This window comes from Thermobia domestica, chromosome 8 (genome assembly GCF_964235325.1).
Source record: "Thermobia domestica chromosome 8, izTheDome1.hap1.1, whole genome shotgun sequence".
In the NCBI taxonomy this organism is placed as follows: domain Eukaryota; kingdom Metazoa; phylum Arthropoda; class Insecta; order Zygentoma; family Lepismatidae; genus Thermobia; species Thermobia domestica.
The window spans coordinates 208,428,102-208,572,280 of NC_137461.1; the positions used below are offsets into that span (position 1 = coordinate 208,428,102).

Consider the following 144,179-nt stretch of genomic DNA (forward strand, 5'->3'; position numbering starts at 1 on the left):
TTAATTATTTGTAAAAATGCACTGATTTTCTGGCGTATCGTACAATTAAATTTTAATATAAAATTATTGAAGTCTCTTGAATAACGAAGAAAACACTTTACTGCTAAATTCTAAGAGCAGTAATAGTATAAATAATTTGCTCCCAATGCCGTATGCATCTGCTTATCACACTAGATCACCTGCCGCCCACCTCTCCCCGAATGCCTCTTCTCTTGTACTTGCCCAGCTGAAAGGATCTGTCTTATCAGTCGCCAGTAGTCAACCAGCTGTGTCGAACGTGGTTGTCGCTGCTTGAGTTATTTATTAGTGCTATAGGAAATTTGAACTAAATAATTTGTTTTCGTGTGAAGTGCAGTATGTAGAAGTGAGAACAGTGTTTCAGTTGTGTTAAGTACTTTTTATTAGGAAGAGAGTGACAGATACGCTGACGTTATGGCATCGACAAGTTTGTTACGGTCTGACGTTAGGAATAGCATTATTGGGACACCCAAGGAATTGGGTAGAACACAGCTACCAACCGTTGAAAAGTATTGAGACAATACCTATGGGAGCGAGAAGAAAACATGAGAATTTCGGGATCCCGGAAAGAGCCTTCAACAAAGGATTTATATTCTATCGTCGCCAGGAAGATTGTAGAAAATTGAGATTACGCCTCAATCTTGTGGTTCTTTGATCTAGAAGAAAAGGCGCCTCTAGCACTGGCACTTTTCTTCCTTTTTCGCGGTTGCATGCAAGAGGATCGGAACACTTACAAAAGGCTATATCAAATGAAATATTTTTGGCAGACTGTTGAAAATCAGCAATTCGTTTCGCAGAAGTTTGAAAATCGGACTTTGCTGAGTTTTGCAAGTCACGGACAATATATGGTTCTTCAATATCATTGCAACAATCCTTCTGACACTGAAAATTGCTTCGCCGCTGATTGAGGCGTAATCTCAATTTTCTACAATCTTCCTGGCGACGATAGAAGATAAATCCTTTGTTGAAGGCTCTTTTCGGGATCCCGAAATTCTCATTTTTTCTTCTCGCTCCCATAGGTATTGTCTCAATACTTTTCAACGGTTGGTAGCTGTGTTCTACCCAATTCCTTTGGTGTCCCAATAATGCTATTCCTAACGTCAGACCGTAACAAACTTGTCGATGCCATAACGTCAGCGTATCTGTCACTCTCTTCCTAATAAAAAGTACTTAACACAACTGAAACACTGTTCTCACTTCTTCATACTGCACTTCACACGAAAACAAATTATTTAGTTAAAATTTCCTATAGCACTAATAAATAACTCAAGCAGCGACAATCACGCTCGACACAGCTGGTTGACTACTGGCGACTGATAAGACAGATCATTTCAGCTGGGCAAGTACAAGAGAAGAGGCGTTCGGAGAGAGGTGGGCGGCAGGTGATCTAGTGTGATAAGCAGATGCATACGGCATTGGGAGCAAATTATTTATACTATTACTGCTCTTAGAATTTAGCAGTAAAGTGTTTTCTTCGTTATTCAAGAGACTTCAATAATTTTATATTAAAATTTAATTGTACGATACGCCAGAAAATCAGTGCATTTTTACAAATAATTAACTAGGTTTTTATTCTTGTGGTGTACAGAAATAACCGTAATAAATTTGTTTTAAGTATTTATTTCTCCTTTCCAATGCTATTTCAATAATTTAAAAGACCGAAAAATATAGGAAATATTTAAAAAGTATTTTTTGGAAAATCAGTTGAAAAGTGAATCTTTTGTTGATTTTTCTAATATTTGGGTTCTAGTCGGCAGCAGAAGGAGTTGTCTGATCGAGTTGAGATTTTTTATACGTTTTATTGATGCCGTTTGGCCAAAGATCCACACTAGCCGTAACCGGATTTCGAAAAAAAGTTTTTTTCGATACACCCTACTGTGTAGTATACTATTCAGCATCACATACATTTAACATACATCATATACAAGAAACTTCCAGGTGGGGAACTCGGTCGAAAAAGTGTAAAAGCGTTTTCAGGCCAGCCGCCCTGAATGAGGTTTTCCTGGGTTTTTCTCATTATTACCAGGCAAATGCCGAGGTGGTACCTAACTATAGGTCGCAGGCCGCTTCCTTTCTTCCCCAAATCCTTTCTTCCATCCCTTTCCCCGGATTGTGTGCTCGCCGAGGAATGAAATGTGAAGGGCTAAATGACCTTAGATGCTGAAAGCCCAGAAATCTAAATCCTAAATCCTAAGAAACTTACAAAAAATCATATACATCATACAAATGTATTATATTACTTGTTCAAAATTTATATGAATATTCTTTATACGTATATACATTTTGTCAAGAATATATTACACTACTTTATTCTATTTTGCTATAAAACTTGTAGTCCGTATCTACAGTTTTCGTACGCCATCCAGGAGGCGATCGTGAACCTACAACTCTCCCCACCAATCGAACTACTAGAATTATGTGTGTAGTTGGATCACATTTTATGTTATTAGAGCACTAAAACCATATATGTAGAACGTAAATCTGTGTGAATTACATAATACGTGTTCCTTCGTATGTTAGTATGCTGACTTCATTTGAAGTATGAATTAATTACACTGATATATTTCTTTAAGGGAAGCATATTTTACTTTTTATTTTATATATTTTACTTTTGTTACACATTTGTCCCCTATTAAAATGTAAAATTACACCCGTTGAAACAACGAGAGTGAATGAAATTTTTAGTTAGCAGCAGGCGTCGTTGAGCACAGGTTCCATTTTATCTGTATAGATTGTGCTCTGTATACCTTGTGTGAAGATAATAGGCTTCCATACAGATGAAGTGCAAAGAGGACGGTTCAGAATAATTGCAAGGCAAAACGTGATATTTGCATAATCTAGGCATTAGTATGTGAAATGTCTGCTGGCAAAGTAGTATTGAGCGATGTTTAGTGACGCCATAAGTGAATCGATTCTGAAAAGGCTGATTATAACACTTTCCGATGCACACATTTCAGTTGCTCCAGCATTGTTAAATAGCCGCGAACATGGATTGTAAATGTTATAACGTGACAACATGCAACGTGACAAGGTCCGAATTGTATATCGTTGACTAAGACATATAAAACGGACCCAGTGCACTGTTGTTGCGATGACTTAACGCATTAATTGCTTCGGAGAATCCACAGACAGAGTAGATATACTATGGCAGTCTAATTTTATGTAATCTCAATTAAACACTAGCCAATCATACATATAAAATTGCTTTTCAAGCTGTTCCTTAGGGCGAAATTTCATGTATCGAAACTTTGTAATGTCATCCAATGGAATACCACCTACAAATAGCTTTACGAGCGCCTTCTAGCGCGATATTGGTGGAGGTTTGTAATCATTCTACAAACGTTGATGTATCTGACCGAATGTTTAAATATGTCAACAATTACGAACAGAAATGTCAATGCAAAGGAAGAAAACTATTTTGTTTGTCAGTGCATCAAAAGTTTTCCATGTGTTTCCATAGTTGTCTGAATCCCGTTACAGGAGAAATTTCAAGCTACGTTCCGTTTTCAAAAATTGAAAATCAATGCTGCCTATGACCAAAAATGTACTTTGATAGATCTTTATTTTTAACAACAAAATCCCCACACTGTATGCAACAGACTCCAACTTTGTGAAACTGCATCAGGCAAATCAAATTGATACTGGCGTTCTTCAAACGGAAGCTAGGATTGTTGTTCGTGTTATTTCCTTTGCCGAAATCCCAGTGAAAAATCTCGATACTAGCTCAATATTCTACTATGTTTTGGACTCTGAAATTTGTTCTTACAAGGTGCGAACAGTATCTGGACTCTGGAAATACTAGTCGAAAAAAGAAACTCTCTGTCACACGCGAAAAATATTTGATTCTAATATAACTTTTCACATAACATTCAAATATGTAATCAGTTTTTCATCACCCATCGTTTTCTCGTGACACCCACGTGACCTTGAAAAATAAGTTATTTTCAGAAATTTGTTATTTATGTGCAGATATCACATGTAACTTCCACAGTAATTACGACATAAGCACAATTTACACCTCATTGGATTCGCAATGAAACACTTTACAATGATGTATACACCGTGCCGCCACTGTTTATATGAGGGAAATTCCAGAGGATTTTGTGGGAAATTCCCTCAAAAAATTAGTTTATAAGAAATTTTGTCTCATTCACCATTTATACAGTAGTACAGAAACGAGAATTGCACCAAAAGACAGAGTTAGATTTATGTCTACTCAAGAAATCATGTTCGTTTCATGAGAATCGCGTTATTCTGTCTAGAGACATAAATAGTTGTTCCTATTGCTAAACTAAACTAAACTAAACTTGCCACATATGCACTTTACCAAAAAACTGTTAAGTGTTAACAAATTAATACTTGCCTTAACTAAAATCTTGTAGTTGTAGACTTTCATCTGTGTTTGACTTCTGAATCATCTCTCTTGAGCATCCAATAGTAATTTGCTAGCATTTGTGAACTCTGTTCTTGTTACCTTTTCTCTATTGTGGAAATGTTCTGATGAAAACGTTACCCACTTTCAACACTAATGAGATCGAGATTTTCAGGAAAGAAATCTAATTGAGAGTCTAGGAAATTAAATTTAAGTGACATATTGCAACTCATTTCTTTGAATGATTACAGGAAGTCACTCACAATTTCACGGTAGTTTGGGGCTTTATGATTTTCTAAAAAGGTCTCTGTTAAACTTTTGAAAATGAACACCAAGCTGATTTTTCTATCAGAGTTAAGAGAACCTCAATATTTGTTGTCACGAATGAAACATCTTATTTGGGGGCCTGCAAAAATGTCTTCCTTGATTTTAGCATCACTAACCTGAGTAAAGTTTACCTTTAGATAACAAAATCCTGCATTACTTTTGTCCATTGCCTGAACAAAATTTTTGTAAAGCTCCAACTTTATATGAATAGGAGATAGAATTATCTTACCAGGGCTCACCAGTGAGGGACAACATTCATCTGTCCAAGAGTTATTACACGTTTTAGCCATTCCTTCTTGATGTAGTGTTCCGGTTTGTTCCTGCTGTCCCATTCGCACAGGAAACAATATTTAGTGTTTCGTCATTAAAAAGAAATGACTTTTAATCACAGCAAACGATCCACTTACATTTACTTCTCATTGTCGCGCCCACGAAGGGTCTCAAGGGGAAATAGATCTTCGTAGCCGACTGGTAGGATTTTCAGTGTTTCGAGGTTGTGAGAACACTACTTCTATCATTTGCATTTAGAAAAATAATGAATAGTTTGCTCATACTCCCAAGTAAGCTTTTGTAGTATCAATAGTTACTAATTCAAGCAGACACGAGCGCTTACCTAATTTATGGGCGTACTATTGCGTACTTTAAGACACCGACAGAGGACGATAGCAAAACAACAAGGAAGCATTTATATATCGCCAAAAACAAATATCACATAATAAGAACAATTTGTAACAATCTACCACATTTGAATGTCATAAATCACATCAGGGCCCATCGGGCACAATAGCACGAGAATAGGCAGTCTTGGAGACACTGTCAACCACCAGTACTTTTGATAAGTCTACACACAACAAAACGACAATATCACAGAATAGGTAGTAGTCTTGAAAAAGACTGTTTATATAGGACTTTAAATTAGTTCGTATCAAAGGCGAGCTACGTGACTCGGGTGGTAGATGATTTATTATCACAGTTACAATATCAAATAATTCAAGGCGCAGATGTCTATCTCAAGTAATAAGGCTATCGAGTAACTACTTATCAAAGGGGACAGAGTTCGGGTCCCAAAGCAATACAAATAACTAGGATGTGGCGGTCTCGTTAGAGATCGGACAAGTGGTGTTAGTACGCAAAATAATGAGAGATTAACATTAATCAACGTTTAAAGAATATACCAAAAATAGATCTCACAGCACTGTTAACCTATAAACTACGGATATTTCGATTTCGAAATAGTACTACAATAACTTTTGTAACACTGGGAATCTTGTTTTAGCCCTGCGTCAGAGATCTTTGAATGCTGCTTAGACGACGTAGGAGGACTGAAGAAACAAATCAGCCAGAAATACTTCACCATTGTTAGCCCAAACAAGCTTCCCCCTATTTTTTGCTTTCTTTGCCATCCGTCTGAAGTTTTGTTTGGCAGAAGTCATAAATTTTGTCACATGGGAAATGCCTGTGTTAGACTTGTTAACTGCCGTTTACATTACGGAAAGGCCTTTCTCATGTTACTAGTGGGACAAAGGACCATGTGTGTGTGTGAAAATTTTTACCTGAGATCAGGGTCTTTTGCGGTAATCTGTGGCATTGTGGGAATTCTTGATAAAATTTCTCCCGCCTTTACTGCTCAAGATAGAACCTTGAAATCTAGCACACATATTTAGTCTACCGAGTAGTATTTATCAGATTTTTTGAGATATCTAAGTTCACACAGGGCCGCTCCAGAAGGGCCCAAAGTATGAAAAAATGTTTTTCCCCGACCTTTTCCCTTTGACCTCACTTTTCCCTCTTTTGGTATATGGTATGGGCATGTAAGTGGTACCATTTGAAAGCTTAGACATTTTTGAACACAAAACGTTTTTGTTTCATTTGTCTTCAAACAACAGTAGTGAGGAAATGGTCGTCTTTGTAAACCCTTACGAAAACGCTTTAAATGACGCCGTAAAAGAGGGGCTGCGACATTTAAATCCCTCAGTAGTTTAAAGGTTAATATTCATGTAGAGGCTTCAGTGAGTTGGAATACCACTGCTATCAGCCGGTTTAGATTACTGAACGATTATCGTATTAAAAATGCATCATGCCGCTATCATTAAGCGAAATATATTACCGTTCGTTAATAAATGAGATCATTCGAAATCAAACAGAAATAACAATTGACCAATAGAGAGAAGCGCTTGGAATTTGCTCTATCAACATTCATGTAAGCTATACCTAAAAATTAAAAAGATTTCAAAGTAATTTTTAAACTACATGTGAGTTGATCCCCTTTACAGTTAAGCGACTTGATGGAAAAGGAAATGTAAGCGATAGGTACATTGAAATACTAAAGAAACGGTTGTAACCCACCTGAGGTCCTTGGTCTACCACCAGGCATTCTAACGTCGAGATGGTGAAAACTTCTGGGATACTACCGGCGTCACTGTAGCCATCCCGTACACACCAGATCGCGGATGTTACAATTACTCCCTTGTATTTCGAACACAAAAGTAGGGAAGAAGGACGACTTCAAGGACTACATACAAGATGATGTCGTCACTGGACTTCGTACAGGATTAGAATTCTTCTGAGTATTGTAACTTCGCACAGGCTAGTCTTCTCCTGGTCCAAACGTCTTGGAATAGAGGTGAGACGAATGGTAGAATACAGCACCCAATAGAATAGCATCCGACGGGACTTCACTCCACAGGTTTCTGCTTCCCCAGTAGACTATAGCGCTCGCACGCCGATGAATGAGGCGTTAATAGATGTCTCGAGGAAACGAGGAGAGATTCGGATAAGTAAATATTGTGAGAACTTGACGTAAGCGACACAAGTAGTTCGAGGTGGAAAGAGTTTTATTGTCTGGCTCGAGTAACTCCGTAGAATTTATACAACAGGATACGTCCTACATGAGGTCTCGAAAAAAAATATGTAAATCAGTATTAGCACAAGAAAACTGGAAATGCTGATTAGGAAGTGTTTAGGAGCCACAACGGTTTAGAGTTAGTGACGGATCCTACTGGATCCGCGAATATCAGAGTTCTTGGAGATTGATAGGAAAAATCCTAATAGCAGCGAATAAGTTCAAGGTAGGGCTGCATACTCACAAATAGTACTGCACAGCTGAAGTTAACACTGATGAATGAAACAACGATAACACACGCACTGTTCGTAATAAAGCTAAGAGATGGAATTCTTAACTTAGGCGACCGTGGTACTAAAGTATTCGTCAATCAGTTCATACGCCGTAAGATGTTAATTAATAGTCAGTACCGACACAACAGAGTCGGTAATAAGGCGTGACGGGAGATGAACTGTCTCTTTTGGAGATGGAGTTCGAAGAACTCTCCGATAGCAGTTCGGTGCCGTGACGGACAATAAATCCTCGACGACAACTTGGTAGTTTTTCCCCGAACGGGAGAGCAACGAGCACATGGCTCGGGCCTCGGCGACAACACAGTAATTCCTGCCCGCGTCGTAAAGGTTCGACACAGTACCCCCTAAATGGGAGAGCAACGAGCACAGTGCCCGCACCTTGGCGAAAAGGCAATGATTGCCTCTCAAGAGCGAGGGTGCAATAGCTTTTTGTTAAAACCTTATTAATTGCACCAGGCACTACGGCAGTGTCGGGTGTGTAAAGGGGTAAGCTCTAGTCTTACCTGATTGGAGCTTGATTATCTGTAAAACGAAATTTGGATTCTGCGTTTGCGCAGAAGAACGAATAGGTGATTCGTAAGTGCTTCCTGTACATTAGATAATGTTCTTATACAGGGTTCTGATAATTTTAAGAGGTTAGCTATTTGACCTCATGTGTGCAAAGAATTACATCTGGTTACAGAAAGTGAATATTTAGGATGTCAATTTTAATTACTTCACTGATAACTAAGCATATTATGTACCAACTAAAACTTGAAAAGTTTAAAAGATCAAACTTCAAACATGCACTGTGGAAGTAGTAACTTATAGTCTATGACAAATTGTATGACGAAAACTGTCACAAACAGAGTGAGCAATAAAATTTATAATCGAATACTCGTGAGCATGATGCAAGGAAATTAGACTTTGTCATACAGTATATATTAATGACAAGTAAAAATAACCTTTTCACTTCTGGACAAAATTTAATTCCGAATGTACTTGTCTTTTCTCTTTATTTAAAACTACGATAATCAAAATGAGTATCTGTTACTTTTCTTAAAAAAGAAAATGTTATCTTCTCCAGACGGAAGGGATGATAGGTTAACTATTATCGTCAAACGAAGTCAACTTTCGAAGGGAGAATGGAAACAGACACAATAAAACAAATCTTTCAACTGAGAAGAAAATAAATGTCCTATATCGTAATTAGCAAAGCTAATTCTTGTTAATTAATTAATTTTCGTGGAGCACGTTAAAAATTTTGTGCAATTTTGGACCATGGATTTTCCCGACGCTACATCATACTAAATTTTTCTAACAATATTTTGATGTTTTCACAGGTTTCCTTCATGTTAGTTACTTAAGCCAAAAGTAACGAAGGAAATTTGTTGCCATTGCGCATAAGGACTGACTTCAAACTAGTTTTTGAAGAGTCAATAAACTATCTATTCTGTACTTACATGTTCATGTCCGAGTGTATCAATGACAGCACAAACATTGTTACAGTAAACTTACTTTTCATTAGAATAGTAGTTCTAAAACTCTGCATGACGATTTTGAAAGACACACTCTTTAGTGTCACGATGGAGCAGGCCTTTAAATCTAGAAGCAAAAAGTTTTGCCTGCATTTTGGAAAGTTTTAAATACCGAACGAGGTCATTTAGTTCATCCTGAATTATCAGATAGGGCTCGAATACAAATGTGGTTCATACATATGTAGGATCATCTTTCTCTTCTTTCTGTACTTCAGTAGTTGACCCAAGTACGTAATTTTCATCTACAGAAGATGAGTTGGATTTTGTGATATTGGTAATTGTGCATTGTGTGGAACTGGCCTAATTGCTGGTGGCAAACTAGAGTACTGCACTGTGTGCTTAGATTTACGGATTATTCGTTTTATCTGTGTCATACAAAAATACATGTTTTAGAATCTTAAGATACTTACGCAACAATTTTTATAGAGGTAGTTAGGCTACGGGTATTTAATTTGAAGTACTCACCACCTATCTCTATAAAAAATGTTGCGTAAGTACCGCAGGGTTATGAAACATGTATTTTTGAATAGTGCACATATTAGTTCTTAAGTGAGTTCTTGACCCGACTAGGGTAAATCCCATAGTTTTGGAGCTATGGGCCTTTAAAATTCAGTTATTCATGTTTTCGGTAGCGTATAACTCCGAAACGAATCATTTGTGCACGTACGTTGTTCTATACTTTTTGTCTGATCATGTCTTCAGTAATCACCTCCAAACGTTGTCGGTGTTGTTTTGAAACACCCTGTATATTTTAAGATTATATATTTGTGTTACAGATTCCGCTAGCTTTGGTCAATTTGTTTTATTAGCAATCTCGAATTCGATATATTTTGAATTGGCAGTTCTCCTACATTTGGTCAGGTAGACTGAGTTCTATCGATCAACATGATCCAGTGTGATCAACAGATATTGGACTTTTAAGCTTTAGCTTTAACGATATTCGAAATTTCTCATGGGCAGGTGAATATCTAGCTAAAGGAAACATTTTAAGGAAATTTTTCGGGGAATATAGTCAATCATAATCCATCCTTTCTGTGACCTATCGATCAGTAGAATAGTTTAGTAGCATCGAAGAAAATAGTAACCACACTGCCCCAAAATCAAATATTTTAATGAAAGATACCAAGCAAAGTTATTTTTTTATATGTTGTCTTTGAAGAATTTTCTTCATTAAGGGTAAATTTACTTCCATAATTTCCGTTATCTTTGATTGATTTCAATCTCAACAGTGGAGATAATTATGGAGGTTTAAAGATAATATGGACCATATTTATGAAAACTGAATACTTTTATGGAAATGATGTTGGGAAATTATTTTATTACCTCATTACGTATTGTAATGTTCAAACTTACATGTTGAATTTCATACTCAATTCTTTTTAGATTTCAATTAGAAACAATAAGAATTTCCTATTGTTTCCGCAAGAAGCAAGAATTTCCTAAGATTAAACTAACTACCTGCCAATTTTTATTGAGACCGGATGAACATCAGAAATGATGTCGTAGAACTGATAGGTAGATGGACAGACACGCAAATGCTGCGTTTGTCGAAGAGTAGGAGCTCAGTTTCAATTACTCTAATTCAGTCGATTCAGTTATTCCAAAAGTAGGATTTTGTGTGCATATACCAGGTACATGATTTATGTGTACCTAAATAAATGTGTTCTGTCGATCTTACATAATAGTCTGCGGTATAACTGTCTGTTTAATAAATTCCCGATGTGTCCCCTCAGAATTTGTGTAAAATTGACTCAAATGCAAAGTTCTCCGCGGCTCAATGTGTATTGTACTAATTTTAGCAGCCTATATCAGTAATTTTCATATATTTATGGGCCTTCATATATCTGGAATTTAATTATACACTACTATAACGCAGACACAAAACTGCTTTTAGTTTCTTTAGATGTAATTGGACATGAATGTGGGCATATGCAAAACAAATTGGATCAAGTACTGTATCTTCGTCTATTCGCGAAGTAGCTGGAGGGATTTAACTTGCAATACCTTCCCAACGGTACAAACTACGTAAAATGCACCACACCAGTGAATTTCAGAAAAAAGTGCACATTAATTTGATATATTGCTTGCACCCATCTGAAAAACTGAAAGTTGAATCCAATATGGCGGATCCAAGATTGTGGTCAGGGTGGATAACGTGTCAGAGAAGCAGTACTTGATTCAATTTGTTTTCCATATGCCTACATTCATGTCCAGTTACATCTAAAGAAACCAAAATCAACTTTGTGTCCGAGTGTTATTGTAGTGTATGGCTGAATATTGGATATACTGTATGAAGACCCATAAATGTACTAATTACTGTTATGGGAAATTAAAATTAGTACAATACACATTGGGCCGCGGGGAACTTTGCATGTGAGTCAATTTTATACGAATCCAGAGGGGACACTTCGCGAATGTACCGTGTTAGGCCAATATCATCGCTATTATGCAATGCCTTGGAATGTTTTGTATGGTCAGTGCGTAAAATCCAACTGTTCAAGTTGTTATATTGGATGAAGCAGTGATAATTTGTGGTTTTCCATCAGGGACAATGGGACAGCATACCACAGGCTCTCTTGAATGCTGTCATCGACATCATCTCAAAGGAATAATGAATGATTATGGATGTGCAAGATTCTCTGCTGTCCGTCTGACCGCATGTCTTACGTATCTGACCAGAACTCTCTGCAATAATAGCAATTTTCATTTTTCACCTCTCTCTATATAGCTTTGATTCTTTCAATTTGGTTTATCATATCTTGTTCTTAAACGTGGCGAGTAATCCCAGCATCTTTCGACAATAAAAAAGGAATAAATGATACTGTACGCATATATTGCCCCATGTGCAAGACGTAGTCGGATCGACCAATAACCGGGACGGTCTGTCACCAAACATTTGGCGGGCCAACGATGCTAGATGCGGCGCTACCGTTACGAAATTACACGAATGCTGTAATTTTACCGCCACGGCGGTAATAAGGCAGCGTCCGCCGTTTCTTCTCCTTTGAACCGCTAGTGCCACCATTAATCCGCCATATAGCCGCTTTGAATCCTTCAGTAACGTCACACGGGTTCTTCACTGCCGCCTTTAATCCTCTACTCCCAATTTTGGCAACAACTTATTGGTACTTAAGCGCTGAAACCTCTACATTAATAAAGGGTCAAAATATAAAATAACTACCACCTCGGTGTGGTACTTGTATGTTTAATATCAAAGGCATCGCCTTAAAACCATGTCAGAAGTAACTCGTACTTGTCAGTAAGAATTTTATTTTGGAGTTTATTGTTTGCAAAGCGCAAAGCTTTAGGCAGTATATTCGACATTTTTACAGTAACAAATAACGTAACTTGTTCTGCTGTAATAGGTCACAAAAATAATTTTGTAAGCCTACGAACTATCTGACAATAGTTATGCTTCCACCTGTTGGTCTTATATTCTTAGCTCAGAAAACGTTACCGAGTTCTCGCGATCAGTTAGTGGTCATTCGTCGAAAAGTTTGTATAACACCGCCTGTCGGAAAAACAACAACTACCATTTAACTTTACGACCACGGCAGCCGTTTCGCTTCCGCTTCGGTGGATTTCAGCTTCGAACCGTCATTTTTCCTTCACTTCGGCGGTAGTGAATTGATGATAGTTGGCGGCACTTTGCACATGGGGTGGTCACTTGACGTACTCGGAGCATATTCCTAAAAGGTATGGGTACATATTTGTTTGTTTCTTAGCAATTGCGAAGCAGTGTAAAACTGTGCTACAGTATAGTATAGTACTATAGCTGTGCTGTACTGTAGTAAAACGTTAAACAAAGGGACTTGATATTTCACATTTAGAAAAAAAAAATTGATCGGTGTTAAACAAGAGTTCCAGCTTGAACAGGTCTTCTCGTGCAAACAGCCAGGTAGATACTGTTATATCTTGCGACATTTCGAGGGCTGACATCGTCCTCATCTTCAGGCGAATATGATGGGGCAACAGAGTGTATGGAATATATACTTCATGGAATATATGTGTGATTGGATGCTTCTGATTAGTGATTAAAATGGCGGGAGATATGATTGCTATCCATGTTTGACTCAGTTGGAATCCTGTATCTCTGTTAAGGTTTGTTTTTTCTTGTGTGATTGCAACAGCTTCTTTTACCCTTCTTTCCCAAACTCTTGAGCATTTTACTATTATTTCGGTACCTGTGAATAAAATCTTGTGTTTCTGTTTGATGCTATGTTCAGTCAGCCCGGACTTTTCTGATTGGTTTAGTCTGATGTAGCAGTTGTGTTCTTTGCATCTAGCTTCAATTGTTCGTCCTATTTGTTTAATGCATGATTTACCACATTCACATGAAATGCAGTAAACTACAGAAGTTTGGAAGCCCAGATCGTCTCTGGTTGGCCACAGGAAGTTTTTTTTAAATTTTTGCTGGAGGTTTGTATATTGTTCTATTGTTCCTGGCGAATAGTCTGCTGAGCTTTCCAGAAGAATTGCCGTGTATGGGAGGCAGCTTGTGTTCTTCCGTTCTTCATTCATAGTTTCTTCTTTATTTTTGTCCTTGTTGTCATTTTCCTTTGTTCTGATCCTTTTCAGGGCCATATTTATTTCTCTCATTGACTATCCATTTTGGAGCATGGAGGTGAAAAGGTGAATAAATTACTCTGTTAAACAATCCTTGTCGGAGATGGATAATGCTCTATGTGCTAAGGTGTTGAGAACTCCAAATCGTTGAGATTTGTGATAGAAACTGTTTGTATTCAGATACAAATCTGTATGTGTTGGTTTCCTGTATACTCTATGGCCTAGACTGCCATCCGATCTTCTGTACACCATGATGCCAAGAAGTGGTAGACGGCCTTCTTGTTAACTTCCATCGTGATTTTAATATTTGAATGCTGGTTGTTGAGATGTTGCAGGAATTCCTGTGAGCAGTTGCCTCCATGTGGCCAGATAGTAAAGGTGTTATCAACATATCTATAGAAATATGTGGGTACAAGTGGTGCTTTCTTCAATGTTTGATGTTCAAAGTGCTCCTTATAAAAATTGGCTACTACGAGTGATAGTGGAGAACCCATGGCGGCGCCGTCTATTTGTTCATTGTACTGACCACGGTATAGGAAGAAGGTTGAAGTGAGAACATGTTGAAAGAGATCCAATCAAAAGAGTCCAATTACACATACACGAAGTATATATTCCATACACTCTATTGTCCCATCATATTCGCCTGTAGATGAGGACGATGTCAGCCCTCGAAACATCGCAAGATATAACAGTATTTACCTGGCTGTTAGCCCGAGAAGACCTGTTCTCAATACGTCACCAGAGAAGCTTCAATAGATACTTAAGAGTTCCAGCGTTTTGAACACCTTAAATATTTGAACAATATACCATAACATATGATTTAGTATTGAGCAAAACGCAATTGCCTCAGTACTATAACATTTAAGATGACTTTACATTGTAATTGACTGAATTGACGATATACTTTGATAAGTATATCTAATTAGTTGAAACGTGGGACGTAAAACTCAAAGATTTCATTTAATTTCTAATTAGTTGAAAAATTATATAACTTTCTCAACGGAAGATACTCCTCTGATCACAATTAATACAAGTATATAAATTTCCTGTATTTCACTGTTACGAAAATATGTTCTGCTTCGTGTGTTCGGAGATTATCGTCTCTTTTCCACATAAGAACAACATGAGGCGTGCTACTACAGTTTAACGGGAGATCTAAATAACATATCCCTCAAAATTGAAAGACGTTTCTCACACAAAAGGCAAGAGATTTAACCATCATACCACAAGAGAGATCAACGTCTAAATATTGTCCAAGATTTGTTTCTTCGATTTCATGTTTGATGTGTTATCACATAAGTAAACAATCGACTTATGTTTATTTACTGGCTAATTACTGGGGTTCTCTCAGAATTCTAGACTTGACTAGACTACACTAGAATATTTGAATCGATTTAAAGTGAGCAGTGTACACAATTGGATTTAATAAAATGGACAGTGAAATAAGTAAACATCGTCAATAATTAATTTATTTGAGTCGTTTCGTTGTAAACATTACTTAAATATTTTGGTTGTGAATCACGGTTAAAATATTGCTTTCGAGCTGAATTCTGTTCGTGTTCGCAAATGAAATACTCTCTCTCAGAGCACTCGGCAGCTTTATAATTATAGGTTCTTTTGGACGTTTCGTAAGCAAGTTTTAAACACCTTCCACTCCCTTTGATATCAGGGTCGTTTTTGTCTGTGTGGTTGGGAGACACAGGACGAGCACTATTAGACCACATCCACAACAAACCAGGATTTAGGCCTCCAGTCCAGTAATCTTGACCTGAAATGAAATGACATGACAAAATTGAAGAAAAAAGTCAACCGGTACATTCCTTACAAAGTAAATAATGTTAAATCGAAAGTTGAAAGATCCATTATTAAGTCTATTAGGCTAAAGGAGATGAATGATTAACGGAAAAGTTTAACCATTGGAGCGAGGAAACGGGAGCACCTTTCAATGATTTGCAGAAGGATGTTTGGACAGAAGTCAACTATCTTACTGAAGTTTGCTTATAAATATTGAGTGTACATTCACTGAGACACACTTATATTTTTCTCAAATTTTAGCTAAACTGAAATGAAATCGTTGCTTTTGCGTTCCATGACTACGCGTTGTGTGAAAAAGGAATAAATGAACAATTGGATATGGAAAAAATGTAGAACTAAAATATATATATAGACGGGATTATATCTACAAATACACTGACGTATACCGTTGCATAAGCAACCACACCACAGCAACATTTAATCATTTAGTGTCGCTTACCAAACTTCCAAACCTTCCTTCAATTTGAACATACCAAGTACACAATACAATTTCATCATAGGCATAAACATATGCATTAATACTTTTCTGTGCAGATTTCTTCATAATACATTTATAATTATTAATAGACTTCGAAATTCATGTTATTTTATAAACTTGATAAAACAATACTGACAATTTATAAAATTAACATATCGAAATCATATTTTTAAAGTTTAACGTCCCACAATTATGCTCTTTATGCTAAAGGAGACGATTCATTAATGAGAATAAATGATTACCAAATAATTATGGAACGATGATGTGGGAGGATATGAAAGAACCTAGAGAGAGAAAAAACACGGACAGGATGTTTTCGAACTCGAAATTATTTTTAAGTGGCAAAAGTAAAAAAAATCAGTTTAATTTCACGAATGTCTGCATTAGTTAGTTTAATTTCTTACTTTGGTAAAATAAACCTCTTCACAAGCGTGCGAACCAGTAGAGGAGTAGAGACAAGGGAGGGAAATGTCCTGCCTAATGTACTGTGATACTACTAAAACTGCTCTCGAACAATACACATTTATAGACAAATTCAGTATTTAAAAAAGGCTAGAAAGGCTCGGTTTTTATCTCCTTGTAAAATCTAGAGATTTGCTCACGTTTATTAATCTCCTTGAAGTACACGTATTTTCTTTCTACTTATAATATGTTTTTTTGATTTTGGCTACATTAAATTGATGTGTACTTTAAATGACTTTTAAGTAGAAACGAAGTGCTTTTAAAACAATACAACTGGGTGAAGCTTTAAAAAGAAATCATAAATATTTCATGTGGCAAAATACGAAATTCAATATTTGAAAGTGAAAAAAGTACTCTCATATAAGTATTCTACTAAGTATTTTCGAAAAACAGTAACTAAATTCAAACACGAACTAAAGAAAGTAAAAAACAAAACTCTAAGTGAAGTGAAACAAACAGAACTTACTCTTAATTATATGTTCGGTGACCAGAACTATTGTAACTTTCAGCGGTATATCATTTCCTGAATTCACCGTTATTTCAATATTTTTTGCAACAAATATTTCTGTCTAGACATTGTTATCGACAACTATTTGTCTGCGTTCTTCCATTGGGACAAATAATGTATATTAATTATAGAATGTCTCGCTTAATCCACATCTTTTATTAAGAAAAAGAGAAACAATATTAAACCACTTCAAGAAAGTGCTTGAAAACAAAATAATAATAATAATAATAATAATAATAATAATAATAATAATAATAATAATAATAATAATAATAATAATAATAATAATAATAATAATAATGCGGTTAGAAACAAAATAATTCGTTTTGTTATCCATAAAAAATTGAAGTATGTGCCAAGTAGAGATGCAAGGAAGCTAGATTTTCAGCCCCATAAAAGCCTGCTTTTTGAAAAAAGAAAAAAAACGGAACTTTTTACCATTTTCGTCTCATGATTTTCTTATTCAAGTACCACCATTGTTTACTGGAATGAATTATACAATTAAAGACGTGCATTTTCAACACTCACTACTTATGGGTCCTATACTTAGTCCGAGTCTATTTTTAATTTATTGATGTTTGAACTGACAATTCATTGCAGTTCAATGTATGTAAGCTCTGCGACCTAACATATCACAATTGTATTAATGGTTGTCTAATACTTTATGAAGTTTGGGTTATACAACTTCATAGTGTTTTACTGTTTGCCTAAACTAAAACTAGCAAACAAGAAATAATCATCGTAAGCCAAGAATCAGATTTAAACCCTTTTTTGTTCTGGTTTATTATTTTATATTAAACCTCTTTCTCCGTCTGAGAAACACTTTATTGTAAACTTCAGATGGTCTATTAAAATTAATACAAGGTAGTTTAAAAATATTGTTATAAAAAGCAACTTTAGGTATGGATGCTACTTAAATAGTAGTCAAATAGTAGCCTATATCATTTACAAAGGTTATTCTTTCTTTAGTGTTATATTGTGCCCATATATCTGAAACGAGAAACTTAGGTATAACATCTTAAAAATATCTCGTTCGACTTTTAACGGTCTCAATAAATGGTATGTATATTGATACATAAAAATGTTGTGTGTAACCTCCGATATAAAATGTATATTGGTCCAAAAGCGTTACTATCTGAAATTTAATTCCTGCATAAATTGCAAGTGACAATTTTATGTTACTGAGTCTAACTATTGCATTTTCAGAACAGTTGTTGCTAACATTATTAAATTTTCTCTAACGTAAGACATGTTATTGTGGAACAATACCGCAATTGCTTTACAAATAATTTATTCGAATAGAAAACCCATTTTGTCCACCGATTGGTTTTTCCTTTCCCATCAAGTGGCTGAATACATTTGATTATTGAGCATCTCATATTTTTTTCTTCCTTCAGAATACATTTATCAAATGCTTTTTCGTGTTATAATGCCAAAAGAAAGGTGAAAGTATTGTTATTTCTTAAGTAAAGTTGAAATACTTTTAAAAACCGTAAATTTTCTAGGAAAAAAAACGAGAAAATCTTCGCTTTTTTTCAAAAGCCATTTTTTCTGAGCCCTTGTATTTCTAGTGCCAAACAAAACAAATAAATGTTTCCTAAAATTGCCATTCAAACTAATTTTATATTAGGCATTAATTTGTTTGACTTGACACAGACTTCAATTTTTCGTATTGATAATAGTAATGAATTATTTTCTGCTTTTAAGCGTATTATTATTATTATTATTATTATTATTATTATTATTATTATTATTATTATTATTATTATTATTTGCTGCCTTTTAACGCTTTTGTTGAAGCTGGTTAATGTATTTTTAAACGTTCTTATTTTCTGGTTTTGATGCGCTTTTGAATTCGGCATTTAGTCTTCTGCTTATTTCACTTTTTCCTTACCTCAGTTGAACTTATGCATAAACATGCACGCGATAAAGTCAGTTAATTACAATATTAACATTGTTAGCCGTTGGGAAGTTTCATGGACTAGCTCTGAAGACCTATCATTAGATCCTGATGAAATTTTTTTCAAACCAATGAAAACGGAAGTAAGTCAACGAAACAAGAAGTAAGTTAATGAAATTGGTGAACCCATGTTGAACTTGTGGGCAAGGGCATAATTGACTACTGTGGTTCCAAATACCAGTTTTCCAACATCATCAGAACAAATAGTTTTAATGTAAATCAATATTCTCTTGGTTTTCAAATACTAAATACGATTACAAACATGTATAGGGACTATTGAAGAACATAGTTTCAGTTGAAATGAGGGGTATAGCCCTCTCTGGTTACAATGCCTACACATTAAAATATGAAAAAAATGTATTTGTTAACTTTGTATATTTCTCTCAAACAGTATAATTTAAAGTTAACCAAATTTAATATTACCGTTTTGAACTATTCTTTATTGTAATTGGGGGAATGAGTGGCATATTTCCTTCCTAAGAAAATATTTTACATAGACCTATAGTAAAGCAATATATATGGGTATGCTACGTATGCAGCCTTCTGTAGGTAAAGCACTGCCATGTCTTGACAAACTGTCATATTAAGATGTTCAGCGGTACTAAATGTTAAGAGATACTCACCTTGCAATATTATTCAAGAACAAAAGTGGATTTTTGGAGGAAGTTATGACGTCACTGGTAACAGCTGGTGCAAGCATCATGACATGCACATACTGTATATGTGACTGGTACGAAAGGCGTTAATGCTGTAAATCGTTGAAGGATTTCATGGTCAAGCTCAGCAAGCTCTTGTTAAATCCTCATGAAATTTATATGGGACTGCCGGGAAGGTATATTCCTTCAAACAACATGAGAATAATGGAAATCGATGTGCTTATGTCGAAGTTATGCATAAACATATACACATATTGTAGCCAGTTAACCACGGTTGTCACACTTATTCGTTGAGGTCTAGCTCAGAAGATTCTCATAAAATCCTGCTGATATTCATATACGACTATTGGTAAAATATAATCATTCAAATGAAAGAAAGTGTGATCAAATTAGGTGCATTTATTGAAGTAATGCAAGAACATACTCACAGCACACCCACCCACCAAATATATATAAATGGGCTGAATTAACAACTTTCTCCTTTTCTTGAAATCGATTAAAATCTTATGAATATTTAATGTATTTTTTAAGAAAGTATTTATATACATACACTTTAACAAAAAGAAAGAAAATTATGGAAGTTTTGACGCTCAGATTAGAAAATCAGTTTGACTTCGCTGAACCAAGAGTACAGGATGGATTTAGAAGTGTTTAAAGAATAGTAGATCATATTCAAGTAGTGAGAGAACTGATAGAAAGGTCAAACGAATTTCATTTATTCTTATGTACTGAGCTCACTGACTATGGGATAGCTTTCGATTCATTGGAAGACATCGACGTTTATAATACATTAAATCAAGTAATGTCGGAGACGTTGGTACAACAGGGTGAAGTTATTTCTCCTAAGATTTCTGCAATGTTCTTGAGTATGTGTTCGATTTCTCATATGGAAGACTGAGGGAATAAATGAGAATAGAAAACACATCGGACTCATCTCGGTTTCGCTGATTATATCATTCTCTTCCTAAACAGCAATACATATCTGCAATATATAATAGAATAACTAAATTTGAAAAACAAGGAATTCGAGTTGAAAATGAATACAGAGAAATTAAGGTGATGCTGAACAACCTCGCAATGAATTCAAAGATTGAAGTTGAAAATAAGTCTACAGGATTAGAAGAAGTGACTACCTACGTCTGTCTGGAACAGAGGATATTCATGAATTCACAGACGTATTAATTTAGACTAGAGTCTATTCAGAGGCAACACCTTCATATTGAAAATCCAGATTTCAAAATGTTAGAAACGTAAAATTTTCAATGAATATATTCCGCCTGTTGTGACATATGGAATGGAGATGTTGACACTAACAAAATTAGAGAGTCTGCTGCTTACACAATGAAACATGATGATATGTACAGTATGTTAGGAATCATCTACAAAGATACGAAAAATAACCCTACGAATCAGAAGCATGACAAAACTGACGAATACTATAATAAAAATCAAGGCTCATTTGGGCTGAACATATTGTAAAAAGAAATATTGAATGATGTGCAAAAGGAATTCTTGATTGGACACCAATATATTAATACAGGAAACGATTCAAGAAATTTCTTTATATGTGGTGATGTAATGGAAACAGCAAGCACTGCACAGTAACATGGAAAATAACAGACAAAGAAATATGGTTGTGGAGAGGAATTGAAGAGACCTTTATCTACCAATTGATGGGCAACATCTGACTAAGATGATATAAAACAAATGAGCGCAAGGTTTATGAAAATAATCCAAAATAAATTACAAATGTGATACATTAACAAAACATTATGTCAATGTGAAAATATATTGGAAAATTAAAGGAAATATACATTGAAGTGTTTCTAAAGAACATATAAAAACTAACGTGTACACAATCAACAAGTTGACCACAACGTATAATCAACAAAAAAACTGCCCCAAGATACAATTTTGTTACAAAAGCATCATCATAATCATAGATATTCTGCCATTATTGGCAGGTCATTTGCCGCAGCTAAAAAGTTTCCATGCTCCACGGTCTTCCGCTAACCTCTTCGTCTTCAGGTATGATATTTCTGTTTTTATATCGTCCATTAATCGTAGCCTCCTTCGCCCTCTCCCATTCTTTCTTCCCACCATACCCTCTAGCACGTCCCTCATGATACAAGTTCTTCTCATACAATGTCCTAACCAGTTTCTCTTCCTCTTCTCAATAATACCTAAAAGTGTTCTTTTCTCCCCCACGATATCTAATACCATTTCGTTCGTCTTCCTCTCGACCCAACTAATTCTTTCCATTCTTCTCCACACCCACCTTCTACTCGTTTTTCATCATTTTTACGTAATGTCCATGTTTTCGCCCTATACAATAAAACACTCCACACGAAGCATTTTATAAATCTTTTTCTCAACTCTTTATTCAAAGTCCCACAAAATAAATTTTTCTTCCTCTTAAAGGCTTTTTTCGCCACTCCTATTCTTGCTTTTATTTCACGTTCACACTTCATGTCATTACTAAGAATACTACCCAGATATCGAAAACTATTCACTTGTTCTATTTTCTCCCCTCCCACTTTTATATTTGACACAACTGCTTCGTTCCAATCACCATAGCATTTGTCTTTCTAACATTTATGTTTATCCCATATTGTTCAAAGCTCTTCCTCAAGTTTTCTAACATCCTATTGATTTTCTTTTCAAATTCTGCAACAAGCACTATATCGTCTGCAAATCTTATGCATCTAATCATTCTAAACCAAATTGCCGTCTTCATCATGCAGAATCTTCTTTCACTATCTCTTCTAAATGGATATTAAATAATGTTGGCGAGAGACAGCATTCTTGTCTAACTCCTAACACTTACTCCTTATCCTAACATTTACTTGTTGGTTCATATATAAGTTTCTTATGAGTCTTCACATCTCTTTGGGTTCGATTTCTTAGCCATCGGTATCATGATTGTTTTCAGGAAGTCTTTCGGCTAATCTCCTGTTTCATATATTTCATTGCAGAGTCGAAACAATCCTTTCTTGCCCTTGTCTCCCATATTTTTATTGAATTCAATTGATATATTATCTATACCGGTTGCATTTCCATTCCTAATCCTTTTCAAACTCATCCTGAAGAGCCCTGAACCCTTTATCATCCTCACCTACTTCATTTTCTACTTCAACATTTAAGCTACACGGTTTATTCCTACTCTCATGTAAGTCTTCAACATACTCTTTCTCCTTTCCTATGACCTCACTTCTCTCGCTGACAACCTTCTCATTCTTATTTTCTACTGTCATCATAATAGCCCCTTGTTTCATCTTAGATTACATTGATTTCATCTCCCTCTACATTTCCTCATATATCCCAACTCTTTCTAATTCTTCTATATTCTCACATTTTCTTTTGTAAAACCCTTCCCTTGCTCTGTCTGTTTTCCTTCGTAACTCAATGTTTAAATTTCTGTACATAGTTCTGCCCTCTTCTGTAACAACCTGTTTCCATATAGGGGGGCGCAGTGGCTCAGTGGTACAGCGTTCACCTCCGATGCTTGGGGTCCCTGGTTCGATCCCAGCTCGTGCCGTGTGGACTTTGTGGTGGACAAACCCCGTGATCGTGGGTTTTCTCGGGGTTCTCCCGTTTCCTCCCACTTTCTTCATTCCACCATTTCACTCATCTCTCATCATCACTGTCTCCTTTAGCCTAACCGGCATAAGCGTGGGACGTAAAACTTAAAGATTTATTTCCTGTTTCCACGTCTTCCTTTCCCTCATTTCCTGCAACAACTGTTCCGTAACCCATGGTTTCTTAGCCGTTTTGTTTTTAACGGTAACCGACTACTTCTTCTGCAGACTAACGACTACTTCTTGTATGCAAAGTTTTAATATGTTCCCACGTCGTTACTACCTGCACTTATTCTTTTCTCGTTTGAATACAAAAAAAGCAAATTATATAATAATTAATATATTTGAATATTACAAGCAATCTTTTTTTCACTAGAATCTAATGATTTGTTAGCAAAAGGATCGCTGAATATGATATAATAAAATACTTTTTGAACTGAGAACAGACACTACAAAGTGTCAATTATTAATCCATTGTCCTTATTTTCCATAATACATGTTGGGATGAAAATCAGATGACAGTCCTGACACAGGAAAGGCTGTTGTGTTGGGATCACCATTGTCCGCGCCCAACATGACTGTTGGCAACTAGAACTGGGAATTGTCAATGGGAATTGAAAATAACATTGGGTTGGAATAAAGAGATCAAACTTATATATGAAAGAAGTAAATGTTAGAATAGGGGAAGAAATTACCAAAGAGAGTGAAATTGAAAGGGGAGATCGAAAGAGATGTCTCTCGCCGACGTTGTTTAATATTATATCTATCTGCAGAGATACTGAAGAAGAGCTGCGTAATAAAGGCTGTACTTCGGCAAAAAGTAGATTAGTTAGGTGTATACGTTTAACAGGTGATATGGTGCTTATTGTGGAATCTGAAAAGAAAATCAATAAGATCAGTACCGTGCCGTGTGTAGGGGGATAAGGGGGCGAGCAGGGCGACGGACCCGGGCGCCGAAGTAAGGGAGCGCAAAATTCGAGAGGATAAAAGAAAAGATATACATAAAATGGAAGGAAAAGTAATAAAAAGTGCTTAAGATCAAGGAAAAGCAGGGTTTATCTTTGAAAATTTTCTTACGCTTATCGTCAACCATGGTGGAGCTTCGGGGCTTGTCTGTCGACCTCACTCATATATGCAGCGGGAGCTGTCGTATACTCTTGCCCCAGGCGCTGATTTTCTACGGCAAAACACTAAATACTATGTCAACAAACTTAAGGAAGGACTGTGAAGAATATAAAATGAAAGAAAATATGTTACAAAGACAAAAACAACGATGTTTGGAACGAAGTTTTCGTTGTGAAATATACAAGTAGGAAGGTAGAAAATAAGACAGGTTGACCAGCTTCGATGCCTGTGTAATATTCATAGTACTGACAAGAAAAGCGAACGTGATATACAAGGAAGAATAGGAATGGTGAGAGAAGCATTTAGGAGGAATGGAAATCTAGGAGGATTACAGAGTGGAGAAAGACTCACAGAGTGCTTCGTGTAGATTATATGGAGAAGAAACATGGACATTACGCAAAAGTAATGAAAACAGACTGGAAAATTTACAAGTGTGGGTGTGGGCAAAAATATAGAGAATTAGATGGGTGGAGTGAAAAATTATTAAGAGTGTGTGAGAAAAGGTGGGGAGAAAAAAAACATTTTTCAATGTAATTGAAAAAAAGAAATAGAACCTGATTGGATTTTGAGTGAGAAGGAACTATATCGTGAGGGACGTGTTAGGGATATGGTGGCAGGGAAGATAGGAAGGGGGCGAAGGAGGCTACAGTTAATGGATAATATCAAAACAGAAAAAGCGTACTTGAAGATAAACAGATTAGCTAAAGACTGTGGTGCATGGAACTTCTCAGTTTGCGCCAAGTGGTCTGTCAATAATGGCACAATACCTATGATGATGAAGTCCAATGTTTTCTACAAAGATGCATCTTCTCTCACATATTGATGATTAACAAAGTTCACTTTTAAGCGTTTCCAATTTTTATTGCATTTAACGAATGATCTTCCAAAACAAATATTTTAACTAAGATCTGATTTTTGGTTAAGAAAATACTTCAAATAAGTCATTAAATGATTTGTACAGTTGCGAAAGTTATCTAAGGATGAACTGATTATTATAAGTTAACGAAGTAGTAATAAATGTTTTATCTCCACTAATAAAGCTTTAAAAATATTTGGAAAAGTCATTATAATGAATAAATTGCATGAATTAGAATATTAATAATTTCTGTTTGGTTTCGATCCTGGAAATACTTATCTATTATATAAAAGAGAACGCACAAATCCTTTGTTAGCTCATCACGCTAATACGGCTGAACCAATTTCTTTCATTTTTGGGGGGTTATTAGGATTTGGACCCTAGATGGTTTTTATCATATCACTTTAATTTTTAATTACCAGTGTCTTGAGATAATTGACCAATAAAAATAAACGTATTTATATGCAACCCGCATGACCGTGTCACTCGGCGGGTTAACATAAATGACAGGCGATATAATGTTAACATTTACTTGAAAGCGAAAAAGTAAAAATTATCTAATTAACAAGGTTTATTGCGTTCCGGGGTGACCCCAGCGAAGCGGGGTGAACGCTGCTAGTTATTTATATAACTTAAAGTCAAGCTAGATACATTACCTACGAGACTACCACTACTTTTTAGATAGGAAACTACATCTTGATTTTCTTCAATTGTCTCCAGCTCAGCTAATTTGGCATTCATACCACTACAAACAGCGTTTGCCGCTTTCCAATTGTATCGCCGATTGTGAACTGAGCTAAAGTAATAACAACCATTTCCGGCAGCAGTAAAATTAACAGGACACGCAGGTGCGCCTAAGAAAGAAGTGAAATGACTAATTAGAAATCATTTACAAAATTCAAAAATTGATAGCAGACAGCAACTTTTTAATGTAAATATGTTTTTCAACAATCTTCAAAGTGATCCCAACACTTTTCTTATTGTTTGTATCTGTATTACTGTATTACAAACAATAGAATAATTTTGATATATCTATATATATCTATATCTATCTATCTATCTATCTATCTATCTATCTATATATATATATATATATATATATATATATATATATATATATATATATATATATATACATATATAATTTACTGCAAAATGCTTACTAATAAAACTCCAATTGATCAAAGCAGTATATATATTGTAAGATTACACATTTGTGTAACAGTTTCGGCTATGTAACATAACCTTCCTGAGACACATTATGAGAGAAATATTCAATTTTGACAACTAATATACAATGAGAATGCAAGACACGCCCACTTTCTCTTTACAAAACTTAAACTTTTAATTGGCTCTTAAAATATTTTTTTAATTACTGTAGACACTTTCTTTTTTTGCCTACCTGTTGTGAAACTCTTAATTAGGTGTTTGTCACTTACACTATCAATTCCCTATGCCCATATGCTGTTTTCCATAATAAAATGGAAAAAGGAGGTGTTGAAGGCCCTAAAACTGATATGGGAGAATAGTGTATGCATGATTGGTAAGAATAAAAGAGGAGCTAAGCATAGGTTCGAGACTGAGTCCGGTACTAGCAGAGAGTGTAATGAACAGGTGGGAACAGAAAGTAAAAGAAGGAGGACAAAATATTATAATGTTCTGTAGATATGTAGATGATTAGCTTGGAATATGGAAACTAACTAAGATACAGTTGGAGAAATTTGTTAAAATAATTGAGGACGAAGAGAAAGGGATTAGGCTAGAAATGGAGATAGAAGAAGAGAGGAAAATCAACTTCATGGACATGACTATAGAAAAAATAGGAGGAAAATTTGAAACGAGATGGTACAGTAAAGAATGCGATGCCGGGATATACTGGCACAAGAGAAGTGAAGAGAAGTGACAGACAGACGAACTAAGAAGAATGTTATACAGAACATTAAAATGAGAATAGAAATTATAGATAGCAACGAAGAAAGAAGGAAAGAAGACATAGAAATACTGTGCCAGTTATTAAAGGGAAACGGATACAGAAGAGAAGATTTAGAAGAAAGAAAAGAGGAAGAAGCAGAGAAAGGAGGAAAAGTATGGATTGGTATTGAAAGTTTAGGAGAGAAAACAGAGATCCTGAAGAACCTGTAGAGGAAGAAAGGGATTAAAACATACAGGAAAGGAGGCAAGAGGATAATAGAGGAAAGAAAGAAAAAGAGTTGAGTTGATTTTAGTTTAGCGTCCCTTTCAGCAGCGAGGCTATATGAGACGTGGACCTACTGATTAACGTGGAATCCGAACCACATGAGCTCCCGCCGGGAATCGAACCCGGGTCTTCCACGCCAAAGGCGCGTACGCTAACCGCTTAGCCACGGAGGAGCTAAGAAAGAAAAAGAATAGGAGATAAGATCAGAAGAGGAAGTAGTAGGGTAGCAGGTTAATTGTAAAGAGTGCGGTATGAAGTACATATGGGAAAAAGGAAAGAGATTAGAACAAGAGATAAAACAACATAGGGGTGATGCTAGACTAAATAGAGAGAACAACGCAATATATAAACATATTAAAGAAACGGGACATGAGATAGATTGGGAAAGAATAAAAGGATTAGAAAGGGAGAAAAGGAGTGTAATAAGAAAGTGGAAAGAAACCCAGTGGATTAAGAAATATGGGAAAGAAAAGTTGATGAATGTCTAGTGGACTTGTAATAAATGAATTATGGGAAAAGATGATAGACAAAAAAGAAAGAAAGAATTAAAAGGATCAACACGAGCTGTTGGAGTAGGCGTACTGTGGAGAACAGCAGATAGACAACAGCGAATAGAAAGTGTAAGTGACAGACACCTAAATAAGAGTTTCATAACAGGTGAGCATAAAGAGAAAGTGAATACAATAATTAAAAAATTACTTTTTAGAGCCAATTAAAAGTTTATGTTTACAGTAATTTTAAAAAAATACTTTTTAGAGCCAATCAAAAGTTTACGTTTTGTAAGGAGAAAGTGAGCGTGCCTTGCGTTCACATTGTATATAAGCTGTCAAAATTAGATATTTCTCTCATAATGTATCTGAAGAAGGTTATGTTACATAGCCGAAACTGTAACACAAATATATGATCTTAAAAAATATATATACTGCTTTGGTCAGTTGGAGTTTTATTAGTAATCTTGATTTTTTTTCCAAAGTTACAATGAATAATTTACATGCAAAATGCTATTGAATGAACTAGTAGTTGTTTTAAAGGCCTTTACATAGTGCGGAAATGTGAGTGCTTCACAATTATGACGATATAACCTGCGCTCTTAGTTTTGTGGCCTAACTAAAGAAACTGGAAATTTTTAAGAGTGCTTAATAACATTACGTAAAAGTCATATTATACCCTACTAAGTTTGTACCTTTCGTTTATCATATTCATAGCTTTTCAGTTAATCACTAAAATTAAAAACCAAAAAGTGCTTGCAAGTGTAATGAAGTTGTTTTCAAATTCCATAAAATCAAGTGCTTGTGCTAAATGCTAATGTAATTTGTAAAGTGTTTCATTTTCCTTGTTCGAAAACATATTTACAATTACAACGATACTTGTCTATGTTAGCCAACATAGAGAAGTGGTGAAGTTACAGAAACTAACTGATTGAATTGAGGCTTAGCGTCTCTTTCAGCAGCGAGGCTATATAAGATGTTGGATCTATAATTTAACATGGGATCTGAACTACATGAGATGAGTTCTCGTCGGAAATCGAACCCGGGTCTCCCGCACTGATCGCAGGAAGTAAGTGTAAGAGCAAGATTATTACAGATCTCAGTAGTTTTAGGCTGTAACCACACATTTTTGTCATCTCTCACCCAATGAAAAATTTCATGACGAAATAAATCTAAATTCTGCAATGTAATGAACTCTTCAACTGCACGTTGCAGCTCCCAGTGATCAGTTTTTTTTTTCTGACAAGAAGTGATCGAGATACGCAGAGAGATTGAAACAAAAGAATAGGGTGGTTGAAGAAGGGTTTCATTCATAATGTAACGCATTGCGAGTTTGCACTGTCCTTTGAGCGGCATTTGGATGTACATTATCAAACAATGTGAGAATAGTATGTTTCTTGACGGGCGCTGGATAATTGCCGATAATTTTTTTGTGTATTTCATGGAATTCAGCACTGCAACAATCGAGATGCCTAAAGCTAGGGTGAACTAGCCTCATTTTTACCTATTTCTGGGTTTAGGCATGAAATAATTTGAGTTGCACATATAAATCTTATGCCACACGACTTAATTGTAGAAATGGATGTATCGGTCGCGAGAAGTCCATGCTACCTACCGTATCCCTTGGGTACTGGGTTCCAGAGTAGTCCCTAAAGAAACAGTTGAATAAAATCTGTCAAAGCTCGTGTCTTGTCCAAGAGCAAATTGACAGTAAGCGATTTGATATAAATAGCCTCAGTGGTTTGGAAACTCAAGTTTAATCCTACTTTTGTACACACACTTGCATATATACGACTGGGAAGATGACGATCCATAAGCATTCGCGCACACACAAATAAAAAAGGGAATATTACCTTCGGCGAATCCTATTTATTCAAAAGACGTGTATATATATATAGTAAAGGAAAGGATATAATTACACACAAAATTTTCACTTAATATAACATGAATGCTTGAGCGAATGACACTGCGTACACACTTGAGAAATATAAAACACTTAATATCATGTATATATATATAGTAGATGAAAACAGAGAATATAGTCCTTTGGTTATTTTTGTTATCACATTCACTAAATCACTATTCACGTTGAAGTTGGGCTTTCACTGCGAAATAGGGCAATGACTGTGGGAATTGAAGGGAACACTAACTTCCGACAAGGCTCTGCAACTCCAAAAACGATGCTTTTTATAAAGTAATTATTTGAACAACACTTCGTTCACTTTTCCAGTTGATGCTGTAATTATGATTTCACAAAAAAACTTAATACTTCTTCATAGCCATCACATACTAGCGCATAAGGAAGTTTGTCTGCCGGAGACTTTTCGTTCCTCCTTTACTCAATACCAAGTGCCAACTCCTCGCTTCTTCCAACACTTAGGAAAATCCTGGTTGTCATGTCTCTGGTTGGCAGTGTATTTTAAAATTTAATAAGAGAAATACAAAAGTTTGTATATCCCTACAGGATACAAATATAGTTGTAGTATATTTAATAGCTCTGGCAACACGTCTTTTAGGTTCGTGGGAGCGAAAAATTGGAGATTGCAATTAAATAAGTGTTGCAGACCAACTTTAAGGATAAAGTCCGTAACGGATGGATTTTTCACCTCATAGTTCGATACACAACAGTTTAGTAAAAAAGAATGCACAATGGCAATTGTGGAGGTTAACTATTCTGTCTGCAATTCATACAGACTGTGAGCGCACGATAATTGAGATAACAAAACGTTAGTGCGTGGGAATGCAACGTTCAACGTGCACCTGCGTGCAATGTAACAATTTCGTATCTAAAAATATTACCAAACGTTAATAATTATAGATATGAAGAATAGGCTCAGTAACGAAAATCATGAGTTGGTAACTTCACTCAAGGAAAGAAATAAGTTTGCTGTTCCGAAGCACTCTACTAATGAGATAACCGTTTGCTTCAGAAAGAGTGATTTCTTTGTATTATCGACGGCGACAGTGAGTCTGAGGAACACCTGCAGGCAAAGAAAGAACAGAGTTTCTCACCAGCTCGGAAGCATTCAGAGCGAAACAAGAAAAATTTCTCCTTTTCCATGAATAAAATAATTTTGCATGAAGTTGAGAAAATACACAGTCTGTCCCAAAAGTGCAACGTTGTGACCATGCTGACGGTCATATCCATTTCTCGAATGGCAGCAGTTCGTTTCAAGTTGCTCTTTTCAGTTATAGTGAACAACGTAGCAAATCAATATAGCATCTTTTAACAAGCATTTGGACTGTATAATCCAGTTGGGAGGAGTAAGTGCGTTAAATGTATCGTCAGAATCAGTAACTATATTAAGCGATGAGGAATATCACGGAAGTAGTGAATCTGAAGATAGTAAACTTTTAACATTTTTCTAACGTTTATGGAATTATATTTGTATTAATTCGGAAAAAGTAATCTCGGGGGAAAATGATTGGTTGTCTTTAACCACAGTGATTAACTCAACGATGACATAAAACAAAAAGATAGTGCATGCGGTTAGTGAGTTATATCGTTTATGAAGACTGTCATATCATTCCGTCCGCAATGAAATGTAAATCAAGAGTACTTATCTCTAAAAAATAAAAACAAAATCATTTTCCATAATATTATCACTTATTTCACTTTGGCTGAGTATGGTTTTAATAATGCTGTCGTTTAGTTTATTGTTGAGACGTGTGTTTATCAGCAATAACATTCTTAACACCAACGGTTTTTATGAAAAAAGTAGATTGCTAAACTGTCTGTAAGAATATGTTGCAATTCTTGGTGACTCGTACAAACCGAAAATAAGGATTAGATGATTCCGAGAAAAATAAAAGCAAAAAACGGGTAACGGTTATTGTTCGTGTAAAACATTGCAATATTTCTTCCATTTCCAAGACAAAAGAAGAATGTATACCGGTATAGGGCGTTCGGTGCACTAGGAAATAAAATTCACTTTCTCTAAGAGATTTTATACTTTATAATATTTAAGATTTTTATCAGAATCTGAAAGATACATGTTTAGAAATTGTAAATAACATTGATAAGATTAAAAGTAGTGTAAATGTTTCCACGCAATTAAGCGGAAAGCCTGTAGCCAGAAACTTCATTTCGGGTAGGTTCCGACTGTAGCAATTTTTAAAAGTTAATGTAAGAATTAGTGTTTAATCTTTAATAGCTAGTATTTCCCCCTTTTATCTTAAATTTCGGGACGAATCTGATTAACATGAACTTCAACCTTGGCTTCATCTCTCAGAGTATAGTACATATTTTTGTTTATTTTTCTCACAACTTCGGTAATGCGACTTGTTTATCTTGTGCTCTGAATGAACCAATATTAAATTTGAAATTAAAATGAAATGAAATTTTTCAGTTGTACGTCCCATAATTATGCCGGATAGGCCAACGAAGATGATGGTGATAAAAATTGAATGGTAGAATGAAGAAAGTGGGAGGAAACGGGAGAACCTTGAGAAAATCCTCTCATACGATGTTTGTCCAACACAAACCCCACTTAGCGCGAGCTGTGATTGAATCAAGGACCCACACACTTCGAAGTTGGGAGTTATCGTGTTACTATTTCCAGATTTATATTTTGACATACTTATCATATTGCTAATACAGAACTACTATGGTAATGAATATGCGTTTTCTTCAGATGGTGTCACGTCAGAAGGGCCCGGACAAAAGAGCGAGAACAGAAAGGCCCGAATCAAAACGGTCCCGCGTCAAAGCCCCAGTCATAAGGCCCGGAGTCAAAAGGGCCCTGGGTCTAAAGGGCCTCGTGACAAAACGGTCCCGCATCAAAGGGCCCGACGTCAAAAAGGACCCGCGACAAAAGGGTCCCACGTTAAAAAAGCTGAGATAACCTGAAAAGCCTCAAAAGTATAAAAACGATTATTAGATGAAAAATATTCTGTGGACTGTACCTTATTTATTTATGTTGAAAGAACATTCATGTGAAAAATATAGGATTAGTAAAAAGTATTGCGACAGACCAGCAATGACGATCCGCTTGTACGGAGGAAAAGTGAATGTTGCAGGTGGGTATTGATGCGAAAACTGCATTGAACGGGTTATGGACCTCAAGGCAGATACTTTGGATTCTTCGATATTTGATATTACACAATATTTTTTGAATGGAAAAGGCTGGAATCTTCCCACAAATGAGAATGAGAACTCATTTTTTTTTTTACAAATCTATCTATATTCGTTTGCGAGATAGGGTGCTACGTTTGACATTTTTTATCCAGTAGATCAAAGTATCAGGACAGGCAGTGAGACACGTAGACGGAGGAAAGTAAAAGGTTGCAGGGGTGTGTTGATGCAAAAATTGCATTGAGTGACGTTGTGGACATAATGGCAGCCATGTTGGATATCACACAATATTTTTAAATGGCCAAGAGTATGTTTGGCACATCAATTTAGGCTTGAATCTTCCCACAAACGAGAATCGGATTTCTTTTTTTTTTACTTATCCCCATTCTTTTACGAGGTAGGTGTGCTGTCTTTAACATTTGTATGTAGTAAACAAAAATATCAGAACAATCCAGTAATAATGTGGTGAAGGAACAGCAAACATTACAAGTGTGTGTTGTTGCAAAAACTGAATTGAATGGAGGTGCGGACAGTGTTCATCACATAGATATTCAGATATCATGAACCAAACTACCATAAACTGTCCTCAAAAGTTATATTATCCCTTCAAGTTAATACAGGTAGTATTTAACAGCAAACATACAACGATTTATAACTTCCTTTGAGCATTTCGGGATGGCTGCTACAATTTTCCTGATATAGTATGGGGAAATATTGTTCCACGCTGTTACGTAATGCTTTTCTTAAACATTCTTTCACCGTATAGTTTTGGTCAACCGCAGAATCACCGTGGACGAGATCAATCGTTTACTGGGTATTAGCGTGGGCACCGCCCACACCATAATGCATCAACACTTAAACTTTCGAAAAAATTGTGCGCAGAGGGTTCCCAACCAACTGACCGCCGAACAGCGCAATACTCGAACGGCGCTGTCTTTGAGTCATCTGCAACGTTATCATGAGGAGGAATACGGCTTTCTGTCGCGTATTGTCACAGGGGACGAAACATGGTGTCACCATTTTGAACCGGAAAGCAAGCGTCAGAGGAAGCAGTGGAAACATGCGACTTACGACCTCCAAAGGAATCAAAGGCCGTGAACACCAGTTCTGGTAAGGTCATGATGTTCTTCTCTTTTGACCACAAGGGCGCACTGCTTGTCGAGCTCCTGGAACGGGGTACCACCATCAATGCCCAGCGTTATCAATCCACTTTACAGAATCTTAGACGAGACATCAACTCGAAACGCCCAGGCATGTTGTCTAATGGCGTTATCCTCCTGCATGATAACGCCCGCCCACACACTGCCAATGCGGTGAAGACGACATTGCAGCAGTTTCGGAAAGTTCTGAACTTTCACCTTGTGATTTTCATATGTTTGGATCTCTAAAACAAGTTATTCGCGGACATCGATTCGCAACGAACGATGAAGTGTGTGACTGGATCCAGGCCTGGATCCAACAGCAGCCTACTTTCTTCTTCAAGGATGGAATCGACCGGCTGGTGTCGCAATGGGATAAATGTGCCAACAGTTTTGGCGACTATTTTTGAGTATGTGTACTGTGTATCACTACATGTGTGAGTATGTGTACTGTGTATAACTACATTTTTGAGTTAATACAATCGTTACCGTTACTTTACACTAGTGAACGGGTTTCATTTGAATATCCCTTATATCTACTGTATATTCTCAATAGAAAAAACATTATCACCATCACTCTTCTGTATCTCTTTAATAATATTTAACTACTTTTGTAACATTTTGCTTCTAATTTGTTTCGTATTTTATTTTGTATTTGTTTGTGTTGTATTCCGTTATTTGTAATTTCTTAATACATTTGGATAAGGTTCAGGCGTTAGAGCAGGAGGGATAACTTTGACTCTTCAATAAAGGAATTTTCAATTTCAAGAATGACCTTAAATTTTAGGATGTCCGAATTCCACACAGATATCGGATTTCATCCATCCTTTTTTTCTTTTTAGAAAAAAAAAACTTATTTGACAATATTTGAATTCTGTACAAAAGAATTCTCTTGTGACTCTAAATTAGGGCATCAATGTGTTAAGAGCTTACTCACCATTGTCTGATCCGGACATTACGTAATACAGCATATCTTCCGTTCGCTGGAGTCTCTTTTCCAGAAAGTTCATTCGATGAACTAGTTTCTCAATGGCACTAAGAAGATAGATATCGGTTTCGGATACATCTTGAGATAAGCTAACACCCCCTCCTCCTCCCCCTCCTCCAGGTCGAGGATTTGTCATTACTTTCTGCACACGGGACTGGATACCAGACAGCAGATCCGTCAAAGAGAAATTAGCATTGTCCGTGCCAATTCCATCTTTTATTTCAGGATAATCCGAATTCGGAAATTCTGAAATTATAAATCAAAATATATTTATTAATAAAATATATTTATTCATATTTTGGATTTGAATAAAATATACATTAAACCCATTCTTAATTCTACATGCTATTGAAATAAGCCACATCAGTAAAAATTAAAAATATTATCACATATTATCACTATAAAGTAAGGAAAGAACAAGAATTAGTACATTTTGAAATTCAGTTCTCTTAGTACCTAATTAAATTAAAATTTTAATATTTATCGATGCTTATTTCGCTAATAGCTGCCACAGTTTTAAACAGAACTTATGCATTATACTACATTTCTGACTTAACTGTTTTTTTTAATGGAAACTATACAAAAATTCATACATTTATTAAGCACATACATATGATTCATATAATGGCTATGTTCCGTAAACGGCCATAATGTTATCCTAGTAAACTCTTACAAAGCACCTTAGAGTGGTCAAATAGTGTATAAAGTATGAAACTTTCTTGCTTTTCATTACTTTTAAAGCCCCAATTTTTATTAAGTCTGTGAATAATTTAGTTCATAGGCGTGACTAAATCCCTAAAGATCTATCTTGAATCCATATTTTAGAACTAAGAAATGATATTCTAATATTTAATTATACGAGGTTGATCAGAAAGTAAGGTTACAAAGCCTGCAGTAAAACGCGTATAATTATTAAAACGTGCATTAAAACGTATACATATATATATTATATTATATATATATATATATATATATATATATATATATATATATATATATATATATATATATATATATATATATATATAATTTCATACAACCAATACAGCCAACAGACAGCACAAACAGGTTATTATTCGAATTAGTCTCCATGTCTGTTGAAACACTTGTCGCATCGTGGGATGAGATTGAAGATTCCCCCCTGGTAAAAATCTTGTCCTTTCATGTTCAACCTCATTGGCACGAAATATTTCACCTCCTCGTCTGAAGTAAAGCGATGGCGTCCTAGGTGCTCCTCGTAGGAGGCGGGTGGCTGAACCTCTGGACAGTTGCCAACTCCATATATTACAATTATCGCACATACTTCTTTCCTCTACAACATACGAAACTCCAGAAATATCGGCTTTGTAACCTTAGTTTCTGGTTCTCCCTTGTATATAGGTACAGTAGAGCGTCGATTATCCGAACGTCGGTCAACCGAACGACCGCTTAACCGAACTGTGTACTCGCTCGCACCTGTTACTCTCCCACCCTACCGTCCATCATCCCCCTCACTCCCAAACCAAGTTTCCCACAGTAGTCGCCGCACTGAGCCACCGCTGGCGGAACATTGCTTCTAATGGGGCCTTCATAAGGCGTTGCCTTTGTACGTTATTTTGTAACACTTAAAGAGATCCCTGTTTTTATGAATAAATTTACTGTACAGTACTTCTTTTTGGCAAATAAACATTTACAGTTCGATTATCCGAACAAACCAGTTTTCCGAACACCCATGTCCCCCAATTACTTCGGATAATCGACGCTCTATTGTAATATGAAATAGATGGGATAGATAAGATTATGTAGAATATCTACGTTTTGGCTCACGTACGTAATATTGTTTAGTGAGAACTCGATAAACTGTTATCGACATTCAAGGAGTATCACGGGGAAAAGGAATGACGCAGTTGTCGAAGCACTTAACCGAAAAAACTTGTGCTCGTAGAATCTTCTGTTTTAAAAATTTTCGAATACTTAATTGATTGTTACTCACACTTATTAGTTTATGAACTATTGACATTGCACTAATCTTAAACTTTATATATTATTCTAAATCACTTATAAAAATCAGTCAAGATGATATTTGATATATTAGAACCGAAATAAAAAGGAAGTGAATTGAAGTATGAAAAGTGGTAGTTACCGTTACATTGCACCAAAATGCATTCCACTTACCTATTAGCTTTCGTTTGAAAATCATTTGAAAAATCGCGAATTTTCTAATAGATGCAAAATGTGTGTGTAAAAGTCACGCGAGTGATATATGATGCAAAATAACAGTGCCTACATTTCTCTGTAACTTTCGGTTAATGTGACTGGTATGTGCAATATCTACGAGAAGTTCCAAAATAAGCAGTGGGAAAGGTTCCTAATGCCCACTAAATTCTACTCTAGAAGGAAAGAAACATCTGTTCAACTTAACATCATACTAAATGAGTCGAACTCCTCTTCAACCTTTAGGTCCATCCCTTCTCTCAATAAGAATTTTTGAAATAGAAATAAACTTCAATGCTTCGTTTGAGTTTTGTTCAATACAAAGTTTAGGGAATATTGGTATTTAAAAAACGAGAAGAAAAAACACATTTGCAGTTTAATTATTGTTGTCAGTTTTACTTTAAGTCAACAATAGCTTGTGCTCAGTCATTGGTCTTCCAAGCCTCTCAGGGGAAGCCCCGCTGTTTGGGAACCATTGGCCTATTAGATGTGTTACAAAAATCGGAATATGGGACGTTGTAATTTATCAACCACAAAAGAATAAGCATCCACTGAAGCTAAAAGTTGGCGACGATATTATCGACCACCACAGCTACGTATGACCTGGGATCGATCTTTTACACCTAAAGTAAGCTAGTAAGCTCCCTGTAAAAGAGGATAATTTAAACACAAACTAACAAAGTTCAGTTTGTCTCCTGTGTGAGAAATATGAAGTGTATACAGGAAATAGAATTTTCAAAATACACTATAGGCATGTATGTATTATTACGAGTATTACATACTAGAACAAAACTTGGATTAAATATACGTACCCAGTGGTGTTGATGATGTGAAGACACATACAAATAAAATGAATACTTCGTAAAGGATGAACATTATTACGTTGGTTTGCCAGGTTACCTAGGACACGAAATTCAGTTCTTTTCTTAAATACCCTGTAACAATAAGAATTTCATTTTAGACTCTGATACCATTGTTAGGATATATTTCAATCAAATTCATTTGAAAACACGACAATAATTCTAAAAAGTAATTTGGAAAATTTCAGAATGCAGGCTATTTCCATACTTTTTAAATACTCAGCTTTTGTAGATAAAATAGCAATCTTATGTGGTTGCAATTTTGCGACATAATCATTGTATAGTATTTATTAATTTATAACTGTGTTTTTGACAACAACAAAACTAATTCTATAAATTCTTGTATAGCTTAGCTCACGAATCTCTACCGCATTTTTCTTCGTTGGCTTCAATCGCGGCAGAAAGAGCTAAGCTTAACTAATTACACCACTGACTATTATAACTGCCAGTGGCGTATTTAGGGGGGGGGCTTCCGGGCTTAAGCCCCCCCCGAAATCTTACTTACTATACTAAAGTATATGAAATATCTTGCAGAATTTTCACATTTTCAGGCAAAGCCCCCCCCGAAAGAGGAAAAGCCCCTCCCGAAACAAAATCGTAAATACGCCACTGATAACTGCATTAGGTTGGGTTCAGTTTTTTGCTGGTATTACAAACGCATGAACATATGGAACTAAACTTGCACATAACATTTCAACAAGATGATAGTTGGTAAGCCTGTTGAGCACTGAAACAGGCTTTTTACTGTGTAGTTGATTCACGGAAAATGTCTCCAATTTAAGACTAATCCCCATTGCTTCGAGCGTGTTGTTCAATGAGTACCATCGTGTATATATGATATTATAAGTCGTTGTTTGTATATTGTGTTATCTCGCTACATATTGCATATGCGAAGAAGGAAAAAGTGACCTGTGTTAGAAATTGGTTTAAATTAACTAAACATATCAAATCTGGAACTGCTGAAGGAAATAAGTCACTACATCTTTATCTCCATTCATAGACCTACTCCAATTCCCCGTCAATCTCGGCGTTCGAAAATGCCTTTCCTTTTCCATAGGAAAAGATCTTGCATATCATACTGAGTATGGACTAAAATTAAAATTGTAGTACAAAACTTTCAGATATTCAGCGATTTGAGCCCGGGCAGCTGGGGCCGGAAACCAATGTGATAACCACCTATACCGATTACTTACTTGATGTCGCGCGAAAACTGTTAGCTACTTGAAAACTTTTCGTGTAAGAGGGTTTCAATATGTTCCTCAAGTTGACGAAGAGGCTTTAATGTTAATATTATAGCTTATGAAGAATAACATCTTTCAGTTTAAGGTCCCTAATGCCTATTAGGCTAAGGTTTAGAGATGATTAAGGCAAATACTGCAAATGATGATGGAAGAATTGATTGAATGAGAATGTGGGGAAGAAACAGGAGTACCCAGAGAAAGCCCACGGACACAATATTGTCCATCACAAATTTTCTTGGGCGGGATCGAGCCAGGAACACCACATACCAAAGGAAAGCGCTCTAATAATAAACCATTGTGTCCTCATCCTAGGAAGAAGAAAAATGAAAGACGTTATTTTGTAATTCCCAGGAATATTAGGTTGCAAAATATTTTAAAGTAAAATATACTTAGCAAACACATATTGCGTTTAACAAAGTAGTTTAATTTGTCAAATTTACCAGAATAATTTTTAGAGCAGTGATTTCGTACGAAACTCCCAAGTGGAAGAACTGGGAAAATTAATTACCTGAATTAATTTTCTTAACCAAATTTTATCTTTCAGGTAATTGTTACTTAAGTCTATTATTGCTTTATTATTGTTATTATTAACGATCATTAAAACCCCCAACATTTCATTGATTGAAACAATTTTACATCAATGACTGCAGCGTAAACTAAAATGTAACTTCTGCAAAAACTACTTTTATACGTTGGAAGAGTTGTAACTTCTAATTATTCGTTTCAGACTCAGTTGTGTCTGACTAAACAATACCTAATATAAAGCATAAATGCATTTTACACAAGTTAAAAACGAGTTTTTTTCTTTCTTTTCAAATGAGTATTTAGTGAGGTAACACATTATACAAACAACGAATTATAATATCTTAGAGATATACGGTGGCACTCATGAAAAACATGCTCAAAACAATATAGATTATTCTTAAATTGGAAACATTTCCTGTGCATCAACTGTGCAGAAAAAGGTCTCTTTCAGTGCTCGACAGGCTTACCACTCTCGTCTTCTGATTGAAATGTTAGGTGTATTGGTTCGTGTTGGTCTAGGGGTGATATAAGCAAAAGTACAGGTCCTGACATAATGGAAAAAAATGAAATGAAATCTTTAAGTTTTACGTCCCACGGTTATGCCTGTTAGGCTAAACGAGACGGTGATGATGAGAGATGAGTGAAATGGTGGAATGAAAAAAGTGGGAGGAAACGGGAGAACCGCAAGAAAACCCACAAGCACGGTGTTTGTCCACCACAAAGTCCACACGGCGCAAGCTGGGATCGAACCAGGGACTCCAAGCACCGGAGGTGGACGCTATATCACTGAGCCACCGCGCCCCCTTGACATAATGGAGATATGGCAGTTAGGGGTGCCCTATTTCTCTCGCTGACTGTGCCAACATATAGTTTCATCTCTTATTTAGTTCATTTGTAGACTAAAGAGAATGGAAAATGGAATTTTCTCCTCAAATTTAGTAATGCAAACTTAAATTACTATACATAGTCACATTTAGCATCATGTTGATTAATTGCTGTTTACACTAGAAACGTATATAAAAGCCAGGTACCTTTCCCCCTGAAAAAGTCAGAACTCCCTGGAAGAATTTGCTGGCCACACCGCTGATTAACAATCGTTTCTCGGTTTTACAACCTCAATTTCACGGATTTTGGAAGGATAGACGAAATCTGGAATATCCAGTTCAGTTTGAAAGTCTTCATTTGTTCAACATACTGTACTATGGTGTATATTTACAGAATAGAGGTATTTCGAACTGTCAGATACGACAGTGTACTTGATTAAAAACAAATAGAAACAGGACTGCATTATTTTTCTTTCTTTTATAATTATTGTTGATATTAGTAACTGCACACTTGGTTGGTTGCTTGGGATGCTCTATAAGACGTGGAACTACAGCATAACGGGAGATTGAACCACATGATCTCCTATCTTGAATCAAACCCGCGTCTTCCGGGACAAAGGCGCATATATTAATCATATAGCCACGACCTCTTGCAGATTTTGTGTTGGAACTTATAGTCATTCAGGGGATGACCGACATTTGGGGGAATACCCACACTTCTAAGCTTAAGGGTCATCACTACAGCGCAATTAAACTACAACTAATTTTAGTTTTTCTGTAATATCTTCAAAACAAGACTATTCGAAAAGCGGAAACATAGTGAACTAGACAATACGATTTTGTATGTGATACCGTTATCACAAATCATCTATCTGCTTTTGATTTGCAACTGTAGATAGATTTAGCATTTTTTTGCGGATTCTGTAAATACAGGCATACCAAAAGCAGATAGGTGAATTGTGGTAAAGGTACCACATGGAAAATCGTATTGTCTAGTTCAGTACGCTTCTGCTTTTCGAATGTTTTTACTTGTTTTGAAGATATTACAGAAAAACTCTAAAATTAGCGGTAGTTTAATTCTGCTGTACTGAAGACCCTTAAAGCGCTGACAATTCTATCTGGAAGTGAAGATGACGTAATCAGTACTAAGTGAAACTGTGAGGTGTATGGAATGTATATCTGTAAAAGTTTAAAAATGAGTAGAATAATTTGACGAGAAAGGTCTAAGTTTATGAGGTAAGGTGTGAGAGATGTGTGAGAAGTGAAGGGTCATTGTAAAATTTGAGTATGTTTTGTCAAGCCCTTGTTTAGAAGTAAAAGTTGTATTGTTCAGTATTCATTGTGGACAACATACAGCTGAAAGTTGTGCAATTACAGGTAGTTGGTTCATCAGTGTGCAGTGTTTCTAACTTGCAAAAAATATAGTTAAGTGCAACATATACATTCGGGGTATTTTCAACACTCACGTTTGGAGCACTTTCGACAGAAGCTTTTCCTCCCTTTCGTTGTGATTTTTAATAACTATATATCAAAAATACTACATTAGTATTAACATATAGAAAATAAAATATCTGCATTCTTTTTCCATTGCATGAGATGCTCCTGGAATTTGAACAAAATGTCTGTAGCCATAGAGGCCGTAAAGAATGCAATGCTACTTGCTACTGCTTCAAGAGCTTTTCTAGTCCCTAGGATACATTACGTGATAGGTTATTGAAAGTTCACTGCAGGAAACATTTTGGTGAACATACATCATTTACTGAAGAAGATGAACACGCACTAGAAGAAAAGTTAATTATATTAGACGGGTATGGGTTCATCCAAGAAAATGAGATGTGGTACTGTAAAGCGAAAAACAATAGTGCTAAACCTTTAACATCTGCACAGAAAAAATAGTAAGATAGAAAAATCAAAAGGTAGTGACACATAAAAGAATGTACAGACTTAAAAATGTTGCGAAACAGAGTAATAAAAATTAGAAAACTCAAAAAGAAACTTATTATGCTATCTGCCGAGGTTAGTTTACGGCAAAAACAATTCCGCTGATTGAGTCTAATGTACAAAATATTTTCATCGGTTTAACGAGGATTGTGGTCTTCATCCAGACGATCCCTTCTTTATGTCAACAAGGTGAAATCTCAGACAAATATGAGTACCAAGTTTGCTCTTTCCTGTATATGAAGCTAACACTAATATTTTAATATATAACAACACTTTTGGTAACATATGATTAACATAAATTAACAAATACTTTATCATGAAGTACAGAATTTTTCTGCTCTCTGCACTAGCTCACATTTAGTACATTATTTTTTAAAAGAAATTCTTGTTTCATATATTTCTTGTAACTGAACAAAATTTGTGATTATTCTTTCCCTCATTTGTAACTCAGTGACATTTTATAGAATTTTCCGGAGCTGTAAAAAAAGGTATTCTACATTCCTAAACTTCGTGTGTTTGTTTAAAGTCCATGAACTACTTTACGAACAGTAATGTGCGTTGTAGAATTATTAGTGACACTATCATAGTACGTAAGGTTTTTATGTTGATGTCGATATTACCCCAACAACCTGTCTGTCTTCCCCATAGAGTTGGCGAAGACCGACACTTCTTCATCATTCATTTCAATTGTGCCTCCACAGCCACACATTGCTTTTGTGTAACATATATTGTATGTGTCAACCAGCTGAAACAATATTAACATATGCCAACTTATTGGACCAAAATCCGGGCGTTGACATACACAATTTTTATCCACACATAGCAGAATGTATTAATAACCATATTAGCATGGGGGCAATTTAAAGAGTTTCTCATAACAACTTAACCATTTAATTTTAGGTAGAGCAATTAATTTGTTAAGATTGATGGTTTTGATTGTAGAAATAAAAGTAGAGATATCAGATCAGATAATTACCCAAAACTGGTGCTGTGGCCTTACGTTAAAATATATAACAACTGTCATATTGAATTTTGAAGTTGGTTAAGAATGAAACAAATTTGGTGACAAAGTCGAATAATAAAAGTGTGTTATCAAATTGTAACCAGCATGTACTCACCCAGATTGTGATCAGCGAAGATTTGAGAGGTTGATCCTTCTTATCTGATAGTCACTTCAAAACTCCCTCGAGTTCACTACTCTTTTCGTCCACCTACCTTTTCTTCCTAGTTTTTGGTAGCGTTATTTCTTCCGCTTACAATTACATTTTCAGAATTACCTCATAACTTGAAGTAGGAAGTGTTTGTTATTGCCTTGACACATTGCTACATAACATAAGTTATATTTCCTACTGAAAGAATGTTTTTGTCTAGACATAGTTCTGAATTGTTACGAGACTTCCTTAATTTCTTTACACGTGTGTGTGTGTGTGAACGACCTAACAGCATCAGACTGGGAATTGAGTTTTATTTGCATTTAATAAATGAAGGTTTACAAAATATTAATGTCAAAATTAATAAAATATTATTTCTCTTTACCAAAATGCTTTAGTCATATTACAATATACTTAATCATGGGTTATATTTCGTTTCTTTAATAATTCATTGTAATCTTGTAGTAGCGTTAATGTCCTTAGCGTGTCGGTATTGCCCCAAATGAAAATATGGATAATCGGCAACATTGGATCGCTATTGTCCCCAGCAAAGGATGAGTTTATGTCCTTGGTCAGCAGCAAAGCTATATCAGAAGAAGACTTACGACTTAAAGCGGTATCCGAACAATTGTAGTGCGTTCGATGATCTACAAGAAATCGAAACCTGATCCCTGTGCAAAGCACGCGCTGTATCCACTATACCAGCAAAGATATCTGGTAGCCTGAGACGAAGAAAATGATTGAAAGCATAAAGTATTTTCATGAAAGAGCAGTATTGGTATGGTCATTATGACGAACTTCCAGTTTGCTGTAACTTGCATATTCAACTTGATTTAACATTCTTAGTATGTCCAAATAAACGTTACTACACATTTTTCGCTTTCCTCTTTCATTTCTACGAAGTTGGGTCAAATCTACGCAAACACAGAAGTAGGGACGAAACAGCGTAGAAACAGAATTGGCGTTTCCCCTAGCAATAAATCTTTGATAGCAGACTGAGAGCACGGCGACACCATGTGAGAGAAAATTTCAATTCAGAGTGAAAACAAGATTCTTTTTATTGGAGACGATTACCGACATTACTTCCGGTGAATATATCATAAAATCAGGGGTTTACATTTCCAGAGTCTACATGACTGCTTTCAATAAATAAATAAATAAATAAATAAATAAATAAATAAATAAATAAATAAATAAATAAATAAATAAATAAATAAATTAATTAATTAAAATAAAAAAGCTGTATACTGGGATGGAATTCTACTGCATGCAAACTTAAGTTAGCAAGCTTCGTAAGCTATAGAAATTTATATGCTTCAAATATTTTCCACTTCTTAATTAATCTTGTCTCTTACGGGGTGAGAGACTTGTTAACTTAAGCTTGCATGCAGTAGAGTTCCATCCCCGTAAATAGTTTTTTTATTTTAATTTATTTTAATTATTTTAAATTAATTTACTAATTAATTTATTTTAATTTATTTACTAGGTGAGAGGCGTTCTTGTGTCTATTTAGGTTATAGGAAATGCATACAACCTCAATTCTGGTTTACGGATCGTCTTTACATGCTACTTGGAGACATAATCAGCCTTACTCAGAAACGTTTCTACATATGTTTAGCGTCGTACTATAGGGTGACCAGATTCTGACAAGCGTAAAGTAGGACACAAATATGATAGTTTACTGCGTCGGCAACATGTATATGCTTATTTAATTTAACATTAACCTTAAGTTAATTATTCGTTGTTGTTAAAAAGAAAAGTACTGAACAAAAGTATTGAAATAATTCAACACAAATCCAAATGCTTTGATGAATGACAAAGTGGTTTATTTTATTACGTACAATGAAACTTCGTGTAGGGCTAAAGAATTTTTTAAAACCGATTTTCGGAGCGTGAGGTTATTTTAATGAATGCGGGAAAATTTAGACCGGGAAGAGGGAACTTCTACTTAACTTGGTTAGCATCACCGTCGTAAGTTAAAAAAGAAACCTTTCCTACCTCACCGACATCTCATCAAGCTATTTTCAGTAAAAACAATGCAAAACAATGGTTCGTTGAATGTTCTCCTTTCCTGATTTTTTGAGGAATGTTACAAAAACAAAGCAATTCATCATTCAGGAAAAGAGTGCCTGTGATTCAAAATGTGAATCAAGAATAAAATATTAAAATATTGCAAATAGGTTAGTTCAGGACATTTTAAAAAAATAGGACATTTTTCGATTTTCTAAGTGTCTTCGCAAACACAGGACAGCTGTTTGAAAAACAGTACTGCACTGCGAAAATCGGTACGTCTGGTCACCCTTCGTACTGAGAATTTACTAACACGTGATTAATCGTTATTTCAGAAAAAATGTTCCGGGACGGGCCTTAGTATTCCATTGACACTGCTGGTACTATTCTATTTATTATTATATTATAGACGTATACTAAGGCCCGTCTCCTTAAGAAATCAAGGCAGATGATAAAACCATGAATCTTTTGTAATCTTCAAGGGACGTAAAAGACAACATTATGCTGATAAGGAGAATCCTCTATGAGGGAGACCCAAGGGGGTTACGGAGGGTGACTACAAAATTTTAAATATAATCTATATCGTGTGGTACCTCGTTTGAAAGGTAATCATGTGTAGAAACCAGTTTTGGAAACTGAATGTCGCTAGTGTGTCCCTAGCCAATTTGGCGGCCATTCTTAAAGTACGGTCGAAGAAACATTGAAAAGCTGTAAGCAGAGAGAGAAAAATGGTACGGTTGAGACATACCACATTAATGTAGGATATACTCAAAGTATGCACCGCTCATCTCCTGGCAGTAATGCAAACGTTGGACGAACTCCTCTCGAACACGGTTAAGTCATTATCGTTATGGAATGACAAACATCAAATATACGTTGGCACAACTCCGCAATGCTGTTGGAGTGCATAACACCATAGTCTTCAAATACCTCAGAGAAAAACGTCGGGCGGAGTACGATCTGGTGAACATGCTGTGACCATTCAATGGTGCAGGGACGACCAATCCATCTACTCTGACACACGCTGTCTAAATAATCACGTACAAGGCAGTGAAAATGGGCAGGACAGCCGTCATGCTGAAAAACAGGCGGAATCTCTCCAAATTCTTGTGGATTCCCTTCCACTTCTTCCGCAATCAACGGTAGAATCAAGTCCTGTAGCATCGCCAGGTACTTCTTACCTACTTGTTTTCCAACGATGAACAGAAGTCCGATTATGTGATTACCGAAGATTTTTGCCAGAAATTCAGCAAATGTGTGTGTTCCGTTTTGCCTTCACAAAATACATGAGGATTTGTGTCACACCAGTATCGGCAGTTATGCCTGTTGACCTTGCCAGTCAAGTAAAATGTACTCTCACCGCTAAAACACACGTTTGTCAGCACAATGGTCCCACGAGCCAATACCTGACACATCTGTTCATAAAACACGATACGCATATCGGGATCATGTTCACTAACTTCTGGACCATATGTAGTCTGTATGGATGGAAGTTATGTTTTTTTTTTTTTTTTTTAAGAAAAAGATTCGGTGTGTCGTTGTGCGTGACACATCACAAATTTAAGCCAACGTTGTTATGGGTTGTTGAGGATGCATAGTCAACTCCACCAACACTTGTATCTGTGTCTCCTCCGTAGCAAAACTAGGGTTTCGAGGCTTTGGGGCATTGGTCATACTGTCGTTAAAAAGTTGAGTAATAAATGGCGTACAGAAGAAACACTAATCGGGTTGCGCATGTTTTGTTCATTGAACAACCGTGTTGTTGCACTGTACGAAAGATTCGTAGCACCAAAAAGTAAGACAATTTAAATTCTTTGTTCAAGGACCACATCATGTCTGCAATGTAGGAGGGTCAAACGTACCAGCACAAACACACGTGTACTGCCTTCAGACCTACTGCTCCGGGTTCTAATGTAGTGCACTATGAGTTGGAAAATACATCTGATAGTGGTGCAAGAGGAAACAGAGCGACGTTGGTCAAGTACGTGTATCCAACATCAAGACGCCACCACAGGCAAGTCATCCTTATGAACTACATCTCCTCGCCCGCAAAAATAGCAGTTCGACAGTAGCGCAGTGTTAGAGCGTGCGTTCAGTTCACGTGCGGTCCGCGGTTCAAGCCCCGGAGGGTTCTTCTTTTAGTTAATGTTTTGGCAGTCTCTTTTCTATCCGTTTAAGCTCACTATGCATGTTTTCTATTTGTAAGACTGTTACAGCGCTATACGTGTGGTACGTATATTGAGCATTCGTTCCCAACTAGGAATACGTTAGACCATAGAGTTGGTTGTGGACACGTTCTGGTCTCTACTCTTGATTACCTTTCAAATAAGTACCACGCGACAGAGGTTGCTATTTCAACTTATGTAGTTACCCCACATAACTCCCATGGACTCCCGTCATGGGGGATTCTCTTTATCAGCATAATGTTGTATTTTATGTCCCTTGAAGGCTACCAAAGGTTTCATGTTTCTATCTCCATTGGTTTCTTCAAGAGATGGGCCTTAATATTATTCATAGAACGTACTTCGACCTACTTTACGGATGGCCACCATGTTGAGTAGGGACACGCTAGTGACATGCAGTTTTCAGAAATGGTCTCTACACGTGCTTACCTTTCAAACAAGGTACCACAAGATGGGAGTTGCTATTTAAAATTTTGTAGTTACCCCTGTAACTCCCTTGGACATTCCTTATAGGGGATTCGTCTTACGAGCATAATGTTGTCTTTCATGTCCCTTGAAGGTTACAAAAGGTTTCATGTTTCTATCAGCATTGATTTCTGAAGGAGACGGGCCTTACAGTTAGTGTTGTTCGTGGGACGCACTGTGAATTATATACAGAGTCCGTAAAGTTTCACAACTCAAAGTTAGATTGCGTATATCTTTTGCACCAAGAACGATAAAGACATGAAACTTGAAACAAATATAAGCGTGTTCTATGTAAATATTTTTGAGATGATGACCAACGTTGGAATATGTAACATTTTTTTTTGTAGTGACGAAAGAAAGTACCAAAAGTGTAAAGTAAAAAATGTGCAAAATAAATAAAATTAATATTCAATTACAGAAAACTGATTTCCTGCGGGTGAATCCCTGTGTATACGTGCAGTATGTATGAACCAGAGATGGTCATCCTCCCTCATTTTGCCCTCATGAGGGCCGCCCTCACCCTCACCTCACCCTCATTTTAGTAGATGAGGGTGAGGGCGTTGGAGGGTGAGGGCGATAAAGTAATTGAGGGTGAGTGTGAGGGAGGGTGAGTGTGAGGGCGTCAATGGAGGGTGAGTGTGAGGGAGGGTGAGTGGAGGGCGTCAATGGAGGGTGAGTGTGAGGGAGGGTGAGTGTGAGGGCGTCAATGGAGGGTGAGTGTGAGGGAGAGTGAGTGTGAGGGCGTCAATGGAGGGTGAGTGTGAGGGAGGGTGAGTGGAGGGCGTCAATGGAGGGTGAGTGTGAGGGAGGGTGAGTGGAGGGCGTCAATGGAGGGTGAGTGTGAGGGAGGGTGAGTGTGAGGGAGGTGAGGGTGAGGGTAAGGGTTCATAAAATTAATTATCTTGCAATTTTTCATTTCTGGAAAATATATTAGAAAATGTAATGTAGTTTTTTTCTTAGAATTAATCGTCGTTCACAGAAAATCGTCATATCAATATTCTATCAGTTTCATACGCTTTTCATGCGCGAAGACAAGATGTTTCTCATAGCTTTATTACTTTTCTATATTTATATATTTTCACTTTATAGAAACAATAATTACGAAATATATAAAAATATCTACTGCAAGTTTTTGGCTACCGAAAATTTCAAATTTTAACAAAAGTAACTCATTAAAAATACTAGAAGTTCTCAGGAAATTATGTTTTTTTTTTCATATATTCGTTCAGAAGAGAAACTAATAAATATTCATATATTCATTCATTCTGAAATTGTAACTAAGAAAAAGCTTTATTTCTTCTTCTAAGAGAAAAATATATATATAAGAAAAGTACAAAGCTGCAAGCCGCAATAAATAACTTTATATTTAATTATCAAATAAAAAGATGTTTCCTGCTTTTGGCTATATACCTACTTTTAGATTTCCAAACTACGCTATGCATATGAAAGGGAAGTCTTATAGAACGGCTCTGTTCGTCTGTGTGTCTGTCTGTCAACAGGTATCACATCAAAATCGGTAAGAGCTATTGACAAGCGGTTTTCGGGAATCGATCCAGCATCCCAATAATAGGTTGCATCTCCTTCAACAACCTCCTACTTAACAGGTACCCTCAAATCACCTTGGCAGTCAATCTGTTAAACCGGAAGTGGTAGAAATCGGAAGTTTCCGGTTTCAAATTAAAGACCACGAGTAAAAAACGGTAATAGCGATCGGCAAACGGTTTTCGGAAATAAGTGGATATGAATGGAACCACCTTAACTCCTGCATTTCTACTAAAACTGGAAGTGGTAGGATCCACTACTACTTCAGGTTTCAATATTTATTTTCATAAACTTAAAAGGGTAAGAGCTATCGACAAACGGTTTTCGGGAATCAATTCTGCATTGCCAGAATAGGTTCCATCTCTTTCAACAATCTTACTTAAACGGGAAATGGTAGAAGTCGACCATATCTGGTTTCAACAAACATATTCATAACTCATAAACGAATATAAAACATAGCTAGCGATAAAGAGTTTTCAGAAATCGATTTAATTCTTAAGGGGACAAACCACCTGTACTCCTGTATTTCCACTAAAATCGGAAGTGGTATAAATTCACTACTACTTCTGGTCTCAATATTGATATTCCTAGACCTAAAACGGTAAGTGCTATCGACAAGCGGTTTTCGGGAATCGATTCAGCATCCCAAAAATAGGTTCCATCTCTTTCACCAATCTTCGAGTTAAACCAGAAGCTATGTTGAACCACTTCTGGTTTCAACAATATTGGTCATAACTCAAAAACGGTAAGAGCTATTGAGAAACGGTTTTCGGGAAACGATTCGTCATTTCAATAATAGGTCCCATCTCCTTCGACAACCTAATATTTAAACCGTAAGTGGTAGAAATCAACTACTTCAGGTTTCTACTATTTCCAGTTCTACTAGTTTGGAAGTTTACCGTAGTTTCATACTGTAGAACGATACTCGCTTGTTCTATCATATAATTCTTGTGTTATCAAATACTAGGTTTATTACCAGGTACTCAGTAATATTTATATATTTTCTCATTACAGTACCTAGAAAGTTGGAAGATTATAATTTGCTGTAATGTCATATTTCTATTCATGGATTCAATCAATATCATGGCTTAATGTGGAGTTAATACTTGATAGTGAATATTTGTTTAGAATGGAAAATTTTCAGAAATGGGAAGTTTTAAGCGGAAAATTTTCCACTTCACATCACTAGATGCAGGGATGGTTTCAGTAGAGTAATTGTTAATATGTACATTTAATGGACGGAACAATGTAAAGGAGATTCTTTCTTCTAAGGTAGAAAATGTTTTATTTGTAGCTGTACTTTATTTGAAGGAGCGCCAAGTGAACTTTGTGGTGGACAAACACCGTATGCGGTGGTTTTCTCGGGGTTCTTCCGCTCCCTCCCAATTTCTTCATTCCTCCATTTGATTCATTTCTCATCATCATCGCCTCTCTTAGCTTCGGAGCATAATCATGGGACGTTAGACTGAATATTTCATTTCATTTTATTTGAAGGAGAACATTTCTACCCGGCGATTATCTGAAGCAGAGATCTTTGGGTTATCCGGGTTCGATTCCGTACCGGACATAAGTTCCGCGATAGGGAGAAAAGCTCAATTAAATATAAAACATAATTGTATTTATAATGATTTACATATACAATTATAGTCCTAAATTTACACAGTTCAACTTTTTTATTATTATTAAATTAAATATTTCCCTTTGTCTTTCGTGACTGGTGGCTTGTTGGCAGTGGCGTTACTAGGTCTAATTTGGGGTGTTCAAGCCTCCCCAATTTCTTACAAGCCCAGCTAAATTTCACTATGTTACATACTTCTAGAAAAGAGGATACTAAGAAAATCTACCGAATTTGCACCCAAATGAAACAGAAGGTGCACACACACCTTAAAATTCAGCATCTTCACAGAGTAATTGATCGTGGATTATTAATATTCTGTTACTATATGAAGAGCCCCCTTAAAATATGAACTATTTCACAGGGCAAATTTTAAATAGGTGACTTTTAAGGTTTGATTACTTTATAAGGTAATTAATATTTTCTTTTTTTACTGTATTCTAATATTATTACATGCAAATAGGGATGCGCACGAGACAAGATTAGAGGTTGTCTCGCCTCGAAAATATGTTGTGTAAAGTGATGCCTCGAAAAATGTATCTTTTTCTGTTGGAAGAACCCTGTCTCGTCTCGAATCTTGTCGAGTTATTTTGAGAAACAATAGCTTTAATTTAATAAAGAATAAAACAAACATGACTATGTTGCTAAAAATGTGCAAGACTGAAATAGTAACCACAATTCTTTTGCCCCAAATGCTCGCAAATTGTGTTATGTTCTTGATTAAAGATAACCCTAAAATACCGAAACAATGGAATTTTGGAATGTTGGGTACCTTGGCCCCAAAATGGTTTTTCAGTCCCTTTTTAAAAATCCTAGTTACGCCACTACTTGTTGGATGCAAACAGTCAATGATCGTACAGATCACGCCCATACCCATGGGGCCTGAGCTTCCCTGAAATTATGAGTTTGCTTGAGAATGAATTTCGTAATGAAGAGTAATTTCATTCATTCGTCCTTAAAGTTGCTTGTATCCGAAGTATGTTCCGTCCTTCATTTATAAATATGGTGTTATATAAAGTCATAACTTCAATATCTTCTTTCTGCATCTCTTAAGTTTTTTTCACCAAAAGTTGAATATCAACAAACATTTGGCAACCATTATTTTAGATTTTTTTAATCTATGTTCTCTACCAATTGTAAATCAGACATATTGAAAGAAAGGCACGAAAAGTCAAGCTTTATTTCTAAAGAAATGAAATGAAATAAAATGATATATTTAGTTTAACGTCCTAGGATTATGCGCCAAAGCTAAGGAAGACGGTGATGATGAGAAATGAATGAAACTGTGCAATGAAGAAAGCGGGAGGGAACAGGAGAACCCCGAGAAAACCCACGCAGACGGTGTCTGTTCATCACAAAGCTTACTTGGCGCGAGCTGGGATCGAACCAGGGACCCCACGCACCAGAGGTGAACGCTCTACCACTGAGCCACCGCGGTCCCCTTTATTTCTAAAAAAAAAAAATTGAATATTTTGTGCGCATAGCCAAGGACGTACGCACGGGGTGGGTCCTTGAGGTCCGGAACCCCCCTCGAAATCCGGACTTTTTTGTCAATTTAGTCTAATTTTAGATACAAAGTTTAGTATAATTTAGCCTGAAATTGTGTTTGGACATCCCCCCCCGAAATGCTTTGGACCCCTCCCGAAATAAATTCTTGCGTACGTCTCTGCGCATAGCACTGAGAGCGGATTAAGGTTTTTGGGACCCTGCAGCCGACTATTTCAAAGGGCCCTATGTTACGAATAATTTCAGCGCATAACTTTTCTTTGCTGTCTTCCACAGCCTCATAGGCTTATCGAAACACCGAGGAGTATGCTGTAACATTTTAATGTGCTCCAAGTTTACAATAATTAGTTTAATTACATTCATTATTAACAGTTACATGCCTATATACTTCAGTGTAACACATAAATGCCGAATACGAGCCAAATGGTCAACAGTCCCTGTAAAAACACTAATAGAGTAAAAGGAGAAATATCATATACAAATAGTAAACCTGTACAAGGTTACACTGTGATCAAAGTTCCGAATTTGAAGGTCTTCTGTGTGAATGATGTTTGAATTTATTTGTTTATTCATCACATCAATCAGTTTATTTATCCACGCCCGGCGGTGCCACGAAAGTCTGATGTTTGCAGGCACGAGCCCAAGCTGGTGGAAGAAGACTTAACTCTAGCGACACCGCAAGCCTACCGAGCGGGAAAAGAAATTAGCATGGATCTGAAGCCTATACTATAATAAGTTGATTGATGTATTTTAGTATTAAAGAGGGGAATTTTAGGGGACCCCCTGAGCCTGGGCTCCATTAGCTCCGCCTTTAATCCGCACCTGATTGCAATCCAGGTTACTTAAGTTGTCACAATACCTATAGGCCTATTCACTGGGTCTATTAAAAGCAATTGTGTTTGAGTTGTTTGATTCAACAACTAATTATTATTATTTTATTATTATTATTATTATTATTATTATTATTATTATTATTATTATTATTATTATTATTATTATATACATGCTACAAAATAGATTTACTGCTATACTGACACAGACTAAAGCTAGTTTTAAACAACGAACTTGGCTTAACAACAGAGTCACGTTCAATTTTTCCCATTTTCTGTACTACTCTCATTCATTATCTTTGTTAGCCCAAACACCTCGGATGGGAAGGGAAGGTACAATGTAAAGAACCTTTACCTCTGTATGTCTAATGGAATTCGTCATCAGTGTATTTTTAGTTTAGTTCTTTCTTTCAATACCACCGGAATGAATCACCAAGTCTTCCTGTCGGCAAAGAAAGAATGTTCATCGTACTTATGTTAGATTAATACTACGATAACGTTACTTTCAAGTTCTTTTTTCTAGATCTCAAAGGTTCATACTCCACCAGATGGAACAATACGTTATACTGCGTGCTCATTTCTGGTATGAAGATAAAAATAGTTTTCTTTTCAAAACTTTGAAGGCTCTTTATGACAAAGACTGCGAGCAAAACAATGCCCGCCTTTAATCTTAATCCAGTGTCTACTGTGACTGTCTACGAAAATAAAACTTGCCCTTCACTAAAAATAATAATAATAATAATAATAATAATGTTTATATGGAATATGAGACTCTCGACTATGATTGCCTGCAGCAGAGAGCAAGAGGGGACAGTTCACCCCACCCTTGTATTTTTGAAATAGGTTTGGTTCTTTGAAATATACCTAAAAAATATTAGATTTGTTATTTCCACATACTACCCAGCTTAATATACAATGTGTCAAAAAATCAACCTACTAAGTTTGGAACGTTATTTCTTATATCAAATGAAAAAAAAAAAGTTTTGATGAACATACTGTGGGTCAAAAAATGTCTCTTTTCAAATTTATAATCCGCCAAAAATGAGGAAAATCACGTTTTAAAAACACTCTAGCACAAAAGTTATGGAGTCTATCGCACGTGATTCGACGGATTTCGCAGGAACCCATATGCGCTAGTAATAATTATTTGTGTGGAACAGTCTTCTGGTATCCACGAAAAGAGTACCCAATTAGTATTTAAAAGTGTATCCTCGTACACTAAGTTACCTTTTATAAATCGTTACGTTGATATCAGGGGATTGTGAAACGTGGGTATTTAGATAAGAGGGAATACTAGGTATTGCCTAATTTTTTCAACCGCTTGCGAAAAAGTCCCATTATTTTTAAGCTAGGGCGTTTTAATTCTTTTTCGGCTTATAATACTGAAAGAACTCGTTTTAAGACCTATATGTATTAAAACGTTTTACTTTGATTTGATATAAACACTCATCTCCCGAAGTTTCTGTTGATTTTTGACACCCTGTATTAATACTAGGCTTGTATACAAATTTAAAATAACACTGGCACATGAATTCACAGATATATATATGGAAACCTCATAGATGATATAGTAATTAATGTGAAATATGTAAGCATCTCGTAAATCCATCTTTGATGCTCTCAAGTCGAAATTAATTTGACAAAATTACAGATTTACATGAAAAATTAGAGTGTTAGAGCTGAGGGGAGTTGAGGATGAAAATAACACATTTCTTGAAAATTGCCTGAGGTCAGGGGCGTATGCTGTGTTGGACACTCGGTTTCCCCTCCACGAAATCTCGACTTTTCTGTAAGTTTGGCCTAATTTTAGGAGTAGTTCTGCAAATTTTAATACAATCTGTCCTCATACTGAATTTAGGACACCACCAAAAAGCCACGGAGCGAAAAAAACGAAAGGATTTTTTGGTGGAAAAAAGTAATGAAATTGGTAGGTGGAAAGGTGAAAAAAAGCACCATTTTTGGTTTAAATTTGGTGGAATGAAAACTATCTTAATTAATAACACAGTTTCACAAGGGTCATATTTTTGTAATAATTCACTACTCTGAATTCAAATTTGAAATTAGAATTTCGCTACCAGGCATAGTTTTTCAGTAATACAGGGTGTCCCATAAGTACATGACACTGCTAAGTATTAAGAATATTGACGGCATATACGGTATGTATACATGGGCGGCGGTAATTTTGTCACCGGAAAGTTCGTCAGGGTAATTTCGTCACCGGTAATTTTGTCACCAAAATATTACCATATAGGTAATTTCGTCACCGAAAATTTTGTCATGATAATTTCATCACCAGTGTCTTAGAACATAATACAAGTACAATGAATGAATAGAAACCGTTTCTGAAATTGCTTTCTTTAATCTTCAACTGAAGCAAATCGAAATAATAATAATAATATAATAATAATAATAATAATAATAATAATAATAATAATAATAATAATAATAATAATAATAATAATAATAATTATTATTATTATTATTATTATTATTAAATAAATAGTTACATATTTTGTATATCGTATTTGAGATATGAGATAAAAGTTTTTAGTGATTCTGTCAGAAATATTATCAAATAGGAAATTTTGTCATGGTTATTTTTTCATCTTTCTTGAACTAAGTAGAGGCAAAGTAAATGACCTAGACAACTTACGTTATTTTAATCAAACTTGGAAAACAATTCGGTTGACGTTGAACTCTGCAAAATTTAAGTTTCGGGTACTCGACGCAGGAGCAAGCACCAGTGCAAGAAAATAGTGCCAGCTTCAGCAAATGTTAAAAGCAAAGGCAACGTGGGGAACTATTGGGTGTATCACTATTTACAAATATTAAGCTTCGCCAATATCAAAATTTCAGAACAGAAAATTGCAAATAAATATGGGAAGATATGCCAATCCGTTCATTTTCCCGCAAACTAGACGGAAATTTGCATCGTTCTTGTACCGTTCTCTGAGCCCAAACTCTTGAACCTTCATCCACGTCAACTGAGTCATGTGAAAAGAGTGATCTTTTTTTAGGAGCTATTGAAAGAAGAATGTTATATTTCAATATTTCAACTCTGATTAAACATTGGCCAAATTGTTATTGGATATATATGTCAAGAAAGCAAATTTATATAAAGGAAGAAAAACATATACTGTAAATATTTCTAACAATTTTCTTTAAATATAGCCTTATGGAGCTATTGAGAAGTGAAACATGGATGGTGGATGGATTACTTTCCAATGGCTCCTTAAAAAAAAAAAAAATCCTTTACTAGGTGTATGCCTTAATGCAGAGCAAGACACAACATTCATATGAAGAACTGTTTTGTGCGGTGGTGCATCAGTGCAGTGAATTTAGTGAATACCCGGACCCTGTAACTGTGGTTATGGATTTCGAGATAGCGGAAATGCACACTTTAAAGACAACTTTCGGAAACTCAACTCGTGTACAGCATTGCTTTTTTTTTTTTTTTTTCACCTGACTCACTAAACGTGGAGAAAGGTCCAAGGTGGCGAAATTTCCGGTGACGAAATTACCTAAGTTCATATATATATATATATATATATATATATATATATATATATATATATATATATATATACAACACGGCGTATATTTAGAAAAGGAAATTTCCAATGTAATATCTGGCAACACTATCAGTTTCGATTTTCAGAGATTAACAAGATTTTCCACCAGTGTTTATTCTTCCAATGAATCCAATCTAATACTAACTTTGATTCTTGTGAGGTTAAGCTGTTACTTCTACTTACTTAAAACTCAAAAAAAAAAAAAAAAAAAATCTTTGAGGTTTACGTCCCACGCTTATGCCGGTTAGGCTAAAGGAGACGGTGATGATGAGTAATGAATGAAATGGTGAAATGAAGAAAGTGGGAGGAAACGGGAGAACCCCGAGAAAACCCACACACACGGTGTTTGTCCACCACAAAGTTCACTTGGCGAGGGCTGGGATCGAACCCGCGACCCCAAGCACCAGAGGTGAACGCTCTACCACTGAGCCACCGCGGCCCCCTACTTAAAACTCAGGTCTTCATGAATGAGAAATCAAGAAAAACATGAACCAGTATGTTATTAGACGACTGCTTATGTATCAGTAGAGACAACAAAGACACCCACTACAAAACATAATATAAACTAGTAACTTCTTAATCACTATTTCATTCTCAGAGAACTTTTTTGAACATGTGTCTGTACTTATGTAACACCCTGTATTACTGAAAAAGCAACAATGATAACGAAATTTTGATTTTAGACTTCAATTTAGCATGATGAATTACTATAAAACTACAGATCTAGAACTGTAAATGAAGAATGCAAGGGACATTAAACTCTGAGAGTTGATAACTTCAGAGACGTAACTAAGCTATTTTGCGCCCGGGACGAGATCTTGTTTTGGCGCCCCCTTCCCCAACGTAAAACGTAAATATATAGCTACAGTAAAAAAAATCTTCGTTTTTCACCCTCTCAATCCGGCGCCCGGGGCACGTACCCCGTCTACTAACCCCTAACTGCGGTCCTGGATAACTGACAGGTGAAAAAAAAAAATTAACTGAGTTGATAGTTTCACATTTTGTTTCTTTTTTGGCTCTATATGGTTCTCTATTTCCCATATGTACATACATATGCTATAGATAAGATTTTTTCTAACATTGGCCCAAGCTCTTTTATTTCACGGAAGATAACTTGTGGTTTTGCTTTAGTCGTGAGTACCAACATTTTGTAGTTTCAGCAAATTTTTGTATGGACACGTTAGTATTTATATTCTCCACAATCTAAGATAGGATGGGAACTTCTCATTTCTACATCTATTTTTTCCTGTGATATCCGTTTTGATACCTCTCCTATTATTTTGTGACATATTATACTAGTAAACATAATTTTATGCACTCTTGCATATAAGAAATGGATGCAATGAACGTTAATACTGGTGAGAAACGAAAAAGAACTAATGGATAAGGAACGAAAACAAAATTTGGTACGATAATGAGCCTTGTAGTCTTAGTTCTGGAAAAAAGAGTGGAATAAATCCCGTGTCCATGATGACGCCGGATCCAGTAACTCATCCACGTCCGTTTCTTTCTCCCATTAGCGTGTAGTAATATACGCCTAATACAATTGTATGCATTACTATCACACTTAAGACCAAATCTACAATCGGTATATTGTCCATGTCGAATTCAAATCCACACAGCTACACAGATAGAATGGCATTCCTTTCCCAAGCCGAAAAAGAACAGTTTTGGTATGGTTAAAATCTCTGAAACAGAGCAAGTTTGAAGCGGAAAATCTCAGCAACATTCCGCATACTTCACGTGGTGTACAAGTGGCTCTACTATTAGTTTGTAAATGTGTTCTACGATTGCCATCGGAAAAGCTTTTTTTTTTTTTTTTTAAATTTTATTTTGATGTAGTATGGTGCATATTTTGTGAGGTTTCCTTATAGCCATATTTCTTGGGTTCACACTCAGACGTGAATTCATCTATTCCATTCCAGATTTAAAAGAAAAAAAATCCGGGTTAACTTTAGTTTTAAAAATCTGATTTTCAAAATTGAGAATTTCTCATGCTAGTTGCAATCGAAATTGATAAGGAATAAGGCGATAAAAATATTTTATAATAATAATAATAATAATAATAATAATAATAATAATAATAATAATAATAATAATAATAATAATAATAATAATAATAATAATAATAAATAATATCTCTCGCTTTACCCTGCACTACATCACTAGCTCTGTTGAAACAGTAAGATTTCTTCTCCGAACCGATGGGTTTCTGTCAGTACAGGGAGACTGTCCCCTAAAAGTATTTTTCAAGCAATGCTCTATTTGGCTTAGTCCATTATGGTTTTCATAATGTATGTTTACAAATTTATTTATTTATTTATTTTATTTATTTACGAACATAATAAAATAAAATGAAATAGCCAACATACATTATGAAAATTATAATGCAGTAGGCCAAACAGAACATTGCTTGAAAAATACTTTTAGGAGATAGTATTCTTTTTCTTTCTTCAATACCTGCCTGCCTTTTCTCCTGCTTGCCACTATTTCTTTTTCCATTTCTTACTACGGTCATATTAATACAATATTCTATAGAAGCATTGTAGAATCTAAAGCAAGGGCGTCATTTAGGGAGGGCAGGGAGGGGCAATTTCCCCCCTCTGAGTATGAGATTTATATAGATCTTATCAATAAAATGGTAGTAAATCTGTGAAAAATGCAAAATTTTACTTATATCATGGGGTCTTGCCCCCTCCAAGCAAAACCTGAAATGACGCTCCTGATCTAAAGGCCAAACTTTACTCGATTACTGATTTACAAAGGTTTTGAGTTTATCGTCCCTTTTCACCACCAGTGTTATACCAGATCTACACCTACAGTTTAAGGTGGAATCTTAATTATCGTAATGCGTTTAAAACTTCGCCCATCAGGATTCGAACCCGGTACCACGTGGACCAAAGGTGCACCAGGATAATAACAAGTGTTATATTTTGTTTAAAAAGTTACTTGAACTCTGTTAACTATTCATATAGACCCCGGCCAGGAAGAAGAAAGAAAAGTGCGAAAATGTTATATTCATTGCTTCAGCTTTTTTTTTTCCTAACTGTAATGCACATTCATACCTTCCTTCGATATGGACAGCAGTAACAGGTGCAAAAATGCTATTGTTTTGTGACAACAGACAGCATTTCCAAGAATTATTTTATCCCTCTGTGCTGTGTCTTCAACCGTAAATACCGCGAATTCTTGGTAAATACAAAGCATCACATGATCTGTTCATCTTTAGGGTTTTGCCCTCATGAGGACCGCCCTTACCCTCACCTCACCCTCATTTTAGTAGTTGAGGGTGAGGGCGTTGGAGGGTGAGGGCGATAAAGTAATTGAGGGTGAGTGTGAGGGAGGGTGAGTGTGAGTGCGTCAATGGAGGGTGAGTGTGAGGGAGGGTGAGTGTGAGGGCGTCAATGGAGGGTGAGTGTGAGGGAGGGTGAGTGTAGGGCGTCAATGGAGGGTGAGTGGGAGGGAGGGTGAGTGGAGGGCGTCAATGGAGGGTGAGTGGGAGGGAGGGTGAGTGTGAGGGCGTCAATGGAGGGTGAGTGTGAGGGAGGGTGAGTGGAGGGCGTCAATGGAGGGTGAGTGTGAGGGAGGGTGAGGGGAGGACATCAATGGAGGGTGAGTGTGATGGAGGGTGAGGGTGAGGGGCGTCAATTGAGGGTGAGGGTGAGGGAGGGTTAGGAAAAATGACCATCTCTGGTATGAACACTTACCCATTGGTGCAAAATTGTGACAAAATTCATGCAGTGTTGCCATGTAAAGAGGCTATCTAATACAAGTCAGTAAAATAGGTGTTTTGACAGAAACGCGGCCCCTGGCAGCACTGTTGTAAAATTACTGCAACAGATGTGTTTTAGGTTAGTTAATGATAAGCAATGAGAATTTACACATAATTAATAACCTGAGTTTTTATCGCAAAATTTGCGATAAAAAAATATCCACCTGGCATCTGGCATAAAATCACAATATGAATTTGTAAAGAAAAATCATTCTCAACTGTGGGTTTTCCATGGCATACTTTCATACAATTCAGTTCAACAACCCTTGCCTCCTGATTGACTATCCTAGCTTGATTCTTGAACATGCACAGTTTGTGACGTCAGACACGTGACCTGTGTCATGTTGCTGAAGAGCGTTCCCCACTAGACAAGGTCATTTCATCTTAATATTCTAAGTAGTGGGAAGTTAACTAGAAAATCACTTAAATTATACAACCGTTTTGATTAAATAATCTGGACAAATATTTGACCAATTATAAGCAAATTTTATTATTATCTGGTTTTGGCTGGTCAGAGTGAAGCATTTGTTGACATTTTAATTTGAAATTTTGTTGCATTTCTTATCCATGATTACACTTCTGTGAGCAAACTTAATGCTATCACATATTTTTTAAATCTACAATGTTTAAATAAATTAGAATATTTATAGTATGTTATTTTAATGTTTTAAAGTAGAAAACTTAACACATACTTACGCAAAGAGTTCGGTAAACAAGGAAAACAGTCAGTATCTTCCAATAAAAGCGATTATTGAGAATACAAAACATTCTATTGTATAAGTGTGAATGGTAGGATTTCAAAATCTAAAGCAACCAGAATAATTTTTAATAGATCTCTTAAGTCTGAAAGAAACTTTTCCCCAATTTATTGAGCTTGAAAAGCTTCGAAGTGGGGACTCATATAAATGGTTTTCTGCGAGATTTTTTGTTTATAATAAGGAACAACTTAGAAAGATTTTCAGAGATTTGGTCAAGACGAAGCTATACATATATGTGTGTCATTTTGTTCATTTAAAGTATGATCAAATGTAATAAAAGCAAATTTATTCTGTATAAATTTGGATCTCTAGTAGATCTATAGCCACATATCTATTTCTAAAACCTAATAAGGCGGCATTAGCATAAAATCATACAGTTTGGTCATAAAAGTGTTATCATGTATGTGAAATTCTAATCTACAGACGTGTTCAAATTATCGACTCACGCTCGAAAAATGCAAAATTGATGTAGGAGTCCTAATTTCAGAACTCTAGAACATTTAATTTAATGATCAAACCTCCAATATAGGATCCTTCATTTCTTTACTGTACAGTTGAAGTGGTGATATCACTGTTGAACAGCAGACGGTGTTAGTGAGGGAGGAAATTCTGAAAGTGGTGTTTCCGTTGTAGATAGCTATTGTGGTTTCTATCAACAAGTTACAGTCTGAAGTGTTGTAGTTGCTGTCGTAAGAAGTTAACGACATTCAAAGCATTCAACAGTTCGAATGGGCCAGTTTAAAATGATCGTGACGTGCTTCGTGTATCAATTTTTTTTTTATTCTGTGTAGTCCTGTAAGGTAATTGCAACATAAAGGGAAAAGAAAAATACCTATCTCAGCGTGAAATGGAAATTAACAAAATACTTCTGGTGGAAATAACATATACATGGCAATACATTGCTAGTAGAGTTGGGATAAAACAAAAATCTGTAAGTAGAATCTCTGTTGAAATGAGCAAAAGCCAAAATAGGGTTGGGAAGTGTGGACGAAAACCAAAGCTATCGCTAAGAGGTAACAGAAAACTAAACAGATTGGTTCTGGGAAACAGAAGTGCAACTTCTAATAGACTTAAGAATAAAAATGGCTGAGTATGGAGCAGACATTTGGCCTGAAAATGTTCGAAGGATTCATTGTGCCGAGGGAATAAAAGCACACGGTCAAGGAAGAAAACAAAAATTAGAGTCTTCTCCAATCATGGCAAAGAAGCATCTCGAATGGGCAAGAGGCCTAGAATATTGGACTGCTGACGATTGGAAAATAGTGTGTTTCAGTGATGAATCATGTATCTTGGTGTCTGATGAATGTTAACAATATGTGCGTCGTTGATCTGGGAGGAATTCAAGTTGGAATGTCTTTAATAAATCGTGAAGCATCCTTCTTCAATCATGGTCTGGGGTGCGATCTCTGTCTTTGGTCCTGGAAGACTGTATATATTAGGGAGGACAATGAAGCACTACTAATACCTACAATTTCTTCTAGAAGGACTGCTTTCCCAGACTGCACTCTGGTTTGATGATGTACAATTCATCTTTATGCATGATGGAGCCCCATGCCACCAGGCCAAAGCTGTGACAAAATTCTTCGAGGGCAACGAAATTAGTGTTCTTCCGTGGCCAGGCACTAGTCCTAATATGAACCCGATTGAAAACTTTTGGAGCTTCATGAAAGAAAAGCTAGAGAAGAAGCACATTAGAACCAAACTTCAATTGATCAAGGAGATCAACAATTTATGGTATCACGATGTTGAATTGAAGGCAAAATGTGCTAAACTCGTACATAGGATGCCACAAAGGATAAAAGACTTAATAAAGAATAAGGGATTTCATAAGAAATATTAATCTTGTGTGAAAGAGAATTTTCTTGTAAGTATTCAATTTCATTTTTTTGTTTCCAATTTGGATATACACACTTTATGGTAATTATATTTGAATGTTGCGTACGCATTTGTTTTATTGATATTGAAAAACATATGCCACACCCATTAGAAATTAGGACAGAGTTACAAAGTAGTAATTTGGAATAAGTTTGAACGTATTTTCTCACGTAATATTGTAAGAAAAGTAAAATATTCAGAAACTGAATGTTAAGTCTAATAATTTGAACACGTCTGTACGTGTAGCTTTAAATGACAACAGATACTTGTTTTTGATTCACCGAATCTAGATATTGTCAACAAATATTTATTTTTGCATTGGTCAAAATTTTTGACCACATTATTTAATCAGAACTTTTGTATAATTTAAAAATCTGAGTTTTACGTCACAGGATTATGCCGGTTAGGCTAAAGGAGACTGTGATGATGAGTAATGAATGAAATGAAGAGAGTGGGAGGAAGAGGGAGAACCCCGAGGAAACCCATGCACACAGTGCTTGTCCACCACAAAGTTCATTGGCTGGGGCTAGGATCGAACCCGGGACACCAAGCACCAGAGGTGAACGCTCTACCACTGAGCCACCGCGGCCCCTTGTATAATTTAAGTGTGGTTTTCCAAATGGTTTTCCATTAATCGATGACGTGTACATTAATTTTGAATTTTAAATTTAACTTACTTTCTGTATTGGTAGTAATACACATAAGGGAAATATTTATTACGTATATATTCTAATTGATAGTCATGAAATTAACAAAATGACAGAAATATCACACACCAAAAAGCCTTTCTAAGTTGACGTAAAACATTTGAAAGAAAACAAGATATAAATATTTGTTCTTACACTCAAAGTGCACTACGGTAAAGTGCAAGGTAATAGTGTGCGACTCATTAGAGTAGTTTTTACTGCAAAATCAATGTTACAATGAACGTTTATACTTCAGCAGTAACCCACTTCAAATGAAGGGATTCATCGTATATTATGGTGGGTCCATTGGCGTAGCTAGGATATTTTCCTAGGGGGGACCATTGTCCCTTAGTTTTAAAAATTGGAAGAATCTTTTAGAAGACCTTGTTTTATATGAGTGCGAGGTAAGGGAACAAAGAAGGATAGTAGTAGAAAATGGATCGATCTGTGACAACCTAGGACAACTCACGAGCCCCTGGGAAATTGAGCACCGTACACCGTGAGCCCACGGTCTTTTACGACCTCCATTTTAGGGGTGAATTTGTTCCCTTTTATGAGCACTTTTTAGGGGGTGTACTCGTTCTCTTTTACGAGCACATTTTAAGTGGTGAACTCGTTCCCTTTTATGAGCATATTTTCCAACCCCTACGAACATCACACAGCAGAGCAGATAACACATAACACTACGTAACACACAGCAGAACAGATAACACATAAGACTCGTTCTCTTTTATGAGCACATTTTTCAACCCCTTAGCATCAGACTACATAGCGCATCAGACAGAGACTACGAAACATAGCAGGGCTGAACATAACGAACATAGCAGAGAATAGGGGTGGTCTCGATTACGAACACACAGCAGCTTCAACCCCTATTTGAACATAGCATGGCTTACGTGAACCCATGGTCTTTTACGACCTCCATTTTAAGGGTGTACTCGTTCTTCAATCCCTACGAACACATAGCAGAGGTGTATTTGTTTTCAACCCCATAGCATCAGACTACATAACATAACAGAACTAGTAAAAGAGTATGGTATATTTTCCAACCCCTATTTGAACATAGCGCATCAGACAGAGACTACGAAACACAGCAGGGGTGAACACACAACCACCTCCATTTTAGGGGTGTACTCGTTTTCCAACCCCTATTTGAACATAGTAGAAATTACATAAGACTACGGGGGTGTATTCCACCCCTATTTGAACATAGCACATCAGACAGAGACTACGAAACAGTGAAGATTAGATAACACATAAGAGTACATAACATAACAAGGGTGTATTCATTCCCTTTTATAACCACTTTTTAAGGGGTGAACTCGTTCTCTTTTATGAGCATATTTTTCAACCCCTATTTGAACATAGCGCATCAGACAGAGACTACGAAACATAACAGGGGTGAACTCGTTTTTACGAACACACAGCAGATACGAACACACAGCAGACCAGAGAATACATAAAATTCATTCCCTTTTATGAGTACATTTTAAGAGGTGTACTCGTTCTCTTTTTATAATTACTTTTGCAACCCCTATTTTACCATAGCAGGAATTACATAAGATTTTTTTCAACCCCTATTTTAAGACAATGATTACCTATGTAACATAGTGATTCGATACGCTCTTTGAACCGATTTGGATGAAACTCGGCATATGGGGGTTTTCGACCATGCTGATTACGAATATCATACCTATTTTTACCTGGGTCCTATAGTTTATGTGGCATACGCCCTTTGTATGACACTTAAAACCCAATCACTCGTAAACGAAGCCACATATTGAGGTGCTGTTTCTACATTTAGTAATTGGTCATCAACTACTACAAGTTCCAAAAATAATGACCATCGAGGTCGAAGGTCAACATACTTAAAACCTAATAGCCCGGAAACGAAGTCAAATATTGAGGTGGTGTTTCCATATTTAGTAATAGTTCATCAATCACTGCAAGTTTCAAAATAATGACCATCGAGGTCAAAGGTCAAAATACTTAAACCTAATAACTCGAAAACAGAGTCAAGTATTGAAGTGGCGTTTCCACATTTAGTAATTGGTCATCAACCACTGCAAGTTCCAAAATAATGACCATCGAGGTCAAAGGTCAAAGTACTTAAAACCTAATAACTCGAAAATGGATCCACATATTGAGGTGCTGTTTCCACATTTAGTAATTGGTCATCAACCACTGCAAGTTCCAAAATAATGACCATCGAGGTCAAAGGTCAAAGTACTTAAAACCTAATAACTGGAAAATGGATCCACATATCGAGGTTCTGTTTCCACATTTAGCAAGAGGTCATCAACTAGTACAAGTTCCAAAATAATGACCATCGAGGTCAGAGATCAAAATACTTAAACCTAATAACTCGAAAACGAAGCAACGTATTGAGGTGCTGTTTCCACATTTAGTAATAGTTCATCAACTACTACAAGTTCCAAAATAATGACCATCGAGGTCAAAGGTCAAAATACTTAAAACCTAATAGTTTGTAAACGGAGCCACATATTGAGATGCTCTTTCCACATTTAGTAATTGGTCATTAACTACTACAAGTTCCAAAATAATCATCATCGAGGTCAAAGGTCAATATATTTAAAACCTAATAACTTGAAAACGGAGCCAAATATTGAAGTGGTGTTTCCACATTTAGTAATTGGTCATCAACCACTGCAAGTTCCAAAATAATGACCATCGAGGTCAAAGGTCAAAGTACTTAAAATCTAATAACTCGAAAAAGGAGCCAAATATTGAGATGCTGTTTCCACATTTAGCAAGAGGTCATCAACTAGTACGAGTTCCAAAATAATGACCATCGAGGTCAAAGATCAAAAACTCGAAAACGGAGCCAAATATTGAGGTGCTGTTTCCACAATTAGCAAGAGGTCATCAACTAGTACAAGTTCCAAAAATAATGGTAATCGAGGTCAAAGGTCAATCTCATAAATGAAACCACATATTGAGATAACGTTTCCTCATTTAGTAAATTTGTGTGATCTATTCAATTTTGTACAAAGCAGAAAAAAAGTGAAGAAGGAATAAATTTGAGTGGCTTATTTACTTTTGTATTAACAAGAAAGAAAGCAAAGATATGCCATTTTAACTAGCTGAGAATTATAGGTCTTCTTGTACTAATTAAATAAACGAAGGAAGATTGTACCAATGAGAAATGTCATTTTTCTATACCATGTTCTAATATTTAAACAAACGAAGGGGTGAATTTGAGTGACCTATTCAATTTTGCACCAACGAGAAATAACTGCGTATTTTAAATCATTTTGTACTATTTAAAGAAACAAACAATCGGAAAAATTTAACCGGTTCAGAAGTTCAATACTATTTTGTACTCTTGAGTGAGCTTTCCAATTTTGTAGCAAGAAGGACCATTTTTTAAACTAACTCAGAATTTCATTTCATTTTTGTAATACTCAAATTTGGATGGAGTGTTTAGTTTTGTACGAACCAGGAAAATTTGATTGGATTATTTCCTTAGGTACCAACTGGAAAAAGTGAAGGGCCATTATTCAAATAAACGAAGGAATAGATTATTTAGTTTTGTACCAACTAGAAAAAAAGAAGTGAAGTATAAATAAAATTTAGGTGGACTATTTTCTTTTGTACCAACTGGAAAAGAGAAGAAGAGCTACTTTAACTAGCTCATTATGTACTGTTTAAAGAAACGAAAATTGACCATTATGTAACTTTTGAACTACTGAAATGTTCTATTTTTGTATCAATCAGAAAAAAACGAAGAAGGACCATTTTAACAAGTTCATAATTTCTGTAACGAAAGAATAATTTCGATGTTCTACTTTTTATACCAACGAGAAAAAATGAAGTAGCTGAATATTTAAATATACGAAAGAATAAAGTTAAGTGACCTATTCAATTTTGTACCAATGAGAAATGGCTCAGCAAAAGGCGAAGAAGGACTATTTTATATAATTTTACTACTCCAATAAACAATGGAGTATTTAGTTTTGTACCACCAAGAAAAAAAGAAATTGTACCATTTTGGAGTATTCAAATAAACAAAGGAATAAATTTGAGTGACTTATAATTTGTGTCAACTCTAAAATCAATTAAACGAAGTAATGCATTTGAGTGAGCTATCTAATTTGAAAAACCGAAGTTGAGTATTTTATACCATCTTGTATTATTTCAACAAGCAAAGGAATAAGCAAAAAAAGGATCATTTTATATCATTTTAAACTAGTCTAATAAACGAAGGCGTAAATATGAGTGAGCTATTTAATTTTGTAGCTGAGTATTTTCACGAAAGAACAAAATTGTACTAATCAGAAAAAGCGAAGAAGACCCATTTTAACTAACTGAGAATTTCTGTACCTTTTTGTACTATTTAAACAAACGATGGGATAAATTTGAGTGACCTGTTTTTTGTACTAACCAGAAAAATCGAAGAAGGTCCAATTTAGCTAACTCAGAATTTATATACCTTTATACTAGCTCAATGAACGAAAGAACAAATTTGGGTGTTCTACTTTTTTATACCAAACAAGGAAGAACCATTTTAACTTGCTGAGTATTTTATACCATTTTGTACTACTCAAATAAACGAAAGAAAAAGCGAAAAAAGACCTTTTTAACTAGCGCAGAATTTCTGTAACGCAAAAATTAATTTGGATGGAGTAACGAGAAAGAAAGCAAAGATATGTCATATTAAATATTTAAAAAAACGAGGGGATAAATTTAAGTGATCTATTCCATTTTGTACCAAGGAGAAATGCCATTTTTATCTAGCTTAGAATTTCTAGTGCATGTTGTATTATTTAAACAAAACGAAGAGCTAAATTTGAGAAAGTGAACATGAACCATTTTACTCAAATTGGATGGAGTATTTAGCTTTGTATGAACCAGAAAAAAGTGAAGAAGGACCATTTTAACTAGTTCAATATTTCTGTACAATTTTTGTACTACCCAAATAAACGAAATTTTATTTTTGTACCAATCAGAAGAAAATCAAAGAAGGGTCATTTTAAATAGCCAAGCAGAAAAAAGGAAAGAATTAACACTTTGTACTAATCAAGTAAACGAAGGTATAAATTTGTACTAACAAGAAAAGGAGAAGAAGGATCAGCATTCTATACTTTTTGTGCCATTTATTGGGGTGTCCTATTTCCTTTTGTACCAACGAGAACCGTTTTTAACTGGCTTAGAATTTTATGCCTTTTTGTAAAATTTGTATCAAACCGAAAAAAGCAAGGAAATACAATTTTAAATAGCTCAGCATGTTATAACTTTTTGTGTTTTGGTCTACCCAATTTCTTGACCATATTGTACTATTTAAAAAAACAAAGGAATAAATTGGTGTGACCTATTCACTTTTGTTACAATCAGAAAAAAGGAAAGAACTAACATTTTGTACTAATCAAATAAGCGAAGGAATAAATTTGAGTGGCTTAAGCAAAGAAGGTCAATGGTAACTAGCCTTTTTGTGCTATTAAATTTGAGTGACCTATCGAAGAATGAATAAATTTTGTTTGCAATTAAAAAAGCGGAGAAAGTCTACTTTCTGTACCAACCATAGAAAAACAAATTTGTTTGACCTATTCACTTTTATAGCAAGCAGAAAAAGCACGAAAAACAGGGAAGATGGTGCTACATTTTGTATTATTTTTGTGTCATCCAGAGAACAATTTAAATTGACTCTACCGTCACTAAGTAAGGCTTATAAAATATTTCAACGTAAGATTTAACAAACCAGAATTGCGTCATAATTGTTCTCTGGCAATTAGCGTGTAGAACAGCAATTAGCGTTCTAAAGAAAAAAGAAGAAACAACATGCTTGGCCAATTTGAATCACAGCAGAAGAGATCATATCAAAGTAAGAAAAGTTTTCAAAGTTCCATGTTCCACACCATCTATAAAGAGTGCTGCAGATATTTAAGCAAGGTTACGAATGCGCTACCTAACAGTTGTATTGCTAGTATAGTGAGGGTCCTAAGGTACTGCCTATTGCTCAACGATTCAATTATTTTTTTTAAATTTTCTTTCCTCGTCTAAATTCAAAAAGACTAATATATATTTTTGCATTTATGGATTTTATTATAATGGAATATAAATTTATGGAGTATATTTGGAAAATAATAGAACATACATCATGATTTTGTATTGCCTTGAAACATATTATTAAACACGGAGAATGCATAGAATGCTTTTATTCTAGGTATATAAATAGATGTATCACATTTGATTTGTTTTTGCTGAAGAGCATGGAAATTGTTTATGTTTCACCTAGAGAAAAAGAAATTCAGCGTGAAAACGAAAAACCTATACTGTTAATTCACCCGTCTGACCCCGATTTGCCAGATGAATTACGTGATAAAGTGAGAATCATATATCCAACACAGGAAATAGAAGAAGTGTATTATTTTAGACGGTATAATAGATATAATGATGAAATACTCCCAGAAAGTGATGATGACAGTATTTCAAATATTACCTGTTTTGAAGTGGAAGCTAATGAGTGCGGGTGTACTAGTGAAAGTATTAGTAATACATGTGTTATACAATTATTTAATGAGTATACACCAAATTCAGTATTATTATGTGAAGCATGTTCTAAACATAATGAAAATGAAAAAGTTCACAACTGTTTGCTGCAGTATGATTACGAATTATTACAAAGGGTGTGGACGATCTTAATTAAACGTGAAATGAGAGAGAAAATCTATAAACTTTATTTAAAGAAGCATTTTAAAGGTTGCAATATTAAGAACACTTATACTGTGGAGAAAAAATTTAATCTGGTATATGAATACATTACAGAGTGTGATTATTATATCAAAGAATTAGTAGAAATGTTTTTAGAGAAAGATAAACAATTATTTAATTCTGTAAATGAACACTGAGACACTGTAGCATATGCATTTGATTGTGTATGAATAGAAGAACTTGAACTGTTAAATGAATCAATTTGTAGTATTGTAATATTACAAACATTGGAATAGCACATGTAAATACTGAATTACCGGCAACTGAATTGTCAGTGAGAGTCAATTTAAATTGTTCTCTGGATGACACAAAAATAATACAAAATGTAGCACCATCTTCCCTTTTTTTCGTGCTTTTTCTGCTTGCTATAAAAGTGAATAAGTCAAACAAATTTGTTTTTCTATGGTTGGTACAGAAAGTAGACCTTCTTCGCTTTTTTAATTGCAAACAAAATTTATTCATTCTTCAATAGGTCACTCAAATTTAATAGCACAAAAAGGCTAGTTACCACTGACCTTCTTTGCTTAAGCCACTCAAATTTATTTCTTCGCTTATTTGATTAGTACAAAATGTTAGTTCTTTCCTTTTTTCTGCTTGTAACAAAAGTGAATAGGTCACACCAATTTATTCCTTTGTTTGTTTAAATAGTACAATATGGTCAAGAAATTGGGTAGACCAAAACACAAAAAGTTATAACATGCTGAGTTATTTAAAATGGTATTTCCTTGCTTTTTTCGGTTTGATACAAATTTTACAAAAAGGCATAAAATTCTAAGCCAGTTAAAAATGGTTCTCGTTGGTACAAAAGGAAATAGGACACCCCAATAAATGGCACAAAAAGTATAGAATGCTGATCCTTCTTCTCCTTTTCTGGTTAGTACAAATTTATACCTTCGTTTACTTGATTAGTACAAAGTGTTAATTCTTTCCTTTTTTCTGCTTGGCTATTTAAAATGACCCTTCTTTGATTTTCTTCTGATTGGTACAAAAATAAAATTTCGTTTATTTGGGTAGTACAAAATTATACAGAAATATTGAACTAGTTAAAATGGTCCTTCTTCACTTTTTTTCTGGTTCATACAAAGCTAAATACTCCATCCAATTTGAGTAAAATGGTTCATGTTCACTTTCTCAAATTTAGCTCTTCGTTTTGTTTAAATAATACAACATGCACTAGAAATTCTTAGCTAGATAAAAATGGCATTTCTCCTTGGTACAAAATGGAATAGATCACTTAAATTTATCCCCTCGTTTTTTTAAATATTTAATATGACATATCTTTGCTTTCTTTCTTGTTACTCCATCCAAATTAATTTTTGCGTTACAGAAATTCTGCACTAGTTAAAAAGGTCTTTTTTCGCTTTTTCTTTCGTTTATTTGAGTAGTACAAAATGGTATAAAATACTCAGCAAGTTAAAATGGTTCTTCCTTGTTTGGTATAAAAAAGTAGAACACCCAAATTTGTTCTTTCGTTCATTGAGCTAGTATAAAGGTATATAAATTCTGAGTTAGCTAAATTGGACCTTCTTCGATTTTTCTGGTTAGTACAAAAAACAGGTCACTCAAATTTATTCCATCGATTGTTTAAATAGTACAAAAAGGTAAAAAATTCTCAGTTAGTTAAAATGGGTCTTCTTCGCTTTTTCTGATTAGTACAATTTTGTTCTTTCGTGAAAATACTCAGCTACAAAATTAAATAGCTCACTCATATTTACGCCTTCGTTTATTAGACTAGTTTAAAATGATATAAAATGATCCTTTTTTGCTTATTCCCATGTTTGTTGAAATAATACAAAATGGTATAAAATACTCAACTTCGGTTTTTCAAATTAAATAGCTCACTCAAATTTATTACTTCGTTTAATTGATTTTAGAGTTGCCACAAATTATAAGTCACTCAAATTTATTCCTTTGTTTATTTGAATACTCCAAAATGGTACAATTTCTTTTTTTTCTTGGTGGTACAAAACTAAATACTCCATTGTTTATTGGAGTAGTAAAATTATATAAAATAGTCCTTCTTCGCCTTTTGCTGAGCCATTTCTCATTAGTACAAAATTGAATAGGTCACTTAACTTTATTCTTTCGTATATTTAAATATTCAGCTAGTTCATTTCTTCTCATTGGTATAAAAAGTAGAACATCGAAATTATTCTTTCGTTACAGAAATTATGAACTTGTTAAAATGGTCCTTCTTCGTTTTTTTCTGATTGATACAAAAATAGAACATTTCAGTAGTTCAAAAGTTACATAATGGTCAATTTTCGTTTCTTTAAACAGTACATAATGAGCTAGTTAAAGTAGCTCTTCTTCTCTTTTCCAGTTGGTACAAAAGAAAATAGTCCACCTAAATTTTATTTATACTTCACTTCTTTTTTTCTAGTTGGTACAAAACTAAATAATCTATTCCTTCGTTTATTTGAATAATGGCCCTTCACTTTTTCCAGTTGGTACCTAAGGAAATAATCCAATCAAATTTTCCTGGTTCGTACAAAACTAAACACTCCATCCAAATTTGAGTATTACAAAAATGAAATGAAATTCTGAGTTAGTTTAAAAAATGGTCCTTCTTGCTACAAAATTGGAAAGCTCACTCAAGAGTACAAAATAGTATTGAACTTCTGAGCCGGTTAAATTTCTCCGATTGTTTGTTTCTTTAAATAGTACAAAATGATTTAAAATACGCAGTTATTTCTCGTTGGTGCAAAATTGAATAGGTCACTCAAATTCACCCCTTCGTTTGTTTAAATATTAGAACAAGGTCTAGAAAATGACATTTCTCATTGGTACAATATTCCTTCGTTTATTTAATTAGTACAAGAAGACCTATAATTCTCAGCTAGTTAAAATGGCATATCTTTGCTTTCTTTCTTGTTAATACAAAAGTAAATAAGCCACTCAAATTTATTCCTTCTTCACTTTTTTTCTGCTTTGTACAAAATTGAATAGATCACACAAATTTACTAAATGAGGAAACGTTATCTCAATATGTGGTTTCATTTATGAGATTGACCTTTGACCTCGATTACCATTATTTTTGGAACTTGTACTAGTTGATGACCTCTTGCTAATTGTGGAAACAGCACCTCAATATTTGGCTCCGTTTTCGAGTTTTTGATCTTTGACCTCGATGGTCATTATTTTGGAACTTGTACTAGTTGATGACCTCTTGTTAAATGTGGAAACAGCACCTCAATATTTGGCTCCTTTTTCGAGTTATTAGATTTTAAGTACTTTGACCTTTGACCTCGATGGTCATTATTTTGGAACTTGCAGTGGTTGATGACCAATTACTAAATGTGGAAAGATCACTTCAATATTTGGCTCCGTTTTCGAGTTATTAGGTTTAAGTATTTTGACCTTTGACCTCGATGGTCATTATTTTGGAACTTGTACTAGTTGATGACCTCTTGCTAAATGTGGAAACAACACCTCAATATGTGGATCCATTTTCCAGTTATTAGGTTTTAAGTACTTTGACCTTTGACCTCGATGGTCATTATTTTGGAACTTGCAGTGGTTGATGACCAATTACTAAATGTGGAAACAGCACCTCAATATGTGGATCCATTTTCGAGTTATTAGGTTTTAAGTACTTTGACCTTTGACCTCGATGGTCATTATTTTGGAACTTGCAGTGGTTGATGACCAATTACTAAATGTGGAAACAGCACCTCAATATGTGGATCCATTTTCGAGTTATTAGGTTTTAAGTACTTTGACCTTTGACCTCGATGGTCATTATTTTGGAACTTGGAGTGGTTGATGACCAATTACTAAATGTGGAAACACCACCTCAATATTTGACTCCGTTTCCGGGCTATTAGGTTTTAAGTATGTTGACCTTCGATCTCGATGGTCATTATTTTTGGGACTTGTAGTAGTTGATGACCAATTACTAAATGTGGAAACAGCACCTCAATATGTGGCTTCGTTTACGAGTGATTGGGTTTTACGTGTCATACAAAGGGCGTATCCAACATAAACTATAAGACCCAGGTAAAAATAAGTATAATATTCGTAATCAGCATGTTCGAAAACCCCCATATACCGAGTTTCATCCAAATAGGTTAAAATTGTCATAGAAAGGTGTATCCAACATAAACTATAAGACCCAGGTAAAAATAGGTATGATATTCGTAATCAGCATGTCCGAAAACCCCCATATACCGAGTTTCACCCAAATTGGTTAAAATTGTCATAGAAAGGGCGTATGCCACATAAACTATAGGACCCAGGTAAAAATAGGTATGATATTCGTACTCAGCATGGTCGAAAACCCCCATATGCCGAGTTTCATCCAAATCGGTTCAAAGAGCGTATCGAATCACTATGTTACATAGGTAATCATTGTCTTAAAATAGGGGTTGAAAAAAATCTTATGTAATTCCTGCTATGGTAAAATAGGGGTTGCAAAAGTAATTATAAAAAGAGAACGAGTACACCTCTTAAAATGTACTCATAAAAGGGAATGAATTTTATGTATTCTCTGGTCTGCTGTGTGTTCGTATCTGCTGTGTGTTCGTGTCTGCTGTGTGTTCGTAAAAACGAGTTCACCCCTGTTATGTTTCGTAGTCTCTGTCTGATGCGCTATGTTCAAATAGGGGTTGAAAAATATGCTCATAAAAGAGAACGAGTTCACCCCTTAAAAAGTGGTTATAAAAGGGAATGAATACACCCTTGTTATGTTATGTACTCTTATGTGTTATCTAATCTTCACTGTTTCGTAGTCTCTGTCTGATGTGCTATGTTCAAATAGGGGTGGAATACACCCCCGTAGTCTTATGTAATTTCTACTATGTTCAAATAGGGGTTGGAAAACGAGTACACCCCTAAAATGGAGGTGGTTGTGTGTTCACCCCTGCTGTGTTTCGTAGTCTCTGTCTGATGCGCTATGTTCAAATAGGGGTTGGAAAATATACCATACTCTTTTACTAGTTCTGTTATGTTATGTAGTCTGATGCTATGGGGTTGAAAACAAATACACCTCTGCTATGTGTTCGTAGGGATTGAAGAACGAGTACACCCTTAAAATGGAGGTCGTAAAAGACCATGGGTTCACGTAAGCCATGCTATGTTCAAATAGGGGTTGAAGCTGCTGTGTGTTCGTAATCGAGACCACCCCTATTCTCTGCTATGTTCGTTATGTTCAGCCCTGCTATGTTTCGTAGTCTCTGTCTGATGCGCTATGTAGTCTGATGCTAAGGGGTTGAAAAATGTGCTCATAAAAGAGAACGAGTCTTATGTGTTATCTGTTCTGCTGTGTGTTACGTAGTGTTATGTGTTATCTGCTCTGCTGTGTGATGTTCGTAGGGGTTGGAAAATATGCTCATAAAAGGGAACAAATTCACCCCTAAAATGGAGGTCGTAAAAGACCGTGGGCTCACGGTGTACGGTGCTCGATTTCCCAGGGGCTCGTGAGTTGTCCTAGGTTGTCCCAGATCGATCCATTTTCTACTACTAAGGATATATATATATATATATATATATATATATATATATATATATATATATATATATATCCTTCTGTGTTCCCTTACCCCGCACTCATTATCAACTCTTCAAGTTATTTAGTTAGTGATGCGCATGAGACAAGATTTGTGGCTGTCTCGTCTCGCAAATGTGCTGTAAAAGTGATGTCTCGACTTGAAAAATGTATATTTTTCTATTGGAAGAGCCGTGTCTCGACTCGAATTTTGTCAGGAAAATCCTGTCTCGACTCGTCTTGTGCGCATCCCTATATTTAGTTCTCCTAGCACGACACTGTCATGTAACAGTACAGTGAAAATCTATTATATCACAAATTTGCTTAAACTTGTATATTTCTTATATTCTATTGCTACTAAATAACTACCTAAAGTGTACTCTAATTATGAAAACTCATAATTTTCTATTACTGTTTTACTCGTGCAATTCTGAGCGAAAATAGTTTATTTGTAAACGTTAACTGTCATACTCTCAGTTTACTTTTACAGAAGGATAAAAATGGATCTGAAAAGGTAGGGGGACGGATGACGTCATGTCTTCCGCCTTGTCTATCTTTGCCCATTGTATTTTTTTAGGAAGTGGAGACAGTTTTGGAAGTAGGAGATCGGTGTCATGTTGCCATCCACTTTACTTTTACCCCTACTCTTACATCTGATAGAAACACAAATACAGACAATGACATAATTAAAATTATAAGTTTTTAAAAATCAGTCATGGGCTAATATTTATTTATTTCTGTACTCAAAGTAAAGTATAAAATCTCTTAAATTTTACAATAAATCATTGTTGTTTACTAGTGTTGCAGCTTAATTACACAAAACTTGGAGAACAAAAAAGACAAATACTTAAAAAAAATACAATTAGAGAGAAGCAGGTCAACAATACGGGAGGAGAAGACTTGTAGACGCACTTGAGGGACTCGTGCTCCTATGAAAGATGTTACCCATTATTTTTTCAATGAAATATTAAATTACACACCTTACATTTTAAAATTTTCGGGAGAACGTATGATAAGTGGCCCTGATGGACAAGCAGATGTGATTGTAAAAATTAAAACAACAAACATTTAATGAAACAAAGATTCAACCAGCAGAATTGATTGATAATAATGTTGATCACAATATTTTAACAGAGAGAAAGAATAGAGAGAGAGAGAGAATATATGTCAACTCTTGTAATATTCCTGAATTACATATGAGCGTATTATTGTAGTTACATCGTTAGCGTCAACCGTCGGGAAATATGATTACAGCCAGAGGACACTCACGAAGGGTTCCACCGAATCCGGACCCTCAAAACATCTTATTTTTTAAAATGATTGTGTTTCGTCTGTACCAGGGAGCATTCAGGGAAAGTCTATCCGATTAGGACTGTATGATCTTAGTAATTTGACAGACATATATGTACTTCCTTAATAAAACTATACTTGATTTAACAGTTAAGTTATTATTGGTTTATTTCTGAAAAACAAACAAAAATTTAAGTATTTATATTGTCCAATCAGTAAAGTATAAAATTCCCAGAAAAGAGAATTTCCCGGGATTTTCACGTTATATCGAAAATTTCCCTTTTTCTCTTTCTGGTAAATTTACCTATGAAATTTCTCTACATTAGGGAAATTTCCCTCAAATTACGAACACAGCTTGTTATTGTTGCGATATCCATGTAACTTTTACAGCATGAAACTACAATATCAGGTTATCAGGAACATATTTTTTTCTTTAGCATAGCACAAATATACTCCCTTTTCGAAAGCAAAATATAAAAAATGTTCCTGGGATGCACAACCTCCGCTACTTGGAAATTGTTTATCGTTTACTCGGATGCAAATCTATCGTTTAGTCGTGACTGTGTCTTGCAATATTGTACTCCTCCCAACTTTTGATACCTTACACAAAAATGTCTGGGTGCGCGCCTGGTTGCAGTTTATACCTTAAGAATGTAACTACAAACTTCAGTTCATAAATAATAATAATAATAATAATAATAATAATAATAATAATAATAATAATAATAATAATAATAATAATAATAATAATAATAAGAAGAAGAAGAAGAAGAAGAAGAAGAAGAAAGAAGAAGGAAAAGCAACAAACCATATTGAATAGTGACTTTTAAATGGGTATTATATACATGTATGTAGAAGTTAATTGCTTGAGTTAGCTCAAGAGTATGGCTTCTTTTTTCTTTTCTTTCTCATTTTTTAGTGTACCTTAATAATTTGCTCTGGGACTCTTAACTATTCAAACATTACTATGCTATAAATATAATAATAACAATAAGATTGGTTTATCATACATATATAAACAAGAAGAGCTTACTACGTCAATAATGTAAATTACTTGAAACAATAAAAAATAATTTACATTAATGACGCTATCAAATTTTAAAAAAAACATAGTGCAAATTGAGGGGTCGCTATACTGCCCACTATCACATTGGTCCAGGGATTTTATTACATCCAGGCACCAGACCATTTTAAAAAAAAAATCGATGGGCGAATGAATATAGGCACTATTAAATATGTCGAATGCAAGCTTCATTAAAATTCTTATGCGTAAATTGAACATTATTTTCGACGAGTAGAAAAATTCTGGGGAGGATCAGCTTTGCTTCTGGGGGGCGGCACTCCCTGGCCCCCCTCTAGTTCCGCCTATGGGTGGGTCGACAAAAACGCAGTTCTTCAAGCTCAATATTTTAATACTCCTTAAAAAGTTACTTTTACTTCCTATCGAATTGAATTGAAGGTAACAGTTCCACGTGGTAGCTAGCAAATGACGGGTCTATCTTGAAGTATTTTTGTAGATAACAATCAATGGTCGCAACTAATATACTTGAACAGAAATTGTCTCCATGGCCACAAATGACATGTGTGCAAATAATGCTACACCAATAAGATGAAACATACTTGTTTAAAAGGATTCGAATCATATTTGGTTTATTTTATTCGAAGCAAATATCGAACCAAAGATCGAACCTGGAATCACACACAGAGAAAGAAAGAGTATTAGCAATTTTGGCATGAATGGGTACAACACTGACACTCTCCTAGTGTATCATGTGATATGTGCTGCCGTCGACAAACGCTAATAGTGTATTTCATGTACAGTAATTGTGCTATTTTGCTTTGTTGATTACTTACTGCAGAAGCATTTTTCTTATTACTCAAGTAATGCCTTACTGTATGTAAGAGAAATATATACAAAATTAGCAGGTATTCTTTTCTTGGTCCCCGTCAATTGGATAATCCAAGACAGTTCTTGGAGGCCCTACTTAGGTGTATTTTTGTTTCTCTGGACCAAAAAAAATCTTCCTTTCTGTCTTTTTCTCCTGTTATTATTTCGTATTGAGACTTCTTAAAAGAAGGACTTGGTTTTTCCTCGATAGTTTTAATACCGCAGTATTTTGATAGTTTCGATATTTTTCGATATTACGATATGTTTTGATATATTGATCAAGTGCAGATATCGGTTTTCGTTATCCAAATTCGGCACTACTACCACTGCCACCGAAACCAACAGATAGGGGACAAGGAAGGTAATTGCTATTTCTCACAATTTTGAAGAGACGGAACCATCTTCCACTTTTCTCTGCACAATGGTGTTCAGTGCCTACGTTATTTTGTTGTTTGAGCCCATTGATTTATGCTGGGAATTACTTTTTTGTTTTCTTAGTAACCAACTGGATTTTTAATTGTTATTTTACTGATTTTTCCTTAAAGTTTAGTTGAAGTTTAGTATTCTTAAAGGTGTTCTGATTTTTAAAATTGATTTGTATTATAAAATGTGCTCAAAATAGTCGTCCGAAATGGATGACAAGTATACAGAACATGTGGAACACTACCGGTGTTCGTTAAAATGTGGTTCTAGAACATTCGTTGACCAATACGATCAATCTAAAAATATTAAAGTACTTAGGAACGTTATGGCATACAAGGTACATACAATTTACCGATCACGAATCTTTACTTCCAAAAGTTTCACAAAAATGTGTAGGAGGACTGATGAGTGTCTTGAAGCTAAGATGAGTCATTTTCAACATTTACTGTAGAGAAATGTTTCTGTGTATCTCTCTGGTATAATCCACTGCGAAGCGACTTTCTGAACGCACTGTTGTATATGAATTTACAATTGCTTATATTATATTTCATTATTGGATGTTAAAACTGTAGATAACTCAATTTAATTTTCATGAAGTAAGGGACAAATATTTGAAGAAGACACCATTGAAATCCTAGCTCATAGCAAAGAAAATTGAAAATGTAATTCGCCATATGAATCAATGTGCCAAAAATCAAAGATGGCGCAGGTGTACAATATCGTTAAGGTATGTAACCATAAGGACGCTCGTCAGGAAAGGTTTGATGATGAATGTTATTTCACTCCTACTCAGAACTCGTTTCTCTTGCATTTGCACATTTCTACACTAAATACTATAATCACGTCTAAAATAAAGATTCGCTTCTTGAAGAAATCTGCCGATTTACGTAACGATGTCACCTATTAGGAAAGGAAATTCAGCACGGAAAATTATATGGAAAAACCTGTCGAAATCCTTTCATGTAAGATACACAAATGAGGTTGATTTGCAATAGCTATGGTTATATTAGATTGATGAGTAGCGAGATGGATATACTAGGAAATGCTTTTTAATGCAAAATTTCCCTTCATGATAAGTAGCTGAGTTATTTCAATTTGAAGGCATTATATTATTATTATTATTATTATTATTATTATTATTATTATTATTATTATTATTATTATTATTATTATTATTATTATTATTATTATTGAAACTGCATTACATTGAACGACTAATTGATAGCAGTGTGAATAGGAACCAGAATGGGAATTCCGTGGAGACAGATATGTACTTTATAATTGTGCAATCGATTGTGGAAAGCGATTGATGGTTTTCTACTTCCGCGAAAGGATGGGTGACCTAAATCACGTATTTGCGTGAAGCTATGTAAAAGGTGAAAGGGAGGGGAGATGGGCGGAATCATACACAAGTACTCTTTACAAGATCACACGTCTGTGAAGTTGTGGTCACCACCTAATGAATCTTTCTTTTTTTATATTACATTGTTAGTTTACGTTAGATTTGCTACAACTATCATTATTTTCGTAAAAAGCAAGTTTTATTCCAGAAATACGGTTTCCCGCTGAGCAGTGGCGGCCGGTGGATTGTGGTTTCGGGTGTTGCAGTACGAACGATAAGAGACAGAAGATATAAAGCTGACTCATTGACTAATCAGCATAACTTTAGATGCAAATGCTATGTGACATATGAAATTAAATAAAATTCTGTTTTAAAAAAATGCCGTACATTTTATCCGATTAATCACCTTAATTAATTAGTAAGTTCATTCTCCTCTCTTTGATTGGAGAAAATCTGTCTAATACATGCTGGTTGAACTCTGGTATTCTTATTGTTAGGTCTTTTTCAATGGAAAGCATAACCAATGGTGATAATTTTTCTTGGGACATTCAATTTCTTGAAAGTGTCAATTCTTTCTCATGTGGAAAAAAAAACTTTTCGTCTTTTGCTGACGCCATAGGTGCAGTTAATATTAATTTCAGAAGCTTTGTAGATTCTCCAAATATTTTTTCTAGATTATTGCGAACGATTCATTCTAGCAAACTCAGTCCCTGACAGTGATCCGAATTCCTCTTCAGCGTTGACTGAGGAGAGTTCGTAGCAGAGATTAGTATTATAAAAAAATGTACATTGAACACACTTTATTCACAGTTTATCCAGGAAAATTTAAAATAAATTGAGGAAATGTATCTGGTGCAAACAACACTACTGCCATAAGATATCTTGTAAATTTAAACTGGATTTTTTTTTTGAATACTCTCCTTAATTGCCCTTTGCTTGTTTTGTCTAAGCCTTAATTGCAAATTTTTCCTCAGTTGAAAGCTGGTCAAAGTTTTTTGTAAGTTATTTACAGAAGTCATGGTATGCAATTCATTCAAAATTTGTAGGTTATTTACAGAATTAAAGCACACACAATAAAATTAAACCTAATAATTAAAAAAACAAAACAGCTGATACAAAATAGGTACTGGTATATGAATTCCGAATGGCTCATATTCATACATCAACACACACACATGTGCGTAAAAGAAAAAAACTACATTCCAAATCATCCGTCTTGGTTGTTACGCAATGCACGATGAACACAATATACTTCCACATGAAGCGAAACAATGCTCACCAATGTGATATGTTCTGGAAAGGAAACCTCGAAACCCGCCAGATGAAGGATCAGCATGTAACAGAAGCCAAAGATCAAAGAACATTAAAACAAACAGCACTACCAATTCTACACCCAGAAATGTTAACTGGGAGGGGTCCAAAGTATTTGAGGGAGGTCCAATACGCCTACATAATATGGAACCAGTCTTATACTGCACCCAGAAAGACGATAAGTAATTCTTACTTACTGTCATCTATATTTTTAGAAAAAAGGATAGAACGATTATTTCTATAAGAAAAGAAAGAGTACATGATGAGGCGTAAAATAAAATATTTAGCCGACATCAATCGTTTCTCTGTTAAACAAGTATAGTTCGTTAAGAAAGTCTACAAATGTTAGTCAAGTTTTGAAATTTCTGGGAGGTCCGGACCCGGTGGATCCCCCTCGTGGCTACGCCCCTGAGCATTGCTAACTAGTCCCAAATTCAATGTGGCGTTCCCCATCATACAGTTTTATGTGGAAATTATCAAGAGTGTAAAATATACTTATTTTATAAAAGAAATATGTTTATACTAAAATACTATCCATAGGGGCGGGGGGCGATTCTACATACTGACTTGTTAATATTTGATTCACAAGTTACTGTAGAAGAAGCCTTCATTATCAATATAAGCTAAGAATTAACTTGTAAATGCGAGTCTACTTGCATTTGTTTTCTCCTCTACTACATATTTTCTTTCTTATTTTGTAATTCTGCAATCACTTTTTTTTAATTGTAATTATATTAATTTGCTTCAGTGTGGTCCCGTAATTTAAAAATATGAATGCATAAAAACAAATTCCATTTGCTAATTGCTAATGAAAGAAAATTCAGAAATCTTATTTAGCGCGAAAAACCTTCTCGTTCACTGGAAACCGTGCTGTGTTGCAGAAGCACTGCAACGACCAGTCCCTTTAACTTCTGAGATAGGGGAAAGGAGACTTAACATTTGCTCCAATTGCCGCGCTGAAGGAATCTGGTCGTTGTATGTTCCCTGCAACACAATATAAATTAGAGACTCTGTGACGAATTATTTTTCGCTTTTTAAAACGGATTGACGGAACGGACAGTTACAGAAGTAAAAAATATGTTATTTAAAGTGTATTTATGCGAGTAGTAAAATGTATTTTTTCTGTTCTTCATTACAATTGATAATAATGTTTTTTTTTTTTTGAAATACTTTGGTCGTTGCGCAACGCTGCAACACTAACATTAGCCGCCACTGCCACTGAGTATGAAGTTAGGCTATCCATAAACAATTTCCCTAACCTTCCACCTTATATCGTTAATTTATATAAGTTCTGCTAAAACTGTCAATATTTTTGCGAAAATACTTTTATTGGAAAAATATGTGTGCAGGCCAACTTCACACTTCCACATTTATAAACGAATTGCAATATTATTCCATTCATATTCCTTAGTTTACGATAGCTTTGCTAAAACTATCTTAGTTTCGCAAAGCTACACTTTTCATTGGAGAAATAAAGTTTCTGCCTAATGTGAAGTTAGCCCGCATAAAACAATTTTCATAAATTAGTATCTCATATCATTAATATATCGTTAGTTTTGCTAAAACCATTGTTAGATTCGCAAAAAAATATAATTTTTATTTCAGAAATTAAGTTTCTCGCCAGCTGAGAAGTTAGCAGACTCATAAACAATTTTCAGAAATTTCCAACTTATATCGTTAGTTTATTATTAGTTTATGTTCTTTTTCCCAAAACTATCGTTAGTTTAACAAAAAGACATGTATTATCATAGAAATAAAATTTCCCCAAAAAGTGTGAAATTCTCTCGTCCATAAACAGTTTTCATAATTTTTCATCATATCGTTAGTTTATGATCAGTTTACGTTAGTTTTACTAAAACTATGGTTAGTTTCGCAAAAATGCAATTTTTATTCGAGAAATATAGTTGCCCGCTAAGTGTAAAGTTAGCCTGTGATAAATTTTCATAATTCTTGAACTCATATCGTTAGCTTGTTTTAGGTTTGCGAAGACTATGGTTACTTTCGCAGAAACGAGAATTTTATTTAATATAAAGTATCCCGCCAGGTGCGAAAAGAATTCTTTCAAATTGGGCGTTCAGAGCTTAAGGGATTCAAGTACAATTACAAAATTTGAGAAAAAGAAACAGTCTGTGAGCTTCGTTTAAATACATCGAAAAGTAAACACTGTTGTTTACATTATATAAAAAAATATTTACAATATTTGGACATGAATCCTTTAAGCACTGGAACAAGCTTTAGGTAGATGTTCCAAATGACGAAAATTGGACTTGAATCCCTTGTGCAGTGAACGCCTCAAATTTCCTTTTCATTATGGTGGTTTACGTTATTTTCTATTATTAGTTTCTATTAGTTTACTTATTTACTTTACCTACCATAGTTTGTTATTTGTTAATTTGTATCGTAATAATAATAATAATAATAATAATAATAATAATAATAATAATAATTATTATTATTATTATTATTATTATTACTTTTCCATAACACTAGTACAAATTGTATTTAGCTATTGGTTGTATGCTAGTTCCATGAACTATACATTAACATACTAATTTTATAAACATCAACTCTTCATGAAACAGGGTCATTAAATTCTCTTTTTTGAATATATAAAACATAGTTGGGGTAAAAGAAAGATTGAGATATTTATATTTATATTTTATTTTTATATTGAGGTAAAAGAGGTGAGATTTTTATATTGAAGAAACAAGATCAGGTGTTACTTTTGCTTGCCATAAAGAACATTAAACATTCATTACAGTGTAAACTTGCTACTGCCCATGCATTTCATGTGAAAATAAACTATTTTTTATCACCTTTTAAAGTTTTATATATATATATATATATATATATATATATATATATATATATATATATATATATATATATATATATATATATATATATATATATATATATATATATATATATATATATATAAAACTTTGCGCGTAAGAGAAGTATTTTTTTTTTTACTTTGCTGTTCTATATTTTAAAGTAAGTAGGTATGATTGTATTAAACGAGAGCATTTGCTTCTGTACTAAATTCAATTCCAAGTCTGTGTGTGAAACGGAAAAGTTTAATCAAACTTATGTAAAAGAATGAAAACATGCCAGTATTGTTTAAAGTGAAAGAACACTAACTTTCCCTCATTTCTCGATGTCATATGCTAAAGATATGATTGGTGTGAGGGTTTACCTATGGACTCGATTGAACTTACTAGGTATTAATGATGCTTCGTAAAACTTACTAGGTATTAATGATGCTCAACATGAAAATTTTTTCAGTCTTCCAAACTAATGTTTATTTGGCGTTGTAACCTATGTAGAACAATACAAAGTCCCTCGTTTTGCAAGTTTAAATATACGGATACACCACAAAATAATTTTGCAGAATAAACTAGGAAAAAAGTGTGTGTGTGTTTCCGACAGTCATTTTCTTTTTAAAATGTTTGATTTTGATCCAGTATGGTGTATATTTTATTTGATGCTTCAGAATCATCCAATTTAGATGGAGTTGAAGTCAGTGAAAAACAAAGTAATGGATTATCTCCCTCCAGTTTTTCCTTTAAAGTTCCAAGATAATTTTTGTAAAAAAAAATCGATTTTGATATAATATTATGTACAATTTCTTTGAAGCTTTCCGACAGTGCTGATTGTTTGGCTTAAAAATAGGAATGAAGGATGAATTTTCCTCCTATTGTATTCGATGCGTCATGGCTTACATTGAGACCAATTCTTCTCATTCATTGTATTTAAAGCCGATTGATAACGAGAAAATGAACTTTGCCGTACCATATTCCAACTTAAATAATATATTTGTCGATGACTTTCCTAAAATTGTTCTATTTTGACGCAATAAAGTGTATATGTTTTTTGAGGCTTCTTGTAACTCCCCAATGCTTAGGGATCAGTGCTACTCAAAACTAAAGAGCCATTCTTCCTTACTGAACTTTGTGAGTTTTAAAAAGTTTTCCACTTTAGCTTTCGTGAAAAATATCATTTGATTTTGGTAAAGTATGACGCAATGTCTTTCTTGGGATTTCCAATCGTCACTACTGCTCGGAGTTGAATTAGGTCAAATAGTGTTGAAGTGTATCCCCCTAGAACTAAATAAAATACTTTAATAAAATTATTCCTATTCTTATAAAGTATAAAGTGTTTTTTGCTCGAAACTAGAGGCTTACTCGTATAGTTTGAGTTGAAATTATCGAGAGAGAAGGATCACTCACTCCTGCAATGCACAGCATAATTTGCAGCGGAGGAGACTCCGAGGTCTCAGCTACTCGAACACCCCCCAAAATATTTGTAAGGATGCCCAACATTTTCCGAAAGAAGAAAGAAGAAACATAAGGGAAGAGAAAAGTAAAAGAAGAGACAAGGGTAAAAGAAAAAAGATAAAATGAAAAATACTTTGACGCATTATTTTCATAGAAAGATTCCCGTCGATAGAGCGGAGAGGTAGATATAAAGTTTGGGCAGAGACGTTACCAGGATGAAACCGCATAAAATTTCAAAATTGTGGCACAGAATCAAAAGTAATAAAGTATTTTCCACTGCAATGTTTTCTCAACAAGACGACGCGACGATTTCTTTTTAAATGACAAACTGAACGAGCGTTTCTCCGTGCTATTTTTGACTAAAATTGTTCACACTTCTTATTTATATCACAAGTCGGTGTTTAGCATTGCGTGACAAGAACCATGCTCGAGGGTTAGAATCTCTCTGGTTATGCCGCCATATTATATTTAAGAACACGTGTTCTGTTGTGAAAAGAAAACAGAAACACGAGAAAAACATCTATTTTCATGCAAAAATACATAAAACTGGATTTTCCGGAGGGTAGATTTATAAGTACCCCGAGTCCCGTTTAGCATGGTTGTTGTTCCATAGCTCGAGTTCTCCCGCCGCAGACTATGAATTAGAGCACCCCCACTAATTTTCAACACCAGGTGCTACTGATCAACTAGTCTAGAAGCAAATTCCTTAAACAGGTCGAATTAACACTTTTCCGTCCTATATATCTCTTGAATAAAATTCTTGTTTTCAGAAGTAATACTAGTTTTAACAGTGGCAATTCTTGAGTAAAGTCGTATCTGTGAAATTAAAATACATAAATTGTGTATGGTTGGGCTAACTTCATACTTGGTGGGACATTCTATTTTTGCAATAAAACGTGTATTTTTGCGAAACTAACGATAATTTAGCAGAATTGACATGAACTAACGATAGACTAACTACATGAGTGAAAGAATGTTGAAATTGTTTGTGGGCTGGGAACTGCAAAGTAGACCTGAGTGCGTTTTTGTGAAATTAATGACAGTTTTAACAGAAGTAACGTAAACTAACGATACATTAATAATATGAGGTGGAAGATTACGGTAATTGTTAATGAGCAAGCTAACTTCACACTTGGCGGGGAACTTCATTTCTGCAATAAAGTTATTATTTATGGATGTCATACAAACATGGAATAAACTACCTATAACTACGTATACTTTTGCAAAACTAATGATAATTTTAGCAAAACTAATGTAAACTAACCATAAACTAACAATATGTGTTGGATAATTATTAAAATAATTTTATGGGTGGACCAACTTCATAGTTGACGGGCAATTTTACTTCTGAAATAAAATTGTATTTTTGCAAGCAAGAAAAAAAAATAGTTTTAACAAGATTGACGAAACTTGACGTAAACTGAGATCCTGTGGGGTCTCACCATTGCTTTTAAGTGTGTTAAAACACCATTATACTGTCACTTACTTATCATACTTCTATCGAATGTCTGGCGTATCTTTTATCATTCACTAGGAGTTGACGCCAGTTCGAACTTGTAAAAGATACAGGCCCGTATAACGCTGTTTGCGGTTCCCATGACTGATCTACTTTTACTAACGTTTCCCTTATTAACTGTACTAAGCGTAATGAGGAGACTACAAGAGGACATACTCATTAAGATATTACTTTCCTCTTTTTTTCTGCTTCAAATGAAAGTGAAGAGAACACGTGTAGTGCCACTTAATGGAAATCCGATTAAAAAACTATACATATATATAGTTTTATAAGTGGGGCCCCTAATACTATATATAAGCTTTTTGAAGCCAGAACAAACTAACTTTTATTTCGTGCTGAGGGCAATTAGCCCCTATAGGAATAGTGACAACTTGACACAAAGTGATGTCACAGGAAAATTGAGTTCATGTGACGGTTGCTTCAATTTATACTCTTAGTTTGTTGTGGCTAAAGATTCGGTATGAAATAACCGTAACTGAAATATTTTCATGTTTAATGACAGTGCAAATAAAAATGGTATCATTGAGTGTGATTTATAATAATAATAATAATAATAATTATTATTATTATTATTATAGTACAAACACTAGTACAAACTGTATTTAGCTATTGGTTGTATACTAGTTCCACGAACTATACATTAACATACTAATTTTATAAATATCAGCTCTTTATGAAACTGGGTCATTAAATTCTCTTTTTTGAATAGATAAAACATAGTTGGGGTAAAAGAAAGATTGAGATTTTTATATTTTATTTTTATATTGAGGTAAGAGAGGTGGGATTTTTATATTGAAGAAACAAGATCAGGTGTTATTATTATTATTATTATTATTATTGTTTTTCGTTTTACGTGGGTATGAAATGAAAAACAAGTCGTCTTTCATATATAGACCATATATATATATATATATATATATATATATATATATATATATATATATATATATCTGCATTGGTCAGCAGTTTGTGTCAGGTTACAACTGTTTCCATTAGATCTAATTTCCCTCAGCACGAAAGTATAGTTAGATCAGGCTAGTTTCAGGCAGTTCATACCTGATATGCTCCTCCAATATAGTACTATAATCCTTTGCCTCTATCGTTATGCATACAGGATTTAAATGGATTTAAATGCAAAAGGATTTAAATGTTACTCAAAGCTATGAAAACGTATTTTTCTGTCTGAACTTTGCTTCAAATTATATCAGAACTATCAATTCTTCTCCTCTCTCTCTCTCTCTCTCCTTTTTTCTTTCTTTCTTTTCTTTCTTTCTTTCTTTGTTTTTACAACTAACATAAAAGTCGTCTTCAACTAAATATAGTTTCTTTTTGTATCAAAAGATCGAATATACGGGCAAAAAAATTCTTGTAGGCCGTATATCTGGAGAACGACATACAGTGTAGCCAAACCCAAACTTTCATTTAACTCAGTATGATGTGCTTATTCTTTTAAAAATACGAAAACTCGATTTAGGGTCCGTTGAAAAATTTTGTGGCCCCTGATCGAGAAACTAATCATTGGTCAAGATTACAATCTTTTGAACCATTTTTGGATCATTCCTAAAAATCTTGTTTCATTATTTATAGCAAGAAATTCAACAAATAGCTAATCGAACTCGATAGAGAGACGTTGATTATGGAAGATTTACGTGTTGTTTGAATTTCCCAGATATCCCCAACTGACATGAAATAATAATTGTTTTCAAGACTTTTGGTATAGTGTATAAATTTAGGTGTCCATCAAATATGACGTCAAAAACTGCGTGATAAAAAAAATATGATCTTAAAAGAAATATTATTAGTTAAAATCGTTTTGTAGATATTATCTGGCTCATCGTACACCAGCGTTTCCCAACCTTTTTCAACTTGCGGCACACTACATGTGTAACTTGAATTCTCGCGGCACACCCATATATATATATATATTATTTGTAAATATAAAATACCGTGGTATTTTTATGTGATTACTGATCACCTTCTTATAGAGAAGAAAGCTCGATCAGTGTTTTTCCTCCGTGGTAAATCATTATGCTTAGTTTTCATTCTAATTTTAAAATTTAAAAAAAAAAAAAAAAAAAAACAATTGCAATGAATAGGACTCGGGTTTTTAAAAATCTCTTTTCTCTTTCGAAAACTGTATCTAACCTTTAACTAAAAGGGAAGATCACTAAATAGCGAATAAATAAACAAATCTCCTATACTTTTAAAACACAAATGTAGGTAATTTGTATGCATGTTTGCTTTGTTGAATTTATTGATTGATATGTTAAAATTTCAAGTTACGAAATAGTCTGCAACAATAAAGAAGCAATAATGTTCGTGACAATGATAAATACGTTTTTCAACATTAAAAATAAGTAACACAGTATGAAACTTAAAGTTGTAGATTTATGGTAGAGGTTCATAATAATGTGAAATACAAATATATATTTCCCCTATGTCTTGTTATTTGGTTCCTATCGAATTAATAATTGGTTTCGATTTCCTCGCGGCACACCAGAGGCCCATTCGCGGCACACCGGTTGGGAAGCGCTGACGTACACATTTTTATACTTTTCATTTTCTTATGTTTCTCACATTTTTTTTTAAAGTAAGGGTCAGTTTAGCGAAGACTTAGTGTCATAAAATCAATACACAGTAAAGGTTCAAGGACTGATTGTAATGACTATGCCCCAATTCATAAAACTGCTAACAGAAAATATGCGTTAAAGGAAAATTAGTTTTTTTTGAACGAAACAAAGTTATTTCTCTTAATCAATATAGTCTTCAAATTGGTTAAAGTACGTTACATTTGGTATGCAACTTAACAGAAATTTGTAAAAGTATTTATATAAATCTGAAAATGATATTAGTTGTTTTAGATCCAGACGAGACATTTGAAGCAATAACACATGTCATTATCTCGATTCGAGGACCATCTAGAAGACAGAAAACACAAATAGTTTCGAAAATATGGAGTTTCGTAAGGGTTATTTTAAATTTGTATTTGTGATTTTATAAAATGTAGAAACATATCAATATATCAAACCATTTCCAGACGACACCTCACTATTCACTGATAAACATTGACAGAAGTCTTTATTACAGCTGAATTAGAAGTGCAAAAACTAATATAACTATGTACTAACCATTCACTACCTCTCATAAAAGCCCAATGGAAACCACGAAAGTCTAATGGAATGCACTGTCCCGCCATACGTCGTAGAACTGTTCGTGGAGACATCAGGACCCTGCACAAAACCACGAATTCAGGCACAAGGGTTTGGCCATAGTCATGTACAGACTTCTCTGCTCTTGATCCGTGATATGATGCGGCTATTGGGAGCTTTCATGTTTTGCATTGCTTTTTTGTACTTATCGATTAGATATTCACATCGGTAGCACTTCGTAAAATACGAATCCAATGCTTCGGAAGAATATACACAAGGTCACAAGTTGCTATAATTCTTCCGCGATGAAAGGAAAAAGCCTGCTAGAATTACTGCTGCATTGGGCTACTATAATGTTAGACTTTCCGGAAACATGTAAACACCAACACTCAGCTTGTTCTGAACTTTTTCTCTCTGGTCTGCCTTTGATGCTATTTTCATGGCTGGAGCACACGATGGGCCCATCATTTTTACAATTTTCCTTCCTTTACACATTCTGCTAATTTTGAGTCAACATACACGTATATACTATATTGTACTGTACCCAACCATGTGTTATATGTCAACAAAACAGACTACACTTCACTTGGTGTCACCTGTCAACGAAGAAAGAAGACGTCATCTAGACTAGAACCCGAAGAACTGCCTGAAAAGGGGGAACAGAAGCACTTCAGTATCATTCTGGCTTGGAATTGACCATACCCAACTTTTCCTACTCTGATCTGCTGCACTGGGCCGTTGAGTATTCGTAACCAAAAATCCTACTTTGGTTGGCTGCACTGGCCTGTATAGTATTCCAGTACAAAACCCCTTGTTCTCGTTGGTTGCACTGGGCCACGGATCATATTAATAAATCTGAACCATATAAATACAGAAGAAAATGAAGTTAAGATTCAGCTCCGGTCGCTCTTTTTAACAACTTTTTGTTGTACTTAAACTTTAGTGTAACTGTATTATAGTATTTGTAACAGAAAATGGCGGATATAACCACAAAAAATGTATATTTACTGCTGGTATTAGAGAACTTCGTTATATATACTATTGGTTAAAAATTTTCGTACACTCCGGATTTTTGTAAGCGTCTGCTATGATCCTATTATTTTAGCATGAGAACTTTACCACCCTGCCCTGCACCAGATATACTCTCCTTCCTAAAGCATAGAATTTGACGATAGTTGAGTCGAGGTCTGAGAGGTATTGCAGATCATATGTCTAATTATAATTCTTAAAACTGAGAACAAAAAAGGATATTTCATGTAGATATTACATAGAACAAACAAAACTGTGCAACACAAGGCAACAAATTTGTTTTGTTGAACGATGTAGATACAGTGGGGAAATGCAATGACAGAAATTTGAAAGAAAAATCAGTTCTCTAAACTTTTCAGTTCTCTATACCTTATAGATATGCTGGCTTTAAAAAAAAATCTCAAAACGCCATTCTTTCAAAAATGTTTACGATGGTCAATATACTGTGCATCCTTCTCTGCTCAATTGTCGCTCGGTGGAAGCGTATTTGTAATGTTCGTCGTTTCTATTTCAACGAGCAACAATGGAGCATACGAAACAATCTTAAACTATAATCTTTCAGTAAAGTATCATAAACTATCTGCGGAGTTCCTGCATTAAACTATTATCTTTCAGTAAACTATCGTAAACTATAATCTTTGTTTTGATCTTTCAGTAAACTATCCTTAATTTGGGAAGTAAAAGAAAAATTAGAAAAAAATGTTCTTGGAGAATACTTTACAAATCTTAAATTAAACATTTGGTGCGGATAGGTTCAACGACGGGCTCTAGGCAAGAGAACGCATTTCTCGACGAACTGACGGACGGAGGAATAGATAGATGGACACCCGAAAAAAAGTTTTCGGCTTGTAGGACTCATGAACCGTATAAATCCGTTGAAATCTCGAATTATATTTTTCTGCCATTACATTACTTCCTTCTTCCTATCCTCGCTCGAAAATTAAAAAAAAAAAAAAAACTTCATTAAGGAAATATAACTACTAAGTTTAATATTAGAAAGTACAAGTATAAAAATAAGTTGTGTTCTTTATTCGACAATTGACAAGCCAATCTACAACACTTTGCCATAGATACGCTCTATAACTTAGAGCCACGAAACACACTAAGTACTCAAAATTTATTGTTTCCTTATGTAGACGATTCTTCTGATATGAAGCACGTGTTTTTCGGTGTAGATTACATAATCATGAAATGTTTCTTTTCTGACATACTATGGATCGTTTTATAACCATAGTTTTACTTAAATAATTTCGCATGTCGTTGGCTGTGTTCGTTGATTAAGTTGAATTCTGACACTCTCGATACTGTTTAAGATCAAACTCTTCCCGATCAGTATGGGATGAAGGTGGGGATGAAAAGAGATTAGCATGTAAAATTAATGGAAAATGATCGATACTATTGTCTAATAAAGAGTTATTGGGGTCGCTGAGATGAATAGTGACACACCAAATGCACTTGAAATACAGACTATAAGTTGAGTGATGGAGGTGGGGTTGAGATGCAAAAATAACCGAAACGATCGAAATTAGTTCCAATCCTATGTTTTTGGGATCCTTGGGATGAGTAGCACTTCCAATATTGTTTAATACCAAAATTAGCCCCATGCGCATCCTAAATCGGGAAAAAGTTTAATTTTTTTTCAGAAACCCTATGCAAAGAAATTGAATTTTAGCTAGTTTCGAATAAATAGGGCCAGATTAACTTTTTCGCTCCAATTTCTTACAATAAAAAAATAATAAAAAAATAAATCATGTTATGCGGCAGTTAATAATATACTGAAACATTTGTTGGTGAACAGAATTGTGAGGAGTCTCCGAAAAACATCGTCCTTACAAAAGTCAACCCAGAACTACTCCTTATGCATTTTTTCAAGGTGAATGGCTTATGACATATATTAGGATGATGACGAAAGATATGTTCACGACATATCAAGAGAATCGGAAATTCTAAAAAGGAAAAGGTCATCCCTAAGCTTTAACTGTCCCTTGTGGCTATTTTTATGGAAAGCAATTAACTGAACATTATATAGTCATTAGTGATATATTCATTTATGAAATAGTTCGTTGGAAATAGGTAGTTTTCCAAGTGACAGGAAAAAGATACATATTTGTAAATGTTTTCTATGATGTAAATACATATCTCTATAAATATGGTTGGTACACCTCGTACCCTTCCATGATGAAAATTACCAAAAATATATGCAACATATATTTTTTAACCCTTAAAGGATCCTGGCTTTTTGGGCTATTTTTTAGACTTTCAGTCAAGCAGCTACTGTATCGTCACTATTTATTCTAGGATCATGGTTCATACCTCATTTTCTTCAGAATAGAGCTGGATTTCAAATGGTACCACTTGCATGCTCATACCATATACCAGAAGCGGGAAAAAATGTCAAAGTGAAAATTTCGGAGAGAATTTTTTTTTCTCGAACTTTGGCCCCCCCTGGACCCCCCTGTGTGATCGTAGTCGTCTAAAAAAATCTGATAAATAGTACTTGGTATACTGAATGTGTGTGCCAAATTTCAAGTTTCTATCTTGAATAGTAAGGGCGGGAGAATTTTTATCAAAAATTCCCACAATGCCCCAAATTACCATAAAACACTATGATCTCAGGGAAAAAATTCCTGAGACATCCCTAATTACCCTAGGACTATAATCCGCCAATCATTCTCTTCAGAATAGAACTGTCATTCAGGTGGTACCATTCACATGTCTCCATCATGTATCTGAGGCGGGAAAATGACGAAAAACGGGATTTTTGGGGTAAAAATCCCTTTTTTAACCCTTTGCCCCTCTGGTACCCCCCCTGTTTTAACACTGACATGGGAACAAAAAATCTGGTAAATACTACTCGGTGGACTGAATGTTTGTGCAAAATTTCAATCTTCTACGTGAAAAAATAGGCCCGCCAGAAAAAATTTCCCTACCATGCCCCACTTTTACCCTATACAGAAGTATATTTGGATAAAAATTCACTGAGACGGCCCTAATTACCCTAGAATAATAATTCGACCGTCGTTCTCTTCAGAATGGAACTGCCTTTCAGACGGTATGACTCACGTGGTCCTATCATGTATGTAAGGCGGGAAAATGACGAAAAACGGGATTATGGGGGTAAAAAAATCCCTTTTTTTACCCCTTTGGTTCCCCCCCCTGCTTTAGCACTCACATCGGAACAAAAAATCTGGTAAATACTACTCGGTGGACTGAATGTTTGTGCAAAATTTCAATCTTCTACGTAGAAAAATAAGCCCGCCAAAAATATTGAACATAGGCTTAGAAAATGAGAAAGGAAATTTTTGAATTATGACGTCATCACCTACTATGTCTGGACGCAGGACGGTCTGAAACCATACGTAATGTCTTCTACAAGGCCTCTGGACTTGGAAAAAAAAACGGACGAAAAAGCTCAAACAGAAGAGAAATAACGCAATGTACCATGAAAAACGCGTATGGTACAAATTGTACCATAGTATCCCCAAAGGGTTAAAGAAAACTGAAATATCCATGCTCCTTGTATGAGGCAGGAATTTTGAAAGTTGTGCTTCAAGGTCCATTAAGAAGATGTTATTGCATCACATGATCATATGGATGAGTGCATTGGTTTATTCTCTTGAACAGAGCATGGATATCATGATACAACCTTTCGAAATTTCGAGAAGTTGTTATGCCCCACAACTGGCCATAGCAGTTCTGTTGATATTTGTTTACTTATTTGTTATTTATTGTTTGTGATGACGTTTTGTACAAGTTTAATTTTCTACAAAGCTGGAATTTTGATTTAATTGTTAAAATGTTCACCTGCTCTATACCTTTAACAAGCAATATTACGAATTACATTATTAATATTTATTTTGAATAAGGTACCGTGTATTATATATCTGTATCGTGTAAGATATGAATTACCTTATAATTACTGAGTATCGATTGACGAAATGGTTTTCTTTCTCGGAACAAGAAGAAAAAAATTATTAATTTGAAGTAGAAAATCAGGAGAGTGATAAACAAGTCTACGTTCTCTGTAACTATTGATTAGAAACAAAATAATTGGATTTTAAAAATGTTCAAGAAAGAAAAGCTACATTATATTCTATTAATATAGCGTTAATAACAGCTATTTATAAAATATTTGTTAAAATACTGAAAATATATTTTACTTATGGAGGGCAGGATAATAGTAATTACGATTAGCTAAAGAGTTTCTTCTGGGACTTAAGCCCTTCTCCTTATGTATTATTATGCCGCCAAATAATTGAAAATATGTAGTTTCATGATAAATCATTACGTTTCAACTAAATTTCAATAATTCTGTCTTAATCATTTGACAGGCATGGAAGCTATTATGAATTATATCAACTTAATTATACATTTATTGGCGTAATATTTATGGTCAGAAAAATGCCTACGATATATTTTAATGGCATAATATTTCTAGTCAAAAGACGTGAACAGTAGGGTTTAATAGCACGGCACTGCGTATAATCTATTTGTTATGCAAATTCAGATAGAACAGCATTTTTTGACAGGCAGTTATGAGGACATGTCTAGTTTCCTTAGCAACAAAACAAGGATATGTACAACATAGGCAAAAGGTTTTATTTAACATACAACATGACGATAATATTAAAATACGTAAATATATCAAGGGTTAAATGAAGTGTACTAAATATAATAAAGAAATATGTCTCATGTGAAATATATTCCTTTTCGCTGAACTGTTGTTATCCTATGATGTTAGCTGGAACAAGGCATGGATGAAAGCTGTGAAAGAAGAAGTTAAATCTTGAACACATATGATATGATGCTTGTGTTTGTTGCTTTCAATCTAATTTTGTTATTACACGCCTATGAATGTATCGTTGATTACTTTCACAAAAGTTAATCACTTGCGAATTAGATGAACATGGTATCTACAATGTTAACACATATAGAACAAAGCCACTATATGGATTACAACCCAAAATTAACAATATGAGTAATATTTAAATACATACTACGCTAATTTAATTACATATACTGTAACTCATCTAATGTATGGTTTCTTTGCGAGATATGAGATTAATAAATACGTTCCTTTTTCAATGTAACTTACCTTACTTCTGTTGAGAGTAAGATAATCGATGATGCTATAAAAAGTATGTACGGGAAAATTCATTTATGTGTAACATGTGTATATAGTATTCAATTTCATGTTAACTCCTACTAATAAATTTATGTACATTGTTTCGAATTCTTGATCTTTATAAACAGGATATATCAAAATTTTGTATTCGTATTTTTCTTTAATTTCTGAAGTTCTAATTGATACGTTTCTAGAAAATAGTGTACGTTAAATCCTTTCCTTCAATGACTGTATTAATCCACAAAGTGAATCACGGTTGTTATCTCGTACCGTGCAATGTGATCGAGAAATCTTCACGATTAACGTGACAGCCTCATCACCGAACTTGTATATGAAATAAATAAACTTTTCCACGGTTTTTCTATACGTGGTAGTGACTCAGCATATCTACAAGTGCCAAACGGTTCAGTTGTCATAATGTCGCCTTCGGTCGATGGAATGGATGACTGCTGTGCCAGAAGATCAAAGTGGAGCATTACAAAGTGTATATTGACACACTCTCCAAACTTGGAAGTTGCCAAAACTAAAAATTAGTATATGTTCTCTTGGACTAAGGTATATATTTCTGTAAATTTGGATATCCTTTGCATGAGTAAAAATTTTTCAACATTCTAATTTGGGAGGACTTTGACCTCATATGAGATAAGACTTTATTTTCTTATCTTTTTATTTTATTTTGTGAGACAGTAGTACCTTAGTGCACCACATCTTAAATTTTTCAGGGATACAATGGTCCAATTTAGAATTTGCCAAAAAATAATATTTGGTATACGTTTAGTAAGATTTATTGTTCAACTTGTGTCCTTCCATGGGTAAAAATTATAATAATAATAATAATAAAACTATTAACGTAAGTACTCGTGATCGTAAGTACTCTAGTAGGTGCTCGGTTTTTGTCCTAATTTACTCTCTAGCTTTATTACAGTATGTGATCATATGGATAAACACAGGGATAAATTGTCTTCCATAAGACTATGACGCATCATTTTAAAATTTTTCGCGCCCTCCTCTTTCAAAACTAAAACGTGAAAAGTAAGTGAATGTATTTAAAAGGTCTTAGAACTTAGCATCTTTGTGGACTACGTTAAAGCTCATGTGTGTGTGTGTGTGTGATTGATTTAAAGGTTTAATGAGGACGTCAGTACCAAGGCTACTTTTTCCCACCATAAGATCAACACGACTTCCGTATATAAAAGTTAAAATCGACATATTAAGATATAACAAAAACTACTGCTTCAAAAAGTAAAATCTGAGATAAAATAATAAATATATGAGAATAACAGATATATATCAATAACAATAAATAGTAAAAATATAACAATAACAACAAATATATATCAATAACAATAAATAATTATAATAGTAACAATATAGAAAATATAACAAAGTAAAAACAATGAAACATAAGAAATCAACGTTTAACTCGAACCTTTCCACGTGGGCCTAGTACCGTACACGTTGTCTTCCATCATATCAGATTTAGAAACTGCACATCGCTTACGAACAGATGGAGATTTTATTCTTTTCGGGAAAGGACGACATCATTGAGTTGGCGTATACACTGGCTCAGTTTTATGTTGGCCATATAAGGTGAGCGGCGAAGAGCTGGAATTTGTCGAAAACCAACACTGAGAGAAACACACGGGATTTGGGGAGATTTGGTAGTCGATGCAACTGGAGTTTGACTTCTGGACTTTTGCCAGGAAAATGATCAGTTTGGGTGGAAATGGACGTTTGAGTTGCCACATATTAAAACATAAAAAAAAACTTGTAGCTGTAACAGTAGCAACCCTGTCAGGATCCTGCCGCCTATAGTTGGACAATTTGTCCATGCCGACCAGATTCCGCAGGCGGATTGCCGGCGCCGAACATCGGCGTCTTCCCGCGCGATTTTCGACCGAGACGAATAATTGCCTTGCCGAGGAGTAGGCAAACAGCCGGAAATGAGCATTAAATGCGCCGGCGCCGCCGTCGAAAAGAGGCCGGGATAAGGAGTCAGCAGAAGGTAGGAAAGAGGCCTTTCCGACTGTTTTGCCGACTCTGACGGTCGGCAAAGATGCGGCAAGGGGCATTTTATTTTACGATTTTCGACCGCTTGCCGCCTCGGCGAAAGGTCGACAACTTTGAACAAGTAGATCGTTGTGCCGCCGCGGACGGGTGCCGGCTGCCTCCTTCGGCCCTCCACCGTCGACGGTGGCAATCCTCTTTCCGACTGCGACTTCGTGATGGGGAAAGGACACAGAAAGTGGGAAAGGGTTGCTTTCTTTTAAACGATGCTTACAAGCAAGGTCCACAACGAGGCACACTCAGATCCGACTCAAACTTCGCCTTGAGGACACATAATGGAAAAGAAGAAAAAATGCCAAATTTGAGCTGCCCAATACTAGAAACACCGGAGTTATACTCCCCAACATAACGCACCACGCGGCAATATGATATAAGGTAAACGTCGCAAAATACCCATTTAGGTCGAAATCGGAAAGGACGAGAAGCACCGAGATGATACCAAGATACCTGATATGATATAACACAGACTTGGCCGCCATCTTGAAAGTCGTTATCGTGAATATATCGTAAGGTATTGAAACGTGAAGGATGTCTTGTGAAAGATCGATTTCGGGTAGAATTAGAAACTGAAACCAATGCCCAAACTCTAATAACGTATCGAGCATGGTATTAACGTGAAGAGGAATTCATGCGAGCAGAGTACGGAAAAACAGCTGAAGTTATGTTGTTAACGCGATGAAACAGAAACGGTCAAAGGAACCCAGAACACATGGATGATGCGACAAAGAAACACACACGCACACACATAGAGAGAAACATATACATTTGAGTTGGAATGCTACACACACACACATATATATATATATATACATAGATACAGATATATATAAGATTGTACCTATTGTTGAAAATCTCTGCAGTAGTGGTAGTGAGTAAAGAAATGGGTGACACACAGCTCCCGCAAACACCAAGCACATTTGATCACAGAAAGTTCTGGGCACTCGTCTTTACAACATTCACGCTGTCGTAAATTGAAACAAAAGTCAGTTGTGTTGTACTGGAAAGCAACGTCCTCTGCTAATCCAGCTAGTTTCCACCCGCATTGATGTGTCATATGAAATCGTTGACAACAAAATTGGTTGTGTACCAGTGAATGCAGCTTAAGGACGGTGTCTCGCTGGTGAAGGTTCACGTTGGTATGGTCACGCAATGCCTCCGAAATCCGTCGTACCATGTGTTTATACATACGGAAGTAATACAGATCCAACGGTTGGCACTGCGAAGTAGTTTTTTCAGGTATAATATGGATGCGAATATGATCGGCGGTGAAACCACTTTCATGAAGTAGCCTTGCAAATGTGTCTCTGTCCTTGTGAAGTCCATATGAATCTAGCAACAGAAGGCTTTGTGTGTTGGGAGCATCTGCTGCTACTTGTGGTATTACGCATTCTTTGATGAAAACCGAATACGCTTCCCTTGTCATTTTACCAGAAGGCGTAGAAAATACCACTAAATTTGGTGCGGCGAACATATTGTCCTGAACCCTAGTACTTAAAGCTACGGGTTCCTGGAGAATGACAAAGAGTTTATCCGCCACCACCCCTGCTTTCGACAACAACGGCACCACAGTGTACGTATGCGTCGTTGTATGCATAGACTGGACACAGCCCTGAATGTGCGATGATCCTCTTCTGGCTAATGTGCGCCCACTTGTCAACTCTTTCGCAAAACCGGATTCATCAGCATTTCATATATTTGCATTCTCAAACCCCTCCATGATGGTCTTGGTTTCGTCACGCCACCCAGCAATAACCAAATCAATATCCTCCTTGTCGCGTACGTACTACATTGTGACATATGACGTGATTTTACGGCTCACGATATTGTTTTGTTGTTTGAGTGCCCCAATCCATCCGTGACTAGCATTGAACGTACGGAGACTACACTTCAGAGCCTGCTCCTTTGCCCATAATTTATGATCACTGGACAATGCGGTTATCATGTCGCGCAGCTATAAATTGTTGCAGCACATGTTCTGTGATTTCGCGATACAATTCGCGTTTTGTTTTCAATAAGCCTTTGTCGTGTTGTTCTTTCCATTTAAACAGTGTTCTCACCGAGGGACAGTTGCGGAATCTGTGTTTCATCGAGCGATATGAACGATGTGCGAATGTTTGACGCCCTTTGCCTTTTACGTCAAGCCAGTAGTGTAACATGTTAACTTTGTCCTCTAGGGTATAATATTTTGTATTACCTTCGTTTCCATTCGGCTCATAGTCATTGTCGGACGAGAACGGTGTTGCCTGTGGTTCGGGCGAAGAATCACTCCAAGGCAGCGTGCTGTCACCACTATCCGCGGCATCCTCTTCACCTGTTTGGGCCGGACCGGGTTCGTATTCATCAATGTCAAGAGTCTCATCCACATTTACTTTTGTTACATCGTAGTTGTTCAAAAACTCCAGCATGTGTTCAGCTGCTTTTCGTTCCGCCACTGTCGGTTCTGTCGATTGAACGTACCCTTGTTTTGAAAGCTCCCTTTGCATAACTAACAACACATTGAGAGGGTTCATATTGCAGGTCTACACTGGCGTTTTTAGATGAACAATAGTGCGGACACATTCACTATACAGAATATTACGCGTTTTGACTCGCGTATGCCACAAACACACTATCACTTCTCACGAGTTACCACCTGCTGTCACGCTCACTTCGTTCCATCTGTGCCAGTGAAACCCGTAAACACAATTCGACTGGTCTCACTGTGTGGCAAATTAGCCCTCTCGTGGGAGATTGAAACAACTCATTGAACTCGACTCCGCAGTGCTGCCTTTCACTGATATTGTGATTCTGTTTGGGACCGTCGAAAAATAAAAAATGAAATGAAATCTTTGAGCTTTACGTCCCACGGTTATGCCGGTTAGGCTAAAGGAGACAGCGAGGATGAGAGATGAGTGAAATGGTGGAATGAAAAAAATGGGAGGAAACGGGAGCACCCAGAGAAAACCCACGAGCACGGTGTTTGTCCACCACAAAGTCCACACGGCTCGAGCTGGGATCGAACCAGGGACCCCAAGCACCAGAGGTGGACGCTCTACAACAGAGTCACCGCGTCTCCCGTCGAAAAACAGTGTAGCACATTGCGCAAAAGAAAAGAAACATTCGTAAAGAAATGTCAGCTAGAACATGGCTGGGCCTTATCACCCATGCATACTTTGTTTCAAATACTGTTGTTTAAACAAACGTAGGCCGACATGTCCTTTGTTCTCACGAAACAGCAGGAAAAGTGACTAAGAAACGTACAAAACGTTGCCCAGGAGTGAGTTTCGATCCCAGGTAGGTCCTGATTTTGGTAACCAATCCAATATTATATTACCTACTCTCCCGATGGAGCTGCCTTCATGCTGCTTCACAATAGATAGCCCTTTGTAGTTCCTGTAGTCTTCAAACGAACGCTCGTATCGCGGGTGCAACTGTGGTTTTTATTGTACCAAGCCAGGTCCCAATATCCTTGAAAGACAATGCGCCAATGCAAAGACACTTCCATGTACAGACACTGTTACGTTTACTTGTCGCGTACCATTGCCGTGGCATGTTACCCAATGCCGTGGCGTCTTCTGTCCTTCGCATACACGTTTGTTTTACCCGAGTCTTCTACACTTTCATCATTCCAACATTTCATTCATTTCTCATAATCACCGTCTCCTTTAGCCTGGTCGGCATAACCGCGGGACGTAAAACTAAAAACTTTCATTTTTTTCTTTTACACCATCACGTCCTCATCATTACACATATGTTTTTCGCAATTACATCATTGATTTTCATTTTGCATTTTACCTTACATTGATATATCACACATCCCACTTCTCATTTCAATACCTTGCGCTACATCCAAGATCGTGGCTTTCAAGATGGCCGCCAAAACATTGTTATAACATATCAGGTATCTTTTTGATATCATCCCGGTGCTTCTCGCCCTTTCCGTTTTCGACATAAACGGGTATCTTGCGACGTTTACCTTAGATCATATTGTCGCGTGGTGCGTTATGTTGGGGAGCATAACTCCGGTGTTTCTGGCATTGGGCAGCTCCAATTTGGCATTTTTTCTTCTTTTCCATTATGTGTCCTCTGGGCGAAGTTTGAGCCGGATCTGAGTGTGCCTCGTTGTGGACCTTGCTTGTTAGCATGGGCAGAGATCTTCTCAACATTTATTAGCCCTCGGATACGTTTCTCACGTTGAAATTCTGGACAGTATCAAGATCAAGCAGAATATTCGCCCTTGCAGTTAACACAAAAAGGCTCGGTCATTGTATAGGGTTCCAGATCGTGATTATCCTGGCCAGAATTAGCACGAAGAGCAGCACTCGCATTACACGACGTGCTGATGTGCGGGAAGTATTGACATTTAAAACAGCACAGAGGATTGGGAATATAGGGAGGGACATTAATTCGGTAATAACCAGCATTTACGTAGTCCACGTAGTCCGGAAGTGGAGGCAAACTGAATGTAAGAATTATTGACTGACAAGGGAACATCTTATTTTGATAGTAGCATTGCCCAATCAAACAATGTCTAATCGATAGAAGAGTGAAGAAAAGTGAGGAATCCAAAGTTTTACGGGCCGACACCCAGAAACACAGGAGATACAGAGGAAAGAAGGATCTAGAATCATGTGAAGATAGCAATGCAAAATATACACTGACACACACACACACACACAAAAAAAAACTTCAAAATGATTAAAGTAATCAAAATAACATTAACACCACGGTATAGTAAGCAAACGCTGTACCGACAAACATGCTCAATAACATCATATGTAATGCAATGTTGCCAACTGAGCACAAAATGAAGTTTTGTTAAATGGCACGGAACACAAATCATAACGTCTAGAAAATCTAATTGAGAGTAGAACCATACCTGTGACGTCTTGATGTACAGTGTTGCCAACGCACTGTAATCACTGAAGTACAAAAATAAGGGGCGAAACACAGTGTCGAAGTAGTTTTGTCCAAGTGAAAAATCAGAATAGTATCAACACAACACACGAAACTGAAATGAGCCTGCGAACCACTTGGTCATCAAAGGGCATGTGTCATTTCACTTTACGTGCTGTGTTTTGGCATTATTCCGACATTTTCCCTGTACGTAATTTTTGTACTTCAGTGATAATATTCTTGTTTGTTGCAAAACTTCATTTTGCACTCAGTCGGCAACATTGCATAAAGGGGAGATTTTCTCAATTATTTTTGCAATATCTTGCACCATTTGCAAGATTGAGCCTGCTTCCGGTTGGAGTTTCTAATACATGTATGATCAGTGTTTTTTTTTCTTGCATGCAGTATGTAATAAGCAAATACATTACATACACAACTAATTGATAATGTCAGTGATATATGGTGCTCATTGAGCAAAACACTCCAAACAATAAAGATTCATCTTAGATTGGAGAAATGGTTATCCTTCGTTTTTCATTATCATTTGACCATGAAACTAACGCCTGAGAGATATAAACCCCTATATACAATGACGTGGTGTTGGAATGTATAACACGTAGGATATGTTTTTTTTTTAAATTTCAATACTTCTAGTGTACCCCTGAAAATGTAATAATGGCCATGTTTTTTAAAAATATTCAATTAGAACTGGACAATCTACACAAAATTTGGAATCGACCAGTGAAAACGACACGTTACTAGCACTTGTGGTTTTCTAGATCTCATTCTCGAAATGATTGGGAACAAAAATATAGATCAATATCATCATATTGCAATATCATCATAATGCAACTGTTGATTGAGACAGCAAACTTTTATTCGCAAATAAATGCCAAATCTATAAATAGTTGCGAAGCGAAAGCAGATTGGTGAGAAATAGTAACAGTATCTCATGTAAAATAATATTGTCTAGTCCACTGCGTTTCCACTTTTCGATTACCTGTTAACACTTGTCAAGTTCATAATTATGTAACTTAAGAACTGTAGTGTACAAGATTCATTATGATTGGATCACTAATACCGAAACTGCAATATCATTTCGGTAAATTTTTGACTGTTCCTCGTATGTACTGCAATAAGCATTTTTATGCTCATTGCTATTTCATTTTATTTACACACACACACACACACACACACACACACATATATATATATATATATATATATATATATATATATATATATATATATATATATATATATATATATGGAATGTTGCAAAATAAGTGTTACAACTCTTGGGAAGTGACTCCTGCCACTGAGACAATAAAAAAAGTTCTCTTGAACTTTCGGCTATCGGACAGAGTTTCGGATCTACAAGGTGCCGAAAAAGTGGGAAAATTACTTTCGGACGCTAATAGTTCGGAAACTATCCAACGTAAAAAGGGCGGGTAAAAAGATCACAGAAGAAGTCATACCTAATGTATTGAATTTCGCATGTTTCACAATCCTACAATGCACGCGCAAGGGATTCCCCAAAGGAACGTAGGGAGTCCAGGATAATCTGCCAAATGAAAATTGGTCTAAATGGGTATTAATTGATAGGGTTTCTACCAGGTAAGAATAATTCGTTTGTATTAAGTCGATATCTGGAATAAATACAAAATGGCGGACACCTTCATGCCCGTTGTGTATGGTTGCATAATCGCCAGGTACGGATGTTGACCAACAGTGACGTTCTGAGTATTAAGTGTAGCAAATTTGTACTCAAATGCTCTAGAAAGACATCTGGAGTGTCGGTAGAGCACAACAGATGAAGCAGGGTGATTCACATGTGCGGAAACACTTAACGAAAAATGCTCAGAAATACACTCATACTCAGTAAACGTGAGTTCAAAGCGTCCGAAATGTAAGGATTAGCGTCAGGAACATGAAAGCCATTGCCAATTCACCAATAATATTCGATCAATCCGATGCAATATGATGTACACGGTTGCATACCAATAAGGATGCAAGAACTGAGGTCAAGTTGAAATTGTGCAAGGGGACTCGCTAAGAAACTGGGTAAACTAAATTAATGTCACTAGTGGGATCGCATGATCGATATTGAAAGGTGGTCAATGTGTGTGTTGATATCAACATGTAGCTAATGGACAAATGTCAACATGTCCCACTACTGCTGGGACACCGTCCCATGTGCGAAAACTAGGAAAATAACGTTGCACATTCTGCTATTACATCTGGTGCACTTTTTGGTAGAACGTAACTAGAACACTATTGTATCAATGTCTCTCTTTGTTTGGGACATTGTCCCACAGTCGACAAATATGAAAAGAAATATCTTAATCCATTGTTCAAATTCTGATTGAGCGTGAAAATAACTAACTTGTATCATGTCCCACGTCTTCTAGGACATATGACGTACTCGAAATATAGGAAAACACCTCCTGAAAATCGTATCTTACACACAGTGCACGTGCCAAGACAAAGACGAAAATGAACCAATTTGGCACATGTAATACTATTGCTGGAACACCATACATATAGAAAATAAAACGAAATGAGAAATATGAAGAAAAGTCTTAAAGCTCTGAATGTTTACAAATGTACAGTAGGAGTAAACACACAAGCATGTCGGGAGGCTGTACAAGAGCACTTGCCAAACAAAGTGGGTGCTCCTCAAAGAAATGAATACAGAGAAAGTGAAGCTCCCTCGAAGCCTCAGGGCTAGAACGCTCGCTTTCGCTCGCGTGATTGCAGTTTCCAATTCTACTGGGAGCCTACGGCCTCAGATTCAAGACGAGTAATTATTTTCCTATTTTTCGCACGTGGGACAGTGTCCCAGCAGTAGTGGGACATGTTGACATTTGTCCATTAGCTACATGTTGATATCAACACACACATTGGCCACATTTCAATATTAATCATGCGATTCCACTAGTGGCATTCATTTAGTTTACCCAGTTTCCAAATGAGTCGCCTTGCACAATTTCAACTTGGCCTTAGTTCTTGCATCCTTATTGGTATGCAACCGCGTACATCATATTGCATCGGATTGATCGAATATTATTGGTGAATTGGCAATGGCTTTCATGTTCCTGATGCTAATCCTTACATTTCGGACGCTTTGAACTCACGTTTACTGGGTATGAGTGTATTTCTGAGCATTTTTCGTTAAGTGTTTCCACACATGTGAATCCCCTGCTTAATCTGTTGTGCTCTACCGACACTCCAGGTGTCTTTCTAGGGCATTTGAGTACAAATTCACTACACTTAATACTCAGAACGTCACTGTTGGTCAACATCCGTACCTGGCGATTATGCAACCATACACAATGGGCATGAAGGTGTCCGCCATTTTGTATTTGTTCCAGATATCGACTTAATACAAACGAATTATTGTTACCTGGTAGAAACCCTATCAATTCATATCCATTTAGATCAATTTTCAATTGGCAGATTATCCTGGACTCCCTACGTTCCTTTGAGGAATCCCTTGTGCGTGCATTGTAGGATTGTGAAACATGCAAAATTCAATACATTAGGTATGACTTCTTCTGTGATTTTTTTACCCGCCCTTTTTACGTTCTATAGTTTCCGAACTATTAGCGTCCAAAAGTCATTTTCTCACGTTTTCGGCACCTTGTAGATCCGAAACTCTGTCCGATAGCCGAAAGTTCAAGAGAACTTTTTTTTCTCGTCTCAGTGGCAGGAGTCACTTCCCAAGAGTTGTAATACTTATTTTGCAACACCCGATATATATATATATATATATATATATATATATATATATATATATATATATATATATATACATAAGGGCGGATCCGAGGGGGGCTATGAGGGCTATAGCCCCCTTGACCCTCAGGTATACACTGGATAAAATAGACCAATCCTGTTTTTTACTGGATAAAGCGGCAAACTATGGTCTAGCCCCTCCCTTGATGATATCCTGGATCCGCCACTGTATCTATCTATCTATCTATCTATCTATCTATCTATCTATCTATCTATCTATCTATCTATCTATCTAAAATCTTTATTTGTAAGTGAAACCAAGTATATTATCTCAATCTACAGACCTTTCTTTCTCTCCAGGCGTTGACAGACATGATTACCAAAATTGCTGACAACGTTGTTTCGTTCAGAAGCGTGCTGTGATTGAATTTCTTCTTAAAGAGGACCAATCAACTTCTGAAATTCACTGCAAACTGCAGCGTGCCTATGGACATGTGTGTATGGGTGCCAGCACTGTAGGAGATGGGTGAAACATTTTAAGAATACAAACACGAATATTGAAGATAAGCCCCGTAGCGAGCGCCCTCGAACTGCCTTCATGGGATTCAACAAGGTAAGGGTAGGTGAGCTGATTAGATGAGATAGGCATATCAGTGTGAATGAAATCGCTGCAAAACTTGGTGTTGGACATAGTGTGGTACAAGAAATGATTCACAGCTTAGGTTATCGGGTGGTTTGTGCCCGTTGGTCCCACGTTTATTAACCGGAGACCACAAACGTTAGAGACTAACCATTGCTTAAACTCTTCTTCAGAGATTTCGACATGAAGGTGATGAGTTTTTGACAAGTATTGTGACTGGAGATGAAAGCTGGATCCATTATGAAGAACCTGAAACAAAACGACAGAGCATGGAATGACACCACTTTAATTCGCCACCGAAGAAGAAAGAAAAGACAGTGCAATCGGTAGAGAAAGTTATGGGGAGAGTCTACTGGGATTCACAGAGTTGCATTCTGGTTGACTTTCGTGAGCTTGAACAATCCTTAAATTCTGCCGCTTTTGAAGCTCCGTCGTGCTTTGTGTGATAAAAGTCCTGAATAGATCATCCTTCAACAGGATAATGCGCGTTCGCATACTGAACGTGCAACAATGAAGCAGATAAGGAGATTTGGGTGGAAATACTTCTACATCCTCCCTACAGCCGCGACATGGCACCCTCCGACTATCATCTTTTCGGTTTTGTGAAGGAACAAATGAGAGGCCATTGCTACGAGACATTGGAGAATATTCGGCTAGCAATGCATCAGTGTCTACGGGCAGCTGGAGGGTATTTTCAAACTTGAAGAACGATGGGAGAAACGGAGACGATGTGTTAAAGGGAAAGAAAGGACTGTAGATTGAGATGATATACTACGTTTCAGTTACAGATAAAGATTACGGTTTTGAGAAAATGTTGCTCATGACTTTCAGGACAAAAATGTTGCCCTAGTGTAGCACGGAATGACAGTTTCTTTCTCGGAGTGGAGGGGGTTGTCAGATCTGAAAAAAAAAAGAGAGAGAGCATTGGAGCCATCAAATATTCAGTTAGAATTCTGTTCAAATGGGAACAAGACAAGGACGGAATCAACAGAGATTCTGTTGGTAGGTTGGAAGAGGCAAGCGAGCTTCTTCTGTAATGAAACTAAGGCTGGAGCAGTTAAGCTCTGTATTTGGATTTTTTACGGGGTTAAATTTTTGTCTCAATCTTGGACTGTGCTCTGATTAGGCTACGAGGATAACAGCCTGTACTAATGGCTGTTGAATAGGTTCCAAATAATTAAGCGTTGTCTTAGAGGAATACAGCACAGAATAAGAAAATTCTGTATGTATGATCCGGAGTTTGATAGAATTAAGGGTAGGGGTTCGATCCCCGGATAGGGAATTTCAGGCTAAATGGATTGCTACATTAGTAATGAGAATTAGAGTTTTTGAGGCAGCGTCAATTTTGGGCAAGTGCTGTAATTAATTGGAAATTTTTACGTTTAGGGGAAGGCTCGATATTGCAACTGAGAATGTTTAAGATTTTTTATTTTCAGTTAGTTGTGTGTGACCAGCTGAGTAATTGTAACGCAACTGATTTCTTGAAACCGAGAATCTTATGCTCTGGTTTTTGAAAACTAAACTTACAACCGAGCCTTAAATGAAGGTGCTAAATTCCTAAATGAAGGAAATTTTCCTTTGCTAACTTTGTTTAATTTTTGAGTTACCTACTGATTTCGTTGAAGTTTGTCCAACTGATGGCAATCGTAAATTAGGGTCTCCACCTATGATGAATCTGTCTTTATGGAGATTTGAGGTTATGATGGCCTGAAAGTAGACGCATGTTCAAACCACATTTAGAGCGAAAGTTTTAGTTTATCAAAACAAGCTTCTTGATAGAAGCATTCAGATAATTAGAGTTTTATTTAGGTGGAGACCTCTTACTCAAGAGAGGTGAGCCTGACATTTAATCAGAAGATTAGAGAAATCGACTTTTTTAAAAAAAATATAAAGAAATACTTCATTTAGAGTTATTTCTTAAATAAAGAGTTTTGTCTAATTGGATGAAAAGCCTATTTATAAACTTTACAATGAACCTGGGTAGTATATTGTGTAATATTATAATAAATGCTCGTTAATTACCTAGATGATAGCGAACATTATATATATATATATATATATATATATATATATATATATATATATATATATATATATATATATATATATATAAAAGTTCTATCATGATTTAAATACATACTATTAGACAAAATTCTGAGCAAGTTAAAATTCGAATTTGAACGTCGCACTACAAGTGAATGAAGTGGCCCAAATTTTGAACTTGTTCTCTCTGGTTTATTTGAATGGTACAGAAGTTTTTTTGGTTATAAAAATGGACAAAAATTGGACAAAATTTTGAGCTAGCTAAAATTCAAATTTGAACGTCGCACTACAGGTGATTGAAGTGGTCCAAATTTTGAATTGTCCCTCCCTCTTTTATGTAAATGGTACAGATTGTTGTCTGGGTGGACCAAAATGGACAAAAATTGGACAGAATTCTGAGTTAGTTAAAATTCGAATTTGAAAATGTCGGACTACAACTAAATGGACACCAAAGGACGAGGATCAGACATAGTAGTCTTGATTTCAAAAGGGAACTTATGACAGTGTTACAAATAGTAATGTGTTAAGAGCGTTGTTATGTTCCTGTAATTTGTTACATGTGATAGTATCATCAACTTATCGTTGTTATTCAACAGTAATTTCAGAATTTAATCTTACAGATAACTCATAGTCCAAGATTATTGGTGAAATATTATCTTCGAAGCAATTTGGTTGGCCCAATTCTTTTTTAATTGTAGCACTGAGTTTCACCAACGAGGTATTAATATAAGCATACTGCTTGGCTTAAACTTAGTTATTGTTATTAGCATGATTGAAATAATCTGGTGACTTTGTTTCACATTGTTAAAATAACGGTAATTTGTAATCTTTGTAAACTTAATGCTGAAACTAGACACAGTAGAACAATAACTTCTAGTTGTAAGAAAAGAATACTGTCAGAGAAGATGGTGAAATCATATCACGAAGTCATGTCTTACTCTTACCGTTTTTGTTATATGAAGATTCATACTGAAGCCGGAAGTGACAGTACATTTCAACAAGTTCCAGTTACACTAGAGAATATATCCGGGATCGGAATATATTATTGCACTACTGAATCCAAATCAAGAAACTGCTCTCCCCATGAGAGTTTTTGTTCTATGGCGAGCAACGTTAAGACCGGAAACGGTTGATTTCTACTACTTCCGGTTTGAATAGAAGATTATGGGGGGTAACAGGGTCTATTTATGGGACGATAATCGTTTCCAAAAATCACTTCTCGCTGACTCTTGCTGTTTTCTCTCTATGAAAATTAATGTTGAAACCGGAAATATAGTAAATTTATACTACTTTTGGTATTAGTAGAGAGAATAAGTTACAGATAGATCATATCTTTGAAATCCTTAATCGATTGCAGAAAGCTGCTTTTAGCTATCCATGACAATTATCGCAGTACCATATGACTTTTACCGTTAAAATTAAAAATTGTTAATTTCTACCACTCTTAGTTTGAACAGAGGGTTAACGGAGTACATGTAACCTATTGTTCGGACGCTGAATTGATTTCAGAAAACCGCACCACGATATCTCTCACCATTTTGGTTGTGTTACCAATCGCCAGACATATAAACTGACATAGCCGTGATTTGATGTAACGCTTGCGATATTTATGCACAATATAGTTTGGAAATATAAAAAATACGTAATAATAGGCCTATAATAATTAATATAAGCCAATTTACTATAGTAATATTAGAACCGGTTGTTAACTTAATGTTAACTATGTTAAGCAATAGTGTCATTTCAGCTTTTGCCAGGGGAGGGAGGCAAGGTTGTCCACAATGTAAGACGTTTACATTTCTTATTAGTATACATATTATTAAAAAGCATGTATATATCAAACTTCGGGGAGGCGAATGCCCCTTGCTTTCCCTAAATAAGGTCGCTTTTGTAAAGTTACCTGAATGACACTGCAATGAATGTGCTGGCATATAGAGTAGGGTTTGTTCCAGTAGTATGCAAAATGTTTTCCTTGAGAAAAATAAACTTGCTAATTGGATCAAGTCTTGCGAACGTATAGTAACCTTATAACTAAAGATGCCATTTTAACGTTAAATAAATAAATAAATAATATCAACAGGCGGAAGCAAATTCCAACTAATAACTGCTTGATTACACGGAAACAATTCTGACTTTCAACTAGTCTGCATCATTTCTTCCTGCTAGTTAATATTTTTATAGCAAATTATAATACGTTACATAGTGAAGTTTCCAACTTACTATGGGCCTTATGCAGAGTCGTCTTGACGCTTGATTAGTATCATACTAAAGAGTTCGACTAACATATGTTTCCTGCAGTAGTCAGGGCTTCAGTATGACGCTAATCATACATCAAAACGACTCTGCATAAGACGGCATGTGTCTAGCATATACAATAGTTTCTTTATTTTGTGTGTAAGATCGCAAGTTTGATAAACTGATTACACATGCAATTCGAATCTTAAATTACTTGGCTTTTTTTTTATCTCTTAAGAACCTTATGGAAGAGTTTAACAGTACGTTAGAAATGAATCTTTGAGTTTAACGTCCCACAATTATGCCTTTTAAGCTAAGGGAGGCGATGATTAAAGCAAATGAATTATGATGGAAGAATTGGTGGAATGAGAAAGTAGGAGAAAATGGGAGTATCCCGAGAAAAACCACGAGCACGATATAGTACATAACAAACTTATTTGGCCGGGAGTCGAAACAGTGGCCCCACGCACCACAGGTAAGTGCTCTACCTCCGAGCTATCGTGTTCCCCAGCAATACCTTAGAGTTTTAAGAAGTAAATTGATTATAGTTTTGAAATCGATTAGACACGAGTGCCTTGAAAGAAAAATTACATAGAAAACATATACCGAAAACATTAATTTTGAAATGTGAGTATTTTTTCCAAATTTTCACAATAATTATTGGTATTCATCAACACCACCAGCATAACGAAAGAGAAATAATGTTCAATACTTACCAGTATATTTTGTATGTGTCTGAGCATGTAGTTGTTTGTCATCTGTCAACAGCGCTTTCACTAGTCTTCTGATGGGTGGAATGAGCTGTGAATATATGCACCAGAACAACTAAGGATCACCCCTTGCAAAACCACACTCTCACTGCTGAACGACTTTGGTTTTCCAAGCATAACTGATTTCTTTTAAATGTCTCACTAGAGGCGCTAATGTCAAGCATGAGTAAAAGTCCAATATAATGTTAAGAGACTTCAACCGGCCCCTTAACCTAATGACCTACCTTTTGTTTTCGTTTTCAGCAAATAACACATAATTATAATTTGAGGAAATGTTTCTCAGCGATTACACTGGAATTTAGATACTCTGCGCTCGTACATCACACGAAGTTAAATATTGACATTACGCTAAGCATTATTATGTTTGCCAGTATTTAGGTGAACTGTGTGCGTTTGTTCAACGGATATACTGTACTGGACTCGATTCCGAGTTCGAGATAAAGAAGTATTGCAAGAACTGTCTTTTAAGCAAATGTTCTGATGGGACCAAAAAGATTCTTCTTGGATTCTATTTAACATGTCAAGATAAGTGCTCATGCAAATTTTGGCAATTTTGATCGCAATCGGTTTGGCAGAAAAATACGTTTAACTCTTTCCACCGCACTCTTAAGATTTCTTGTAAAATCATAGACTTTAGAATCATAAAACTGCAATTAATTAAAATAGAGATACGAGGTATAACTTATTTAAATTGAAATTAAGTGGCCTTTCTTTCTCTATAACATAGTTTGAATATTTTTAACAGGAGTGAAATAACAAACAAACAAATAAAAAAAAACCTTCCTCAATAAAATTCATTTCGTAATTTTATTCATTTATAACTTCTATAGCGTGCGCACAGACACATACAAATAAATAAACAAAATAAGAATAAGGCATAATGTATTATACTTCAAAATATTATATGAATGTAAGAAAAAAATACAGATTGTTATCACTTGTAGAGAAAAGGGAAAGAGAGAGAGAGAGAGAGAGAGAGAAGTGGAAGATAATATTGATTTTTATATAATTCAAGTTCTAATTGGATTGAATCGCAGTTGAGCAGGTTTTCTTATGTTGCTTGTGAGTTTGCTTGTGTGTTGACTTTCAGCGTCTCCTTTCAGCACCGAAGCTGTATGATACGTGAACCTAAGGTGTAATCCAAGACACTGTGATAAGTTCAAGTGTTCTCTTATAGAGAATAAAGTCCGTGACCCCAGGGATTAACCCATCTGGAGATTCAGGACTAGAAAAAAATCTGTGGTCCCTGCTGACTTCCTCTAATACATTTCTGTGAAAGTACAGTAGGAACGTTAAGGGAATATGTGTCATATTTTTTTTTCATATTTTATTTTTTGATGATTATTGTATCTTTGTGATTATTTTTAGATAGCCAGTTGGGATTTTGATCAGAGTGGAGGCCCCTGTCTACTTGGAGACCCGGGGTTACTGGCCTCCTAAGCCCCTCCATTAATCCGGCCCTGCGTGACCCCATTGCTCTAAAGTCACGTGAGCTAGCCATTAGACCAACAAAGAGGACAGTATGCCTCCTTCTCGTATGCACTATGCTTGGAGATATCTCACAGAAGGAAAGTAAGAGGGATATTTTGAAAACTTTTTTTAAAAAAAAAAACACTATTTTTTATTTATTCGGTTGTTATTTTGTGGCACATAAAAAATTAGGACATTCACTGCTATGCTACAAAGATATGCTGAAACTTTCCTGTTCATAGTATTAATGCAATGTTCACATTATATTGTTTATTTTCCTGCAAATCCCCGAGGTACAATAAGGAAGACACGGGTAGCTTGAAGACAGGATTTTTGTTTCAACAATACCAAATTAAGATTTGAGCTTAGTTGTGAGAATAATGTATATAGAACTGTTCTTTGGAATGAGAAATAGGATAAAGTACAAAATTATATACCCCTCCATCACTATTGCAATACTGCATTTTCCCAACTGCAATTTCAGGAGTCTTAAACTTTTATTCTAACAAGGAAATTACTTGGACTCAAACGAATGAATACGAACAAAAAGAAGAGCATGTGTAATGTGAGCACCCTGGAAGCAAACAGTGATGTCTGTTTTTCTTCAAGATCGTGTAAACGTCCGCAAGAGCAGGGCAAAGTAGAGCACATGCCATAACTAGAGGGATTTATAAAGTCGGAACCCGGGCTATTTTTGCACAGAATGGTTGGGTGGTTTCAAAAATCGGCAAACACGTATCCCATTATTTTTAGGGGCACACATTTTGAATAAAAAAATGTTGTGTTCCAGGACCCCCTGGAGGGTCCAAAGCAAGATCCAACCAAAATTTTCAAATGGTAAGGAGGTCAAATAGTATATCGTTGGAAAATTATTGTAAAAACAAATAAGATGTAGCAAATCCCGAGTTTTTACGCTTACCCTGTACAAAATGGTAGGCAGCAAGGGCGCCGATCTCGGGGGGCTCGCCCACTAAAGCTCATGTGGGTCTCCACATTGTGTTTATGAATATACAATACTTCGCATACTTTGAATTTAATTTGTCTTAAAATCCTCATATATGCCTTCTGCATCTGATGGCCCCCCCTAAAGTTACAGTGAAATTGGCGCCCTTGGTAGGCAGTCAAAATGTCAACACAGTTGTCATGAAAGTCTGTGACCACCATTTTGCATCGGGACTTGTTGAAGCTTGTTTCTTTTCACAATTCCTTTTCAACGATCTACTACTTGACTCCCCCTTAACATTTAAAAATTTTGGTTGGACCCCATCTGGGACCCTCCAGGGGACCCTGGGACACAACTTTTTTCATTCAAAATTGTTCCTCTAAAACTAATGAGATACGTGTTCGCCGATTTTTCCATCCACCAAACCGTTTCCGCAAAAATGGCCCGGAGTCAGACTTTATAACGCCCCATAATTACGGCATATGCTCTACTTTGCCCTGCTCTTGCGGACGTTTACACCATCTTGCAGAAAAACGGACATGATTGTTTGCTTCCGGTGTGGTCACATTACACATGCCCTCCTTTTTGTGCGTGTTCATCCGTTCGAGCCCAAGTACTTTCCTTATAAGCAGAAATGTGATAGTGTTGCTAATACGTTTCTCAAAACTCCACTTGAGACGGATTTTTAAAAAATTATTTCTCATGTAATTTACTCCCTACAATGATTTGAACATGAACACACAATATTTCCTAAATTTTTCTTTAAATATTACACCGAAATTCGACATTCTACTCCTGCTCGTATGTTTTGAAGTTCGACAGTAATTTATTTCATTTATTCACATTTCTGGGCATTACCGACATCTAAGGTCTTGAGCCCGTCACGTATGCGGGATGGAGTCCCTCGGAGACTGCACTATCTGGGGAACTATGGAATTTGTATGTTAGATACCATCCCGGTATTTAACTGGTGTGAGTGAGGGGAACCAAGAATAATTCTTATTTAGGATTGCTGCCCTGCAAAAACTATAATACCTCTCCGACTGAGTGTCTCCAATGGGACCAAATCTAGGATCGCTCGCACCAAAGGCGAGAGCGTTACCGACTACCGACAGACATTGCAGGTGAAAATAAAAGGAAAGAATATATATGTCATGTATTGTTGTTTTTAATGTTTTTCAACTGGTACTGCACTTGAAACTCTTACTTACTGAGGCTACTCAAGTGAAGGTTCGCTAATAGCAAGAAAGATTTCGGCAAGTTGGCGCGTGTTTGGGTTTTGACTCTCTACGCTTGCACTTGTAACACATGCTCTCATACAATCTGCCTTTTGTTGTACTTGCAAGCGATGCTTTAGACCCTTCGCAAAGCATCACTGGCTGTTCATTGGCTATTGACTTGACTTGGCTTGTGAAACGTCTGCGTCAAGCTTGAATGGAACACTAAATGCAAGGTTGCCCCATGTAACTTCGTTACTGGAATCCAGCTTGTGGCATGCTTGCGCGTTTTCCAATCAAGCTTGATGTAAGATTGGTCGACTTGCAATTCAAACTTACAGCAAGCGATTTCCAAATTGTTTTTGCTACTAGGATAAGATTGTAATGCCAGTACGTATATCTGTTGCTCCACATGATAACTTTTGCAGCGATTACTTATTTTCGCAATTGCTTCGGGCCGAGTTCGTTAATAGAGTCAATTCATTAACATCTTTACAGGCACGGTAGCTACTCATAACTTTTTTCTACTACTACTATAAAGGCCAATAACTTTAGAATCTTAGAACTTAAACATTGAATCGTTAGTATGCAGAAAACACACTTCACCGGCTGACATCTAGCGGACGAAACTGAAACTTCTAGGAATAGAAATAAATTTATATTTCCTGTGATTCCCTTGACCATGTATTTTAAGCAGAGTTGTCCCGGCTTCGATTCCTGGTGGGGACACTCGATCGAAAAGATATAACCGCTTTTTCAAGCCAATCATCTCCAGTGAGGTTTTTCTTGGGATTTCCTAATTCAAACCATGCAAATGCTAGGATGGTACGTAACATAATGATCCCAGAGTGTTTCATTCCTCCCTCATTCCTTTCCCCTCCCCAATTTCCCGGGCAATTTAATTGCCGAGGGACGTCATCTCTCATATGGGACAAGCTAATATGGCCATAGGTGCGGAGAACCCAGAAATTTAATTTCTGATCCTAATTTTAAGCAGAGTTTATTAAGTAGACTTTGAACATACACATGTAAGTGCTAATGCACAGATTTCATTGCCCTTCATATTCTAATTTGAAGAGTTTTCTTCTATTTACAGTACATTTTGGATACTCATGAAAAAATCTTAATATTGGAAAATAAAATAAATGATTTTAACTTTGTCAAATTTGATTACGTTACTCCCATCTGTACACACTTTGGGAGTGCGGAGGTAGTTGCCAAGCTATAGCCAAAGTAACGATTTGACGGAAGCTTATTGTGTATGTCTATGTGTGTATATTTGTTAATATTAAGACAAACACTGAAAATCCTGATTGCCTGAATTGCCCGTACAATTGAGTAACCTAACTATGTTCTATTGTTCGTTAAATAAAAAAATCCCTTATTGAACTGCTATGCGTACTATTTAGTCTCGAATGACTGGTGCAGTCTATATGCACATTAAGAAAGCGAAAGTGTACGCTCATCGTATAAAATATACAACGAACACACAACATCCGATGTTGCGTTGCCACATTTTGATTTTTCGATCAAAAGATCCAATATATTTCATTCAAAAATTTTCTTGTGCGCCTTATATCTGGAGTACTGTGTAGCCAAACGCAAACTATCACTTAACTGCAGACAAAATGCAGAACACTGCTATGGAACTGAAACATTGCAAAGGGGGTGAAAAGGTGCGCGTTTTGGAAGATAGTATGTGTTATGCTTTGACAACTGTCTTTCTGGAATAATACGATCATATTATGTCGTTTACAGTTATAGCCCCTAGGTATGCACTGCTGTTGGTAACACGCATATAAGAGGATGAGGGAAAGAGTGTAGAATGACTAATGACAATGGTAGAGGTAAAAGAAACAGGTGTAACACTGGCTATTAGGACAAAATACATAAGAACATGCAATGCAGGATTCTTTTAGCATGGAGTTATGAATGGGATTGTCGAAAGAAAAATTAATGTCCTTGATACCGCTTTGTACCAAGCGTACATAAATAAGGAGCGATAAAGTGTCGACTGAAATTGGTTCAAAATGAGGCTATGGATTTTCAAGGCATTTTCACTCCCGTGAAGCAATTCTCCGTTTCCTGTGAGGAAGGCATGTTCAGTGAAGTATATCTGAATTTTTTTTCCCCTGGTGGTGGAAGTAAAACACACGCATGGAAAGCAGTGGAACTTGGTGGAAGGACTTTTAATTTAACCTAACGCTAACATCTTGGTAGAGTGTCTGACGTTTGAGCACTGCAGACATTGGCAATAAGAACGGCCTTCTTTGATGGAGACTTCTCTATGTTAGATTTGAGAACATTACGGAAGAAATCGCCAACTGGTTCCTTGTTCCACTGCTGCATGAAAGAAATCACCAACTTCCCGGGTTGCGAGCATCGAATGTAAGTATGGTGGGAGGAAACTGGCCTCCTACTTCTTGCAAGGAAATAAACATTAGAGATAACACCTGCCCCTCCGTAGACAGAACAGGCTGTATAGTGTACGAATTCGTGGGAGTATTTAACTGCGCCTAATGCTGCTATTTTTGCTATCTCTGTGTGATAATGTGCTGTTCGATAGTAAAGTATAATTAAACCCGGATTGGTCGGTATTCAAAATCTGATTTGGACCAAATTTTGATAAATGGTATCCACAAACTCGAGGTAAAATTCAATGCCCTGATCGACAGTGTCTTCTGTTTCGAGATACTTCTTTCTAGATGTAAAAACACATATTCTTCTGGATGACAATCAAGACCGTTTCGTAAATGTTTGAACCAATTACGTGATGCTTTTAATTTCGTCAGACCAATAAGCTTGGTCTGACAAAGGGCCGTTTGTTCGTGGACTGATAGCTCTTGTGCTAGAATGAACTGTTGCAAACAGTATTTAGTTGCCAACAATAGTTTTCATGATGTGTTCCCTGTTGGTCAGCATAGTTTTGATATGCTGACGTAAATACGTGAGACTTTTTATTTTCGGAAACCGTGCAACTCTACTCAATGTGTAGTGTTGTAAAAAAACGTTTTTTTTCTGTGAAGTTTTTTTTCAATAAGAAACATCGTTCTTTTTCATGTTTTTTTCAAATGTCTGTTTTTTTTCAGGCAACTATTATTTATTAATTTATGATGCAGATAATTGAAATAATCAACAGAACTTGAGTCGAAGCCCTCGTAACTTACGAATCGTTTGTTTCTTTGTACCTATACGAGCAAAATTGTGTGATTATTCCTTTCGGCCCCAGGTCATTTTTGGCGTTTTCCTACATTTCCAGTTAGTGACTTATTGCCCAAAAACTATTCATTCGATTGATATGGTTAAGCCCTTGGTTTTTAGAAAACAGAAGTGGCTATTTTTCGGTGTAAGTTGCATTGCATTGTTGCCAACGGGTGGGAAATTATTGAGGGAAATGTAGGGGTGAAAATTTACAAAAAATTCCCTAACCGAATTTCAAAATTTCTTGTATCTAGCACCACTGCTGTTATATGGGTTCAAGTCACCTAAACAAATCTTTGGTGTGTTGGCAAGGTACAGTGAAATTCTGAAGTCGCTGGCTTCCATTTAAAGAGGGAAAGAAAAAATTCTCTCATACACATGAAATTTTGACACTTTTTACACCTCAGAAGCAAAAATCAAATATGCCGAGGCTACAGCTTCTCTAATTATCCTATTGAAACTTTTTATGCTGCGTTCTGTAGGGAAAAGAGGAAGCTTTCAGGTAGTGGTATGTTTGTTTCAATGTAGCAAGTAAGAGGGTAATAATAGAGGGGAAAAGGGAAATTTTCCGAATTTTTCACCTAATAGCGGGTATTAATTGTTTTGGCTGGAAACGCTGTCATCAGACAGACGAAAACTATCTGAAAATAAACCGTAGTACTCCAAGAATATATCCTACAAGTATCATGGCGATATATAACAAAGTGAGCATGAAATTAAAAAAAATCTCATTCTACCTCAGAAATTCACCATTTTCTTACAGTTTCCAGAAAATGGTTTATTATAAACCTCAACTGTACTTCCCCTAATTATTCTAATGAAATTTTTTATGGTGCGCTATGTAGGCTAAAGATGAAGCTGTTAGACACTGGTACGTTTGTTTGAATGCAGCCGACAAGAAGGAAACATTAGAAATAAAATGGGAATATTTTCCAAAATTTGCCCCTAAAATCTGGAATTAAAATTTTCTTTAGCTGGCAACGCTACTATCAGACACACACAAACTATCTTAAAATAAGCTTTGGTATCCCTCTAATATATCCTACAAGTATTGTGACGATATCTAATAAAGTAAGCATGTCAATAAAAAATATCTCATTCTACCTTTAAAAAAACCACAGTTATCTTTCCAATTAGGGAACAAGGTCTACTATAAACCTCAACTGTACTTCCCCTAATTATACTATTGAAACTTTCTATAGTGAGTTGTGTAGAGCGAAGACGAGACTTTTAGATACTGGTACGTTTGTTCCGATATAGCCAACAAGAGGGAAATAATAGAGACAAAACATATAATTTTTGCAAAATTTCCCCCTAAAATCTGGAATTAAAATTTTCTGTAGTTAGCAACACTGCTACCAGACAGACGCACACTATCTAAAATTAAACAATGATACACCACTAATATATCCTACAAGTATTATGGCGATATTTAAGGAATAAAGTTTCTAATTACCAAAAATATATTACAGTAAACAGAAAAGTAGGGAAAAACTAGAAAAATCAAGGATTAGAACCTTAATACGAATTTTACGTGCTCCCCTAATTACCCCATTGTAACGATCTGTACTTGAGTTTGTTAAGTAAGGACAAATGCTCGATTGGCGTAAGTTGACTTGCACTCGGACGTATAGGTACGGATTTATAAACAAAAATTTCTTATTTTTTTGCCCAAATATAGGAGAATTTTAATTTCCCTAATTGGCAACACTGCGCGCAGGCACGTCTAATTGATGTCAACAGTTAGGTATCCATCCGAGGTATCTACCTGGCAAGTCTTAATGATGTCTTTCTACAACGAAGGAAGCTACAGGAAAAAAAGAAGTAAAGGAAATTCGAAATTAGAAAATTCTCGAATTTTTGACTGGGGTGAAATTTGAGAAGGAAATTCGACACCTGAGGAGAAAGAAATTAATATGATAAACTATAATCCAACCATATTTTACAAGAATAATATCCCGATATGTTAATTAGTGTCCACACAGGAGTGGGTTAAACAAGTGACACACCCGTGTGTGCCACTTTGGCCACCTGGGCCACAGAGTATACATTTGATTACATTTTTCTGACTACTAACTCGTGTTGTTGTTGTAGTTATAGTCTCGACTAATAATAATATCGTTGTAAACAATAACTTTATAAGGAAAATTTTCTCTCCATTTTACATCTTAGTTCCAACACTGTTGGTGAGAAATGCAGGGTGATTCAAAATAAATTTTGGGGTTTTAAGTTTTCGTAGTACTTATTACATTTTACGTACAATTATAAGCAATGCATCAAGTAAAAGAGCATCTCAAACAGTCTTTGCTACAAGTGTTCAATGTGAGATTCATTCGTCACACGGCACACACCTAGTCGATAGGCGAGAAAGGCCCATAAACTTTCCGCCATATGGCACAAAACACATTCAATTTAGGGGAGTCTCGTTTCTACTGTACCATCTCCTGATGATTTGCTGACGGCCAGATGAAAACATTATGAGTGCTCACATTAGCTCTTAGGTGAAAGGTCGATTTATCACTGAAGACGACACGATCCAGAAAATCTTGATTGTTATGCAGGAATATTTCACTTGCGAAATTGGCACGTAAACCGTAGTCTGTAGGCTTTAGACCTGTAGCAACTGCAAACGATAAAGACGTAGTTGCAAGCGTCTCCTTAATATTCTTCACACAGACGGTTGCACTGCACAGATTAAGTTTTTATTAAAACACAAAAAGCTTTCTGCTCTCTAGTCTCCATCTTTGCTACTTGCTCTTTCTAAAGGCAGACAGAAGAAACAATGCATGTACATGCGTGCGTACAAAACTGTTTGAGTTGCTCTTTCATTTGATATAATATTTATAATTGTAAGTTAATTGTAATAGATACTACAAAGTTTCAAAACCTTAATATTAATTTTGAAACACCCTGCATTACTTTAAATTGAGTCATCCTATATTCATGTCTTTTATATACATACCATCAGGGCCGGTCCTAGTCAATTTGTTGCCTCGTGCAATGGCATAATTTGCCGCCTCCCCCTTTCTCCAGAAAGAACAAATCTTAAAAGTCATGATTTTAAGTATGCTACTCCAGCATGAACAACAAAGATGAGGGTAAGTGCAGGCGCACTCAGAAAGGCTTAAATACTTACTAAAAATGCAATCCCGTTGTGTCTGTTTTTTTCTTTAAATATTAATCTATTAAGTTAGTGAAAGATAAAGCAAACACACCTGCAGAGGAAAGATGGTAATCCTTTTTATAGAATTCACTATCGAACTTCAATCTCAATGTATCAGTTTGCAATTCCAGTGTAACTAGCTCTTTTATCTTTATTTCTTTATTTTTCTTCTACATCTTCTAACATTAAAAAATAAGTTGTTTCTATCTTCAATGATAAGGAACTTGTTTCTGACAAAAACAAGACGTTTCATATCAAAACTGTGAAAACGTACTAAATGGAACAGATATTCACTACTATTCGAGAATTGAATTCTTGCATTTGACAACAATCAAGCAATTTGTGCTAGGATTTATTCGACCATTTGCTTTAGCATTGTCCATGTGGCCTTAAACTAATGCAACCTAAACATAATTTATGAATATAGTATTTAAATAGAAGGTCAGCTTAGTAAATGTAACTACCATCATCATGAAGTCTGTTTCCAACAAGAAATATTTAATTTAAATAATATACTTATGACAGATTTTGCCGGATTATCCAAGCTTGCAGCTCCATGCAAATGCACGTGTTGCATATATGGTAGAGCCGGCTCTGCATATCATATATATCTAGTAGACAAATTATTTATATATGACATTTAGAAAATTTACTATTAGGCAAATTAGTATTAGTTTTTACCTTTAGACAAGTTATTGGATACTGTTCGTGACATTATTTTTGTACTTATTAAAGGCCTGCTTTCACGAAAAAACAAAATTTCATTTCTACTTTTATTTCTTAGTTGATATTGATGAAAACTGTTGAAACCCGAATTGTTAATAGGTATGGTATTCATGTAAATTGTAAAATATTTGTAGCGTATCAGTATCTAGCGTATAATTTATGTTGCATTTTACGGTAATTACATCTACATAAAAATATTTCATACTTAAATAGACGTAAGATGCATTACAAATGACTGTTTGAAAAAAAAACGAAATTCAGAAAAAAAACGAGAGGCAATGTTTTTTTTTCTAAAAAAAAAAACGTAAATTTCTGAAAAAATACGAACCGTTTTTTTTCTATTTACAACACTATCAGTGTGACGCACTCTATACATCATACTAATTGACAATAACAGGACTGTAAGTTTCTCGTATACAAAATCAAAGGGGGTTACTGGATTTCTGTCAAACATGAAATATATCACCTGAAGGAAATGCAATTATACAAGAGTGATTTGTTTTTGTTGACAAGAAATGTTCCATGGCCTTTTCTTTTCTCTTTCTCAATTACAGCAACTAGAAGAGATGACATTCCTCACGAGGACACTCTCACTCTCATGCACAAGTTTAACCGTCACCCTCATGAAGATCCTTTGACCCTCACCTTCAGTCTCATAAAGACCGCTTGGCCCTTTCCCTCACGAAGATTACATGGTCCTCACTCACGCTCACCGTCACGACAACCACTTGGCCTTATCCTCATACACCCTCACGCTCACGAAGACCGTAATTCCATTCTCACTCACCAGCACGGAATTTATTTGAACATCACTTACCTTCACACTAATACAGATGGGGCAAATGATTTTGCCGAAAGCCCTTATGAGTAGGGATGGTATTACGACGAGACTGGGATCCGTCTCGGTTTGGAAAAGCACATCTCGGTCTCAGTTTCTAATTCCATGCAAGATCGAGACTAGTTTCGGTGTCGGTATCATCCTTATTCATTACAGTGGACATTTGTAATAAATATGGCTCACAAGTGTACACAGCATAAAGTGATACCAGAAAGACAGTTATGGAAGCATAACGATGTTCTAAACTCCAACGCACACTTTTCAGTGTCATTGTTCAGATCTTCAGATGGTATCTTCAAATAATCGCAACGTACCCTACAGGTGCCATTCAAGCGAGATATTACAGATGTAAAGTGCATTCGCTGCAAGCTTTCCAATGATTTATAACACATGCCGATCGCTGCGCATCGATGGCAAGGAGGAGTTGATAGTAAAATAATTATTTTCTATGTTGCAATTTGTTCGTATCACATAACTTTCGTAAGTGCTACAAACGCTTCCCTGCATTCCGTGCTCCAATTTTGACATGATTGTATAGCAAAACACGCTCCCTGTTTCTTGTAAAACATCAGCTGTCCATACTTGCCCCGTTATGTACTATACATATTTTTCTACAACATGTGCAATAATCTCGTATGTGTGTTCTGTACAATTTTTTTTGCACTTTTGTCCACCATAGTGGATCCGTCATATTGTATTTTCCACTTTTAACATTGGATTCGTACTCCGAGACTACGAAAACCTCTATCCTACCCCCTTTCAGTTTGATAGCAGTGTTTTGCATTTTGTCCGCCATCTTGGATCCGGCATTTTGAATTTAGATTTTTGGTATCCTATTCATACATAGCGATGTCGAATATCTCTATATATCAAATTTCAGATCCATAGCTTGATTTCTTTGTAATTTGTTTCCGCCATTTTGGATCCGCATTTTGATTTGTAAAAATTTGATGTCTGATTCGTATTCAGCTACCTTTTAAACCTACATATACCAAGTATCAAAACAATTACGTTATAGCTTTCTATTTTGTCCACGGTTTCTGGTGTTTAGGAGAGTGCCTTATCCTCATATTTAAATGGTCGCCACGCCTCCACAGGCCTTATAATATTTCATATGTGTGGTATACTAGGTGTGACTTTTCCAACGTTATACAACACAGGCAGATCACCAGGTACGGTACCACTTCCCTTCCCTTGTATAGTACTTCCCTTGTTAGAGTATAGTGTAATTAAAACAGTAGCTCCCGTTCCATGCATTATCAGTGCTGAAAACAGTGATGCTAACTTGTGGAAAAATCAAATTTTGTGAGATTTTTTACATTAATTTTTCGAAAAGGGATAAAAGGAATTTTCTTTGCAATTGGCAGCAATATGAGATTTTTCAGCGACAAGAATAAAATTTCCTATTGGTGTAAAGTAGACCAATGACTCCTCAATAATCTCGAAATCGAGCTCCTTGGTAGCTAAGCAGTTAGTGTACGCGTCTTTCATGGGAGAGATCCGGGTTCGATTCCCAGCGTGAGCTTATGTGGTATGATCCCACGTTAATCAATAGGTCCAGTCTTATGTAGTCTCGCTGCTGAAAGTGACAATAAATTCAAAAGCAACTTAACTAAATCGCGAAATCAGTTTTACTTGTCAAATTTCGTTACCGGGAAATGCATGCTAGTGCAGAAGTAACTCGCGATTCTCTAAAAACAAACTCCAAGAAATGCAAATTGTGCTTTGGTATTTTTCTAAGTACAAAGAAAAAAGTAAAATGCAAAATGAGAAACTAGCAACTGCGAAAACGTTCTTCCCAAAACGACTGGAGAATCAAGTTTCTCTAATGTTGTGAAATATCTGTGTAATTACAGTGATGTGACAATGAGAAGACTGCGAACTATTGATTTAATTTGTTAAATTCTATTTCATGATTTTTACGATTATCTTCGACAGAATCATGAAGTCTTTAAAATTCAAAGGAACATAAACTTTTTATTAAGATTGTACATTTCCAGACAGCTTCTGTAATCACATATTTGTTAATAAACACGACTAGTTTCCTTCTTACCTTTCCGCGTTCCTTTCCGCCCAGCTTGACATATCCAAGTTCACTGAACGTCAGAATCATCATTTTGCAACCAAACAAAACCACGGAGGACATATCGACAGGAGGTATTCGACAGGAAGTTTAGGAAGGTGCAAGATCGTAGGAGACAAGCACATCGCACCATTGGAGGACGACCGACTCCATGTCCCGAGAATACCATTCTGTTGGTTCATCGCCGCAGAACGTTTTGAGTTTGACATCTAAATAGTGGCATAAAGTTGTAGAACATCATCGTAAAAGGCGCATCGTCAAGAGAGAACTCGACGCCCCTGGCAGTCCAGCAGAATTAAGATCCAGTTGTTGGTTGACTCCAGTATATCCAGGCTCCTCCAGGGAAAACCATTCATCATTCAGATAACCAGGAAGACACCAGTCTAATTGGATTTGTCATGCTAGTGCTCATCCTTTATCTTTTAATCATAACCTATCTCTCTCTCATCTATTTCCCTAGCTAATCAATTTCAAAATTAAAATATGTGAATTTCATTTAAATTCAACCATAATCTCGCAGTTAAGTACCGTGTTGTGCATCAGTTTCATCTCCAATTGTTGCATTCATTTGATGAGTATTTTAGAGATTATTCTGAGCTATAACTGATGGCACAGCACCGGCACAATATCATTACGTTCATTACAATAAGATGACACAAAGGAATAACGTAAATACTAAGTTGTGACAATAGAATTCATTTTGCTAACATTTTTACTGTTTCTTTGAATTAAGAAGAAATATTAATTTATCAACTACTTAATAAACGTAGAAGATCTAAATTTACGGGTAGTTTACTCATATATTAAAGAAAATGTGTGACATACGATAATTTTTATTTTTCATATTTATTATTATTATTCTTAATTTTGTAATTAGCGTAACGTGCGAAATGTAAGAACAAAATGGGAATTTCTTTCTCTTGAGATGGGATTTTGTAATGTTTTAAGTTGGCGTCACTGGCTGAAAAGAGACAAACTCAGGTAACCCAGTCTAACTATACTTCTTAACAGCAAACAACAGTTTGAAAAAAAAAAACTTTATTTTATCATGATTTGTTTTGTAAATTTTTAGTCTTTTACTAACATTTTCTCAGTAGCATCATTTAAGGTTTTACTTGTGGGTGGGAGCAAGATTCTCGACCTACTTAAGTAGTTTCTCTTTTTATTAGTATATTACTATACTATTGATAGAAAAAATATCATCCACCCCTTCCCGCCCGCTTCCTCTCCTCTAAATGACGCATCCGTATTTTCTTTTAAACGAAATTAGATAATACGGAAAATAATCATTAGAATTTTATTTGTTTGAAATATACCAATTATTTGAATATGTATTCAGATTTCCTGGTTTTTGTGTAAAAAATATAGTTGATCCTAACAAATTCGTTTAGTCAACAATGTACACTCATGTCCGAAATGATTGTTGCATATCTATAACTGTCTTCTTGTAAGAATATAATTTGATAATGAGTTTGAAGGTTACTTTTAATACTGATACTGTGTGTATAATCGGGAAATTTATATTTGTGGTAAATTTCATAGGAAAAGAATTTTAAATACGGAAATTAGAATCAGTAAAACAAATGTTGCTAAATGGACAAGAAAGCTTTATTTTCGTTTTATTGTTCTTATTTACTGTTCTTTTGACATGAAATTTGACACATACATGTCTTTGCCGATTATACACATGCTAACATTATAAGAAATACCGGGCGAATTCATTATGAAATTATATTTGTACAACAACATATTTATAGACATGCGACAATAGTTTTGGACATGAGTGTACATCCACAACATTCAGACATACTAATGAGATATTTTACACAATTTTTCATGTAGTTCGTGGTAGGTCATTTCGAAACAACATAAAACAACAGAACAACAAAGAAAACTGCAAAACCGTATGCAGTGAATGCGGTGATAGGACTTGCAAATGATTCAATTACATTTAATTTCAGGACTACGACATACATGCTTTAGCACCACTGTGTCTGCCTTTCTTTATCCCCCCTCTTTCTGTCTGTGTGTGTGTGTTTGTGTATGTGTGTGTGTGTATATGCTATTCTCTCTCTTAAGAAGCACCATATCACCGCGAAATAAAATGTCATTTGACAATTTGTAATGGACGAAGTAGTGCAGTAAATGAGGATCAAATTTTAATGAAGAAAGGAACAAATTAGTGACAAACTGAAAATTTGTATAGATGTTGGGAATGATGTTCTAAACAACATACTAAAAGTCCTCTGAAATCCGGGGTGAAATTCGGAGCCATATTGGAAAATGGCCGCCGGAAGTGTCAAATGAACAATACCCAGATAAAAATAGCAATATCTTTGCTATGGTTGAACATAAAGATATAAATTTAGTGTCGTTATATAGAACATAAATAATACAATATTTCTTAAAGAGAAAAAAATCATAAAACGCATACTTTTAGAAATATTTAGCTCTAAATTCTAAAATTCCGAAAACTACCGTCAAACTGATTTAAAATTTTATTGAACTTAGGATGTAATTATTAACAAGTTAAAATTTGACATAGATATTGATAAACATTATTTAAATGACATACTAAAATCTCACAACTTCTTCGCTCGCCATATTGGAAATTGTACAAATGTCCGAAGTAATTGAAAGATAATATTTTGTTAAGTGAAATACAAAATCTGGACCGGGCTAAATATTTTAGAAACTGTAAATGCAGTCGATCCGAACCCAATTGGGATCAATGCTGGTGCAAAAGGGGAAACATTACGACGTGTTTAAGGTTGTCCTCTGCCATCTTGGTGACCGCTATCTTGGAATCAACTTGTTTATTTTAAAGGGCAACATGGTCGTGTGACATATTAAACATCCTCGTTCGAAGAGAAACCCAATGGTAAGGTTATTTTTCCAAAACCTACAACTGTTTTGAAGTTGTGAAATGTGCTGTGCGAAGTTTCGAATTGAAGGATAAAGATAAAGTAAAAAGCAAGCTTTGTAACATCTCACATTACGTATTCTTTAATAAACAGGAAAAGAGAGAGCTAACACACATAAGACAATTACAATCACATGACATGTTCAGCATGCCCACCGTTCTGTTCTATGCACATCCTTAACCGTGTGACCCTGTGCTTAGCACTCTACGAAGCATAGTTGGTGATATTTGTTCACAGACAGTTGTGATTCTCCTTTTCAGGTAACCAATGTCAATAATTTTACACTGGTAGACAATAGCTTTAAAGTGCCCCCAAAGATAGAAATCCAACGGAGGTAGATTGGTTGACCTTTGCTGGCCACTCAACTGGTTCATGCCGACCTACCCAACAACTGGCAAAGTGTTCATTGAACCATTCATTACATTAAGACCATAATGCCGCGGTTCCCCATCTTGTTGACAATATTGATTAAATCATCCTTCCTCGTCCAACAAAAGTGGCATAACAGTGTTTTCAAGCATATCTCCATATTGTGCAGCATCCAAGATCCCATCAAAGAAAACACGTCCAATAAGTTTTCGCCCAATATTCTACACCACACTATTACCTTATTTGCACCTTGCACCTTTGATGCATCTACCCAATTAAGAGTTGTATTATCGCAGTACCGGACATTTTGGTTGTTAATCTCACCTGTTAGATTGTAATTTTAATATTCACTAGAAACAATGTTATGAGGAAACACTCGGTTACGAGCTATCTGGGCCAACGCCTACTCATAAAACTCCATTGATCTCTCTAAATCATCCTCTGGCAGTTTTTGTTTCAACTTTATTTTCTATGGGTGCCACTTTTTCCTTTTTAACATTCTTTGAACACTTTTGACACTAACATTATGCTCGCTTGATAGACGTCGCACACACTCCGTAGTGTTTTTCACCAATAAACCCAACACAGATGCTGATGTGTGTGGATCAGTTGCATTTCGTGCTCGTCCTGATCAAGGTAAATCATCAACATTTCCCTTTGCCATGAATTTGCGGATTAGTTTTCGTACAGCATTTTCTGTCACCGGATCGCGATTAGGATGTCGCTCTTTAAAGACGGATGTTATTGTTGAACTGCGTTCTCCATCCAAAAGAAAGATTTCGGTCCTTTCCTCTCGAGTTAGCATTCTGTCCTATCTACAAGATAGAGAGAGAGAAAAAGATTAAGAGTCAGTCGGTTCCCAGTAGTATTGATTTAGTGTGGTGACCATCAAAAGACTTGCGACAGTTGATAAATGATTAGTTATCTGTTTAATTAAGGATAAGGGACGATAGTGAGTATCGAAGGAGGTGATGAAATTGGGTCATGTTTTTTTTCCCTGGAGATAGATGACGAAATAATGTTAGGAAAGGTTGAATGACCACTACGAAGGTCACAGTGGATGCTCCCTACCGCATGGTCCCTGGAAATATCCCCTGTGCAGGGCCACACCACATGGCCCCTGGAAATGACCCCTAGGACCCATGGCCCTACGCTTCATTAGAAGCTACCTGTTAAAAAGATGTGAGCATATATAATTGATTACAAGGTACCTGTTAAAAGATGTTAGCATATTAGAAGCTACCTATTAAAAAGGTGAGAGCAGATAAAAGGAAATGACCCCTGTATAGGGACTACGGTTTTTTAGGGACACCCTTTCTCCTGTTTAATGAAATTATATTTATGTGGACACATTAATTGAACTCGGGAAACCCTTTAATAGGGAATTATTTTATTTTATTGCATTATTTAGCCATACTTGGTGCCCGTACTAAAGACGGAGAACATGTTTGCAGCACATCCATCACCGACGAACTTAAGACATGAACTGAGGTTTTTTGCGCGCTTTGGAAATCCGGATGAAGTGACCTTTGTACGATTAGATAAACTCGTTGAACGACGAAACATCATGTGACGATGTGTAATTTTGAACATTGATACATGACTAAACATCATGTGACGATGAGTAATTTTGAACCTTGATACGTGATTAAACATTATGTGATAAGTAATTGGGGCTACAACCGTATGATTAAGTAACACGTGATGAATCTGAAAGTACTTTAAATACAAGTCCTAAGAGAGAAAATATATAAAGACACACAATGCAATCGTATGAGAAGAAGGACCACTGCGATATTAATATTGAAGCATCATAATCTGATGCTGAAACAGAATTATATGAATCTTCAGATGAAGAATTTGATATTGATGCAATAGATTCACCAGTATTAACAGTTTCAGAAACCCCAGCATCATCACCATCTTCATCAAGATTTTGGAGTTTAGACTGTTCTTGTAATAGTCAAAATGTGGACCGAGAATGTATAAAGAAAGCTATTGAAAAATGGGAATTTAACGACACGTTAATATGTGATGGTTGCAGAGAAGGATCGTACCATGTGTATGCACATAATTGTATGAATTTACCCCCAAAATCATTGGAAGTCCGTGCTTGGAGTGTTATAGCAAGCCCTAGTGTTGAAGATGATGTGTTTTATTTGTATGCCAACACCCACATTATTGGAATATTAACAAGAGAAAAATTTTATGAGACATATTTGGAATTAGTAAATGATATAGACAATTTCCCAGAATTACTAGAGATTCTATTAAGAAAAGATAGAAGGAAAAATGTATCGCAATAGTGTGAGTGTTTTATGTGTGTTATGTAGTGCTGAAAACATTAATGTGAATTGTGTATTAAAAACAATAAATGTATACTTACGGGAGAATAATCCGCTGGATTGCAAATCAAGCACTCCTCATGATATTGGATCATTTGCAGCAAAATATTTATCTCTTGATAAAACTCTTGGTGAACTTTTTGAATTGTATGAACAAGAACATAGTGAAATCTCATTTATATGCTTTATGCGTAAAACTTGTGATCTTTTAAAAAATACAGAATTTGTTGGACAAATTATACCATATTTCATTCAGCGCACAAATGAAATTTCACCTTGCGTAAATCAATATATTATTGATATTCAAGGTTTTAAAATGTCTGATAACGAATTTATTATTCGTGAGTTTTGTCTTAGCGCATGTGATGATACAGTAAATTTCCATTGCTTGGTAAATTCACCAATAGAATATAACTTATTGTCATTAGGTTGCCAAAAACAAATTGATTGGCTAACATTGAATTTACACGGGTTGAACTGGGATAGTAAAACAGGATATACTGTATCATTCATACGTAACCTTGTATATCAATTATGTGCTATGAATTCAACCTTTTATTGTAAAGGTTTAGAAAAATCTCTTTGGATTAAGAGAATATTTGCATTAGATAATGTTATTGATTTAGAAACGAAAGAATGTCCAGCATTAAATGATTTGTGTGGAAATACATTTAGCGAATATTGTTCTTCTCACAAAAATGTTGTAAAGAAATCAGGATGTGCATATCGTAACGCACAACAGTTGAATTACTGGTGGAAATTTGAAAGATCAACAGCATTAACTAATGCATTATCAAGATTGTAACGAGGATTTGTAAATTAAATGCAAGAATATAGTGTAAAAAATTTTATTGTAAAAAATATATACAATAATAAAAAAATTAAAAAATTACTTGTGTTTTCTTTTTAAAATGTTGTTTACATGTTTATAAACAATATCATCATTCTTTTTTAAATTTTTGTTGTTAAACAATTTTAAACACTTTTCAAATGATTGAGTGCGAATAATATAATGCAAAAAATATAATACAAAATATCCGCATAACACAGAATCATCATGCTGATATTGTTCAATGTTTGTAAAATATAATTTAGTATTTTTGGATAAAATTTTTTTTATTTCCTTGGGAATGTCCATAGCAAGACTGTCAAAATAAAATCCATGTTTTTTATTATTAATGTACACTGCTACCCAGTGTGATCCACTTGAATCGGATGTATCAAGATTAATTACAAGTGCTGCAGGTGGTTCTACCATTACAGCAAGTTTATCAATAGGATAAATCCCGGTAACACTTGCACCAGTCACTTTATCAATCACTAACACTTTTAACAATTCGTCACTATACATGATTATTATTTTTCTTAATTATAGTAGGTATGTAATTATTACTGTTTTCACATGTAAAACATAATCATACACTTTTACATATTCACTATATAGTAATGCTTCATGAATACTGCACCTATATTGTCCAAAACGATGTTTATTATGTGCACACTTGTGAACGTGAAAAATTAATGCAGTATACTTTGGACAGTTTATTTCTTCCAAATTTGTAACATTTCTTTGCAGAATTTCTTCAAGAAAACACTTTCTAGTTAATCCATACGTGAATATACTGGTGGTATTTGAACAATATGATTGAAGTATTTCCTTAAGAAGTGAATACTCTACATCGCCAGGTAATGCCATATACATTTTCAAATAGATATTTGTTTGTATTTATGATTGGCTCAGACAGCTTATTTGATGGATATGGTGGTTTAAATATCCAATTTTGTAAAAACGGAACGTCAGGATTTACAATTGCTAGTTCCTTTACAATAAATTCCTCATCATTATTATGGAATGCGGAGAAGTGTACAACAACCCTCATTCTACTCAACTGAATAAATTAAAAGGTGTTATCAGTATAAATATTTCTATCTTTGTCTATTTGTGCTAACGAGGCAAATTGAGCATAGACAATACATGTAATTGTTTCAGTTAAAGTTTCTGAAAATGATACTTTTAAATTTACAGGAGAATCACGAACTACATCCCAAGTGTTGTCATCTAAAGTTCCAGTTGGAGATAGAATAAAAGCATACAGAGCATATCCATTAGGATATTCTTCAAGAGTAACAGTATGTGAATAACTTTGATAATATATACCAGTACCTGATATCAGAGTATAGTAACTTAGAAGGTATAAATCATTATTAAAATCAGGAGTAAGGGGGTTGGGAGGGAATGATTTTGATCCAACATGTAATTGCAGTTTGTTAACGTTAAAGTTCCGGAACTCATATGGATTAAGATGTGATTTTCCATTGAAGGCTGTGTTGGAAATGAAACCAATAACCAGACCTTTAGGAACATTACCCAGAAAGAGATTATCAAGGTTATATGACTTGACTTGTGCAGGAATAGTATAAGATCTTATTTCTACTCTTGTGAGAGGTAACTTGGCCATTTCTGAAACCATTCGTGTATTTAATTGCATAGTTAAATCTGCAGCGACATCAATACGACGTACATGTAGAATAACTTCTTCAAGTGCAACTTTATAACTTGTATTTTCAGGAGACATTAAACAAAAGTTATCTTTACTACGATGTAATTTTACACGTAAACTTACTTTAGTAGGAAGCATACGATCTAAACTTACAATATCAGTATGAAGACGTCCGTACATTTCAAAAGATTTACTATTTTTAATTTTATTGGCACACTTTTGAAAACCATCATTTGTATTATGTAATTTATTAAAATTTTTGCAGTATCTGTATGCCACATAGCACATGCTAAATGTGTTTAAGAAGCATCATGAGAATAATTTAATAAAGTTTCAATGTATGCACGATAAGGATAAGATCCTGATGAAGAACTAATTAATTTATCATTTAACGAAATATCAATTTGACTAAATAATGAATGTAGGAAATTATTTACTGGTGCAACAACATCATCATTAACTAAATTTTTACCATCATCTTTTGCAATTTTACAACGTACATAAAGATATAGATATGCGGGATGAATAAATTCTCCTGTTTCTCCAGGAATAACAAATTCAATTGGTCCTTAATGTAGAAATAGGTCGATATTCAGCATTTATAGTTGCTTCAATAGCTGTTTTTGTCATTGGTATTGAAAAGAAATCAAATTCATTGGTACAGCATTCAGAACTATCGGAATTTAGGAGCGACATTATAAAAAGATATTTTTTATATGTATACGTTTCGTTGGTGGTCCAAATTTACAATTGCAGGAGCCTTTCTTTTGCGTGACCGTCTCTTACCACTACCAGTTAGCAACTGTCCAACTTTATTAATCGCTTTTGTCTTTAAATTATTACCAGCTTCTTTTACACGTGCACGAACCGCTTCTTTAAATGGTTTATTTTCCAATACATCACCCGCAACTTGTATACCGGTTTGCAATGCTTGACGTCCTACAGTTTTTGCACCTTGTTTAAGAAATGGTAATGCAAAACGAAATAACCCTTTAAAGAAACTCCCTATACCATGTCCCCTTTGATATACAGGTCCTGAAAAATATGGTATTCCACGTTCACGATGTAAAGTAACACGTCTAGATCTCATTTTATTATTATTATTATTATTATTATTTAACAGGAGAGCGTTTAAAATGAAGTGTTACGGTCAGTGTCCCAGATCGGAATGGCAAATTTCGCCCTGCATGATCTTTTAATAGTATTTCAATTGTGTTAAAACAAAATTTTGCAAGTGGCATATAATGAATATCTTCAAAGGTAATTGTTTGAACTTTTCCATATTTAATATCTGAAATTGTTGCTATACGCAATAATGGTGCTTTTGTATCACCTAAAAATTGATATTGTATAATGTCGGTATAAATAAAAATTTGATGTGGATATCCAATATCTACGTATGGTTGTTTGAATCCACGGCGTTCTTTTACAAGATCTGGTTTTTCAGAAAAACCTAATTGTAGAGCTAATGTAGGTGACAACGTAACAGATTTTACACGTTCATCGCATTCAACACGTACAATATTTGAAAAGCTAAACCGTATAAATCTTGATAATGTATTTAATTCATCTATTAAATGATGAATGGATGGTTAATATCCAACAACAACTTTACTTTTCATAGGGTCTGCATTTTTAAATTTGTACCATACAACATTTTCACCTTCGGTGACGTTAAACATGTTAATGGAATATGAACTTCACTTAACCCTACGTACCAATTGGATTCTGATAATCGTATATTATTTTTAACTGATTAATAAAATGTGTTGGATTATTTGTAGGATATACATTTGTACTAGCGTTTGAAACTAATGTAATGTAAAAACTATCATCAATACTTTCAGAAATCATTTTCGTTTAAAGTGAAGTGTCAAGTTTGAAGTCCCGAAACGAAATGGTAATTTTAAACCGTGTTCATCTTTTAAGTTTACTTCTATTGTATCAAAATATTTCTTTTCAACTTTAACATAATGTGGTGTATGAAACACAAAAGATTTTACATTACCGTGTTGTACATTATATACACTAAATTTTCGAACTAACGGTCCAATATTTTGTTGATATTTTACAATATCAACACATACATTAATTGAATTGGGAATATTATAATCTAAATTACATGGAAATTTACCCCGTGATAATAATAAATCAACATTTCTAATTTTTGTGTATACTACATTTTTAATATCGTGTGTATTTTCATTAATAAATCAAAAAATATGTTGTAATCCTGGTGTAATACCAATCATACATTGATCTTCTAATTTTAAAGAATGTTTAATTACAATTTGATTTTTATTTTGTAAATATTGTAACATACGAACATTTTCAGGAATTAAGTCAAGAATAGATTCGACAGAGGAATAATATCTTGGTGTTACACGAACATGATGACGTTCAACTTTATCATCGATAACAGTAGTAATTATTATTTCTTCATTTTCACCAACATTATAAAAACTCCACGGAATATTAATTTGTGTTAATGCCCCCATCACTTAAATCAATAGGTTGTGATAATTTAACTCGAAATGAAGCTGTTGTATTATTATTAAAAAGTTTACTACTGGCATTTGAAGGAAGAGTAACGTAAAAGTCATGTGTAAGGTTTGAATTCATTTTGCAGACTGAATAGAATCGGATCTAATCCATGAATTCATACTTGACGGATATCCCAACCATTTTACATACATCCACCCATTTTTACGTTTTAATACTTTTTCAATGAGATAAGTTTTCTTTGAATTTATAATTACTTTTTGTAATTCTTGGGCATAAAATATTCCTTTAATTTCTTCTCCATTCCAATCTTTTAATTTATAAGTCACAGGATTAGATTTAATACATTTATCGACAATAAATATTTCTTGTGACCATTTAGGTAAATATCCTTTTTCCAATACATGTTTATACTTACTAACACGAACATAATCACCCGGACAAATTTACAACTTGTATTCTTTTTATTTACAGTATTTCCGTATAATGTTTCCCACACTTGATTCACATTAGAATCATTTACTTCTGCAGGCGCCATTTTAATACTTGAATGATATGAATGGTTATAATTATTGACAATTTGGTCCAAGACATTAATATATCGATAAGTATTGTTTGCAGTAAAGTAACGATACAATTTTTCTTTTAATGTTCTTATAAAACGTTCTGCTAAAGCACATTTAATTTCGGAATGAACACTATAATGATTAATTTCATATTCTTTAAACAATTGTTTTACATGACGATTATAAAATTCTGTACCTAAATCGGTTTGGACATTAAACACGGGTAACTTGAAATTTTTAAAAATTTTTCTTATTGCTTTTACCATTTCAGGACATTTCTTTGTTTTTAAGGGGACACAATATGCATAACGTGAAAAAATATCAATACAACATAATATATACTTATAATTATTATTATACTTTGCAATGTTTTGCATATCTGCCAAATCCATTTGTAATGTTTCATTTGGTGCACTAACATAATACTTTTTCCGTTGAAAAACTTTACGAATTGGTGCATGCAATGTATATGCATCTTGAGAAGCTAACCAATTTTTAATTTTCTTTTTAGATAATTTTGTTTTACGATGTAATGTTTGTATACTCGATAATGAATTAGGATTTGAATAATCATAATATAATTTTGATAATTTTGTCATTTTTACATACTATATTCTTTCCAATGTTTAAATAAATTAGATACTGCTTTAGGACTGGATGATTTTCTTATTTTACGAATACGTTGTCTACTACTACTATTCAGTTTTGATGATGGTGTGCCAATAAATTCTTTAGGAACATTAAGATCTTCTAATAAATTTTTAAATTCATGAATACCTATAGGATTTCTTGAATATTTTCTTGTACGAACAACATCATTTACTAAATCTATAATATTTGAACCAGGTATTGTTTTTCCTTGGATACGTACTACACCAGACTTATCCCATTGAATTTTATCAGAATTTGTCAACTGCTTTAATAATAGATCTGTTTTCCTACGTAGTGTTTTTGGTACTGATTGTAAAATGTCTGATACAAATGGTAAAATAGAAGTATTGGTATCACGTTGCAAAGCAAGTGATGATGATGATGATTTTTCTTCTTCTTTTTCTTCATCCTGAATAACGGGTAACGTAATAGGCTTATGTGAAGAAGAAGATGTATACTGTAAGTAACAATGCAAAGCTAGTTGATATAATTTCCATTTTTGTTGTACACTAATATCATGACGTTTTAAAATATTATTCATTTCTTCATCTAAACGTGATTGATGTGAATCTATAGATTTAAGATTAGACTGAATTTCATGTATTGCATTTTCATGAACTAAAATCATTTTACGTAATTCTGACATAATTATCGACTAAAAATACTACTGCCTACTGCTGCTAGAAGTGGTCCCAAAATTAATGGTAAAAGTGCGCCACCTTTTTATAGTAACAACCTCTTCTTTTTCTTTAATGCAGTACGCTGCTGAGATAAAGCGCGCAAGATCTTTTTATGTCTACGTAATCGTTGCATCTGACGAGGATTTAAAGGGATGTTTCCTTTTATTGTGTTTTTAGCTACTTGAGAAATTGTTCTTATTAAATCCTTTGAAGCATTTAGTAAAAATTGTTTCCGTTTTGTATTTTTGAATTTGCACAAATCTCGGAGCGTGTTGTAGTGTTGTTTTACCTTCAACATCTTGATACCTACTAAATAAAAATTTCTGTATGCATGTCTTTTGTTAGCGTATACATGCATAATTTCATTAGAAAAATATTTGTACGTATTCGCAATGCATCGTTTGTTTTTTGGGTTAGGTCAAATAACAAATAAGTGTGAGGCTCACGTGTTACCTCTTCGAATACATTCACGATTTCCTTACTATATCGAGGCATAATTTGCCTTGCTAAATATTGTATTTGTAATTTATCACGCGGATTTTTAAATACTATAATATAATGTGCATTTAAACTAATATCACGTGCATGTTTTCCTTTTGGAAATAAATTTTGAATAATAAATATAACAGTGAACTTTTTATGATGTGCATACTTTGTAAATAAATTAGCAACATCGCCATTAGTTTCTGACATTAAATCATCAAGTATTAATAATGAATTTTCTCTAATTTCAAAATTATTCATGTCAGGTATTCCTTCTACAAAACGTATTTTTGCATGTGCATCCAGGTTTGGTATTACTGCACCATAACACCAAACAATGTCATTAAATTTTATACTAAACATTTGATCATGCTCATTAAGTAATCGATTTACAAAACATGTTTTTCCTGCCCTTGATGGACCCACAATTAAAATGGTAGAGGGATGTTGAAACTTTAACATGTTGTACTCAAATGAATGCATACAATAGAGCTTTTGCTTTATATACACTCACACATTTAAAAAGAAAAAGATAAAGGTTTTTAAGAAAACGATCCAATTATTTGTGGGTTCACAATCTACAATTGTTCTGAACTTCTATAAGAAGCAAACAAACAAGAAAAAAATTAACAACGAGCTTCTATTGAAGCAAAGGAAAAAATAATTAACAATGAGCTTCTAATGAAACGAAAGAACAAGCAAATAATTAACAACGAGCTTCTAATGAAGCGAAGGAAAAAAAGTTAAATCTTTTGAGTTAAAATAAATTATTCACACTCATAGAGTGCTCCTACCACTTTCAATAGGAAATTTTAAGAATGAGCTTCTATAAGAAGCATAGTAAGTAAAACCATTCACACAAGTCACATTTACTCCGTTCGTAGGCCTATATCCGTAAGGTAAAGTCGCACGTTTTGTTATTGGTATATCGTTAGTCACGTCATTTTCGTCAACACGTTTACGTTTTTTATTTACCTCACGGTGTGTCTTAGTCTCTGTACGACTAAAGATGCGGAACCCTGGTTTACGCACAGTACTATTTGGGTTTTCTATTACTGTGGACTCTAATTGTCCAGACACTAATTTATAGAAACTCTCAAAGTTAATTTTTTGAGAGGTCCTATCCCCCTAATTTTGAGTATGTGCCGAACATCCCCTTTGGCATTAATGAGCCTATAACAATAATTTTTCGCGCCTAAACCGTAGAAGATTGTAAATTCCCAACCTTCTGGAATTTCATCTGTTAGATCACCCAAATAGTTTCCAAGTGGTAACAAAGGTTCCTCATCTTTTTTCTGTATATACATAATACTGTCAGTGTCACAGTAAATGGCTCTGTCTGGTCCTACAGTCGTTAGTAATTTGTAGAGTTCAAGTCTAGCCCACGAAGTAATAAAGGCAGCTAATATGACGTTTGAAAATTCCAGTGGGACATTTTCAGTTTCATTATCTCTATATGTGATAATTAAGTGATCATCATTAATTGGGACCACACTTTGAATTGTAACACCGACATTGTAACAATTCTTGGGAATAAGGAAATCAGGCAGGTTTGTACAACGTTCTTTAATAAACCTTTGTACGTCCTTATCCGTCTTTACCTTTTCATCCCAAGAACATTCCCAGATTTCGTATAGGTTTATACCTAAACTTTTCAGGTACTTCCGGCGGAGCATTGTTTGTTCATATCTTTTTTCCATTGTATTGCATGAGTCTTGAGCGTCATGTAAAATGTCGTTACGGTTAAAAGGGCAACAACGCGGGCACGAGTGCCAGTAACAACCATAAAATTCGAAGGCAGCGTTGAGTCCCTCATGCCATCCATCAACTTGGTACCTACCAATATACTTTTCCCACCTCTCCTATAACTCGACAATTTTCAAACCAAGATGCGCAGATCGGTGCGGAGCACTTCGTATTCCACCACCCTCCCCACTACTCTTCCATCCACTGATCTGGCCTTGAAATTACCAGTGATACTAACTCAGCAAACTTATGCTTCAACAAATATCACCTGCTAAAATAAATGACAAATATTACCGTGTAGCCTTATATCTACACTATCGACTCGTATTTCTCATATCAGTGGTCCAATTCATTTAACCCCGCTTTTGAAAATGCGTTGCGGTGGTAGCTCTTCGTATTCTACGGTAGCATATTCTGCGTATGTTCGTTATTAAGCTTTATAACGAAGAGAAACCAAAAGGCGAATGACTTAATTTTCTGGATTCCACATTAAAGACTGAACTGACAGCCGAGCCTACTAGAACATTACGATACTGAACCAGGGGCAAATACAGAACGGGGGGCGCATCTTTCTGAAAGGGAAATATTTCTGTCTTACTTCAATGAGACGAGTTGACAAAAGTATTTTTGTCAATATAAGACAAGAAATAAGCTGCTTTCAGTCTATTGTTAGTACAAACTATGTCTCAAGTGTTATAATATTTAACGTTTTGCGCCCCCCATCCTTCTGAGTAAGAATGAATAATTATTCAACTTTCAAGGCCGAAGATACAACTTGTGTTAAAAAAAACTATAACAACTGATAACTAGTAGAGAAAACTTTGTTCAACGGTTTCTTTTATTTCAGCTAGTTCCTCTTCCAGAAGTGCGGATCAAAATATTTGGCATAGTTGCAATTAAAATATTTGATTTAATTATCACCCTAGTTATACGTTCGAGGTCCCAAAGGTAATGTGGGTCCCCTATTGTATTTATGAATATACATTATTTGGCATAATTTGAATGCAATTTGTCTTAAAATCCTC

At 35.3% G+C, this 144,179-nt stretch overlaps 1 protein-coding gene across 2 annotated transcripts; it reads right to left on the reverse strand.

The window, feature by feature from the left end:
• Positions 1-15,392: 15,392 nt before the first annotated feature.
• Positions 15,393-114,892, reverse strand: LOC145691932 (C-type lectin domain family 12 member B-like). Of its 2 annotated transcripts, none has more exons than XM_081767237.1 (5): positions 114,693-114,892; positions 38,265-38,387; positions 35,209-35,505; positions 26,030-26,227; positions 15,393-15,703 (listed from the first exon to the last, which is right to left on the reverse strand). In XM_081767237.1, the coding sequence occupies exons 2-5, from the start codon at positions 38,326-38,328 to the stop codon at positions 15,399-15,401; spliced, it is 864 nt and encodes a 287-aa protein (XP_081623363.1). In that variant the 5' UTR covers positions 38,329-38,387; positions 114,693-114,892; the 3' UTR covers positions 15,393-15,398. The 2 variants fall into 2 exon arrangements, with proteins under 2 accessions (XP_081623363.1, XP_081623365.1); XM_081767239.1 differs by lacking the exon at positions 114,693-114,892 and adding an exon at positions 43,962-44,089.
• Positions 114,893-144,179: the final 29,287 nt, after the last annotated feature.

What these genes read in the sequence shown, in the direction of transcription:
- LOC145691932 (XM_081767237.1), bottom strand. Translation starts at nt 38,328, where the DNA reads ATGTTCATCCTTTACGAAGTATTCATTTTATTTGTATGTGTCTTCACA. An exon ending in CACATCATCAACACCACTGG is followed by an intron (nt 35,506 to 38,264) that starts GTACGTATATTT and finishes TTATAATTTCAG; the next exon opens with AATTTCCGAATTCGGATTAT. An exon ending in AATGTCCGGATCAGACAATG is followed by an intron (nt 26,228 to 35,208) that starts GTGAGTAAGCTC and finishes CTTCTTTCTTAG; the next exon opens with GCGCACCTGCGTGTCCTGTT.